At 45.8% G+C, this 144,179-nt stretch overlaps 5 protein-coding genes across 8 annotated transcripts in view; all 5 read left to right on the top strand.

Moving 5' to 3' along the window:
• The window catches only part of LOC129381863 (b(0,+)-type amino acid transporter 1-like), a 17,556-nt gene extending 6,290 nt beyond the window's left edge, over positions 1-11,266 (top strand). Inside the window, exons 2-7 of the mRNA XM_055065071.1 lie at positions 255-356; positions 2,406-2,663; positions 7,506-7,631; positions 8,284-8,335; positions 10,438-11,023; positions 11,195-11,266. Of these exons, the coding sequence (XP_054921046.1) occupies positions 255-356; positions 2,406-2,663; positions 7,506-7,631; positions 8,284-8,335; positions 10,438-11,023; positions 11,195-11,266 (1,196 nt within the window). The remainder of the gene's footprint in view (positions 1-254; positions 357-2,405; positions 2,664-7,505; positions 7,632-8,283; positions 8,336-10,437; positions 11,024-11,194) is intronic.
• A 23,632-nt stretch (positions 11,267-34,898) lies between these two features.
• LOC126519311 (b(0,+)-type amino acid transporter 1-like) lies at positions 34,899-63,674 on the top strand. Its single transcript, XM_050168936.3, has 5 exons — positions 34,899-35,202; positions 36,873-36,974; positions 39,476-39,740; positions 55,883-56,556; positions 63,658-63,674. The coding sequence occupies exons 1-5, from the start codon at positions 34,980-34,982 to the stop codon at positions 63,672-63,674; spliced, it is 1,281 nt and encodes a 426-aa protein (XP_050024893.3). The 5' UTR covers positions 34,899-34,979.
• LOC126519287 (b(0,+)-type amino acid transporter 1-like) lies at positions 60,778-80,804 on the top strand. 4 transcript variants are annotated; one of them, XM_050168915.2, is made up of 8 exons: positions 60,778-60,878; positions 63,658-63,801; positions 70,331-70,525; positions 71,390-71,491; positions 72,743-73,003; positions 75,481-75,612; positions 77,305-77,401; positions 79,234-80,804. In XM_050168915.2, the coding sequence occupies exons 2-8, from the start codon at positions 63,798-63,800 to the stop codon at positions 80,012-80,014; spliced, it is 1,572 nt and encodes a 523-aa protein (XP_050024872.1). In that variant the 5' UTR covers positions 60,778-60,878; positions 63,658-63,797; the 3' UTR covers positions 80,015-80,804. The 4 variants fall into 4 exon arrangements, with proteins under 4 accessions (XP_050024872.1, XP_054921275.1, XP_050024870.1 ...); XM_055065300.2 differs by lacking the exon at positions 60,778-60,878 and adding an exon at positions 63,243-63,571; XM_050168913.3 differs by lacking the exons at positions 60,778-60,878; positions 63,658-63,801 and having other exon boundaries at positions 63,819-70,525.
• Positions 80,805-89,375: 8,571 nt separating this feature from the next.
• LOC129381943 (Y+L amino acid transporter 2-like) lies at positions 89,376-116,931 on the top strand. The gene is made up of 7 exons (XM_055065220.2): positions 89,376-92,342; positions 104,342-104,563; positions 107,333-107,434; positions 110,483-110,740; positions 114,153-114,278; positions 114,365-114,461; positions 115,515-116,931. Exons 1-7 carry the CDS (start codon positions 92,339-92,341, stop codon positions 116,305-116,307), a joined length of 1,602 nt encoding a protein of 533 aa, XP_054921195.1. The 5' UTR covers positions 89,376-92,338; the 3' UTR covers positions 116,308-116,931.
• Positions 116,932-123,544: 6,613 nt separating this feature from the next.
• On the top strand, positions 123,545-138,963 carry LOC126519262 (15-hydroxyprostaglandin dehydrogenase [NAD(+)]-like). Its single transcript, XM_055065222.2, has 7 exons — positions 123,545-123,705; positions 125,093-125,216; positions 126,698-126,804; positions 132,392-132,488; positions 133,587-133,663; positions 137,403-137,554; positions 138,734-138,963. The coding sequence occupies exons 1-7, from the start codon at positions 123,610-123,612 to the stop codon at positions 138,846-138,848; spliced, it is 768 nt and encodes a 255-aa protein (XP_054921197.1). The 5' UTR covers positions 123,545-123,609; the 3' UTR covers positions 138,849-138,963.
• Positions 138,964-144,179: the final 5,216 nt, after the last annotated feature.

Below are 144,179 nucleotides of genomic sequence, written 5' to 3'. Positions count from 1 at the left end.
GCAGCATTTAACCAGCGAGTACATTATTGTATCTCGTGAACATCCTCTGAAGTGAGAACTGTACGGAGTGTTTTTTCAATATAACGCTTCTGAAATAAAAAAAAATCGACTTATTTCTTTTAGGTTATTATACCCATTAAAAGATAACGTGTACATACCACATATTCGTGGGTGAGGGTTGTGGCTAGGAAAATTGTAGAATATTTATCATTGAAATAAGTATTTATGTGCCAATGCACTTGCGATCATTGCAGGTGCTGGGATTTTTATAACTCCAGGAATTGTTTACGAGGACTCTGGATCAGTGGGCGTCGACCTTATAGTATGGGTCGCAGCTGGAGTGGCCTCTCTCATTCGTAAGTGCTAATTGAGTGCTGCTTGCCATGTCGGCTCTATGATACCACAGCTCCGTACGACGGATAGACCAATAATGATGACCGCATAAGGGAAGTTTTGTCCGAAGGACGATGGATAAAAAGTAATCTTACTTATTGGAGACAGACTCATCAAAAATCTTCTTTAGAAGATAGTGCAATTCTTAGACATTAGCTGGATTGCTTTAAGACGCAAAGGATACTTGCACGGCTAATTGTACTGTCTTGTTACCTTATTAACAAAGTATATCTAATTAAGTTTTTAATAAATATATTGAAGAAGATACTGCGGTATTGAAGCCCGTGAGTAAGGAAGTTGCACTCACTTAGCAGAGATATTGCGCTAACGCACGTGTTTTGAGAAAAAGATCTCCAATCTTGCCTTGCGAAATCCATTGTATTTCATGCGACACTTATCAGCACTATGGGAGAACAAAATATTAACGGTTAACAACTGCTTGAATACATTGTTAGAGTGGTACCAACGATTTCTACACGATTGTGAAAGATTGTAGTGAACAGCTCTCATGTACAACGGTAGGGGACTTCAGTCATAAAAACGGTTACTGTACCGAGCTCCTAATAGTCATTGATAACCTTAGATTACATTTTACAATCATCGGATTTTTTGCACCTAGCATTGCTCTCCCATCACTTTATTTAAGCACACAGAAGTAACCTACCAGTGAAGGCACGATGCACGACGATTCTCAGAGCGAGAACAAATTCCTTGCTTTAAAGCTTCCTTGACGAGAGCACGGACAGCAACGAAACGTTGACCGACGGGTGTCTTCCAGGGACGAACGGCTGGCTGGAAGTGACGTCAGAACTTTAACTTCATGCCTGAAAATTGTCGTAGATGTTGCCTATACTATCGTCACACCAGATGTCTATAGAAGTTTTTACGTTCCTGTGACCTACAAGAGAGACTTTGATACTCCCGAGCGTTCCCCAACCCCGGTACTTTTTCCGCGCGTTTCCTTTCTTTTTCTGATATCATTTTAGTCTTTCTTTCCCTCTCCCCGTGTATGGTAAGTAACTGCAAGATTCTTTTCTAGTTCGCCTCTGGCTTTTACCGCCTGATTCATCTCTGTCTCTCTCTCTCTTAGCTCAGAAGTCGTGCCTGTGAGTGCAAATCCTGTTGTGCATACTTAAAAAAGACACCAGGAAATGAATACCTCCTAATACATTAAGCAATCCGAAGTATAGCTAAAATACCCATCCCTGCAAATATATAAATGCAATTGATATTAGAAACGATGTCTTTCGCTCGTGGCTATTGTTGTAGAAGTTATAACTTACCAAGTAAACACTTCAAAGCTGTCACCTTCAACATGGCTCACTAAGGACGACAACGTCATGCAGATTAATATTATCCTAATAATATATCAAAGGCGTAGCACAATGTCCAATCATATCGTTTGATGATGAACACTATATCATACAGAAAATACGTGGTGTGCATCAGAAAAAAAGGAATTCACAGCATGACTTACACAACACACTTTTCTTGATTTATTATCAGCAAGCTTTATAATTGTGACTTCTTGCGAGTTCTCTCGCACTGACCAAATGGAATTATTTGAGGAACAATTAATCAAGCAGCTAAGATGGCGATCTTGTTAGTGAGAGAATGCTGCTCCAGTCGGAGTTAGTGAGTTCAAAACCAAATGAATCACTGATGTCTACTATTCTTTAATACGTTTCCAGTATGAATTGTGATAGAGTCAAAGTGTATACTTATCTTCCGCATTATGCAAGACAAACACTTTTTTTGTATAGAAAATAACATTTAGGTATGTTTAAAATGACAGCGACAGTTTGTGGCTTCATGGTTGGAATTGGAACAAATATTTAACGTGTGAAATATATCGGCGCTTGCTTTCCTGCCAAAATTGTGTGTCTTAGTCGGGGCCTAATTGCTCGTCCTTTTGTATGCTATCCGTTTCACGGCTCTTAACCACCAGCACGAAAACGTCGAAGAAAATGGTGTCTCCGCAAGTATTTTTGTAAATGTATTTCTTTTTACAGATTGCCTCTGCTTTGCCGAACTGGGCACGATGCTGCCATCTGCTGGAGGGGTGCACGAGTATCTCAGAGCGGGCATGGACTCGACGGGACGAATTGGAGACTTCCTTTCGTTTCTCGCTGCCTGGTGCTTTTTTCTGGTGGATCCAATCGCAGTTAGCATTCAGGGACTAACGTTCACAGCGTACGCGCTCAGTTTGCCCTACGGCAACTGCACGCCACCCCACGCTGTCACCGTCCTGGTTACGATTGTTATTGTGGGTAAGGCTCCAAAGAGCGAGTGTAAACCTCGCCTATTCGAGTTCGGCAGTCGTACGGCATTCGTTTCGTCTAACCTCCTTCCCTAGTCCTTTTGTAACTGTGTACACAGTTGTTACGGTGCATTGCAATCGGGGCTGTGTGTTGTCCCGGCAGTACAAAGGGCGCACTGTGGTTTCTTGTGCGATGACGGCACCAGCAGTGCGCTGCGAGCAATAGGTGCATTTAGCGTGAGAATTTTTAATTTACTGTGCCAGGCTTTGGGCATATATAGGATAAAGCGCTGCAACGCAACTAAATTATTATAGTTCGCATGAACTTACACGTCTTAGAATCTACTCAAGCCCGAAGAAATTGCAAGAAGTCAAGCTGCAACTTCTGCGTTTCTGATCATAGAGCAATGGCGTTGACCATCTGCGTGAAGTTTTTTCTTTTTTTTTTTTGCCAACAGCAGAGTTTGCTGATCTGGGGCTCATTTGCCCGTAGCTTTCGTATGCGGACAAGCGCTTCATAGGAAATAAAATCTGGCATTACATACTTCAATATGGGTGCAGACGTTAATGCGATTAGCGCTGAAGCAAGGTATCGACACCGCGTAGGACCAACCCCGAAGCGCGTCATGTATGCGGCATGTATGCAGCCCGACTCCTCTTTCGCGCTTGTTTTTAACACTCTGTGCCATCCGGCACAGAGTCGTGTAGTGACGTGTAGTGCCTGGACCAATATATGTTTGGAGAAGAGAGAGAGAGAGAGAAAGCAAGGACTGGAAAGGCAGGGAGGTCAACCAGAAGAGTATCCGGTTTGCTACCCTACACTGGGGTGGGGGAAAGGGGAATAAAAAAGGAGAAAGGGAGAGAGTGAGCACTGAGTACGTGTGGGCGGGACACTATGCACAGAGACACTATAAACGGTCTCTTAAACCGGTGTTCCTCAAGTATTGCAGTAATGCACGATTCGCTTTTCGTGCCAGCGACGGGTGGGGCCACGGTCCGAGTATCTTTGACTCGGTGAAAGGTCGTAAGTCTAGTCGGTGCAAAGTTTCCCGCAGAGGGAGGGATGGAGAAGATGGTCCGCCATGTATATGATGCCAGTTTGGTTTCACCCAAAGCCGGAGAAATTGTTTTTTTTTTGTGTGTGATTGAAGAGACAGCGCATGCCCTGAGGCAGGCACCCAACGACCCAAGTTGCACTGAAAAGGGTCCATTGAAGAGCGGCACGTACCCTGCAGCCTTACCCAGTAGCCAAAATTTACATCGGAAAGGTTCATTCAAGTTCGGCACATACCCTGCCTCATAGAGTTTCTCACTATAACACCTAGAGGGTAATCTGGCGCCACCGTCTATGGGAGTTTCTTAAAGGGGCACTGTGCCGTCATGGGAAAGACGGTATATGTGTCTGCGAGGCTCGTGTTGACTGGTGTTGTAAGAGGCTTCGTCTAAAACGTGGATATGGCTGCGCAAATAACGTGTTCTCAAAGTAAAATCTCCATAAAATGTTTCCATTCACGCATATTACATCTTTACTCACCCGCAATGCATGACCAAGCGAAGAAAAGCAAGAACAGACGACCAACTATTTCAAAGCGAGCGCGAATCTTGTCGTCTGTCCTCCAACTTTAGCGGCCCGCTGGTACTTTTTACGTAACATGTAGTCGTACACACAATAACAAGTTCTCATAGTTAAATAAACCATGTTTTCGCGTAATAACAAAGCTAAAACAGCTTTTCACGTGCTGTTTTAGTAGAAAGTGAATCATTGTGACAGACGGAACGGTACTTGCCAAGCGCGTCTTCAAGGTGTCCTGTCTCTACGAGAACGATGCCAATCCGAAGTCACAATATACCGGCATTCCCATGCATACCAAAGCGCAGCAGCGCCAGATTTCCCTCTAGGTAATGTAGTGAGAAACTCTATGCCCTGTCGTACTTCGTTGCCTGTTTGCAAAGTTGGCATCAAAGAGGCTCATTGAACACCGGCACACACGCAGTTCCACACGCCAAGTTCCACACATCAAGTGCTGCGTACCCAGTGCCAGATACCCATGTACCCAAGTTGTTCCGACGGTTGCTTTCGAACCCGTGTCTCTCGGCACAGTAGCGCTACCCATGCGTCCACGGACGAATGGGTAGCGCATTCTTTCGTCACTAATTTGGTCACTACTTTGGTCACTGCCCAGGGACCAAAGATGGCGGGAAAACCGTTAGGGATACATTCAGGTAGTCAGCCCTCAGAAAATTCGGGAAGTACCCTAAGAATGCCAATCGCAATAAAATTGGCAGATTCCAAGCTTTCATTGACGTCTTCGCAAATGGGAAAGATAAACATGAACAACCGGGACATAATTTCGCAGGTGCCCATGGTATTACAACAATGTGACGATGACGTGATGATGACTATGGTTTAGCATCGCTGTAATAATGATGCCGGAATGGCCACCATGGAACTACGAGGGCCTGACAAGTGCGGCATGACGACAGTCGCATGACGAAGATGGCATGCCGATGTCTGCATGACTACAAAGGCGTCATGACTGCATAACAGAGGCGTGAAGAGGAGGTGGTGAGGACGGTTACACGATGGCGATGAAACTAAGACGACGGCATGTGGCAAAGGAATGACGAGGAAGAAAGGACGATGATAAAATGACGAAGAATTACGATTGAATGACGACAGTTGATTGTCTGACGACAATTGAGTGATGATGACCAAGTGACAATGGCGGATTAATGAGGGAACCACGATGGCCTCAAATCCACGTCATCGCGACGACGGATTCACAACAGTGTATGACGACGACGAGACGCCAATGATTGTATGATAACGACGGGGTGACGATTGTACGGCAATGATATTGGCGTGACTACAATGAAGTGAAGAAGACAGTATTTCACAAACAAATTAGGACAATGGAGGGGCGAAGACAGAGCGGTGGTGACGAAACAATGAATACAGAAAAGTAGTGAAGAAACATCGACAGCAGATTGACGGCGCCAAGAATAAAGATGACGGATTGCTTGCAAAGGAATGACGACGATTACGACGTGGAAAATGGAGCGCGCTTGTATTGTAGCTCGCGTCTACGCTTTCGTGGATCATGTGGCGCCTCGGCCTCTTGGATTTGCGCAGCATCCGGTACTGGCCTGCACTATACCCGGGTGGGTAATCGTGCAAGACAGCTGACAGCCCCGACGCATACCCAGTGACAAATACCCGTTGGCCCATCTCGTCGTATACGCGAATGAGAGGCAGCCTTGAAGTAACGCCTGCGCTGTGCCAAGTGGGCTGCACGAGAATCTTTTCACCTGCATCAGCCATTAAAGACGTCGCCAGGCTTCCCTGAAGTAAAATGATGGACAATTATTATGACTGTTACCACCATCGCGAAGACATACTTTCACGAAGGCGCAGAGAAGGGCAAGAGCACAACCAGAAGTGCCGCGTGTTCGCGGTCTCTGTAAGCCCACACTTGCAGTCATCATTCGGCAGGATGCACAATGTATGAAAAGCCAACAAAAAGTTACTTTCGCCAATTGCGTGCCTGTCATGCATGCATCAACAAGGGGGCAAGCATTGCTAGCAAAAGCCAGAGCAGAGCTCTCTCTGACCTCTGCACGGGCGTGATAAACATGGCTTCTTCGACAGCTGCATTGGGAAACACCGGAGGCCCAGTGTTGCCCCTGCATGGATTCAATTCTCAGCAGCAGCCCAAGGCTGTAGCTACAGATGCCGCTAAAGTGTACTCGGGATGGTTAGCACATTGTAACGGAGTGCTATTCTATCCATTTAACCACGATCGCAAGGGAGGTGTGCCTGACAGAAGTGCAGGTGTTCAGAGCTGATTAGAACGCCAACTGGCCAGCGGTTGAGATATAGAAGAGATGTTTATTGTATTGGTGGAAAGAAAAGCTATTGGATAGATGCAGCCGGGCCCGTTAGGAAACAGGCATAGGAAACATTACAGTATAAACTAGAAATAGGCAAAATGTTCGACTGCAATAAATGGTGTAAATACTGATCAGCTCATGCAGGTTAGGTGAGTATTTGTGGCGGCACTCGATGTACTCAAGCACTGTGTTCTGCAATCGCGAAAGGCCCCAGATTATTGCATTAACAATGTGGTTCAATTTATTTATAGTTATTTAGTTAGCTATTATTTTTTGTTAAGTGTTCATACGACCACTTCCCCAAAGGAGATACAAAATATTTCCGTGCACTGGACGCGCCGCGATCCGCCCACATTGTGAAACATTACCTTCTCGCAATACCAGTAGCCTTTAAATAAGTTTTGTCTTTGGGTTCAACCGCTACATATGTTTTTTTCTTATTTAAAAAAAGTATCATGACCTGTGCTACCCTAAACCAAGATTTAATTATTCTCTGATCACCGGAATCTAAAAAAAAAAAAAGCAGAATGCTTCATTCTACCACCCTGAATTTCCTTTAAGTGAATTTTCGAGCGCCTCGGAACTTGTTTATACAAATTTGACACACTTACCGACAGGGGATAGATTTAGAGATAGAAAGCTGACAGACTTCGGGAGTAAGGAGCGGCAGAGTTTCTGTGTGATCGGAGTGTTCATATGCGCAAATTGTTCTTCCCGGTAACTACACATACGGACAAAAAGAACCGCTGTACTTCGCAAAACCTAATATCTCGCATTGCTTCTCAGTGCCATCGAAAACATTGCCGTTTTTACCCAAGCGAATATTCGTACTTTCGTCACTACTGAACAGACCGTAAACAATTGTCTTTGCGTGCTTATTATCCTTTATCACACGTTCATTGACCACCTAAACAAATTATATTTGGCGAATGATAAATCTGCGGAATATCCTTGGTTTCAGAACTTGCAGCAGTGGTTAATACGTTTTCATTGAAAACATCCATGAAAATTCAGAACCTCCTGTTTTTGGTGAAGCTTGGAGTGCTTCTTGCTATCATCGCTACTGGCACGGTGTGGTGCCTGAAAGGTGAGTTTTTTTTTTTTTCACCGTAGCTGTCCATCTGAGTAGCATTGTTTGAAAATTGCGGACGTGGCAAATAGTAGCAATGAGGGTGCGATAGAAATAACCAAATAACAATACAGTCGCTCTAATAAATGTTGTATGCAAAGCAGTATCGTATAAAATATTGGAGTGTTCTTGGTCCTGTGGTGCTCGCAAAGTGGACCAAACTTAATTTTTTTTTTGTGACCGATGGCCCCAATGTGCGACGGCGACTGAAGTTATGATATGCAGCAGTTTACGTATTGGAGGATTGCACTGAAAATAATGAGCCGTTACTTTTTGTACGCAATGGTAAAAGCGCACAAGGAATAGTGCATTACGCTGCGTGGCGCCATCTATTCTGCAATTACGAATGACCATTTCACATAAAGAGATTACGCAATCTAGCCACCGGTACACTAAACAAGATAACAGCAAAAGATATCTCGTTTCGTCAGTGTGTGGTGGTAGAACTCCTCTTGAAAGGCCTAGTTTCAGACGAACTGTTTCAAAGAGCTAGACTTCAGCTTGCGCATGGCGAAGTGAGAATGAACTTGAAGAACGCAAGGAGAAGGGTCCGCCATATTAAAGAGAGCGAGAAGACCACTGAAAACCGGCATTGGTCGCACTCGGACAGGCGTGACAGAATCCAACAAAGAGACCGGCGATACACTGTCCAAAGGAGACAGGTGAGTTCTAAATGGCTCAATACCGAGCATGCTTAAAACAGGGCACATCGCGCAGCAGGAGAAGACAGAAATCTTTGTTTACCAGCAAATAAGTGCTGAACAATGCGTTAAAACACTCAAGAATGTACGTCGCTGATTTCGCGATTTGTGATCGGCATAGGAACATGTTGAGCCTCCTGCACGACTAATGCGCCCTCACACTTATCACCTGGTGGTGTTGTGGCGTCCCAAAACAGCCATGCGCATTCCTTGGGTGCTCCCCACGAGGCAACCACTTCATCAGCGCCCGCCTAGACCCCGTCACCGACTGTGACGCGTAAACAAAGAAACTCACCACCTAGGTGACAACAACCGTAGTCATCCGTGAAAGCGGTAACGACCGCGAAGGCCGGTCTCATGACCCTGAAACGCACACCGTCACGGAGAGCAAGGAGCCAGTGTCGACGGCTTTCGTGAAAAGAGCGTGAACCCCTGTTTCCAGATTGCCTCATCATTATTTCGTAAGCGGGTTCAAAGAGTAGATTGACATCAGAGGCGGAGTGAAGCAAGGTGGTGCGACTATTGATGGGGGTTTTGCGAGGAGTTCGACCGCTATCATTGGATGAAACACACTCATCAGACTCTCTCGTCTGCTTATTTAGGGTAACGGACTGTTTTAAAAGCGGACAGCTTTGGTGTAGCGATGTGTGTGCTGGCATGCACGTGCTCAAACGTGTAGTAAGCCCGTGCATTTTAAAGTGCTCCTACATGGGGTTTCTTCCCACATTTGGAGCCGGTTGTGTAAATATGTAACATGAACCAGTTTCTCTTTTCCTTCAAACTCCCGGCCTCACCTCCTCACCAACACGTAACTCTCGGCGATAGACACGGACGATGGCGTGGGTCGGCTTAGGCAGCTTAGCGCGACGCCCCGGTGTAGTGCAGGCCACCTACCGTGCTTTAGGCGCCCCGGCGGCGTAGGCAAGCGACCCTGATAGCGACTCCCGAGTCCGAACCACGGACCCCAGAACCAGGGCCCACCAGTGGGAAGCGGATTACTCTTACACCCGCCTCAAAAAAGGATCAAATGCGAGGCTAGCAATACAGCACGCCAGCGGCGATCCGTGCAGCTCGAGGTCGCCGTCTCTGCAAAGCTGAAACAGAGTTCTGTGCGAGGATTATTTTTGAGCTTTCCGGTAGGAGTCTAAAAAATAAAGTGGCAACGTTTCCCTGTCAATACCGCAGCGTAACCCTAAGGGAAAAGTTGCTCATTACTTTCAGTGCGACCCTCATAACTTCTGTATTTTAAGATATTCGAGCCTACGAATGACCTGAGAATAATGAAGCAGGTATTGGTACGTCTTTCCAAACAATTTCGAAGCCCCCCGACATATTTCTCATTAAGCCAAAGTAAGCATGTACAAAATAGACATGTTTATTGATGCATGGTAGAGTTCCACGCAAATTGTGCGTAATTAATGCACGTGCGTATTAGGCCTCACGTACTTAATGAAAATAATAAGGAATAGCGCATATTAAAAGCTAAAATTTACACGCCTTCGATGTTTCGTTGTATACAAACAATATCGCCATTTTCCTCTCGCGTGTTTCCCTTCTTGATAACCTGACAGTACGGGCACGGAGCACCGAAGAAAAGGCATGAAAGATGGATTAGGAATATTGTTTTAAGGCTATGATATATCGTAAAAGGCGCAAAATTTTCTTACAGTGTACTCGATTAGTAGACAACCACTAAATGGTCATTCCAAAATATAGTCGCTACGTTACGACGCACGCGTTTTCTTAACCACGCCGCGGATAACAGCCCGCGGGCTTTCTCTTCAGAATGTGATTCGGCTTGACCCAATATTTTTTTTTCTTCTTCTCGTATTAGCCCCCTACCTGCTTCGAAAGTTCACTTTTGGCACAAGGGCTCCAACTGTGACTGTTCTGCAAGCCTTTGTCGTCGCTATGTACACTGGGTCCGGAGGGTAAAGAAACGTTCCCATGTCTCTCCTAGTTCTTTACCTTTCTTTTTTTTTTGCGCTTAGCATTGCGTTAAAATACGCTACCACGTAATGGTGTTCTGAAGCCTGCGTTTCTTCTCTTTCTGCGCGCGCCAGTTCCATGATCACCTGCATGGCGGAAGAGATGTCCAACCCTTCCCGGATAATACCGAGGTCTCTGCTGGGCGGTGTCTTCTTGGTAACCGCTTTGCAACTTCTCACAAATGGAGCGTACTTCGTCGTCCTGAACCACGAGTCATTCGCCGCGTCGGAGGCGACTGCCGTCACCTTCGGGCGCGCAGCCTGGGGCCAAGCGGGCGAGTGGCTGGTGCCAATCGCTGTCTGCGTCAGCACCTTTGGAACAATGAGTGCCTCTTCGTTCAGCAACAGCCGACTCATCATGGCGGCGGCGCGCAGCAGACACTTGCCCGCGCCCTTCGGCCTCATCACACTGCACTCGTCACTTCCGGTTATAGCGATAGCGTTCAGAACTTGCCTAGCCGTGGTGATAACCGTCTTTGGGTCGGTCGGTTTGTTAGCCAAGTGCGCTATGGTAATAGTGTCCACCATAAACGTGCTCGTCATGTTCGCGCTGCTGAGGCTTCGAGAAGCGATGAAAGGCCGCGTGAGGGCAGTAAAGGTGCCCACTTTCTTAGTACTGGTCAACATTGCGATCGAGTTGTCCATGGCCCTGACGCCGTTTGTTGGCGGCGCTGGCGTTCCGCTATGCCTATCGACGCTCGGGAGCATTTTGATTGGTTTTCCCGCCTACGTGCTTGTGAAACATTCTTACAAAAGCCGTCTTGCGGCGTCTTGTTACAAGACTCTACAAAAACTGCTTCTGTGTGTACCGTGCGCTGATGCTCTCCCTCAGAATGAGGACAGTCATCGGGAGCTTTTAGGTCCTCGTAGAGAGGCAAAGGATGATCGCTACGATTTCACGTAGTGCGGTGAAGCGCCACGCTAGGTCAAGTGGATGTGCAGGAGGGGCTACAAACTGTAACTCATTGAAAAAAAGCACAGTAATATGATTTGTTTGCTTTAGCTGCACCAAATTTTCAAATATTGCCTATTTCGGTTCCAAAATTCTAACCATTGATCTTAAGTACTGGATGAGCCCGCCATTACTTCTACGATAGCTCAATATGCTTGACTGATTAATTAACATAAATATGCTCATTGCATTTTTATTATTTACTTTACAGCACACACTTCAACCTACTAATCGCAGCTAGCGATTTGCAAAGTATATCGACTTGGAACAAATTCTAAGGACTACACCGGTTTCGAGATATCCGCCGTCAAACTTTGAATAATAACGCACTGTTGGTCAACTTTTTTTTACGAAGGCACTGCTGTATGCATTTCAGCACAAAGATACATGGAATACCAATGCATTTCGTCGGAAATTTTGAAAATTTATGTCTCGGAACTTATATAGTCTTGAGAACTCGTTCCATATAAGTGCATACGCTTTGCGAACTCACGGAAGCCGAATAACTGGCCATCGCGTTACCATCCACGAAGGCCAGCAGGCAAACAAACCACTGACAATCCACACGGATTGCCAGCAGGCCTGTCGCAGCTTCCAACAGGGAAGAATCAGAAGACCTGCTGCACACGTCCTAGCCCAAATACCCCAGTAGGGCACGAAGAACCTCACCACCCAATCACCTGGATACTGGGCGATGCTGGCATGACGGGTAACCTACAAGCCGGCCGAGCCACTCGACGCTTCGTAAATAACGGAGCACTCATCACGCCAACTGGAGAAGACCCGGACCCAGTCGACGTCGAGTATATAGCCATTCTGAACTATCACACAGGGTGTCGCTTGCGAGATCCCCAACGCCATCGAGGCCTAAAAATGGAGGCTGCCGCTGCTAGGTGCTGGGGCAGGCTCCAGACGGGCACTAACACGAACCTACACGTATTACATCACATACAACTCACAGTATAAGAGTTACGGAATACTTAGGAAAGCGTAGCAGATGGCGGCAGAAAGTTAGGTGGGCGGATGGGATTAAGAAGTTTGCCGGGACAACATGGCCACAATTAGTACATAACCGGGGTAGTTGGAAAAGTATGGTAGAGGCCTTTGCCCTGCAGTGGGCATAACCAGGTTGATGATGATGACACCTCACAGGCTACAGGGACGAATGCCCATGGTGCGGGCCCACACCAACCTTATGCCACATTACGTGGGAGTGCACGCTACACAACATAGAACACCGCGACACGAACACCACGAGGAAGCAATGGGGGGCAGTGCTGTCCAGCTCTGCCCTCAATGACCAGCTCAAGCTGATCCACATAGCGGAGATGGCAAGAGCTAGCGGAACCCTGTACTTGGGGTCCTGACCATTAGCGATGCCTCCTTCTGGCGCCACCCACAAATACTCTGATTGTTCTCTCGATGAAGGCATCTCTCTCTCTGTTTCTTGCAAACGTATGGGCCATAATTCAAAATTTGAAATATGTGTCATAACGTAAATAATTAACAAGTTAATATGTGTGATTATGGTAATTATTAATTCACAATTATTATTCCTCATAGGGGCCACCTCATCGAATAATTCATATCAAGGGTTAGAAGTGTCCTTTGGGCCACATACATTTTCTTTGTTTAATTTGGTGCAGGTAAAGAAACACGCCTGGTATACAATGCAACCACTCAATGCAAGGTAACCAACCAAATGCTGGGATTCTTGCTTTGGTTTCATTTTCATTACGGAAAAAAAAAACAGCACGAGAAAAGGACAAGTGATAGGGCAAGGGCATATTGCCGTCCTCCTCGCTAGTCCTGTTTATCGCGCCGTGTATTTAACTTCTATTCCTTTTTGGGGATACCTCACCAACTAGCTTACGTTTGTACTCCGTTCTACTTCAGTGATTTTGTTTGATTTATTTGGCTTTTAATCGGAAATTTAGGAACGAATTTGGCAACTATGAGGAGAAACGAGGTCATTTTTTTGTGTGTGTGTGCCTTTGTTTCCGCCTGTGTCATTTATAACCGCCAGTTACTCGCGTAATGCTTGCAAGTGTGAGTGTTTGTGCACACAAATAACAATTTTTTTAGTTTTCTTTCATTGGCATTGTTAACCGCTGAATGAGTGATTTGTGCCATCTGTGTGCCGGAACCTAATTGGGCTACCTGTGTTATTACTTGCACTTTTTTTGTAACTTATGAATATTATTTAGGTTTGCTTATCTCGTCATGCATTCTTCTCCCGCTTCGTTTATGTAATGCCATAAAGTGTCTGTAGTTAAAAAACAAAGAAACAAAAGATAAGAAATATTTCATTGCCAGATTCTCTATAGAAAGAATAAAGTGCTAAGGGAATAAGAGGTTGGCAACATAACTCCGGAAATAAAGCACTTTTTTCTAACATGTGGGCAAACAATGATTACACAAAAACAAGCAGCACAGAAACAGTACTTTGTATAGCTCCAGTGACGGTGTAGACACGTAGACAACTTCTGCAACAAAATCTAAAAGAAAATAAGAAAATACACACGAACGAAGCGGCGCTTTCTAGAGTTTCCGTGAACTACACAAAGCAAAAGAGCACGAAGAACTTCGTAATTCCGTTACAAGAAATTGATCCGTCCAGGTCTATCAAGAATACGCAACCCACACAGAGAGATAAGCCCAGACCACACGTACGCTTGCGAACACACGCGAGCTCGCGTCTGCGTGCCCACGCATGCGCACACGGTGCAGAACGGCTAGTGTGCGTCCAAAGGCGGCATGATCCCGTTGAACAACTCCCTTATCACGCTCTCGGCCTGCTTCGCGTCGGCGCGTCTTACTAGCCCTTGGCCAGCGTGGCTACGCAGCTACGGCGCAGTAGTAGCATAGAGGAACACAGTTAATGACAAGAGCGGACACTCGAGCCATTTCCCCGGCGAGTTGAGAAGCTGCGCCGATTACGCTAGATCGCAGAGCACATCGAGAAGAAATGTGGCTGTGGCTGCGGCCGTGGCTAGCAGCTTGACAGACGGCACGATACAACACGTTCGAAGCCGAGTGAAGCTCCGTCGCCGGGCCCCTGGCGTCGGTATTGTGTAAGATGCGCCTGGGGATAGTTGTTGGGTTCTTCTGCCAGCGTCTGACGCGATTGCTTCGTCGCCGTTTCATGGTAAGCCCGCAGGTAGTTCTTTTGCACGTTGTCAAAGACTTCTCTTAGTATTTCGTTACGCCACTGTTAAGCCGCATCAGCGAGTGACGGAGGGGAGCGTAGCCGCGTCGAAGCAATGAACAGCTACTGCCCATTTGCAACGTTGAATTTCATTTCGCATTCTTTCTTTTTTTTTTATCATGCGCAGAAATGAGTGATGATGCTAGTGATAACAGCAACACGGCAGCCTCCGAGCTGCGAGGCACGTTCGAGACAGTGACAAAGTTCGAAAATAAGATGGTTCGTTAAGAAATGCTGCCTGTGAACACATGCCGTTCGGTGCAAAGAGCTTTAGGTTGATTTATTCAAGAAGGCTACGTGCAACGGCTTCTGATAAAGTACGGTGCGCTCCCGTTTAGCGGAAGAATATACGGCTATTTCTAAAGTCACACACGTGCAATATTTGCAGCGTGGCAATAATGCGCACTCCCTCAAACTACGTAGCAGCCTACGTGCGCTCCCGCGTTGTTGGGTGTTTCGCATTGCTCTGGGGACACGTGCTTTCACGTTTTAACTATGTGTGGAGTGCTTGGCGCAGAAAGTTTGTTTCTTGGCATTTATAACAGTGCATCCTTGACCGTGGATCAGAAAAAAATGTGCATTACACGAAGAAAACTATTATCTCCATTCAAAAGGTTTGAAGCCACCAGTACTGCTTACCTTCTGCCCGTCATTCCACGCATTGCAGGAATCTCCACTATTCCTTCCTCAAACTACACTCTACAGTCGAAGCACATCATGCATATTTAAGGGCAGCTTTTAGAGTATCACAAGGCGATTGCAAGGCTTCAAAGACAGCAGATAAAGACCCACAACAGAGTCAATGTGCTTAGAGAGAGAGAGAGAGATGGCAAGAAGAAAAGGCAGGGAGGTTAACCAGACTGAGTCCAGTTTGCTACCCTACACGTGCGGAGGGGAATGGGGAGGGAAAGAGAGAGAGAGAACTTGGGTGTAGACTGTCTACAGTCGGGCACTCAAGTCTGTTGCCTTCAGGTAGTGAAAAAGCGCTCGAACTGCCTTCTGCCCTAATGAACTGTGAGGCCAGGTTCCCAAGATCTTCGCTTCCGTAAATGGCCTGTCATCTAGTCTATTCAAGGCACACTTAATTGACTGAGATGCCAATAGCTTGTAGTTGTTTAATGAGGGGCTCACTGGATTAAACATTCGAGATGAGAAAGTTACTACCTGCCCAATTATTTTTGCAGCCATTTAATTTTGGAGCACAACCATTCACTTAGTTTTAATAACTTAATTCAGCTTCCTTCGTAGAAATACAAGAAAAAAGCGTCATCTTTTTCCTTCTCAAACAATGCCATTTTGAGTAAATTAACTGCTGGCTTTCCTGTGTAGTACTTTTTTTCTTCAATCTCTGGATAGTCGCAACACGTCTTGTGTGTGTTACGCTTGTGCAAAATTTATTGACATCACGCCATTTATTTCCGACTATTCTCCATTGCTTGAATTTTGCAGTTCCTTCCCGTTTTCATGTGTCTGCCAATTTGTTCACAACCTTGCTGAATTAAATTGTCTGCTATTTTCGTGTTCTTGGCTGTCAACCTAACGGATTGATATTGAAGGAACGTGGCACATTTCTTTACGATACTCAGTTTGGTGTGACTTATTAGAAGCCCAACATCACAAATGATAAAGTTTTACTTCCTTTATACCAACAGTTGACATTACTGTTGCGCTAAGTTGCAGCTTGAAACATAACGAATATGAATTTAAATAAGACAAAGTGAAACACCTCTGTGTGCGCGTCGTCGCAACATATAAACAGCGCTACAAGAACCTGCATGAAACCACTCGATTTATGCAACGTTACTGCTCTCTCTCTCTCTCTCTCTCTCTCTCTCTCTCTCTCTCTCTCTCTCTCTCTCTCTCTCTCTCTCTCTCTCACACACACACACACACACACACACACACACACACACACACACACACACACACACACACACACACACACACACACACACACACACACACACACACACACACACACACACACACACACACACACACACACACACACACACACACACACACACACACACACACACACACACACACACACACACACACACACACACACACACACACACACACACACACACACACACACACACACACACACACACACACACACACACACACACACACACACACACACACACACACACACACACACACACACACACACACACACACACACACACACACACACACACACACACACACACACACACACACACACACACACACACACACACACACACACACACACACACACACACACACACACACACACACACACACACACACACACACACACACACACACACACACACACACACACACACACACACACACACACACACACACACACACACACACACACACACACACACACACACACACACACACACACAAAATGCAGTCCATGGCCTCCGAGATTCGGCGGCGTGCGGCGACCATCTCAGAGGCTGGTGCGTTTCGCCGATCCCGCTAGGTGCGGTGAGAGCCAACGGGAGTGTCCACTCTTGAAGAGCTGCTATCCGGCAGTGCTCGGTGTCCGTTCGTCTACGCGTCGCGCCGAAACGAAAAAATTCCGTCTCCAATTTCTCGCGAATGATCTGTAGCTCTCGATCTAATGTAGGTGTCTTGGAAAAGAAATATGCTGAAATTGGCGGCAAGGATGACCCTATCATTCCGCCGAGTTTTATTTACTTGTGAAAATTAGTTGACAGTGAAGTTGTAAACGTTACAGAATTCCCGTCTGCTGTCAATACCTGGCCGTCTACGGAGGGAGTACGGTTGCTGAAAACGGCTGTAACTATTATGTTGTCGAAAATATCCTAAAACAAACCATACCGAAATTGGCCGCTAAGAGGACTCTATTATTTCGCCGAGTTTCACATACTTATCCCAATTACGTAGTTCACAGTGAAGTTGCAAATATTGTGGAATTCCCCTTCTGCCATCCGGCGGTACTTGCAGACTTGGCTACTTCTTAAAAGAATAGGAATAAATCACTCCGAAGTCAAAATATGTGCTCGTTGTTTGTGTCCTTCAATAATCATAATGATGATGATAATATTAATAATACTACAAATAGCTATATATACATATAGATGCGTTGATTGAGATAAAACATATCACAGCTTCGCTGCTCGTCCTTCTTCACAGAGTGGAAGGGTTGATGAATTTTTTTCTTTCCGTTTTGCAATGATTTAACCGCTCGGGACCCGACGTGGTTGCTCAGTGGCTATGGTGTTGGGCTGCTGAGCACGAGGTCGCGGGATCGAATCCCGGCCACGGCGGCCGCATTTCGATGGGGGTGAAATGCGAAAACACCCGTGTACTTAGATTTAGGTGCACGTTAAAGAACCCCAGGTGGTCGAAATTTCCGGAGCCCTCCACTACGGCGTGCCCCATAATCAGAAGGTGGTTCTGGCACGTAAAACCCCATAATTTATTTTAACCGCTCGGAAATCAAAACAATTACGTTTATAAATATTGAAGCTACGCCGGGGTACGAACAAGTTGTTTCCTGCTAGATTTTGTGTGCTAGACTGGAAGTATATTTTCCCGCCGGGACCAATCACAAGGTCCGGCTTCCTATACATCCGGTAGATTCAAACTGTTGACGCTAGTTTTGATAGCACCGCAACTGATTCGCGCACCATACAATAGTAGTAGCAGAAGAGATCTACATAGCTAACAAGAGCGCCTAATGTCCACTGTAGAGGCCCGGCCATCTTTATTGATCTCCCGATACAGGGACCACAAAAAAGCGCCAAATAAAAGCCGCCCTGTGGAGTGAAGTGGCAGCGATATTTCTGTCCGGTGTGAAAGGTAAGCTTTCTTGAATTCTTCGCTGCTGCTTGCGAAATTCTGGCAAAATGGAACTACTCTTTTGCACAGATGGTGTCACCCCAGTGCAAAAATGGTGCAAGACGCTTCGCGAAAAATTCCGACCCTGCTACAACGAAGCGACGTCCCACAAAAGCGGAGCGGAAGCGGAAGAAGAGATCGAATGCTAGTGGCCTTTCTTCGAGCTCCTAACCTTTCTCCGCGACACAATGAAAACGAAACTAAGTTTAATGGCGTGTTATTTCGTTGCTTAAAGGGAATCTCGTGGACCTTCTCGCTAAGTCAAACTGTCCTGCTGGACGGCTGTTGGTGCGATATTCACAATTTCATAAAAGTTACGAGAGTGATAGTCACTATATAGTGTTCTTCGGACCGCCAAACTCAGACGAATTTCTCGCTTGCGTGTACATTATAAGCATGGGGAACCGTGTGTTTCCATGATTCCCAAGAAATTCGCAACACCATCTATCGGGCCTTCTAACGTGAATGGTTCCGTTTGGTGCGTCTCACTCACAGCCCAGTAGTTCTAACGAATGCCCACATTCAGTCCACTGTTACTAAAGCTACAATATTGTAAGCAGTCGCGCAGACTTTTGGAAATATCCAGAATATCGCGCCTCGTGTGGAGAATCGCATTCGACTCGGTACCCTAGGCAAATGATGGGTTTTTTTGCCACCATCCACTCTTTTAGAGTATTCAAAGTACGTTTTTTTCTCCATGATTTTATGCCTCCGTTTTAAACACCCTGTGGCAGAAGGTAGGAGATATTAGGCTTCTTTTGCCACCTGACCAAGCTTCATGAATTCAACATCAATTTTGACGATTCAAACAGTGATGAATTTCATGTATTTAGTGGTATGAACTGTTAAGGAATCAATTAACCTCAGTGGACAGGACTTGTGGCTATCGTGAGCGAAGAGCATATATTTTCTTCAAATGGTACTGTAGTATTTGTGTAGCATGCCTAAAATAGTTCCGCACATCATTTTCACATGTAAATGTTTACTCCACACTTTATATTTCCAAAAATTCAAATACTTGGGTCACGCTAACATTGCTTTTGCAACCAGTGTGAAATAGCTTATTTGAGGGATAAGAAACATCAGTCGTACTTCCGCAGTTCTAAAACATTAATTTTTGCAGTGATGGAAGACTCTTGTGCTCACTAAAATGCAGAATGCACTATTGTATGGAATGACACTGTAAACTACAGTAAAAGCAAAGAATGACACTAAAGTGTTATGGGTCTGCATCTGTCCTGTTTTATTGATATCTTTGAGTAAGCACTTCAGGCAAGGAGCAGTTGTACAAATTAGTGAATGCACGTTATTTTCACATTGCTTTTATCATTATTTGAAGTATATGCCGTCAAAAATATGTACAACGAACATTTCTTCAAATGCACCAGAGCATCAGGCAACTTCCTAACGCTCAGCCAACAGGACGACCTGGAGGAAGGGCCCACTGCTGCAGAGCTTTCTGACGAAATTTGTCACTTCGGCATTACCAAGTACGTGCCAGTTCACGTGTTAGAGGAGCAGGAGGAGGAGGTGGTGCTGACAGAGTTGTCAGTACCCATGCTCTGAGCAAGTTTTCATGTGTTCAATTTGCGCTATAAATGCACATTGTTTACTTTTTGACCAACGGGGCTGTTTAAGCTTTTAGTTCCGCCGCGGAGCGTTACCAGAAAACTCATCCCAGCTCTGCGCCAGCTTGCGTTGCCTAGCAAGCGCCTGCGAGAGCACCGAGTCACGTAACCTCTTCGCCTCCCACGCGCGTAGGGCGGAGTCGTGACGTCACAGGCGAGTAGAAGCTCGGAACAGCCGGCCCGGCGACGCATCTCTCACATATTCTACTCCATGCGTACGTCTTGCTGCCATGGCAAGACTGAACAAAGTCCGGACGCCCAAAGAAATACCAGGAAGAGAGCCGTACTGCCAACTGAGAAGCGATGTGTCGCCGCCGAGCTGATCCGGAACACCGCGACGAAGCTGCCGCTGAGTATCCGGAGTTTCAGACCAGGGAACGCCAGAGTCGGCGCCTGAATGCTCGACGTCGCCGAGAAAGCGATCCCGGCCTGTGACTGCTCGAAAACTTTCAGCGTCAAGCTCGCAGAGACAACTTAGCAAAACCTAGCATACCCTCGCAAAACCTACAAACAACTTAGCCAAGCCTACCATAACCTCGGAAAACCTAGAAACGACTTAGCGAAGCCTACCAACAACTTAGCAAAACCTAGAATAACCTCGCAAAACCTACAATTTAGGCAAGCCACGTGAAGCTAGGTGATCACAAGCTGCTTGCATCACTACTGCAAGCTGCGCGTTTTTTTATTTTTCCATTTCTAGTCATCCTTACATAATGTGAAGCATTTTAACTCGTCTATGATTTCATGTACCTTTGGCCTGTACAATCTTCTCTACAGCCAAATTATGGAAACGAAGAAAAATGTGTACCTCGAAGTGCTGATACGACTGTTTTTATCGTATCGAATTGCCCACTACTGTATTTTGATCTCTCACCTCTCATAGGCTTGCTTTTTTATGTTCTCTTTTACTGCTCTATTTCGATACTGCACACTTCATTTTCTTAGCATGCACGTTGCTTGCCACCGAGTTCTGTTTATAAAGACCGTTTATAGTGTCCCTGTGCATAGTGTCCCGCCCACACGCACTCAGTGCTCACTCCCTCCCTTTTTCCTCTTTCTATTCCCCTTTCCTCCACCCCCAGTGTAGGGTAGCAAAGCGGAGGCTCTTCTGGTTGACCGCCCTGCCTTTCCTGTCCTTGCTTTCTCTCTCTGTGTGTGTTCAGTTAGCGCTTTATATATATGCTTTTTATTTTCCCCTTTGAAGACCTCCTTTTATAATGTGATACATCTTAACTCATCAATGCTTGCATGCCTAAAACTCTTTGCAGCAGCATAGTCGTGGCCCGGCCGCTAGATAAATAAAGAAAAGCGTGGCCTGCAGCTTCAGGCGGGCTGCAATGGAGCGAACGGGGAGCCATAGTTGCATTCGTGGCCGCTTGGCTGGCCCGAACGGCGCTATCTGTCGAGGACGGAACGTGTCGGCTTCCATGGATGACGCAGTTCCCAGACAATTAACAGTCCTTGACTAGTAATACAATGGCGGATCCCGCCATTTTCGATGCACGCTACATGCCGCACCTTTTTTCTATCCAGTGGCTGTCGTTGTGGGAACCCAATAAAAATGTCAGCAGTACCTCGGTATGCTTAAATAAATGTCTGTATTTTTTTATGTAATTGGAAATAAATGCTCTCACAAAACGAAATATGTTTTCGGTTTGAATGGTCGCGAATACCACAGTTCAATTATTCTCCTCTAATTCAATCCTCCAGTCATCATCAAGTAGATGGACTAAAGACACCACGACACGGATGAATGAATGCATAATAAAAAAAAATTTTCTTGCACTGACGCCACAAAATTGATGCGTAAACAGCATAACTGGTAAGCCGCAGTGAACAGCAATGATAAATGACTGTTATGAAGTCACATTATGTGACTTCTGCTATTTTTTACAAATGCTCATCCCCATTGTAGCTGGTAGAGCTGCTGCTCACGTAGACGCTTCAAAGCACCTCCTACTGAAAGACCTGGTTGGTGCCACTGTGGAGGACCTTCAGCTGCTTTGCTGAAAAGACAGGCTGCGAAGAGGTTCCCCTGGAATGTGCAGCTTCACTGTCATAATTCCTTGATCGCGTTGTGTGGAGAGGAAAGAATTGCTGTATTTTGTTGTCACCCAACGCAGCTTGGATGCTTTCACGCCAGTGTCCTGCTACAAAATTTCAAAACGTGTCTTCTTGGTCTCTGTATTTGTCAGACCGTCGATTAAGGACAGTTGTGAAGTTTTGCAAGGTGCAGACAGCCTTGACAACAAGGTCCACGTTTGTGGGGGAGCAAATTAATGGTCCACAGTAGGATCCGCCACCTTGCTGCTGTGATTCCGAAGGCGTTTTCAGCATAGCGTCTGTCGAAATAAATAGCATCTGTCAAACAGATATTGTAATTCGAACTATTCCGTTAGAAAACTTCCTTTAGAGGGACGGTTAGAAAAACCTGTTCTCTTGGTCTGGCTTTTTGAAATGACACATTTAGGCCAATGATACGAACAGACTGCAAGAATCCCAGTGTCACAAAGTACCACGCGTTTACTTTCTTGCGGTGTATTCGTTCTTTCGGCGATGAGTGTGCCCTTTAAAGCGACACTAGAGAACAGCTATGAAGAAGTTTAGATGGTTGAAGTATTCTTGAAGATGTCTACTTTCATTGATTTTGAAATTATAGGTTGATTATTAAAAGGGAGAATGACCGTCAATATATCATTTTCCATTTCACTATCGTAGTGCAGCTAATAATCAGAATGACACCATAGCTTGCTCAGCAAACCTGTAGCTGAAGACTCGTCTCTCATCCTCAAAGTACTTTGAAGAAAATGGGCTTAATCAGCTGAAAGGCTTCATCCTCACAAAAATGAGGGGCACAGCTGTTGTAGTCCTTCGGAGTAGACCAAGTGAAGGTACGTTGACGTCTAAATTGATAAGTGCCTCGCCAAATTCAGAGTTTTTAAATGCACCTCGGTCGCGTACGCGGCCTTGCGCTCCCACATCAACAAGCACATACTTGCAGCCACTGTCCCTTACAGCCATGTGGACAATTGAACATCTTCCTTGCAGTAAACCATACGAGAAAGTCTAGGCATGCACATACAAACAGCAAATTTGCGGCCTCTGTCAGGCAATTTGAGTGGCCCATTCAGCGAGCAAGGCTTGATATTATTGTCACTTGTGGACTATCATATGAGAAAGTTTACTGAAATAGCTGCAGAATGCAGGCAACAGTGAAAACATCAAATGATACTGTGCATTTTAGTGAACTGTCTCTCATTAAACTCAATAGTGTCCTTTCATACTTGTACCCTTCATATGTTTGAAGGTAAAGGGACCGCAATACCTCATCTTATAATCATATGCTAATTTGCATTAGAGCGTTTCTTTTTTTGCACAGCTCTACAATGTACGCCACTTGGCACCTAACTTGTGCTGCATGTACAGTGTACCATTTCCAAACTTTCATCTTCTTGGCATAATTGCGATTATCAAAAGAAAGAGTACCCTTAGTGCATAAAGCGAATAAAATGAAAGCGTAGCAGCTTACCTTGTGGTTGACTTAGTTACGCACAGAATTTGGTGGGCATATGATTGCCACATGTTTTCCGTCAACAGCCTCCAAGAAGTTGGTGAATTGCCATCGAACAGAAAATCCTTCAGCATTCAGCATTTTTTTCCTGACTGGAAAATTTATTGGCACCCAACTTGGAGCTACCAAGGTAACAATTACTCTGAGCATATGTATTTGCATATCTGAATGCATCGGTCCCACACAGACCTGTCACGGTGGGAGTGTATCTTTTATTTTGTTTCGTACTTTTTACAGCCTTTTACAGCTTTCTGCAGCTTTTTACGTTTTTTGCAGCTGTTCACGGTACATATGTCGTATTTTTTAGGCGGGCGAAGAAATGTTCGCTCTAAAAATATTGCTGTTCCGGTAAAAAAATTACAAAGAGGCTTCCAAGTGACTTATTGACCAGAATGAGCAGCGTTCGCTGGTGGCAGTCATCTTTTTTCTTTTTTTTTACAGGAGCTACGAGAACTGACAGGAAAAAAATGTCCGCGATGTGACTCAGCCTATTTTTACCACATGCTTGCAACCTGTGTTCACTCGCCATGACCTTGCCATCAGCCAGCCCGTCAGAAACCCGCAGCCTCTTCGTGGGCCACGCCGACAGATGGTGACCAGGGTCGAGATTAAATAGTGAGCTTGCTGTAAACGCAGGATCGAAAATGAAAGCTGCGGCAGCGATCACGTATAGTTGTTCGGTGCCACCTACTTTACTCTCGTGGATAGATTTCGTTTTTCTCTACGCAAACCTGGCAAAGTTCGCAGGGAACATTCTTGTTCTTTAAACGTGTTACTATCTTATAATACGCAATGACTACATCCGCGACCTTTAATGGGTGCACTCCGTTTTAGCGGAGACAACACGCAAGTTCATGTAATTGTTCCGAATGTATTTCGGGAGCCCCCTAATCGCACATTTTCTGTCATAACACGCAACACCTGTACCACAAGCTATACGATGCTGTAAATGCGCCTCTGCCATCGCAAAGATTGAGTGTATTTCCAGCAACATTTGCTCTTTCATCGTTCCTGCCAGAGTCCCCTTCCCAATAAAAGCATAGTTGCTGGACATCACTTAAGCTATAATGCTCGCCTTCTACCTGGAGCAGCACGTCGTTATAAACACAAACACTCCGCGCTGCTTTCGGAACAACACTCTCCCAAAGTATCCTAACGCAAACTCATCACCGGAAATCAGAATCAAAGTGACCGTCCCATGGACATCTGTCCACACAAACGTTCAGGGAATAATCTGACTCACTCCAGCACCTTTGATCATTGTTAGCTAGGTAACATGAAAGTACCACGAGAAGGGACGACACAGACCCATCCCTAAGAAGGAACCTTTATTTGATCGCCAACACGTGATCCCTCGAACCTACATTGCATATACACATCAAATACATGTAGTGGACGTATGCCCCACGCTCTAAACAATGCCTTCAATGAAATCTACGAGAGTACCGAAGCCTAACACGATATAAAATAATATATCGTGACACGTTCCCCGCAGGGGCGTCTGCGTGAGCAGGCGTTTGGTGTGTTGCGACACCACGGACCCGAGCACATGAGGGTCGGACCCTCCCGCGTGTAGCCGTGCGCGGCTTAGCCGTGTCTGGGGAAAAGGGGATCCTGGGGGTTGAGCCGATGCTGGGTGTTTGGACCATTAAGGCCCCCCGGCGGAGGCAACACACCTCTTCGGCCTCGGCTTCACATAGACGGCACCTCCAGGCTGACCCACCTGGGGGAAATCGGCAGTCGCCTTTTCCTGTCTCTCTCTTCGCACATCTTCGTCTTTCCCTCTCCCTTTTAGTCTTTCCTGTCTTCTTTTTCTTCTGATAACTTCCAACATTCCTGGCGGCGAGGGTTAACCTGGTGTGGTATAACCTACCTTGGTTATAGCATATGTGGTTATAGCGACGGCGTACAGTTGGCATGGTAGGGCTTGTTTCACCACATACCTTGCCTTGTCCCCTTGTTGGGCTCGGTGGTGGGTGACTGGCATCGTCGCTGAATACTGAACATATTCCATGGGAACTTCCAACCCCTTCTCAACTGATCGTCCCTCTAAAAGGGGGCGCACCGATGGTACATTTCAATTTTCTCTCAAAGCCACTCAGACTTTCCCGAAATTCCACGTTGTTCATAGTGAAAAACCTGACAAGAAGGCAAGAACGATTTCACCATTCGTTGTGACGAAGTATCTCACAGAGACCATTGGAGGCGGCTATAAGATCACCAAGCTGGCCAGTGGCGACTTATTACTCGAATTGAAAGACAAAACACAACATGACAAGCTAACGAACCTTGTAGAACTTGGAGACATCCCCGTCAGTGTAACAGCACACCGAACCATGAATTCGTCCAAAGGCGTAATTTCTGACATTGACTTAATGGACTTGACCGAAGAAGAACTCCTGGAAGGATGGAAGGATGAAAACGTAATAAACGTACAAAGAATAAAGATCAGACGGGACAACAAGGAGCTGCCAACTAAGCACCTGATAGTTACCTTTGGCTCTAGCACGTTACCAGAGACAATAGAAACTGGATATATCAAAATCAGAGTGCGACCGTACATCCCCAACCCGCGACGTTGTTTTAAATGCCAGAGGTTTGGCCACGCTTCCCAGAGCTGCCGAGGGCGGCTAACATGTGCGAAATGCGGCATCAACGATCATTCTGCAGATGACTGTAAGGCTGAGCCCCGTTGTAGCAATTGTAATGGTGGCCACCCTGCATACTCTCGATCATGCGAAGTCTGGAAAAAAGAAAAAGAAATAATTGCGATCAAGGTCAAAGAAAACATAACTTTCAGAGAAGCAAGGCAACGCATCTCATCAACATTTACACAGACCGCATCTTTCGCGGAAGTGGTACGTCGGGGGGCAGTACCACAACGGCACTTGGCGGACGCCAGCAGCACGCATAGCGAGCGTACGGCAACGCCACCCGCCCCCACGGTGGGAGCAGCGAAGGCTGCCCTACCTCTCCCGAATTTGACCACAGTGGAGGCTTCTGCTAGTGCTGGCACCAGTCAGCCCAGCTCAGAGGTCAAGAAAAACCCATCAACCACCAGGATGGTGGGCCCCAAGGCCTTGTCTTCCGAGACAAGGCTTTCACGGAAAACACACCGCTCGCAAGAGCAGTTGTCCAGTGCCTCTCAAGAGGCCATGGACACAACACCGAGTCAGAAGGCGCAGTTGACGCCTAAGGAGCGGCGCGATTTTGCCGATCGCTCCAAAAAAGACAAAACTCCAATTACAGGGCCCCAAAAGGGCAACATAAGCTAAACCAAGTCCACTCTCTTTGACACATAGCACAACGTTTATCTTAATATGGATACACTGATTATTCAGTGGAATATCAGAGGCCTGCTTTGCAACCTCGATGATGTCCAAGAACTCCTTAATCAACTAACTCCTAAAGTGCTGTGTGTCCAAGAGACTCACTTGAAATCTAAACATAAACACTTCCTTCGTCACTATGTTATTTTTCGGAAGGATCGCGATGATGCCCTCGCATCATCCGGCGGCGTAGCCATAATAGCTGACAAATCTATAGCCTGTCAACACTTACGGCTACAAACACCCCTTGAGGCAGTGGCCGTTCGTGCTGTACTTTTAAATAAACTGATAACCGTCTGCTCGTTATATATACCACCGCATTTTCAGCTTCACAAACAAGAATTCCAAACATTAATAGATCAGTTACCTGAACCATATCTTGTGCTTGGAGACTTAAATGCACACAGCAACCTATGGGGCGACCCGCGCTGCGACGCGAGAGGTCGCTTGATTGAACAGTTCCTTTTTTCTTCAGGTGCATGTCTTTTGAATGGGAAGGAGCCCACGTATTATAATGTGGCAAACAAAACATACTCCTCAATAGACCTTAGCATTGCGTCTCCTACTCTTCTACCTTACCTTAAATGGAAAGTTATTAAAAACCCTTATGGGAGTGACCATTTCCCTGTAGCTCTATGCACACCAATGTCTAATGAATGTCCCCCACAATTACCTCGCTGGAAAACTGACTCAGCTGACTGGGAAAAGTTCAGAAAGCTTTCTTCTTTATCCTGGGACGACATGAGTGCTTTAAGCATAGATGCGGCGGTTAAATATTTTACGGGTTTTCTCCTTGACAACTCCACCAAATGTATCGCTGTAACAAGCGGATTGTCCACAAAACGGCGTCTTCCGTGGTGGAATGATGAGTGTCGAATAGCGCGTAAGAAGCAGAACAAGGCATGGCGCTTACTTCGGGATTCTCCGACGGCAGAAAATCTAGTCAATTTCAAGCAGGTCAAATCCCAGGGTCGAAGAACGCGGCGACAAGCTAGAAGAGAGAGTTGGAGAAAGTATATATCAGGCATTAACTCTTACACTGAAGAAACAAAGGTTTGGAACAGAGTGAATAGAATAAAGGGTCGACAGCCTTACTCTCTGCCTTTAGTGAATACTCAAGGCGACAGCATGGAAGATCAGGCGAACTTTCTTGGCGCACATTTCGAACAGATATCCAGCTCGTCGCACTACTCTGAAACATTCCAAAGGTACAAAAGACAAATAGAAGGACAACCATTAGAACGGAAAAGCACAATATACGAGGCATACAATAGACCCTTTTGCATGGCAGAGCTTCAGGCAGCCCTAAACAGCTGCAACCAATCTGCCCCCGGAGCTGACCGCATCCTATATGAAATGCTTAAACACCTGCCGCCTGAAACACAAAAAACCCTTCTTTGTCTCTACAATTCTATATGGTCGTCCGGCCGCATTCCCTCTGCTTGGAAAGAGGCCATCATAATTCCTATTTTGAAACAGGGTAAGGACCCTTCTTTGCCAAATAGTTATAGGCCTATAGCATTGACGAGCTGCTTATGCAAAGTTTTTGAAAAAATGGTAAACAGTCGCCTGGTTCACTACCTAGAAATAAGCAAGAAATTAGACCCATATCAATGTGGTTTCAGAGAAGGCAGATCGACGACTGATCAGCTTGTTCGCATGGAAATGTATATCAGGGATGCCTTTATCCACAAACAGCTTGTATTATCAGTATTTCTTGATATGGAGAAGGCGTATGATACTACGTGGCGCTTTGGGATCCTTCGGGATCTTTCTGCAATGGGCATTCGCGGCAACTTGCTGAGAATAGTTGAAAGTTATCTCTCTGACAGGACATTTCGTGTTAGAGTTGGCAACGTGCAATCTCGACCATTCATACAGGAGACAGGTGTACCACAGGGTGGAGTACTGAGCTGTACGTTATTTATTGTTAAAATGAATTCCCTCCACACCGTATTACCTCGCACACTCTTCTATTCCGTCTATGTGGACGATGTACAGATAGGGTTCAGGTCATGCAATCTTAGCATTTGCGAGAGGCAGCTACAACTTGGCTTGAATAGATTCTCAAGGTGGGCGGACGAGAATGGTTTCAAATTGAACCCCCAAAAGAGCACATGTGTCCTGTTTTCAAACAAGAGAGGTGTACTTCCAGAACCAGATATTAACCTTAAGGGAGAAAGACTAACTGTCAGCCTTGAATACAAATTCTTAGGTGTTATCCTCGACAGAAAACTCAACTTCATTCCACACCTAAAATATCTTAAAGAAAAGTGCCTGAAGACCATGCACCTCCTCAAGCTGCTCTCTAGAACAACTTGGGGCAGTGACAGGAAGTGTCTGCTTAGCCTGTATAAGAGTCTCGTACAGTCACGCCTCGACTACGGAGCCGTGGTGTACCACTCCGCAACAGAGACTGCGCTAAAGATTCTTGACCCAGTCCACAACCTCGGTATACGACTGGCAACAGGCGCCTTTAGAACGAGCCCTGTTGAAAGTCTTTATGTTGAGACCAACGAATGGTCATTACATCTACGTAGAACATTCCTAAGTTTATCATACTACACTAAAGTAAAATCAGACACCGAACATCCATGCCATTCCATAGTTAGCGACCTCTCCGCTGCCAGACTTTACCGTAACCGCCCACTTATTAGAACTCCTTTGAGCCTGCGCTTGGAAGCAATGGCAGAAAAAACAGACATACACTTCCCAGAAAATATTCTAATGCCTCCCACTCGCCTTCCACCGCCTTGGGAATGGCAGACCATGGAGTGCGATATCTCTTTTGTTGCAATAACGAAACATGCACCTGAGGCACACATACTATCACACTTCCTCGAACTCCAAGCGAAGTACTGCTGCGCCGAGTTTTACACAGATGCTTCCAAGTCATCTGCTGGCGTCGCATATGCAGCTCTTGGGCCAGTTTTTTCCACCTCCGGTACTCTAAATCCTAACACAAGTATTTTTACGGCTGAAGCGTACGCAATACTCTCAGCTGTAAAGCACATCAGACAAACAAATCTGAATAAGGCCATCATTTTCACAGATTCGTTAAGCGTAATAAGGGCCTTAATGAGTTTTCGAAAACATAAGAACCCTGTTTTTAATGAACTGTACACACAACTATGCCTAGCATTAATGTACAACCAAAACATCGTCCTATGTTGGGTACCTGGCCATAGGGGCATAAAAGGCAATGTAGCTGCTGACGAAAGTGCAACGTCAGTCGTCTTTAATGAAACGGATGTGGATAGACCCATAGCAGCAACAGAACTTAAGCCCTTCTTACGCCATAAACTGAGGAAGTACTGGCAAGATCAATGGGATAATGCAATATTGAATAAGCTCCACGTTATCAAACCAAAATTAGGGAACTGGATAACTGAAAGAATAGCAAGACATAAGGAAGTACTTCTGTGTAGATTAAGAATAGGACATACGTACGCCACTCACTCCCACCTTTTGACGGGAAGCGAACCTCCGACATGTAACAAATGTGGCAACAGGCTTACAGTTATTCATGTTCTTATCCAATGCACTGAAATAGAGGCAGAAAGGAAAAAGTACTTCCCCTCCGCTTATCTGCAACACATACCATTACACCCAGCATTCTTTCTCAGCAATGAACCCCTTTTTACTTTTCAATCAGTATTAAACTTTTTAACTGAAACTGACACCTTAAGTGTAATTTGGCCAGGCTACTTGTAGCACGGCCTCCACCTGGAGGTCGTAGCTGCAATGAAACCATTTTCTAGAGCACGTGCCTCCCAGCCCTTGCTTTCAAGGCCTTGCTGAGGCACTAGTGCTACAGCCATCACATATTTTACTGATCATCCATATCTCGCGAAACATCTGTTTTCATTGCAGACACCATCAGTCACTGTCATTTTTTTATACTTGTATTTTACGCACTTCAGAGCGAATAAAATTTTAGGCCCTTTTACAGCCACATTGCACCATATGTATATTTTCCATCTTTTAGCGAATATTTTAGGCCACTATGCAGCCATGTATCAAATACTCCCCACAATCAACACTCACATAGCATTGACTAGCACGGATCATCGACTTGGCGCTCTTTGGCCACATCTGGCCCTTGCGCCAATAAACTCTACTAATCAATCAATCATCGTGACACGTTGAAGCTCGTATGCTTGTTTAAATTTTCGAAGAACTGCCATTGTCAGAGATCATATGCAGTAAGTTCAACGGAATAGTGAAGTGTTTTGCCATTCACAGAAAATATCTTGTGTACGTCTGTTTGCGTTCACTTGCAAAGTGAGACATAAACAAATTTGTGCTTGTTGAATCTGCAGTTCTTGCGTGTGTGTGTGTGGTGGGGAGGGGCGTGGCGGTGGTGTTTGTTGTTTATTTCTGCAGTTCTGCGCTTTATCCTTGTGCGTTTTGTCTGGTTTTGTCTTTCTGGCCCTTCTATACATTACGTTGTAAGCCTGACATTTCTTACTCAACAATGCATCCGCATCGGCCTTCCTCACCAAGTTCTCGTGGTTTTCTTCTTAATGATAAGCTACCAAAACATCTAACCATTGCATATTTCAGCGCATGTGAGCAAGCACAAGGCACCATACTACCTTAGCCAAAAGGTGCTGTGACCCTCGAACCTATAAGAGCACTGAACAGAAACAATAGAATCAAGCGTGTCGTCGTCGCTTCAATCGAACCACTGTTGACAGGAATCGCCATGGCACGTACGTTAGCCTATAGGAGCGCCTCATAAGTCGTTTGGTTTTTTAGGAACTGTAATGTGGTGTAGGGGGGGGGGGGGGGCGGGGAAGTGTCGGTAGGCATAAAACAATTTCTATGAACCATGTAATAAACTGCACAGTTTTCTTTCATTGCAGCAGCTTTTCGCGTGTATTTTACAGCAAAGCTGTACATGGCTAGGATACCGGGATTGTTTCGCGTCTGTCGACAGACAACGATCGTCATCAGTGGCTCATACCCCCGTAAGCACTGAGCACTCATACCCCCGTAAGCAAGAAAAAAATTCAATGTCTTATAGTCCCCCTAAGGCAGAGCGGCGAGCACTCAGCAAAGTGAAGCGAAAAGTGGTTACATTCCTTGCAATCACGCATACAACATACAGAACAGCGTGTAGAAAACTATCATAATCAATGGTTCATACCCCTTAAGCAATAGATCATACCCCCGTAAGGCAAAAACTACAAGCAGCCAACAAAGTGAAGTAAAAAATGCTTACATTCTTTGGAATCCCGCATACACCATACAGAACAGCATGTCGAAAACTATCGTCATCAGTTGTTCATACCCCCTTAAGCAATAGCTCATATCCCCGTAAGGCACAAGTCCCGGACCAGGACGAATTTTTCTTCAACTATGAGGCTTTTCTTTCGAGGAACCCGTATGGGTTTCCTTTGTAGCAATTGCTACGAACGGGTGGATGTCTGACTTTCCCTTTATTCAAGGCACAAGCTGCAACCACCCACCAAAGTGAAGCGAAAAGCACTTACATTCTTTGGAATCACGCATACAACATACAGAACAGCATGTCGAAAACTATCATCCTCAATGGTTCATACACCATTAAGCAATAGCTCATACCCCCGGGAGGCACAAGCTACAAGCACCCAGCAAAATGAAGGGACCGTGCATATATTCTTTGCAATCACGCCTACAACTTACAGAACAGCATGCGTTTCAATTGCGAACAAGCTCCAAACAAGCGCCTGAACCACGTAATATATGATAAGGCGTTCGTGACAGCAAAGTAAAGCGCGTAGCGCTTCCCGCATACGTTGCACGGTACAGATTACTACTGCGGAAGCTGCCGTGTTGACGCCAGCTTCAGACGTGGAGTGTGACGTCTGTAGCCTTTCGTATATAAAATTACCAGCCCAGCGACTGATTTCAATCCTGTTGCAGCATGGCTACGGGCAGCGGCGTGCTGTCGAAATGACTATTACTCCCATTCCTACCATTACTCTAAAATAGCACTACATTGTATTCCCCCACAGCATATATAGTGGCGAGTTTCAACAACTGCACTGCACATTCACTCTTGCAGTGCCGTGAGGCGAGTTCCTCATTATTTTATAAACCATCGCACTGCGTATTGCCAATATGTTTTTTTCAGCACATACATTTTGCTCTTTCATTGCAGATCGTCGCATGCAATTTCGCAATAACGTACAGAGGTGACCATTGCCATAGCAGCAGCCACATATCTTGAGTTGGTATGCCGAGTTTCAAATCTTCAAAATAAAGCTTATAACAAAGTCAGCGGGAAAAAGCGGGTTGTTCTTGTGAATTGTTTTTCTAAAAAAGGCAGCTTTTCCCCACCTTCTGGCACAACTGCTGTGGCGGTGTTGTCGCCGGAACTGAAAGCTACGCATAAATAAAATAGACCTTGTCAAACGAAAACGGCGCGGGAGAGAGAGATGCTAGGCATGGAAAGAAGCGAAGAGTAAAAATGGATACCTAGAAAACACTGTGCAGTAACAGAATTTGCCACCTGTAAAACGAAAAGACCGCCTGTTTTACTTTGGTGTTTCGCATTCCCAAACTCATAGAGATAGGTACTTCTGCGTCCCCTCCCTGGCAGAATATTTCGTCGGCTTCCAATCTGCCCTGCAGGAACGAAACCTGTCGACTATGTCTGGTGATGTGTGCTTGTTTTATACCTTACTGTGACGTCAGTTCAACAAAACCAAGCTATTCAAAATTTTGACGAAGAATACTGCGCTGGAGATGCTGTGCCCGAAGTCTAGAGAAACTAAGTTTTGGGTATAGCAGGTCGTATGATATTTATTAATGACGATCAGGCCATCACATTATGGTGCGGTGGGAATAGCTGTAGCGAAAATGTCCAGCTTGGTTCTTGTACTGCAATTTGGTTTATATTATTTTCGCTGTGAGAAGAACATGTAAAGTCAGATTGTCAACTGGTTGCCATATCAAGAAATTAATTCCACGGTGTGTGATTTTGTCTAGCCAAGAAGTTGCTATTGAATTCCTGCGTTCCAGTTCTGTATATATTTGCGTGATGATATTTTTTTGACATCACGTCTATAGTTCAACAATTCTTCAAACAAGCCGGCCACATGCATTCGGTTTCGTTATATTTGGTATCTTTGTCAAAATGTTCATGTTCATAACATTTTTCTTGTATTTTAATGGCCAATGAAACATTATCCCCATTTCTCTAAGGACAGTAGGAACTTGATAAAATCCTTGCGAAAACAGTATCTTTTAGTCGCTCACGCGACAAGAAAGGATTGTTGCGAATTCATTACTTGTGTATTAATACTAAAAGCTTCGGGCATTCTAAAGCTGTTTTCTTATTATCGTCGTTTTGTTTTTTATGCATGTAGGCAAAACAGTTTGGGCTGAAATAGTGGTCACAGAATCACAACGAAAACCCATTGCGGCGGCGTGTTCCTAAGCGCACACTTTTCCTTTACTCGAGTTCCAAATCCGGCATTGATGAAAGAAAGGCCCTTCCTGTTGGACAAATCATTCTGAATTCCTCAATCTACATTTAAAAAATGGAAACGCAGCCTCGATATACCAAGTATGTTTTATAGGTTGCTTAATTTCGACGCCGATTGCTTATTCTCTTTCTGCAAAATATGTCCCGGTTTGGGCTTTGTCCTTGCCCGTCTTGAAGAAACAACTCAAAACTCTCATATTGAAGCATTAATACTAAAGGAAATACAGTATCTCTTGTACATTTTGTTGTTTGCATGGAACGCTGTTTACACGGCAGTGTTGCAAATGGCACGATTACTTTAGGTGGCAACCAATGAAAAGCTAACGTTTAGGTAAGGTGAGCTAAGCAGGGTGATGACTTTTCTTAATTTAATCAGCGACTTAGCGGGAACAAGCCGTTCCAAAAAAAAGTTGTTTTATTTAAAGGTACTCCCATGGAGTTCGTTAGCTACTTGTATGATTCCCGATGACCAGCGCAATCAATTATAGTTACTAGAAAGCGCGAGAAATTTCACTGAGCCGCTGTAGTGCAGAACAATTAACGTTGATCACGCCCAATTGCTCTGTACTGGAAATAACCATGTTACAATCGACAATAACCAATATAGGTGCCATTCTTCTTCTGTGCGTAGACGAATATGCCCGAGAAGAAACCAGAGATAAGAAATTCAGCGTCCACACGGGCGCAGCGATGGAGCAAGGTTCAAAAGATGCGAAGGAAACCACTGATGATGCCCACATTCGTTTGAAGAGGCAACTCGGCTGGATCGGTGGCACTGCTGTCCTGGTTGGAAACGTCGTAGGTCTGTGCACCAAACTAGCATTTTCTTTGAAGCCCCAAGATATTTCCGCCATGTATGCAGCATCCTGCATTTCGAATTCTCATTCCGTTTTCGCTGCCAATTGAAGGCATTTGCTTTTCTATAACAGTATTTCCTTGGCATGGCTCTCTCGCAGGTGTTTATTTTAGAAAAACGCAACACCACCAGAAAAGTAAAAAAAAAATTAGCAACTTTTTTTTTCTTTTCATCTGAAAAGCCACTAGTTCGTTTGCGTTGTATAATGCCTGCAAGCTAGTAATTATTGTAGCAGCCGTGCTCAGTCTGTGCAGACAATATTTTGTCTTTACGATCCGTAGCAAGAAAATATATCTGCATTCTATTGATTATTATGCAGTAACTACAAGTAATCAACAAATATATGACTATGATAAATGCACTGGGCGCTGCAGCTGTTGCTAAATTATTTTGACATTTTGTTTATAACACTAAGCATAACCAGTGTATCAAGAGGCGGATGCGTAATAAGACACGGAGCGAGACAAGACGACAAAGACGTGCACCGATGACACATACAGTTAGCATGTGACACATACTTTAGCATTTGAAAACTGGTGACACATACAGTTGGTATGGTCAGATTCAGCATTGAGTTTCGGCCGAATTTTGTAGGCGCTTCTAACTATATCAACTTGCACAAAGCTGTGTCCTTATAGCCGCGCGCTGAGAACTAATAATAAAACATCTTTGTCTTCAGTGAAATGCATTCCGAAACGAACTACGCTGAGCTCTCCAATAAAGCGCTGTAGGCAACCGAACACGAACAATTATTATGGAAACACAAAGTGCTGGCTTCCAACAATGTTTTAACTTTCATTCGTGCGTGCTAAGATACTATACTATGGTACGCACACAGAAGAAGAAAAACGAAACAAAGTGTACGCACGTAGGCACTGGGAAGACCAAGAAAAAACAAAGCCAACACATCTAACAGAGAATAAGCAAGCTGACAAGCTTAACAGCGAAGCATCGCCTAAATGCTACGTGCCTCTCATACAAGATAGTTCTTTCCTCGACAAGCTTAGTGGGCATCACTGTGCAAGCGATTGATTTTAGCTGTTCTTCCTTTGTGTATGTTGTGTACAATCCTGAAAGCAGTGCATGCGATCCATGGTGAATACGACGCATATTTGGCTTCACATGCACTTACTGAGAATTTTTCTATGCACGACTAGATGCGAAACATTAGGAAAACGACAACTCAAAATTTTTTCAAAGAACTTACAAATGAAAGGCACCCGCAGTTTCTTTCTACATCGTTATCGCGTGACGTTTCAAAATTATGCCTACGGAAGTTTGTGGAAGCTGATGTATATGCTACTAACTGCATATTGCAGGCACTCCTTTGAAATTCGGATAATTACTGTGTTGTACCCGCCGCCATGGTCATCGTATTAAGTGGACAAGCGCATCTGTACGTTGCAGACGTCTCCACTCAGATATAAATGTATGCGATAGACTGGACTTATTAGCTCATGGTGACATATTTGATGTGAAAAGAGACGCTCAAGCACAGTTATTGTTGGCAAAATCTGCCATGCAAGAAATCTCCTCAAGCAACAACACAAGAGCTTTTCTAGAATGTATTATTGGCTGGAAAACAATAAAATAAGTCTTTTATTGTGTTTTCACAGGGTCTGGGATATTCGTGACACCAAGTTTGATATTTCGAAATTCGGAATCAGTTGGAGTAGCACTCCTGATATGGTGTCTGAGCGGGATGCTATCTCTGATGGGTAAGTTTTTTACCAGTCATAAACTAGATGCGAAATCGTGGAAGTCGCTGCGAGACTTAATTTACTTATTGCGGGGAATAGAATATTTAGCACAACTAAACTAAGATTTCATCGTATAACTTGTGCCGTTTCTTAGGATCGTTTCATCCTGCAACGAAATTGGCGACGATTCTGTGTGTCTGAGACAATCAGCTCCTTCTTTGAATGCAAGGATGTCGGCCGGCGTAAAAGCATTCATTTACGTGTCCCTATAAAAAAGAGGCTCGATGAAAATGAAAAATAACACGAAAGAAGACATCAAAACCAATAAAAATACCGCGACGCTATATCACTACTACATTTTTCTATGTTGAACATTTGAGTAAAACAACATATAGAAATGGAATTCTCGTTGCTGTGGAGGCTTCATGGGGTGCCCCTTATCGCTCCTGTCATCGGCACCTAGCTTTGTAGAAGTGATGTGTCACTTCTACTCTTCCGTAATTCGCTTTGCTCCAACTCAACATGGTTACTGCCCTAAGCGGAGCCGATTCGGTGTGTGGAGGTCACTAGAAGGCTGTTTGACACCGAAATAAACGACGCGTTGTTGCCTAAAACAAATGACCCGGAAATGAGTTCCCTCTTGAGGAATCTGTTGCCAAGCGGTCTTAGATTTCGCAGGATACAAGGTTGGAAAAAGGCTTCACTTTGTCAGTGTTCTGTGCTCTCGTTCGTTGAGTGACAACATAGGGGTAATGTTTTTGCTCACACAAACGGAGACGTCGGGGATGTTCTACTGCATTGGCACATGAGTGGTGGCGAGTGGCGATGATCTTGAGGCAAATGTCGGCACTTTGATGGGCGCAAAGAGAGGGATCTTTAGTGAATGCTGTGCACGTTAGCACGGTGGCACGCCACCGCAGATGGGAATAACGAGAAGGGAAATGAGGCGCACAGTGCGCGCCCCGTGCACACAAAATGCACAGAACCTTACACAACCGAAAGCGACCTTTACTGTACGCGTGTGTCCACGGGCCCAATCTGCCACCGCTCGCCTATCGGTGCCGACGGCAACCGGACAACGGAAGTTGCACTGCTGCAAGCTTGTATATCATTTCACCCTTTCCCATCTGCACTGCAAGTTCTTTTTTTTTCGTATGCTTTGCCACAAAGCTTCAAGCGGAGCAGGGTAAGCCGTAACGCAAGTCTACGGGAAGGTACAATAGAGGCTGCTATAGCAGCAGCAGATAAATTGATAATGATTATGTTCTTTCATTCAGCGTGTTAATGACACGTTCATCAAAGTGTAAAATGTGTGTTTCGAAGTCATGCTGAAGTTCATGTGCATGACTGGACGGACCATACACAGACGGGGCCCAGGTGGGACGTGATGTAAAGATCACATCCCCTCCACCACACGTAATATAAAGACTAAAGTACTACATTCAGACAAGTGAATCGCGAAGATTAAATGTGCGTTCGTTGAGTGAGACACGCAGGCAGCACTAGTTTATGAGCCAAGTACTTGCCGTAGGTCAAAACATAACGGTTTCTGATGTATATTCTGTGTTTACATTAGTGCAATTTTTTTCGTAGTCTGAATGAGCTGCAAGAGTAAGCTACGTCTTTCCGTACATTGCACGCATGGCACAATGGTGGGGCTAGGTGCGCTTGGCAAGACGGCCCACACCGGGACTCAACACGGATTCACATGCCGTGTCCGAAATCGGGCGCTGCTCCTGTGGAGCGCTGAGCACGTAATTTAAAGCTGCAAGAAAGTGAGCAATATCGAGACTTCATTTGACAAACGTTGGCCATCCCAAATGATCGCTCCATTGTTCCTCTCAGTGATTTATTGATTGTTGCTGTTGGCGCTACACTTTTGTGGTGCATTTAGCGTCAGGCTTCATTAGCATCATTTCACCAGTACAACTCGTTTTGATGACACTTAACTGCTTTTTCTTTCTTTTGCGATCTACGCGTATTGTTCCCTTCAGTGAATTAGAAGTGTTGGTTATACCAGTCCAGTTGAAATGCAAGCAATACAGAACTTCACTGGAAGACGAAGGCTTGAAAAGGTTAGCACTCGTCCAACAGGAAATGTCGATTGAGCGATCATTTTTACAAGACTACCTATCTTCGCCAAGGTGTCGGTCCCCATTTATCGAAACGTTTGCCCTGGTGACATACCTAGGTGGCAGGTTTTACACGCAACCGAGGGGACAAAACATGTAGAAAGAATGACAAAAGCGTGAAATGCTACTTGGTTTTTACTAGTGGGCCAGGTAATGTTTATATGCGCGACATCAAGCCACAATTATCTAGATGAATCAAATTTAGTCGGAAATTTGACTTTGTGCCTGTATTTTGACGTCCCTAGTTTGTCCGCAAAACCGGCCTCCACAGATTAACGATATAAAATAACCCAAACCAGTACCCCACTGTGCATTCCTTGTTCAATCAATGTTATAAAGTGTTGCTAAGTATTTACAGTGTTGCTAAGTATTTGCCACGATCTTCAGGCGGCCTGTGCTACGCGGAACTCGCAGCCGTGCTACCAGCCTGCGGCGGTGACTACGCTTACATCGTCGCTGCCGGCAGGGCTCTGGGCAGGGCTGGCGACCTTACGGCCTTCATGTGCGCCTGGAGCTTCGCTACGCTATCGGACCCGTTAGGGGGAGCCACTCAGGGCCTCACTTTCTCGACGTACGCTCTGAGTCTCGCCTATACTGATTGCACACCTCCGTACGTGGTCAGCGTTCTGGTTGCGGTGACGTTCATCTGTGAGTACAAGATTGCCCCGCTTTGAACAGGACGCCCATTGGGTCTACTGCGAGCCCCGAAACAATGTCACAGCGTTGCTACGGTACAGTGAAATACATTTTACAGCGAAGCTGTTAGCCTCTGATTGGTCGGGATTTTTTTTCGGCGCCGTCGTGACACACACACACAAAAAAATACCTTCAGTAATTGAACCGACAAGTGCATACATTCTTTAGTATCACGCATAGTGAGTACAGCAAACGATCGGTTCAATAAAGGACAAGCACGAAACAAGCATCCAAACCACATCATTGATGATGAGGCGCTCCTCATAACAAAGCTGATCATGTAGCACTCCCCGCATAAATTTCGCGGTTAAGATAACTGTTGCACAAGATGCCGTGGCAACAACAGCTTGTGACGTGCAGAGTTACGTCACTAGCCTGGCATATCTGAAACAACCAGCCTAGCAACTGATTTCGTTGTTGTTGCAGCACCACTGTGGGTAGGCAGCGCGCATTTAGGACTCCTTAGGTGAAGCGTGAATACGAGTAGGGACTAAGGCAAAAGAAACGGCAATGCGACTGGCGGTGGCGTTTTGCCGCTGGTCGTATTGCCGTGGAATTGCAGCACAGGGTAAGTCCGCACGTCCACATTCTTCTGTGGCTGAATAATGCGCCGGAGGAGGAACTGAGTAGTAACGCATTGCATACCACCTTCAGCAGTTGTAGTCGTGCTTTTCAACAGCGCTGTTGGACATCCGCTTTCGCAGGTCCGGGATGGGGAGACAAATTTTTTTTTTTTTCGTAATCACCCAGCTGTAGTACCTTGTCCAAGGAAATGAGTCTGCTGCGACTGCAGCACAAGCTGAGGGCCCGTGTTCTGTACGCCATTCCGTTGTGTTTACTCTCTCATAACGTAACGCAAGGCGTCAAACGTTGAGTTTCAGAAAGAAAGGAAATTGGAAAGGTAGGCCTATTTAAAGCCGACTGTCTGAAGATCTTAAATGAATTACTCAGAAACGATAAAATTAGGAGTAAGCAACGTCAAAATAACACTGCACCAAGTAGCACAAATAACAAGCGTGGAGGTAGTGTGCCCACGGGAGCCACCACAGGAACCACGTGCACTCCGATCGTTCGGTACACGTGTCACATTTCGTACTACAGACACAACTAACGTAGGACAAGAGCGTGTAAGTACTGTAATCACGGCCACCAGTGCCAGAAACGCGACCTAGTTCTTCCGCAGAGTAACTAAATCACTACAGATAAGACACAAATCTTGTCTATGGTGCGCGGCATTTGAACTTGCACATAGACTACAACGAGAAGTTCAACACGGAACTGGCACTCAGAAATATTATCTAACTGGTTGGTGATTTCCTATTTCATAAAAATAAATACTCACACAGAGGTAGTCCTCCCGATTGCTATCTTCTAAAATGTCGCGAATGGCGCTGATGGCATGTCGCTGCTTATCGGGGCACGACGATGGTACAAGTACTTCGCTCATCTATAGTTTACATAAATAAACAAGCTTCAAACAGTCGCGCAAGCGAAACCTCCATTGGTCACTTGGAAAATTTTTTTCCTTGGTGGAGAAATTGGGACTGACGTCAATTTTCTTCTTTCAAACAAGTGAGGTGTGCAAGCTACATACTTCGAAAAAAGTTGCAGTTTCACTCGAAAAGCCATGCACCGGTTGCGATAACATATTAGTGGACAGCTGTGCGAAGTAAGGATCGCAATTTTATCGGCCGTATAAACTTCTAAACATAGGCATACTAACTATACAACAAGCATGTTGTCACGCGCGCACAAGCAGACATGAAGACATCTCAATCAATCACCGCGGAAACTTGCTGTCAAAGCGCTACGGTGAGGAAGCGAGGCAGCAGTACCGAGTGAATTGACCTTCGCGCGGCCTCTCCCATCAACGCGAACTAAGCTGCGACAACACAGTGCATGGCGGACTCAGTCCCTGTCGCAGATGGCTTTCAAGGTCAGTGGCCCGGGCGGGTGCACGCGCCCGCCCAGGTCCCCGGACTAGAACGTGACACCCTCCCTCCCCTCCCCCAGAGCCCTGCACCCGACCGCAGACGCTTCCTGCCCGCTTTCCTCCCTTGCGTGCACGAGATTGAGCCGTGATCGCCGGCTCACCCTCGTACGCTTTCACTCGCACATACATCACCCGGCTTGCGGCGAAGATTTTATCACCCTTGGACTTTATACGGAACCTCACGGTGACGGCGACGGTAGCAATGCGCCTGAAGTGTCCACGTAATTGCTATCGCGATAACAAATCTGTCGAACACACACCTGCATTTAAAGTAAGTGTAATGCACTTGTAAGCGCCAGTGGCAGAGCAGGACCTCAAACGTGAGGTCCTTGCAAAGTACCTGCCACTAAGTGCAAAACTCCCTGGGGTCTCCTAACATAAATGTAACGGGAGCCACCATATTCAATGCGTGGACAGCAGCACCTATTGTACGATTCAAAAGTCGCTTGGTAGCCACTGAGCAGTCCTCATAACCAGCAAGAAAAGCAAGTATTAACGTTGTAATAATTCCTTTGGTAATGAAGTGATCTACAATTTTATGTCCCTTTATAACTTTACGGCTCATATGGAGTTTGAATATACCCTCTAATGTGGACTACGATTACTCTGGGCAATGCATATCGTTGTTTGCAATATTCAAAATATTTCTGCCACTGTGAATTACATTTCCGAAATAGTATATAAATGCCGTCTACATAATCCGTAATGTGAAGTAATAAACAAGAGCTATCGTTTCATTCAGATGATTTTCTGTGAGATGATCCATGGCTAGACATTGTGTAGCTGTCTAGAAACTGCGTAAGGTATTGCTCTAGCTAAGTACGTTTTCGTGGTTACTCCTCGATTGTCGATGTGTACCACTTCACAGATTGTGCGACGACCCCGAAATGTGATAAGCGACAAAGTTCTTATCTAGACGCGGCAAATAATGGTGCTGTGAAAATGACGTTCTCGTGGGCTTGTGTACCGTTATAATTTGCCTAGAGGATTGACATCATGCTTTACCAATAAATGAATAATATGCCGGCGAATTCGTTGAGCTCACAGAACTTCAGAAATGTTCACATAGTGGCACCGCGTGAGTAAAAGAACCTGAAAATCCTTTATTATACGTTGCTTGTTTATTGCGCCCGATTATTCGGGGATGTTCAGCCATTTTCAAAAAAAAAAAGAAAAAGTCGTTACCAGTCAGAAGTCCTGTTGCGTGAGCCCACACTACTGAATTATTTTGACTCCAGCAAGCGCATTTTACTGTAAAGCTGTTATTTTCACCGAATGCATTAAATAACATTTGTTTTCTTCGCTGAACAAATTTGTGTTGATTAAGATGGTTCACGGTGTATTCGAGAACGAGGAAATGAAAGGATTAGGGGCCAGATTACAGCATACTTAGGAGACTGGCTCTATAGGGGCCTTGTAGTTCGGAGAGGGTGAGTTTATTTACTCCTCATGACCCATCCAGGCCTTGAGCGTGGTATTGTGATTCAATTTCGACTCTGGTCTTTAAAATTTCAAATTCTTGGACGTTGGGCGCCAAAGCCACAATATGACTATGAGGCACGCCGTAGTGCGGTCTCCAGCATAATTTTGACCACCTGATGTTCTTTATCGTGCACTCAATGAATAGTATCAATCAATCAATCAATCAATCAATCAATCAATCAATCAATCAATCAATCAATCAATCAATCAATCAATATTTATTTTTGACAAAACAAATACAAGATGGGTATAAGTACACATTCGGAGGTCCCGAAGTAACAACTGTCGGGGGGACCTCCTAACAAAACATGAAAAGGGGATAGTAAGATCGTGGCAAACAGTGAGTCAATGTCATATATTATACAGTTTCTACATCGGAAATAAACGATAAGATAGGAAAAAAATCTGATAGCAATATCACAGGTGTATTCACATAGTTAAAAAGAAGAAAAATAATTGAATAAATCTTAAAAATAACATGCAACAATTCAAACGAGGATAAATGGCACGTAAAGCTAACAACGAGGAGAAGTATCAATTAAGGCAAAATTTAGTAACACGGTAATTGAAAAGTATATTGCGTAATGTTAAAGTGAACAACATACTAATTAATTCAAGGTTTGTTAAGTTATGCTACGCGTCAGTTAAAGTGTTCATGAAATGCTCCTTCGTTCTACGCTTGAATGATAATAATGTAGATGTCTTCATGTCAGGTGGTATAGAATTCCAAACAGAAATGCCTGAAAACGCGACGGTAAATTTCCCATAGTTAGTTCTTGCTTTTGGAAGAAGAAGATTGAGTTGAGCTGAAAATCTTGTGTTGTTATAATTGTTAAGGCTAGAGCGATTAAAACCTGGAATATTAAACTCGGTATTTATAAGACGAAACATAAGTAGCGACAGCTTATGATTGAATAACATGCGTAAAGGTAAAACATTTAGGGAACGGAATATTGGAGCAGAGGGATATGTATGCGATTGGAATGCAATTAATCGTAATGCCTGCTTTTGCAAAACTTCTAACTGATGAAGATGTGTGGTATATGTATTACCCCAAGATGACAGGCAGTATGAGAGATGACTGTGTATATACGCGTAATATAAAGACATGAGAATGGTTTGCTGGAAAAAAGAGCGAGTCTTTATTATGATGTGAATACCAAATGAGATTTTTTGAATAAGTGATTGAATATGGCACTGGAACTTTAGGTTTTCATCTAGTACTACACCAAGAAATTTAGTAGACGTGGATCTTGCAAATACATTATTATTTAGAGACACTACAATAGAGTCAATGTAATATTATAATAATATTAATATAATATTAAACTCGTAACGCCGAGATTAGCAGCGCAATGTCGTAGGCACAGGGCTACCGCGATGGGTCAAACTGCCCACGCAACTGACAATGAAACACATGGCCAAAACTTCCTGATCCAAGGCAATTAAATTGAGGAAGCATGTTCGGCACATGAAAGGTTCAAAGGTAGTATGTGGACCGAGTTATGCATGTGTGAGCAAAGTGCAAAACTGCTAAATCTCTCTTAATTACGTATTCAAACTCTATGGAGATTCCAACAGAGAGTATCGTCGCACCTGTCTGGCGTATAAAAATTAAATTCACCTGAAATAAAGTACATCCTGAGGAAAACACGTATGATTAATTTCAACCTAGATATTATGTGCTTGGGTGCCAGCGAACAACAGCCGAATTTCTGGTAATTGCGTTCTCGATCATCGTCGGAGGAGTAAAGCTTAATGTTTACGAAGTATTTTGCAAACAAGGCTAAACAGATGAAGCGTCTGTCTGCAGCGCTTCTTCTTGATGTGAAAGGTCTTTATGACCCCATAACCCATCAAGTGACTCTTGAAACACTAGAGGCTGCAGAATTTGGTGGCCGAATCTTTCTATGGGTATGAAGCTGCATCACAAGAATATATTTTCTGTTCGCACTGAAGATTGCCCGACCAGTGAGTATCATGATTGTTGTGGCGTCCAGTAGCGCGAGATCATGAGTCCCACTTTTTACAACCTCACCCTTGTAGGACTTGCGTAAACTCTGGCAAAGACGGTTAGCGCCTCAATTTATGCACACAATACCTGCATTTGGTTATCAGGCGTGACACATCTCCAACTACGTGCAAGGCTTTAGAAGGCGGCCTCACTTACTCGCACAGGATAGGATAGGAATAACTTTAATAGTGCCGGCAAACGACGATTTAACGAGTCGTGACGCTGGCCAAGCGTCGACCCGGGGTTATACCCTACTCTGCACTAGCCCAGTTGGGCCCGTTTGTAGTGGGTCATGAGGCTTGTGCTTTTCGAGCGCACCCCGGGCCTGCTGGACGGCCCATAGTTGTGAGTCCTTGTCTGCAGACTGCAGTGCACTTTGAAGTTCTGACGGGTAAGTCCTGGAAGTAGCTGCCGTCGGGAACCTGGCACAGTCCCACATGATGTGCCATTGGTCCGCCGGACCCGCTGCACAAACACCGCACAGCCCACTCGGATAGAGCTCTGGGTGAAGCACGTGCAGCATTGCGGGGGCGAGGAGTGACGCGGTCTGTATTTGTCTTAGGACTACGCCCTCCTCCCGACTCAGTGCCGGGTGGGGAGGCGGCATTGTCCGTCGAGCTAAGCGGTAACACTTGGTTACTTCGGCATAACTAGTCAATCTGTCCTTGGTTTCGAACCACCACACGGAACGGTCACTCTCGGGGGCGCGGAAGGTAAGCGCTCGCGTCGCCGAATGGGCCGTCTCGTGGTTCGGTGAGGTTGCACAATCGCCGGCGTGCGCCGCAAACCACTTGATACGGACGGTGCTGCCGCGGTCTTGAAGTTGGAGCTTGCCGATGATGGCGGCCGCCGGCGCGCATATTCGCCCCTTGGCAAAGTTGCGCACGGCATTCCTCGAGTCGCTGAGCACGGTGTGACACTCGGCCTCGGTGATCGCCAGAGCGATGGCAACCTCCTCGGCGTCTGTGGCGTTCGTGCACGGCACGCTCGCTGCCGTTGTCTTGGTGCCGGTAGCCGCCGCAACGACCACTGCCGCGAAGCCTTCCCGCTTGTATTCCGCGGCGTCCACGTACCGGGCGTGCGGGTCTTGGGCGTGTTGCTCGGTGAGGGCCTTGGCCCGCGCCTGCCGCCGTTCTTGGTTGTATTCTGGGTGCATGTTCTTCGGGATGGGGTCCACGTAAATGTGGGCCCGCGCCTCATCTGTGATCTCGCACGGCTGCCGGCTGGGAGCTCGGGGGTTGTAACCCAGGGACGTCAGTATACTGCGGCCCGTCTTGGTGGTAGAGAGGCGCTCGAATTGCGCGGTGAGCTGCGCCTCGGCTATTTCTTCTAGGGTGTTATGGACGCCGAGCTGCAAGAGCCGAGCCGTACTCGTGGTCTCCATTAAACCTAGCGCTGTCTTGTAAGCCCGTCTGATCAGCGTGTTGATCTTGGTCCTGTCAGTGACGTGCCAGTTAAGGTAGGGCGCAACGTAGGCGATGTGACTGATCACGAACGACTGGACAAGCCGCACGAGACTGTCTTCACGCATGCCCGCCCTTCGTGTAGATACTCGATGTATGAGTCGGATGGCGTCCATTGCCTTGGTGGTAAGCTTGTTGATGGTCTCGTCGTTGCGGCAGCTCTTGTTGAGCAGCAGGCCCAGGACCCTGATCTTGGGAACTTCGGGGATGCGTTGCCCCGATGCAGTCACAATTTTGATGTGATCACACGCCCGAAGAGGAGCGCGCTTCCGTCCCGGTCGAAGCGGTGTGACGACGAACAGCTCGGATTTGGCGGGCGAGCACATTAGGCCTGTGCCATCAAGGTGCTGCTCGATGGCAGTAACCGCCGCTTGCAGCTGTTGCTCGATGCTGGCGTCGGTGCCGCCGGCCGCCCACAGGGTAATGTCGTCGGCGTAGATCGTATGCCGGACGCCGGTCCCCGTTACTGCCCTCGCTACCCCGATCATGACGAGGTTAAAGAGCAACGGCGATATGACCGAACCCTGTGGAGTACCCGTACTGCCGAGCTTGTGTTCGGGGAGCTTGAGGTCTCCGGCGTGCAGTTCTACCGTCCGGTTGGTCAAGAAGTCTTGAATATAATTGTAGCTCGTTACCCCCATGTTGAGTCTTGATACTTGTCCTAATATGGCTGAGTGTTTGACTTTGTCGAATGCACTTTGTAAATCGAGACCCAGAATTACTTTACTGTCTTGTGTCTTGTTGTCGACGATTTCTTGTTTGAGTTGTAACATGGCATCTTGTGTGCTGAGTCTGCGCCGGAAGCCGATCATCGTGTCAGGATAGAGGCCTTCCTTCTCTAGGTATTCCTGCCACCGGTTGGCGACCACGTGTTTCAGCACCTTGGCCACGCAGGACGTCAGCGAGATGGGACGCAGGTTGCCGATGTCCAGTGGTTTGCCCGGTTTCGGAATCAGGATCGTTCTTGCCGTTTTCCACTGTCGGGGGAGCTTGCCCGAATGCCAGCATTCATTGAAGTAATCGGTTAGGGCCTCTATCGAAGCGTCGTCCAGGTTGCGTAGCATCTTGTTTGTAACGAGATCTGGGCCGGCTGCTGAGCGGGTGTTGAGCTCGTGCAGCGCTACCCGTACCTCTGATATGGTAATGTCTCGGTCGAGCCACGCGTTGGGCAGCCCCCCGTACGGAGGGTGGGTTTCCGTTGGCGTGTCTGGCAGATACTTGGCTTCCAGGCTCCTGATAACAGCGTCTATTCCTTGTTGTTGTGTGATGGTGTGCATGAGGCGAGCCAGGTGGTCGCGCTGGTTTGACTTGGTCTTTGTTTCGTCTGGAGGTGCCGAAATAGATTCCATGTACAACTGCGATGCAATTCCCTGTCAGCTCGGTTGCAGATCTCGTTCCACTGTTGACGGCACAGGAGCCTGCAATGTTGTTCAATGGCCCTATTTAAGTCAGCCACCTTCTTCCTCAATTTGCGATTCAGCCGGTGCTGCTTCCAACGCGCCTGTATCGATCGTTTGGCCTCTATCAGATGGGCCAGGCGGCTGTCCATGATGATGACGTTACTCGCACATTTCACGTGAGACAAGAACTACAAGTCAGCTGAAAAATGTGCACTAGTCGCATTCACGCGCAAGCCTATGACCCCCTACAGAGTGTCTATTTTTGGCCATCCGATCACCCATAAGAAGACTCGGCCACTTGTGGGTGTCATCGTAGATTGCGACCTGCCCTCAAGCCCTCCCGTCACATGCAAGAAGAGAAAACTGATATTTATTGTGCAGTGTTTCAACTTCATTGCGGGGAAAAGATGAGTACAATCTGCGACATGTATGCTGGAGCAATAAGGACCACCGCTTCTTGGATTTCTCCCCTAAAGCATAACAGCGTTGTCGAACAGGTGCAAGACGAACCTCCTCAGGCCAGCATAAGCTTACAAGCATAAGTAATCCGGGTTTGTCTCGGCCGATGAGCATACGACACGTTGTATTATACTCTGACTCCTTTCACATTGAAATACCGACATTGCGTGCTGCTTTAGGAGGACTGGACAACAAAACGCTTGCAGAAGAAAAAATTACTAGGACCATGACCTCCACCGTCCCTTCACGCTGCAGGACACAAGAGCGCCGTGGACTTCTTGAAGACAACTGAACTCTGGGACTCCGCTGATTGTTTGTTGAACGCTGTTTTCTGTGTGCGCGCATCAGTTTATTTTTCCTGCGCCCTTTCTTTTTATGTCCGCTTCCACTCCACCAGTGTAGGGTAGCGAACCGGGTATAACCTGGTAAACCTCTCTGCCTTTCCTGCTTTTTCTTTCATTCTGTTTTTTGCATACTTCTGTTTGGTTTTATGATCATTGTCTAAATTTAATTATAAAAAAATTTCACCTTCCTCGTTCAGTCTTGCAGCACGAAACGCAGTAGAATATAAAATTTAGACTCTTTTTCACGCTTTTACTACGTTGTAAGACCAATATGAAACCTCTGTCACCGGTCACAATGATTCATCGCCAGTTCAAATATGGGGTTTGCAAACCAAGAGTGACCTACTATTTCGTCTAGTTTCGGTGTACCAATGCACCTAGTTTCACAGGACCTTTAGTGGTATATGTGAGTCCTTTGGAGAAGCAATTACGGGCTACATACATTGATAAAATAAGTTACAAATAGATGAGATTATTCAACAGAGGCACTCGGAGAAATGAATGCTAGATTTGAAAAGCCATACAGCCAGACGTCGTATTTCCCGCTTAAGCCTATTTCATCAAAATATTGCGCTAATACTTACCTAGAAATGACACTTTTTTCGACTACATAATAGCTGTGATCCTGCATTGATCATCGTATGAAAATTGGGGTACCTCAGTGCAAGATCAGCGCGTACTTCGAAGCCTTCATTTAGAAAACAGTGGAAGACTGGAATCACCTTCCCGCCTCCATCGTCGCCATAGCGAATCATGGTGTGTTGAAGTCGGCTCTCTGAGACAATATGCTGCCTTATTAGCATTTCTTTCTTTTTTTATTATTGCCACTCACCTCTGCAATGCCTCTACGGCCCTGTGAGTAAATAAATGAAGTGAAATGAAATCAAGATGAGGTGCGCCTAAACAATTCACTGAAAACTTAGTACAAATTAGTGGCCGGGCCTGCTACAACAAGGGAAAGAGAAATTATATGCGAGAGACGGTCAGGTTAAAAGGTTCATTTAAAGATAATTATTCGGTTTGCGTCCCTGCACTGGGAGAAGGCTCAGGGTCAACAGAAAGTTTGAATTGAAAACATAAAAAGGACGCCTGTCGAACAAACTCGGTCATTCACAAAGCAAGGTGTTTCAATGAAACAGAAGCCGTATCTTTCTTTCTAAGCGCGACGTAGAAATAGCAGGTAAAGCTCTTAGGTGTCTGTTCTACATGGCACTGACAGCGTCCTTCCGCGTGCAGGTGCGGTAGCTGCGCTTAACTGCGTCGCCAACAAGACGTCGTCGTGGCTGCAGGCGACGCTGTCAACAGTCAAATGTCTGATACTGCTGTCCATTGTGATCACAGGAGCAGTTTCTTTTGCCAGAGGTTGGTTTTATCTTTGATTTGTGGATCAATCAGTTTCTCGGCTTAAATTTGGTCGGCAATTGGTGGGCATTAAGCATTCCATGCCTTTATAACGTGGTGCGTATTTAGTTATGCCTACAAGGAAGTCCCGAAGTGCGTTTCTCGCAGCTGGTAATACATATTAGACAATAATAACCATCACCCATATTGGCTTTACGAACTGCTGGAAGTTAGTGCGCGTTTTATTTCACAGGTAGTTCTTGTTTTTGTAGCGGCTATTTAGCGAAAAGTACCTAATCTATGTGACATTATAAGCTTGTGGAACAGTTTACCGCATGATGCTGTGCGAAAAAACAAAACTACATACGCGATTTTCAAGTATTCAATGCAGAAACGAGATAAGCATCTCCATAAATGTGCCAGATCTATCTCGGTTCTTAGATAAGCATCTTGATGAATATGCGGTCACTTGTTAGTTGGCCATAGTGAAATGTATGTGCATTATGTAAACTTCATTCATTGTACCCTCCCTGTAACGACCCACAATAGAGGGTTAACAGTATGAATAAGTAAATAAATAATAGATATTGTGCTAATGAGCCTACGTGGAAATTTTATTAGCCCAACATACAGCCGATGGTAAGACCTGTACGCCTTTTGCAGAACACTGTCAAAAGCCCCTTAAAATCGCTTACATTAGAATAGTACCAAAGGGCAAAAATGCCAGCGAAACGTGTACAACAGTGAATTGTTACTTTTAAAGTCATGCCTATCCAGTCACAGTACTTCTCGCCATTGCATTTTGTTGCAGTGCTCATAAAAATGGAGACACACCACAACTCATCCGCAGTTAGATACTTGTAAAACATTTGTGGATCTGATCCTTATGAACCCTTACCTGGCCTTAGTAATCATATCGGATATTATATAAACCTTGTCACCTCTTATCACTCCTTATCAATCTTATCGGACTTGATCCGGCCCTTATCAACTGTTATCAGTGCTTATTGCCATCAGAATTGATTCTGCCATTAGAAGTCCTCATAGCTCTTGAGCACCTTGTCTATCTGTGTCGAACCACTATCAACCGTGATAAGACGCATATGATCCCTCATTACTCGTTATCATCCTTTTCGAATCATTGACTGCTTATTTGTCTGTGTTTTTTTTTAATTATTGAGTTTTACGTGCCAAAACCACTTTCTGATTATGAGGCACGCCGTAGTGGAGGACTCCGGAAATTTCGACCACCTGGGGTTCTTTAACGTGCACCTAAATCTAAGTACACGGGGGTTTTCGCATTTCGCCCCCATCGAAATGCGGCCGCCGTGGCCGGGATTCGATCTCGCGACCTCGTGCTCAGCAGCCCAACACCATAGCCACTGAGTAACCACGGTGGGTTTATTTGTCTGTGTTGTGTGCCATGAAGCGCATGAGCCCTCATGTATCGGTGGCATTTTGGTCAGTGAAGGAACGCCCTAACGGAAGCCGCATCCCGTGACCACCGAAACGCAACAAGGATGTGGTGTGCTTGGCATTACATTTCCGCGAAATCTGAATTTTCCTGATGTGTATAATGAACCAAGTCGGCTGGACATGTGATTCTAGATATGGCTTTTATTCCACCATCACCGAATATTTCAACATAGCTTTCATAAAAACAATATTTTGTACAGTACTTTCGTTATAGTGATTCGTCTTACCTGACGGACAGGTTTCCTTGTTGATTAAGCATAGAAATGCTTATGCATTTAAACAGAACATGTACTACAGAAGGCAAAGAGGGAAAATGATGTAACTTCCCCGGACAGACGCGCCTCCGTTGCTAGGCGACATCTGGCTGGGCCGAGCGTACGTAGCCGGACCCATCTGGAACGTACTGATTTCGTGTTTCGTACCTATTTGTCTCCTCCTTTCGTCCGTTATACTGACTTAGAAACTTGCCAGCTAGCATGCGCCAGCTGTGTACTACTGCAAAGATGATTTACCATAACACTGTGACACAACTGATGATGATGACTAATATGTATGACGATATGATGCTGCTGGTGATAACGAATCGTGTAATTTATTCCGGGCAACGTTGATGATGGCTATGATGATAATGATGATGAGGATCACAATGATGACAATTAGAATGATGACGATAATGATAGTGATGAGAACTGATGACACCGAGGAAGGCATCGTCTTTACATAAACCATCAATCGCCTTCCATTCTTTTCTGTTTCTTTTTTTGTAAAAGGGTCAATGTGAGTTTCTGAACTGCAAGCAGCTCTTGTAATGTTAGACTTCAGCGTATTTTTCATGATAGCTGCTCGGTGAATTAGTTCTTCTCTGATCTGTTCTGTTTTTCAGGTAAAAGTGAGCTTGAGTCTCCCTTTTTCTCAACTAGCGTGACCGCATCGGGAATTTTAAACGCCTTCTACGGGGCCCTGCTGTCTTTCTCAGGATGGTAAGCAAGGACAGAAGCGCATATTGAAGTTTCTTCTCCCAGCTCTTCCATGGAGACAGTCGACTCTTCGTCGTCATGCGGTGACATCTTGCATTCAGGGAAATGACCTTAAGCATACAGGTTTATTAGGAAAAAAATGTAGGATGCATTGTCCACTGCGGCAACCGATTATTGGCTCGCTCGCTTTCCCTGTCATACCTGTGCACTCGTTTAAGTAACCTCGCAAATGCGGTCGCTACACTCGTTTTAACTCCCCTCGCTCAAATTCTATAAGTCAGTTCTTATACATGACACGTCTAATGTAAGTAGGCGTATGCATCAACAATCTCCACTGTGACAGCCTCTTCCAGTCCAAGTTTTGTGACACACTGAAAGGAACTGCCCATGGCTCTCTTGCTCGAACTTCACACACATCGGTGCAACTGGCCCAGCGGAATGTCCTGTTCTGCGAACACAGGAAATGACCAGCCAGCCACTTACCCGGGCTTTACGCGGAAACTGACTCGGTCTCCTCTTACATGGGTACACTTTCACGACAACGCAACCTGTGTATGTGTCTCTCACGCCGCAACGGTAATGCCCTCACCCGCGGCAGCACCTGTTTTGGTGTTAGCCCACGAGCACGGGCCTATATGCCGCTTTACGACATGCGCGCAATGAGGTGGCTGCTTGGCCTTTCGTTACATACACTTGTACGCAGTGTCCTTGGGACAGTGTGTATCTGTGAACCTTGGGCGTCACAGCGGAAGGGTTCCATCCCCAGCGGTCTCTGTATCGAATAGCAGTCACAGTTCTTAGAACACTAATGACCCGCCGTCGGCTGCAGCAGGCGCAAGTGTTATCCAAGCGGACCATGGGGTTTAACGCAGTTGCGTTCAGTGCATGCAAGGCTGACTATATTCAGCGAACATAACTCGTACCAATCATTTCCGCCTTTGCAAAGCATAAGAAATGCCGTTAATACCACGCAGACGCGACGCAATGTTGCACGCTAACTGACGCAAAACTTGTTTGCGTTCGCGACGTAGCAGCAGTAGCGGATGGTACGCCCATGGCCTGAGCTCTCGAGATTAGAAAGGAGAAGAGGACAGTGTGGCTTGTCGATGAAAGAATTCTCATGGGAGCTGTATACACAGTGAAGTGTGACACATATTCAGATCAATTTAGTGCTTGTATGCCCCTTGTTTCCCCGCAGAGTATGCCCAGCGGCCTATGAATGCCATGTTTTATCTGGTAAGGGGTCTGCTGCCTGAAAATAAACATTTGAGCTAATATTATAATATAAGTTATATGTCATTAGGTATATTCTCAGGTTGCACCGAAAATAGTTACCCTTACTCGTACTACTTTGTCCGTTAACATTTTGTGCTAGTTGAAAAGGAATAGCGGGCATCACCCACGGTGCCAACCTCTCCTCCACACGGATCTCTTCACAGAAAAAAAAAATGTCGTAGCTTCCGGTGTCACATGCACAGCTCACAAAGAAACAAGTATTCATAATGTCAGAAGCCATTAGCGTTCATCTGTGCTTTAGAGAACCTTATCAGGCGATGTCGTGGTCTCTTGTCTGATTACACAGAACACGGGCGTTGTCACTGTCACTACTCTGCCAGTCAACATTTAAGACTATGCAGCTTGTCAATTTCGCTAGAAACAGCAAAGCAATCCTCGGAGGTTGAGGCATAGAGAACTTAGCTTTAAAAAGACCCTGGTGTGCGAGCAAGACAGTTGGCCATTGTAAGTAAAGCTTGCCAAATGCGCAGAAATGGCAGCATCGGCTAGAGTGTTATCATTGCTTTCTGAAATCACTGTGAATCGTGAGCTCTAGCAGCGACCGTGCCACAGATGGAGAGAAGCTGGGACGAAATGAGTATGTTGAAGTGAACGCGTACACACACCACTGATGAGACACTGGCTATAGCTCAAATTATTCGTCCCATACACGGCACGATAATTCTTGTGCATATGCAGGCTATAATCCAACTTTATTTCGGCAATAATGTCCTTGTAGTTAGATTATCAGACATATTTGAGATTCATGAAAAAAGAAAAGATGGATGGATTCATTTCAAGAACGGTAAATGTCGGCAGGGGCGTTTTTCTAATGACGTAATTATAAAGAACTAGTTACCATTCACTTTCCCGCGCAGCTTTCGCGTGTTTACTAGCCGCTGTTGGATCCCGCACTCGACGCTTGATTTACAAAAAAAAGGCCATGAATGCGACTTCTAAACTAAGGTAATTTACTCGCAATAAAACAAGTTTATCCCACTAAAGCAACCTGTCATTTCGCAGTAAAACCTAGCTTTTTATATTCTTTAGGGAGGGCGAGGATGGAGGGAGATTAACAGTCCGTCCACATCTAAAGTTTAGCTTCCAGTGTCGTCGTGTTCTAGTGAGCCCCATTAATTTACAGAACAAGCTCATCATCAAAATGCATTAAAAAAAACGCTGTCGCATGGTCGAACATTGGGCTGTACGCGTGGAGGTTAGGCTCCTAGATGGACGATAGGCGATTACCTGTAAATATTTAAAGAAGAGAGACGTGCGATCTTGACCTCAGTACAGGCGTTGAAATATAGATACTTAGCTGCCGAAGTGCAAGAATAGCAGCGAAAGGAAGGACACGAAATCAAGGCGAGAAAACGGGAATGCTGGAGCGTCGTGTTTCTGTGGTTGACTTTGGCCCCAGCGTCGGTGACATTGAACGCGCGGGGAATACCGATCACGGAGATACTTTTCATTTGAAGGCTATTCAAGCTCGGCTGCCGAGATTCGAAAGGAAACGCGCGATCTTTGTACGCAGCCGTCGCTCCCTTTCTGTGCTTTTTTCCCTGTGCTCGACTTTACTTACTTGCACTCATCAACATAACACTATGTGCAAACTGAGCCAGTGCAGTGAATTAAAAAAAAAGGAAATGCGATAGGTGTGGGCCACGAGCTTTTAAACATTTTTGGTGGAGCGGTATGACAACGTAATGGAACGCGTCAACTTTTCTCGCAGCCGTGAACTCTACACAGAAACCAAGGTGGAGCTAAACAATATGAATTCATCTTCCCAACAATGCTTTCTTTAATTAAACTACAGCGAACAATTCCAGCTGGTACAACATCCACAAGCTTTATTTATTTATTTTTCTTTCCAGGAAGTACGTTAGCTTCATTGCCGAAGAGATGGCGGACCCCGTCCGCAACCTGCAGCGATCCCTCATGGCTGGTCTTCTCATCGTAACCGTCATGTACGTCCTGACCAACCTCTCCTACGCCGTGGTCCTGGACTTCTCGACTTTGACGAGCACCGACGCCATTGCCTCAGCTTTCGCGCTCAGGACCTGGGGCCCCGTGGGCCACGCGGCCGTACCCGTAGCGGTCTCTGTCAGCGTCTTCGGCGGGCTTTGCGCGTCCTTCTTCAGCGCTCCCCGCTTTGTCCTGTCAGCAGCCAGGACAGGACACTTGCCGCGAATCTTGTCGCTCGTCACTATCGACTCTCGCGTACCGTTTACGTGCGTGATTTTCAGGGGTGCACTGTCCGTTGTCTTTATCTTCTTCGGTTCGCTGCAAGCCCTGATCCAGGCTTCCGTATTCATCGAAACCCTGTGGGACATTTTCGTGGTGCTCTCCCTCGTCTTGCTGCGCTTCACGATGAAGAACAGGGGCCGTTCGTACAGGGCGCCACTCGTTGTAGTCCTTCTAAAGTTGGTGTCATCCGTCGCCTTGGTTGTGATTCCGCTAGTTCAACACGCCAGTTACTACGAGTATCTAGTGATCGTGGGCATTTACATCGTGGGTCTCTTCTACTATCTGTTCTTCGTCGGCATAGGTTGGCACTGTCGGGCAGCCCGAGTCCTAACGGTGACACTTCAGAAGTTAATGCCCTCGATGCCTTGTTTCGACGAGCTCACATTTTTACTCGGTGAAAAGAAGTGCAATATTCAACACACTTCAAAAGAATTACCCACTGCTTCCCACGAGGCACAGCAAAATCTAAGCGCTCACCAAGCACTGTACTTCGTGGAAGCCGCCAAGGAACTGAAAGGCGATTCTTTGACAGGTGTGGCACAGCGGTATTATCAAAAAGATGCGACTATACGGCGTCCTTTGAATGTGTCACGTGTAAAGAAAACTTATTCGACCATGGACTCCGAGAATACAAGGTTTTAGATGCGTATACCAAATCTTATGCGGCGGCCGACAATTCGTACAGTACTGAGTGCGATTGTCCAGCAAGTGTCAGCAAGTCGTGTTTTCGCTGTCCAAAGAATCTGGGCGTCTGCCTAGTAATTTGAGGTCTCATCCAGTGAGCTCTGATGGACTGGTTCGCAGTCATCTCTGCATCATCATGTAATATGCATGGGCCATTTGTTTCACCAGGTAATATTTGCAATTGCAATTGCAATATTGCAATTAAACCCTGTTGAAAAAGCCATGTATGAAAGTCTTGGGAAGCTGTATTGGGAAAACCCCTTTAATAGTCTCCAGCAATATAAAATCATTTAACAAATCAAATTATTCCGCCATCTTTTTTTACTATTCACCAATAACTATATTTCAGCGTTTAGCTATGTACTGATTTCCGAGACATCACGGCCCGAATTCGAAACAGTTCTTTTAAAATGCAAACGTTTATTTGCTAGCCGCTGTTCAGGCAGCCGTCGTGCATCATAGTGATCAACATGATACAAGGCGAGGTCTAATCTCACATGACACATAGGCGAGAGAAATTGTGTGAGTGCGATACCAGTATAATGCATGCCGATGCTTTTCAGGAAAATCACTAATTTTCTTGTCTTCTGTGTGAGAACTACAACGATTCCGACGTCGTGTGCTTTTCATGTTGAGCTCAGGAAGAAAGTATGAGGTGCTGAACCTGTCATGTAGTTTTTTTTTTTTTTCACGAATACTACGAAAGTGAAAAGCTCATTTGGGATTAAATATCACAATTAAAGACCAGAAGCAGCTCCCTTATGTAGGGGGTGCATAAACACAGAGATCAAGATAGAAAGTGAGCAAGGGTCCGGATCCGAGCTAGTTGGTACGGCATCATTATCCTTAAGGCAGGTCAAGCGCACAAAGCAGACGTGTTTACATCGGCCAGACAGGCCTATGTATCGACGACCACCTACGCGAACGCGACAACTTAAAGCATAAATCGGGTAGCAGTATGGCCTTGCACTCCGCCACATGCACAGGTACGTGTTCCCCACTTTTAGGCTAGACTTTCATAATCGGAAGCTGTGGAGAACAGTTCGCCGGTGAAATTTTCCAAGCATCGCGCATCAATCGGTTTGGCCCGAGTTGCGTCTGCGACCCTTCCGTGTCACTTTCGAAAAATTAACTTCATTATCTACAACACTAACAGTTCGAGAGCACTACATTCTGTGATCAGTCTTATTTACTCCCCCGCCTTTCTTTTATTCCTCTTTTCTGACTGACTAATCTTTGGAGCCTTGAGTTTACAGCTGTTTCAGTGCCCCATTGTATTTTGTTCACACTCCTTTTAAAGCGGTTCTTAGCTTATTGTACTCGTCATTTTATGCCTTGGAAGACCTTTTGTTCAACATGTTTTATCCGTTCATATTTTCGTAGTGTAAACATAGCGTTCTGCAGACATATGTAAGTATGAACATGCGCGGTGGGCCATCATCTCATGCAGTTAGCGATATAGTTATCATTCGTTGTGACGCATGCGCCATGACTTTAATAGTGAATGTATATATACGTGCGTTCTCGCTAATAAAATTAGTTCGAAGCAGCGCCTTGTCTTCTTTTCGCCGTCCGTGCCTTTGTGTGCGTAACCTGCCTTGAGGAAAATCATCAATATGTGACACTGTTTGTTTGGTTGCTATACTGGCATTGCATTTTGTATTAAGCATCAAATGCTTTTAGCTCTTGTTGTCGGCGACCTTCAGGTGATCTTGAGCCAAAAGCCAGAGCCGTTATCCGGGCACTCAAACGAGAGCATTCGCGTAAGTTGACAAGGAAATGTATTCACCCGTAGGCACGCTTACAACTGTGGTATGAACGTAAAGTACAATATAAGGTGCAGCACATGTAATACATCTTACTTGATGTAAACAAAACAGATTAGCAAATGAAATAATAAATGGTGTCTGCTTGACACTGGCTTTGCCACAGTTGTGAAAACAAAACGAGATCTTCCGGGGAACAAGTCAAAACGTAAGAACATACAATCTCTGCCCCCAAACCTTTGCACAGGACCTCATTACATACGCTAGTTAGCGCCGAAACAAGTTTAAAAAATATTGCTTCCCAGTTATTCCTAATGTTTGTTCATAATGTCACTCAAGTTGTAACTTCTAGTACGCTGAAGTTTTATTTGTCATTTTTAATAGCGACGTCCAAAAGGCAGATACAGAGCACTTGATTGTCATCTTTTGGCGCTGAGGCAGGGTTGTCTGCTCGACGCCAGCGGTCCACGAGTTCCGCGACGCGGCGTTTGCGCTGGCTCGAGAGATGGCGTCATGCTGCATGACCAAGCCGGCAGCGTCCGGCGCGACGCAGATGGCTGTTTGGCCGAGAAGACACTTGCAGTGGGGTTCAGTTCAAAACAGGTTCGTGTGCGGTGGTGTGGTGTGATATGGGGTGGTGGGTTCTGCCGTTGCGAACATACACTACACCCATATTGAGATTGCGGCTACTATGATCTCCAGCCAATCTGCATTGCCGGTAGCCATTTCATGCTTACATCTACTCTCGATTACGAGAGAGCCATGCTTCTTTTATTATCTGCTTGATGCAGATTTCTCGTCGAGGAGGCCACCAGCATCAGGGTATATGCTCGAAAGTGAAATATAACTGAATTTTGCGGTGTTCTAAATGAACTTCATGGTCGGTTTCCATCTTCCGTGACGACACAAGGGGCACCTCCCGAATAATTCGTATTTTCTGGAAAGCTGGCGCCCCTCCTTCCCCAGGAATATGATCAGATCACTTTCATGCAGTTTAATCTCACCTCCTATCCACTTTAACCTGACAACTACGTTCATCTGACACCATATTGGGGTTGAATATGTTATGTAATCCTTTCCTACTTAAATTGGATCAACGTAAGTCAACGCGCAATTAAATGTACATGGAGTCTCATGATTATGTGTACAAAGAGGAACCTTCCAGGAACTTGAACTTGGTGCCAGGAGGTCGTATTTCGTAAACGCTATTTTCACTTTTCTTTAATTGTTTCGCAGTATCTCAATGGCTCACACGAAGGTGTGTCCTCAAAATCGACGGGATACTCGACTCGCTGCAACAAATGACACGGAATCGCAGGAAAATAATCCTTGCAAAATTAGGAACATCTCAAAAGTAGTGAATGAACGAGATGATCAGTCGCATTCTCAACCAGTCATTAACTTGCGTAACTCCTGCGGTCACACTGGATTGAGTACGCCTCTTTTTTTTCTGTCAAAGTAACTTAATTACTGATTCTTAAAAAGTGAAAAGAGCATGGTTTCAGCCTTCAATTGACGTTGACAAAAGCAAAGTATGGCATCGCTAGTTGTAACAAGGTTGTCGTTCGGTTAAAGGAAGGCCGCTGCGTCGCAGGAACACCTGAGTGAATGGCGTAGGTGGCGTGACGGTCACGACTTGTCAGACGGCGATTCAACTGTACGCACGCGTAAAAGACCGTGGCTGCCGCAAGGCAGAAATCCAGCGTGAAGGTCAGCGCATAAACTAAAAAAGTTAAGTGAGGTGTAAAGGGACGGTTACGAAAATACTTCTGCGCTTCTGCTACGAGCCGTCAGCAGCAAGTCATTTGCATTACGCGCTCGCGCGAACTGTGCGCCGAGGCCAACAGAAGCGCAGGTAGGTACGAGGGAAGCACGAGATAAAAAGAAAAGCTAGGAAATGTACAAACAGCAAATGACCGCCGCGCCAGGACTTTTTTTCCCCCGGCAGACATTTCGCAGTATTCGCTTTCTCCAAACCTGTTTGCACCCACGTCTCTTTGTACGCCTCCACCTCACTGCCTCCGCGTTCCCTTTCCCGGCCCTGAAGCATTTTTTCTATGCCGCCGGCAATGCGAGTGTAAGCCACCGTGAAATGTACAGCTAGACGATCGGAAGTGACCGACATTCTGCGACCAGCTGCACGGTTGTCAATCGTGCGTCGCCTCGGATCATGGTAAGTGGCCATTGGGCATTTTATGTTTAACGAAATTAGCCGAGTGGGCAGGCGAGCTGGTTCGACTAAACGTTGATTAGTGTTCTCTTAAGCGCAACTTATCCGTATCTTCTCATTTGCATGCTGCGTGGATTGAGAATTGTCAGCGAAGCGGAGGGTAGCGTTGGCGTGTTAGGAGTGAGGCCGAGCTCGTAAAAGGTGATAGAGCCGAAACTAACTTATTGGCATGCGGGTACTTAGTTGTGTTTCGTGAAACTTGCATCAGTGTTCTACTCAGAGGAAAGCAGCATTAGTTGTTTTCGACGTTCCATTCATGGCTCCACCTTCGGGAAGCATTGCGGAAGGCTCTTTGTTTTCAAATCGAACCATTTGGATAATGGTTGATACGCGATTCGGCCTCGATGTGGACACAAACAATGCCGAGCCGTTAGACACAATGGAAAGATCTTGCAGATCAAGGCGCACAACTACGTCCGAGTAGACGTGTTCCTTCTGACCACTGTGTGGATGCACGAAAGTTCTGTTTATCGAGGCATTATTACATTGCGACATACGAGAATGAAGGCGAAGGCAGAACAGCGCGACGGAAACTTTCGATCTGTAAGCTAGTATAAACTAAGAATAATCAGCGGACGCAACACGTATTCTATTCGCCGAGAGCTTTAGAGGGACTTCGCTCAACATCAACCCTTAGTTCTTTCGACAGGTACTTGTGTTCGAAGCTCTCGTGTTCAGATTTAGCCTTAAGGCAGATTGGAAAAGTTGTTAATATCATGTAAGGACCTTGAATAGAGTTAAGCTCTAACCATTCCTCGGGCGTCTGGCATTTTAGTGCATGTGATATTGCAGTCTACTTGATGATAGATGCTTTAAATACCGACCTCACAGTAACGGGTTATTGCTTACAGTCAGGCCGATTTCCCCTGCTTGCTTGATTTGAGCGTTTAAAATCTCTCTGTTTGTAATGGCACATTTCCGTGTGTGCATTCTGAATGCATTTCCGAATAATTTCCCGGAGCTCAACAGTGACCGCGTGACCATTTATTGGGCACAAATTTAGCCTGTGACGTGGGAACTGAGAATTTATATCAACATATCTATGATACCAAAAGCCTTCTTGAGACAATAATGAGAGAAAACAAACGCTTTATTGACATATATAATCTCGATAAGGTGCATCCGAGCTCTGCGAATTCACTTAGACTGTATTTGGAGTTGTTTATCATCAGCTATTGCGGTCACTGGACACCTTAAACTGCCTTTGTTCATACGTCTCCGTAAAGAAAGCCCGTGCTTTTTCTGCCTGCATCTAATTAGTTTCGCCGTACATGTACCGAACTTGAACGCAGTGCCGGAAAGGACTTTAGCGAGCCAGAACCTGGCAAATGTAACATTATTAGGTGCATGATTTACGAGAATTTTCTAACGTTTCCACCAATACCATCAGGCCTCCGAGATCACATCTGCAATTTGTATCAAGCATCGACGTCCTCTATATGTTAATTTCAGTTGGATGCCGTGTGTAGCAGTGAGACATCGCAAAGCCCCCTTCCCTCTACATCCCCTGCTTCGCAAAAAAAGCTACATTAACTTGTCCATTCTTCAATGTTTTAAAGAGCCTTACATATACATTGTGTGAAAATATGTTCATTGAAAAAAAAAAACTGTCAATAAGTATCCCGCGTGAAAATACAAAATTTCCTTCACTAATGGCGGCGATAATTTTAGCCCACATCGGCTCACTGATTTGTATCTCAGTGTTTATCATCTATGCTCAGCACTGCGTCCCCAGTCGTCCGTGAAGAGCAGCAGCCCATTTGTTCTCCGTTTTGGTTTCTCCATCCGGCTTTCCCACTGCTGTACAGGATCATTACGCGGCTTGAATAAGGGAATCGCTCCAGCTGCTTTAACAGGACAAGGCCGGACGCGTAGCAGTTTTTCATGCCTGAAGCTCCACTAAAACATAACAAAAGAAGCTACGCCATCCCTCAGCATGCACGCAAGGCTATGTCGTCAATCTCATTTGTGGACTCGTTTGTAGACTCCTTTGTAGTATCTGCCATGTTCCAAATTGCTAGCCGTTTCAATGTATTACCACATTTCGATGATCATGAAGCCGCAACCTCAGTTATTGATGAGGGGACAATACAGAAAAAAGTTTAAAGAATCATGAGGTGAGCGCGTTTGTGTGTTTGTGTGTGTCTTACTGTGTGTTGGCGAGTGTCCTTGAGTTCGCCTTTAGTGGGCCAAAGGGAAGGAAAGTGTGGGTGCGTTTGTGTCAACAAAATGAAGGGCCAGTTGGGAAAAGGTTGCATAAGCCTAAGAGACAATGCAACCTCCAGTTACTCCCGTAACCGGCGTCGTTTGCTCAGAAAAATGAAGCATTGATATTCTGTTGGCACCCGTTAATCGCGTCTGTTTCTGTTTACACAATCGGCGTGGCGCCACACACCACCCTCGCCCACTCAAGCCACCGCCAGTGAACCGGCTTATCATGCAACCTGAACCATGCTCAAAGCCAAGCAGAACCGCAGACAGCGATTGAGCTCACAAGCAAGCCATAACAGCTGTAAAGGCTAAGCAGTGCGCATACTAACCTCTCTCAAGAGCTCTAATAGCACAACGCCTAGGAAAAAATAAATGGATACAAAAAGAATTCATAAGTTCACATCAAGATGGGTGAGCCGACGATGGTAAGTTTCAAGCTTCTGTATTGGACACAATATCTTCATGTCTGGAACTACATTCATATGTTCTCGACTTTTTTTTTCTGTTGCAGATTGCTTGGAGCGATGAGTCAAGGGCAAGCACTTGTGTTACGCGATCTTCGTTGCCTTAGGTGAAGCAAGCCAAGAAAGGTGTGCTGCTAAGCATGAACTTGCGCAAGTGATACTCACTCAGAGTTTCTGGAGAGGCAGGATGGGTGAGTGAATATTTTCACTGCACACTTTATGCGCGTGTCGTAGTAAACTGTCGAGCACACACAGATATTATATATATGGTAGTGGCCTCGTATTCACCGCGTTCCAGTGACGAAAACAACGTGATGGTTTTGCTTCCCGTTTCGGTTTATCGGAAGGTTTCGGCAATGCAGATCTGTGTTCAACACTTTATCTGAATACTGACGAAATCACGGAAAATGTTTAGCCTGAACTTCCCTGGCAACATAGATTCACACTTTTGTTTTTTACCACATGAGCTTCCATATTCTGGTATTGTTATATATACAAGCTTCCCGGTGGGATTTGTTGTACAAACAGTACATTGTGCCCATTTGTGTTGAGTGGGAATAAAGCCAGGCAGCTTAGGCAAACTTGGCGAAACATTGTAACCTACAGCTTTCTGTGTTTCTTCCTGTCTCTTTTTCCCTTTCTTTATTTCTTTTTTGTTATTCCTACTAAAACAGGGGCAGTTGCGTATCAGTAAGTTATCGCACTTTAGTATCGTTATGCTTGTCATTTCTTCTTGTTTTATCAGCAGTTAACGTCCTTCAGTTTTAGTAGTAAAGTTTCTTCTTCTTTTGCCGTTGGACATCTGCGTTTTCCGTTTGCTATGAAAAGAAGGCACAACAGAGTCACTGGTTAGAAAAGTAACATTTATATATTATATTTACTACAGTGGAAATTAGATAATATTATTCGTTTCTCGGTTGATCTCCTCGTTAAGAAATATGCTTTTTATTGTCGGAAATTAATAATAATGCGCTCTACCAAAAAAACATGTTATGGTCTTGGTTCATTCATACGTACACTCCATACACTTGCATTTCCCTGTGATATAGGAAGACCTTTACCTCTGTTGTGCATTGCAATATTGCTGCGTTATACCCACTAAGTACAAATATGCCATCATTAACAGTGTAGAGCTGTAATGGCCAGTTGTCGCTAAGTGTACCCTGTCTTTAAGGTTGGTTTCGCTTGTCCTTTATGCGCGAATAACGTATTTGGACCAGGGTCATGTCCACATAAACAGAAATTGAGAGTCCAAGATCCATGACACAGTTTTTTTCTTCGTTTGAAAATGATTATTTCTTAGTAAGCCGTGTAGTGTAAAAATAGAAATCGGATGAAAAGTACTAAAAGCAGGCATATATGCTGAATGCTTATACAAGTGAGCGGCAGAGACTTACTCGAAGCACCTGTATACAGAGAGAGGGATTATATTGCAGTGTCGAATATTAAGGGCACGTGGCCGAATAAAAGACGGCCAGCTGAACTGACGAGCAGCGTCATCTATTTGATGCCACTGTGTATGTGATCCATTTAGCTTTGACAACCGGTCCGCTGGAGCCGCCAGGTTTTGAACCTTGCCTGAGCGTAGCAAAGATCTCATACACAAGTATAAACAGCAATGCGTTTTCCTGGTCATTGCCTTTGATGCGCAATCCTAGCGCAATGACCATGTAAGAGTCCGGCTTTTTCCTGGTAGCCGCCGGCGCTGCGAACGCATTGTGTAACATGCCCGCGTGTGGTTCGTTTTTCCCGATCGCCTATCTTTGTGGAGTATGGTGGAGCTTGGAGAGTGGCCAGCTGATAAACATTTATGTGTGGAAAGATGTTGGGAATTCTCGACAAAGGATAAGTTGTTAAATAAATGGAAGATGATAGCACGACTTCATCTCAGATCATTTTGGAAATTAAGCGCTGCTCACAAACTGGCATGTGCATGGCCAAGCCACAAGTGCTGCAGGTTCAACGATTGTACACAACTCATAAAAGCAGCTGCAGTAGATTTCTAACAAAACAACAAAAGTTCAAGAAAAGCAAACGCAAAAGATAGATACAGTAAAATCAACATATTTAGCGCAAGTAAACGAAAAGAATCACCAAAACAAGTTGAGCCAGTTCTCCATGAAAACAACAATATTGGCACAAAAAAAGCAGATAGCACAAATAACTAAGAAATACAAGACCGTGGTAGGTTTAAGAAAATAGACAAAGTATGGTTTACACATAAAGAAAGTATGAGGTCTCTTCGAACCATATTTAATGACCATTTACATTTAGGACAAAGCAATCGAGCATTCCATGAAAGGAGGCCGACAACGAGTAACAGTTTTCTCCTTCCTTCTCTCTTACATGGAATGACAATGAGACCTCTCTTTGTTGTGTCAGACAAGTCCCATAACCGATAAACTGTAGTTCCGGGCTAAGGCTTCCCTCACTCGGACATCGTTGACGAGTCCCAAAGCAATATCGTCTCTTTCAAGTGGAACGTCAGGCCAGCAGACGCAAAGCAAAAGCTACAACTTCACTATTCGTATCCAATGCCAAGTTTTTTGCTGATACGCTGTTTACGCTTCATGCCTTGTCCACATCCGACGGCAAAGATGAGCATCATCCAAGCGTTTGCCAAAGACACGTCGGCAAGCTTCGAGTGACCGGAATCTTAAACAGCGTACCCCTTGACACAGGATGCAAGAGAAAGTGATAACTGCACATTCCGGCTTTCCCGCTTCACGTGCAACTGGGCAACTAAAATAAGCGCGATATGCCACTTTTGCTCGAGGGTCCTTGACACCTTGATGAGGGAAGACCAGCTTACCATTTAATATAAGCTGCATGAAACAGGGAAATGGACAGTGTCAATGTTAATGGCGTTGCCAGTACCATAGGTCGGCAAAGTAAAATGAACTCATTCATTCTCACTCAAACATTGTTTTATTTTTTGCTCGGGGCTGCGCGTGGACTCAGACTAATCACAATTCTACGGAACTGGGCTCACTTGAACTCAACCTCACTAGAGTTTTACTAAGCCTGGCTCACTCGCACTCAAACGCACTAAAGATCTATGCTCAGCCACGTTTCAATGGAAGTGAATTCCGCACATTATTCCACACAATTTCACACAAAATTGCCGCCCAAATGCCCGCTCGAAGCATTTTGCGTGCATTCGCGGGCTTCTTTCACGCTCGAAAACACACTTTTATGTAGCACGTACTGAGGAACAGAAAGCTGTATCGCGAATGTTTCATGTTGCTCTACAATGTTCGCATTGATACTTTTCTTTTAATTATAACATTTGACAAGATTATTAAATAATTAAGGCTAATTATGTAATTAGGCGGAAGGAACAAAACAGTTTGAGTATCTCCAAACGACGGAAAACAACATTAGCTTTATTCTGTACAACTACGTGGCATTTGCATATTTTCAAACTCTGGCTAAAGTTGGCTGGGGCACCCTGTATATGCTCTTACTCGAATAGATCATCGTGTGTTTTGCCGTACTAGAATGAATATAGCAGAAAGATTTTGGTAAGATTGAGCAGTCATATAGCTCACATAGGAAACAAAGTGTGTCAGTCAGTTGGTTTTCTTTCTAGATGTTGATATTATTTCTCTACATGACTTAAGCTTATACTTAACACGCTGTCTTTCATTCTCATGTTTGGTCTCGCGCACGATATCAAAAACTAACATTAGGAGACTAGTAGTCCTAAAAGAAAACACTGAGGCATACTGCTCGTGTTGGTTACAGAACGCAGACTATCTATTTTTGGTAGGTAGAATAATACTCGTACTGCAACAACACTGCAATATAGGCTACTTTATTACATTAGATTTTCACCACCAGCCGTGACTGAGTTTTTCCAAATCACTTGCTACTATAAGCTCAGAAAATGTTGTTCCTACCATAGGTCGGCAAAATTAACTGAACTCGTTCAGCCTCACTCAAAAAATAAAATATATTTTTGCTTGGAGCTCACCCGCACTCAGACTCGTAGGAACTTAGGTGAATTCAGTCGGACTCAGACTCACAAAGATTCTGTTCAGTCGTGGTTCCTCGGACTCACGCACTATAGAATCAGGCTAAGGTCGGTCCAGTTGGCCTACATACTGTACCTCGGGCTGTCTCGGTAACATAACACATAATATAACGTGCTTTAACCGAGACTAATACGTAGCACCCGCCGAGAGATTACAAACGCTAGATGTTTAAGAAAAAAGTACGCGCAACAGTTTTAAATATAAATGAACGTTCCTTATTTCCTATTTTCACTGTCTTTTAATAAATAAGTACGACGCACGATCTTGGAAGTGTTGGAACATTTTGCTCAGCGATAGAATGTGCGCAACGAATCTTTAAATAATTTAGAAATCTTTATTTGCGCGTTTGGGCATGCATGTTTGGGCATGCGTGTTTGGGCATGCGTGTTCATACGCGTTTTCTTTTTTTGTTGGCGCATGCGTGCGTACAAAAAATATTACTCTGCTGGACTCGCTAAGACTCGATACTCACCAATATTCTGTTCATCGGTCGGTCTTACTCTGAGAAAGTGAACTCATAAACAGTATACCAAGGCAGTGTGTCGATCGGTAGTCCCACCATTGAGCAGAAGCTACTGGCCCTCTGCATAATTTTTTTTAGTTTTTAATTAATTTGACACACAGGCGTAAAGTACAAATTACCCTGTCAGCTCAGTTTGAACGGTCAACGGTGGCAAGTGAGTGGAAAGCTTAGTTGTGAAGAGTGCTACTATGAAAGAACTAGGACGTACTGTCAAACCTTTGATTGTACTGCTTAGGTTCCACGCTCACGCGAGGAATAAAATACGGTACAACCTGCACTCATCCTTCATTTCTATAGATTGCTCCATGGAATACAACGCTTGGTGCGTCTTATCTGAATATATAAACAGACTATATCTACATATTTATGCAAGTGCTTCTGTCCAGTAAATTAGAGTAGTGATCTATGTGGGAAAAATCAACTTAAGCACCTCGTTAGCATGCAAATCCATAACTGACTAGCGAACAAGATTCGGCCCCTAGATGTTTCAATTCAAGAGTGAACGACAACGGTGTCATGCAAACTGGAAGGCGCGTGAAAGCTATACTTCAATGAAGTTCATTGCATGGCATTAGCAATGTAGGCAATAATCGTTACATGATGTCATTTCAGATGTCTACAGAACTGCTTGTGAACGTGTGAGTCACACAAAAGTGCGTTTTATGACAATTTTGCACAACCGGGACTCAATTAAATATATTGGAAGTCCAAGACTCGCTAACCACCGACTTACCCCGAATATAAACGTCAGCGGATTGGGTCTCATTCGACACGGCATGAATAGTGCGCGTCTTTCTGTAGAACAGGCTGTTGTTATGCTTGAGTATGTAATTACCTTCAATTCCAAATCACCTGCCGTTAATTGGCAGCGTCTAACAAGATTCGCATGTTGACTGCGCATTCTCAACAGTTATCTCGGGCATACCGTCAACAGGAGACATGATAAGAAAACTGCATCGCTACAAAGAATTGAGGCCCTCAATAGGAGCGAAATACATCTTTACCTCTAAGCGCTCTGCATTCGTTATCTGTACAAACCTTGGACAGAAATATCTGCGGCGCAAAACACAAGGGAGTGCGAAAACAATATAAGCTTCTAACGCCATACGAAAACATTACACTGGCCAAACTAAATCGTTCTTTCGGTAGCAAACTAAATGTCCACAAAATGTAATTGGCTGCAAACATGCCTAATCATTTTTTTCATCCATTCTAAAAAGACGCGACTACATTACGTATTTCTAAAAACAAGAATACCGTACCTTTAAAAACATACTCAGTGCCCTTGCACTCTGTGAAGAAGGATGATCTGCGAAGCTGTGTATGTGGGCCCCTTAATCGCGAACTGCACGTCCGCCGTGAGTCGGCCCTGCATTGCACTGTCTTTGTGATCGGCCTACGTATGGAGAGGGCTTAACGCCTGCTTTATCTGCACTGCGGGTTGGCCGGGCATTTCACTCTCTGGGATAGGCACACATATGGGGAGTTTCTTGCTTACCACGCCAACGACTCGAAAATTTCCTTGGATGGTAGAGGTATACAGCGGATCTGTAAAAGGTAAAAATGCACGGCGTATATATGTATATAGGCATATCAAAAGAAAATTGAGCCCATGTGCCATATGGCAAATCGTCAATTTTTTGTGTTGCAACTGGGTTCATAACCTTAGCAGCCGACAACGGGAATTACGCTGGTTATTTGTTTTACTTCGGTTCTTTCCTTACAGCTCGCTGCAGCATGCTTGACTTCTTGCCTTTATATAGTCGCTACTCACAGTACATACAAACTGGTTGCGAGCCAGCTCATGTTGTTGTGCCTCACTGGCACATTAGTTCTTCATTAACGCTTTAGTTCTCCTCGACATAGATTAAGTTACCGAGGTTATCTTCGTACCACTTCAACGGAGCAGCACTAATTCCCACTGGAATATCCCCGCCTCCTATATTGTTGAGGGGCTGATACATCTGTAACTTCATTTCCGACATGCCTTGACAAGGAATTCTCTAAGTAGCATTATCTACTTTGTGATAACCGTCCGGGAAGTCTAAGCGAAGCACACTGGTGTTCCGTGTATTGTCTTCACCGAAACCAGTTCCTCACCCGCCTTTGGTGCACTACGAGTAATGTTCGCGCACACCGATGGGTTCCATGCGAGCACAGGGTCTGCAGTGAGCAATGTCCAACAAGGCAAGGCGCCGAATCCACCCTGCGAATCGCCAACCGAGGGTAAGGCCAAAGAACAGACACCTGCTGCCCCTCAAGAAACGTCATCGGCAGCGCGTGCCGATAAGGCGGCCCTCAAGCGACAAGTTGGACTGGGAAGCGCAGTCGCCCTTATTATTGGGAGCATCATCGGTGAGTTACCTTCACGTTAGCGTTACGTGCATTCCATCATACTATACTTATAATGCAAGTCCGTATTTAGTAAAAAGAATCATATTATAGGGCGATGTTCTTCGTTAAAGATGGACGCAAACTTCGTTAAAGTGAGAAGTGACTCCGAATTCTATGAGTGCGTCGCCGTATTGTGTATTGTTGGGTATATACAGCATTTCAAGCAATGCAGTTTTGTTTAGTATTGCCATGCCGATCTGTTCCTTTGTCTTGTATGGATATCTAGCGGTATGGGTTGAGCAAGCGTTATTGAAGCAAGCGATATGTTTTACCGATTGGTAGAATGAAGCAATGCTTACCAACGTCACTGCTCACCAATGTCTAACTTGCTTTAAGAGGGATGAACACTGTGCAACCTTCATGACTTAATTACGCAACTACGTCTACGCAAAAACATAAACGTACCAGTGCATGTTGCAAAGAGTCACCGGTTGTCCAGGAAGGAATTTGGAGTCTAAATACACCCCAGAAGATGTTTGAGATCGGAAATATCTCGACAGAGAAGAAAGTAACAATAATATTGACTTCTATGATTACTGTGGCGCCGGTAACTGTCGTTATGACATAATAGTTGCCATTGGGCTATAATTAGAAACGTCCCGGTTTTCCAGGAGTTTTTCGGATACGTGTGCGAAGGCGGCGAACGTGCCATAAATAGGGATTTCTAAAATTTATGTAACTCATCGTACATCCGTTCCAAATAGACGCATACTTTACCAAGGAAAGCCTTTAGGATTGTCAGTTGTAATCCTTCTAAGTGCTCAGTTTATTCTGTTACGCGATAGGCATTACTGCCCTTTTTTTGTTTCCTTTCCTTTTTTGCAGGTTCGGGAATTTTCGTTACACCTAGCTCCGTATTCAGAAACTCCGGCTCCATTGGCGTAGACTTGCTAGTGTGGATTGTTTGTGGAATCTTAAGCATCACAGGTGAGTTTGTTCCTCAGCGAAAACGGGTAATTTCTTTTTTTAGAGTTTAGCTGTGAGCCCATATACCTACTTCAAAGGAACTTCACCGATATTTTATGTAATTTGATGCATAAAGTGAAACAATCAGTTTTTTTAGACTACTCCAATAAATCGGCTTGTCTTTAACATTAAATTACGCAAGATATTGTCGTATGATGGCAGTAAGGTCAGAGATATCTTTGTATATACTGTAATAGCGACAGGGTTTTCAAAAGCTTTACGTTACTTAGGAGCTTCACCTGAAAAACTGACATCTCAAGATAAAGCAATAATCAAATTGGTTTTCTTTTTCGGCAACCCCTGAACCTAATTTTATGAGTCATTTTCCTATATTTATAATAACTCCTGAAATTTGGGAGATTATCTCAAGGAAGTAAATTTTTTTTCAAAATATTGCCAAATATGTTACCATTTCAGAAATTAAAGCATCATTTGTGGAGCTATGTAGCTGAGCAAAATACGTGAACATCTTAACTTTTACACTACATTTACAGTTGTTTAAGGTGGTCAAGATTCTTGTTTTACGCAGCTATAAATACAGCGCCAATAATTTGGGAAGCGACTCTTGCAAAAGTCTCGCCAACAATCTTGATTTCATGCTTTCTCTGTGATTATATATCATGTCTGCCACCTTTCAATAATGTGACAGGTGAAATTTACAGCATCGTGTCTACTTTTGGTGCCAGGCTGTGGTGTTGCAGATGTTCTGCAGTTTTTTTAGCTTAATAATTTTCGGCAATTCATGTCAGCAATTGCGCGCCCTATGCCAAGATTGTGATTACGAGAGTTCGTATAATTCAGCTTTCTCTCCAAAATTAAAAAAAAATCATTCGCTAAGCTTACACTAAGAACCTAATTGCGTTTCACACATATTTCAACAAGCCATTGGAATTAGCCCCCAGCTGAAGCTTCATCTTACAAGCCGTCACGTTGCCATGTTTACTTCGTTGAGGAAGCCGCTGAAACATCGGTCGTCTATTTTGTAGCCATACCACTTTCCAAATTTTGGTTCACTACTCGGCATAATTTTTTTGAACAAACCGTCCGGCTAATTAGGGTGGTCAGACAACTTCAAGCGATTCGCGACGTTTTTTTCTGCGAGAAAAAAAACTGCACCCTGTTCGAACGACACCCTTCGCAGACAAATGCCTGAACTTGAACTTTTACACGCCAAACACGGGTCACGTGACTTGGCGTCTGCACCTCCGGCAGGCGGGCTGTGCTACGCCGAGCTGGCGACGCTTCTGCCGACGTCGGGTGGAGACTACGCGTACCTGACGGCTGCCACCAAGGGCCTGGGTCGCTTCGGCGACGTGGTGCCGTTCCTCCAGATGTGGTGCTACTCTCTGGTTCTGGACCCGATGAGCGCCGCGTTGCAGGGGCTGACCTTCTCCAGCTACGCGCTCAGCATCGTCTATCCAACCTGCCAAGCGCCCTACGAGACGACCGTGCTCGTGGCGCTGAGCTTCACTAGTGAGTCGTACCAGTGCGGCACGCGGTCTTGTGCTCTAAGAGAATTCGAATACGCGCGAGCCGCTTTCTATCCCTCGATGTCATCGTCGTGATCATCTTCATCGTCTTCTGTATTGATCTTCACCTCTGTATTGATCATATTATCACTGAGAATGATCGTCACCAGCCACGTTGACATCCACTCCTGGACGAAGGCCTTTCCCAGTGACCTCCGATTGACACCGGATACCGTCAGCTAACTTTCAAGTAATGTACGCGAGTTTTCTCATCTAATCCCACATCCCAATCAGCTGCGGCCTTCTACTGTTTTTCCTACTCTTGGGCTTATTTTATCACTCTGGTAAACTGCTGGTAATCTGCTTCACGCATGGCGCGAGCAGCTCAACTTCCTTTCTTGCTCGTATGCGGTATCGATTACCGAGAATGCTGGTGTAGCAGATATTTGAAATTCAGATTATCTCGATAATTAACTACTACTGTGAAACGGCTTGCGTGAGCCCAAGTCAGATTATATTAGCAACTTTCCTCGTTTCCTTACCCCCATGGGACTCAAACCCCGCCAGCTCTCTCCTGTCGGGCAATTCTCTCCCCCTTTCGTCTCTGTTCACTAGCGAGTCATTAAGCTCATATGCACTTAACCTCTGTGTCGCAAGACATTCTTTTCAAATCGTGTGTGAACTCTTCTGCTGCTGCTCTAAACACGTCTGCATGCAGTCGTAAACCTGCTGTGTAGTTTACAAATGCGTAATAGTAAGCGCACCGTACTTTCGTGCATCGATGCAGTCAAGACATGCGCGGGTAAAGGTTGGAGTCGCACATTGCATACATGGTAGGACGCAAGAGAGCCTCAGGGGCGCAAATCATCCTTTCAAATTTACATACCGCTAAAATTAGTCAATTGTTCCTGACAGTTTGCCGTCATACGCACTCAAATACCGTGCAGGATTTATACTTGCGAAAAGAAGTGCCCGCGCGTCGAAAGCTCCTGATGGTCTTATTGATTCGCGCTAGAATTGTACTTTGTTGACGCACAAGATCTCAAATCGGACCGCGTAAACTCAGACCATAGAGAACCATTGCCATTTCACTTCAGCCCGCAAAAAGCTGGCGTGTCAAAGTGGTGTGACTGGTGCAAATACACAAGCTCAGTCGTCAAGGAGAAAGGTCGTGTGATAAAATTAGCAAATTTCCTGACATAGTCGTGTGCCAACTAACGCGTAGCAAGGGTAGCTGGGAGAGGCCTTCGTCTTGTAGTGGTTATAAACTTTGGTTCCTATGATGATCGGCGCCAGAATTAATTGATTATGGTTAAGTAATGTTGGAGCTATTAACAGGCAGAAGGAGGTCTTATATTCAGACTGTATCGGGACTTCCAGTTCAAGAACAATTATGAGAGATAACAGGTCTAAGCAATCGTAGCAAAGAAATGAAGTAAGAAATATAAATGAATAATCAAATACCACAAAAGCAAGAACTGGAAAAAAAACAATGCGTATACTAAATTTTAACCCAAGTTAGTAAGTAATAGGTTCTTTTACTTAATTTGGTAAAGAGATTTCACACCTTTCGTTATGACTACTAGCCCCTTCCATGTGGAATCGGAAGTGGGTTGCATAGTCTATTTATGACTGTTATCATGGAATCTCGATAAAACAAACTTCCTTTGCAACAATCTATTGGCACCATAACCTATAAGGTTAGATGGTAAGAATGTGATCAATGGTTGCTCATTATTCACAAATACATGGAAGAAAATATCGAAGTTACTGGACGATGAAGATTATAAAGCAAAACGCAACTATACCAGTAATTGATGTCTTTACTGTTGACCAACATAGACCTCAACTATATCAATCATAATTTTTATGACTACAATAACAAAGCCTATGCGAGCAACGTAGCACACTTGATTACTCATACAAATCGTTCTTTCCTCCATGCATGCATGCAACAGCTTCCCGTCTTACGAAGTAGCCCGAAAGGTCATCAGCAATTAACAGTGTTCAACTGGACGAACTTTTATTTATCTTCAGTCACACATAATTTTATGAACTCTTATTGCAATTACAATTAACTTGTTTTTACCCATTGCCAGCAATACTGGAAAGCGGTTCAACAATAGTATAGATAAGTTACATAACCGCAATAAATCGCGTAACATATAGCGTCACAGCACTATACTACACAATTACGCAATATTTTAGTACCAAACTAAGAAGTAACACTTTACTGTACCATCATTATTAACAGAGGTTTTTGCACATGAAATAAAAACTTATTCAGAGGCTGCAAGACAGTGAGCGAAAGTTTCATATCGTTGGGTATAAAGCTCAATAACTGAATGAGAATATTCTAAACGCCGGTTCTCAGAGATAGCAAGCAAAAGGTTAAATAAAACACTATTTAGTTTTATCTCTCGCACTGAAACACCAACTTTCAAATATTTGCGCTAAACTGTATTTTACTCTCTTCCACAGCTCTAGCAACTGCCGTCAACTGTTTCTCTGTGAAGACTTCTGCAAGAGTTCAAGACATCTTCTCTAGCATAAAGTGCCTCATTTTGATATCAGTAATTATTACTGGAGCAGTATTCGCTTTCAAAGTTACTGGTAAGTTGGAGCTATATTTCTGCTCATTTGCGTAGTGTAGTACATGGTAATTGAGGTTCGCAAGTAAACGTTGTGTGCCCCTTTATAACTTTATAAGGCGCAATGCTCAATCAAGTTATATAATTGTTATATAATGTGGGGCGTTTGAAATGTCATATTTTGTGTCGTGCTTGGCTGTCAATTTTTTCATTCCTCTTACTCCTAAATATAAATTTCCGGCCTACCAATGTAAAAAAAGTACTGTCATGCCAACAATGTAACCATACATGCAACACTGGCAAAGTGGGCGTAGACACAACGTTGCGTATACATCTCTCTTTACGTTTCTATTTTCGGGGAGAGGGAGGGGGACTGCCAGTTCACTACTCAGGCTCATTCAAATCCACACCATGGTAAAGTTGGTGTAGTAAGCTGCAACGTTATTCTCTCTATTAGTACTATACAGCAATATCTCCAGCCGTTACTCTTCTTTTAGTTGTCCTTCACAGCACGGGTGCATCCCTAATGCCCGGCAGAGTTGTACGTAAAGCAGGTGAACGTACTTCTGAGGGGCGTGATTTCTTCATAGCTTTATCGTTGCTTTAAATTTATTTTATGAAGATTCACTCCAATGAGGTTCGTGTTAATGTATAGTGCAGCGTCCAGCCTAGTAATCTTTATGACTATGACTTAGGACAACTTACGCAGCTTTAGAGTAAGCAATCATTACGTTAAACCAGTAACTGCTTTCAGTGGCTATCACTAATAAAATCCGGTAACCGCGTGGCTTCTGTTTCTTCCAATCACGTAGAGCTAGAAGCTCAATTGCGTTTATTTGTTCTTTCATTTTTTCATTTTTATGCATTAATAATAAGACCTTCTAGGTACAGTCCGAGACCTACTTGCACAATCTTCATATCTAAGGTCGATATACAGTTGTGAAATAAATCAACAATACGTCATTCTCTCATAAATTGACTTAATGTTGTTAAAGCCGCGAAATATAATTTTCTTTATACAAGCGCCCAATTTGCACAAACAACTTTGGACCATTACCGCGAATCTTTTATTAATGTTTATTTCACATCATCCAAGTCGCCTTGGTCAAAATCATTCATTGATTCTACATATGCATTATATGCAAATGCAAATTTTACATACGCTACTGTGAGATTTGCTTGTTAACTGTAATGTTGCGCCACCCGCCGTGGTTGCTCAGTGGCTATGGTGTTGGGCTGCTGAGCACGAGGTCGCGGGATCAAATCCCGGCCTTGGCGGCCGCATTTCGATGGGGCGGAATGCGAAAACACCCGTGTACTTAGATTTAGGTGCACGTTAAAGATTCCCAGGTGGTCGAAATTTCCGGAGTCCTCCACTACGGCGTGCCTCATAATCAGAAAGTGGTTTTGGCACGTAAAACCCCATAATTTAATTGTAATGTTGCGTCTCCCACGGACTATATAACATTTTTTTAACTTCAAGCCAGTTCAGGTCAAACAACATTTTCATAGAGATAAAGAGGATATTGGCCATAAACTCATGTTCATTTAGCAGTCAGATGGTGTTTGTAGCCCTGACTGCGTCGACCCTTTGAAGAACGCAAACTGCCTTGGCCTTGTGCATGCAGTAACGCGCCGTTCTTGCAATGACATCCAGCAGTGCCCAGAGATTACTGGTGAAAGCTGCATGTGCCTAGAATGGTGTTCATTTCAGACAACCATTTTCAAGACGAAGCATTGTTCAGGAAGCCTGAGTCCGCAAGCCGACTCGTCCTTGCATTTTACGGCGCACTCTACTCGTACGGAGGATGGTGAGCGTAACCACTGGACACATTTTTTAAGCGAAGTACGCAAACTGCTTCGATCGGCCAGTCGCGCGGCAATATTTCATCTATTCTCGGGCTTCTTTCAAGCTTGGAGGAACGCTGTTATCTAGCACGTATTGAACAGAAAGCTGTGTCGGGATTTTTTCGCGTTGTTCTACAATTTTATCACTCACACTTTTCAACTAATCATAACACTTGAGAAGTTGAATAATCAATTAAGACTGTGTCAATTAAATCGAATGCAAGAAAAAATAATGTGGGTATCTCCAAGCAACGGCAAGCAACATTACCTTGGTTCTGTCTAGCTACGTGGCATTCGTAATATATCTTTAATGTTTGGCTGAAGTTAAGTGGGGCATCCTATATAAGCCCGAAGTAGCCTGTATACTGACCGAAAATAGCATTCCGGGCATTCATGCGGTTCTTCATAAATCCGATTAACGCTCACAGTTGGGTAATTCACCAACTTTGGCAGAACAGAGAGCCAATGTTGTGTTCCAGCAATGAGAACATAGCATCATGCATGCTCGTATGTTAGTAAAGCCGCTAGATCCTCTAGGACAAAAGAGAATTGCCTTAATCTTCGAAGTGCTGCTGATGAGACGCGGAAAGCGCTCTCCCATCAAGCAAGTTGGGACATTTATAGGCCAAGCAGGCTCAGATACCGCTGCCCCCCCCCCCCCCCTACAGCCGGCCCAATCTCGAGAGGACGTGGTGGATGTAATGCGAATGCAGGGTAACGTGCTCCCGAACCTCCATTTCTTCCTTGTCCTTCAGGCCACATCCTATTGCCCTCGTTGTCCAGGCTGTGGGGACAACCGGCGTTAATTCACGTGACGCCTGAGCATCAGCCCCCGCCGCCTGGACACAGACCTTACACCAACCCCATCCCAGCCCTAGATAGCTGGCAGGCTGTGCCAAGAAACCCGAACCCGCAGGTTCAGCAGGTGCTGGTCCAGCGGGCACGCGAAATCGTCACGGCCATTGCAACCCTTGACTAATGGCCCCACCCTTCAACTTTACAACAATAAAGTTATTTAGTTCTCTCTCTCGTAAACTTTGGCTCGTTGTCGCAAATGTACAGTGAAAGGCATTATTGTTTCTTCTAGAGGGATTCTACAATTACACATACAAGCTTATGGAAGGCAAGGTATTTTAAGTGTATGATTATCTTTTCGTCTTCGAGAAGAAATGTACTACTGCGTGAGTCGCGCTTCAAAAATGAAAGCACACTCTATGAGGCTGAGTTTCATTTCGTAGCAAAGACAGACTGAACATCTGCTTGTGGCATGAAGTGCTCGTTTTCACAAGCTTGAAAATTTGTAGGACATAGTACGCATTTGGGCTGGTTGGTTCATGATTACAAGCACAAAATAGCGCTAAACAGCAGCATGAACAGAGGGACACAGACCACAGCGTTGAACAACAACCAAATGTTAGCGCTGTGGTCTGTGTCCCTCTCTTCGTCCTGCTGTTTAGCGTTCTTTTCTGCTTGTAGGCCATGTTCGCAACGACGAGACAGCTGATTTTATACAGAACGTGTATTCCTTACAACGTTCTGCACGCAAGTAATGAATATATTTATAACTTAATTGAGAGTTCTGATGAAAATTTTCGCAATCTTTAACAGTCCTCTATTGGATGCATCAGGTATTAGGCTACTATAAGTGTTTCATTATGTACTTGATGTCAACGCACTTCATAATTAATCGTGTGGAAGGTGTATAATTGTAGACTCGAAAGCCTCGTTCGATTGCCGCTCAGTGCCAATCAGTTGCCCATTAATTGCAAACAAAGCCTGTCATTTTCTTTACCAGGAAACAAATATGCCTAATCGCTGAAGAGGTCACTGAGCCACACAAGAACATTCTGAGGGCCACCCTGATTGGTATCCTAGCGGTGACCGCCATATACGTGCTGACGAACGTCGCCTACTTCGTCGTCTTGGACCCGAACACCTTCGCCACCTCCGAAGCCATCGCCGTGTCCTTCACCGCTGCCACGTGGGGTGGCAATGCCGCCGGCATCATACCGGTCGCCGTTTCCATAAGCACGTTCGGCACGCTTTGCGCCGGTTTCTTCAGCTCTGCCCGCGTCATCCTAGCCGCGTCCAGACAGGGACACCTAGCACCGGTCTTCTCCTGCATCACCCTCCACACATCGACACCAGTGGCCGCGATCATGCTCCGTGGCAGTCTGGCCCTGGCGTTCACTTTCATCGGTTCCATTTCGTACCTGATCGAGGGATCTGTGTTTCTGGAAAATGTATGGGAGATTGTGGTGCTCCTGTGTCTCTTCGGCCTCCGCCACACGATGAAGGACGCCCACAGACCTTACGCCGTTCCGCTGCCCTTGGCCGTCGTCAAGTTCCTCGTGTCTGTAGCGCTGGTCGTTATACCCCTGCTGAGACCCGTCGACTGCGTGCAGTACGTGGTCATTCTGGCCATGCTGGTCGCCGGTGCTGTGTACTATACTGTGTTCGTTGCGTTTTCGTGCAGTGTTCCAGGAACTAAACCCCTCACGCGGTTCATCCAGAAGTTACTTCTTTCGGTGCCTTGCACGAATGACCTGGAGATCATGTTGAAGGAGAAGCTGTGATAAACCTGAGCGTTGTTATGGTTCATAGAAAGCCTGACTCTGTGTGGATAATCCCGGAGGAGTATCTGCGTGCTACGTGTGAGAAGAGATCTTGTTAACGACGGTGAGCAGCTGCTCGCTTACATCATTAAGCCTTCACATCCATCAATTGCGTTTCGTAGTTAGGCCATCGATAGAATGTGTAGGCGTCTGAAGCAGGTCGCCGACCAGATCCGCATAACAAGCGCCCAGCTCACAGCTTTCAGAACGCATTGCTTTTGTTATGACAGGCGGATGGTTTTAGAAAACAGTGTGCACTATATTGTGAATCATTATTCTACATTACCCTTTAACTACCTCCGAGAACTAGGAAGACGTGAGAGTGTTCAAAATTTATGATGTCTATGTGCAGTGGGGATGGCATTCTTCTGTTGAGCCCGAGGTGCAGTCGGATTGAATTAAGGCCATTGAAGCACCATTCCCGTTAGACCAGAATGGAAACGGATAATGCATTTCTATTTAATTAAAAGGTTAATGAGCCATGGTAACCAAGCGCTAGTCTTTCAATATGACCCGCTTCAGAGGATTTCGTTCATCCCTCTTTCGTTTCCTTTTTCTTCCTTTCTTAGTGCAGGGAAGCAGGTTAGGGCTAGATATAAGACAATAAATTTATGTTTTCTAATATGACCATACGGCATTATTGTACATGTGGCACAGGTGTGATATGAGATTATTTGATAGGGGTGCTCAAGTTCGGGTCGACTTCTCTGTCTTTCTGTAAATAAATTCATCCACTGCTACTACTACGCTATCGAGATGTTTCACCTGCTTTGTCATTCGTAGTTCGCACACGCATTGGTCGAGACTGTAGGGTTACGCCAGCATCAGCCTCTTCGAGATTACGACAAGGCTCAGGTCTTAAAGGTTGCGAAGTCACGCTAGCGGGCTTAGATCACGTTGATCCCACAGTGCCTTATTTTACGAGGCATGAAGCCAACAAGGGGATATGGGCTGGCCTAATGTAAAGATCAATTTTGCGTGCTTCTATTCCTCTCTTTTCATAACTCGTTATCCGCCATTCTTACTATTCGCTGACAAATTGCGATAAGAAATAGCATTATAATAAAATTCTTACATTCTCGAGGCCCTCGGTCCTTATTCGGAAAAGCACTCATGCAGACGGACTCGATCGTGATGCTGGACATATTATTAGCGAAGACGACCACGCAATCGCCAGAGCCACTCTCTAATGATAAAAAAAAAGACTTTGTGAACTAACCTCCGCCCCCCCCCCCCCCGCCCGCATATTTCTTCAGCTGTGATTCTCGATAGAATAATGCACTAATAGCTGAGGAAGATGTTCTAGTGCATTTGTTTACCGGTGTCGCATGGTATTTTGAGCTCATCGCGTTAAGCATACGCATTCCTACGACTAATTTAAATTCTGTTCGGTTTCAAATTTTGAATTGGGTCAAACCGCAAGTTTAACAGGTTATTTGAGGCCCCATGGTAAAGGAGAATTCAAATCCCTTAATTAAAAGCCCTGATCACAGATAAATGACAAGTAAAACTAAATTATCTGCTTCATAACCATGCCGATAATAGTAGCAAAAACGAAAGAAACAATCTGCGATGAGATGCGCGTACAGAGTATAATTCAACTGATAATAACGTTCCACATTGTTAGTAAAGTCTCCGAATAACTCAGCCTTCTCGCCCTGAATTAGAAGTGCATCTACGAAAAAACTGGGAAATAGATCAAGCAACTAAAACACTATTTTGTCGAACTAAAAAAAATCAGCCCTCTATGAAGCATAAAGACGAGGCAATCTTGATTCGATGACTTAATTATGTACACAAGAAAACTCGCGCTTCAACTGCCCGATCAGTAGGCGACGTGTGCGCACACAAATATTTCCTCGAGCAGATCTAGTTGGAATATAGGTCGGAGAAAAAAAAAAAGCATTTTATACCTTGGTTAGCTTAACAACAAACATTTGTAGCTGCCACTGTAAGCCTCAGTAAGTTTTAGTGGCGACATGTGGATTATGGCGTGATGCTTTGCTTCAACTGACGCAGTTGTAGCCTTTTCAAAACAATTACACGCAGCCAGCAGGAGTTCTTTCCTTATTTGTGAGAATCGAGTGTGCTGGCCAGTCTCTCAATATGCTGGGCCCAGCCCACTTTAAATCCAAATAGAAGAACTCTGTTTCTCGATCGTATAACGGCCTATGACTAGGAGTGACTATTAATTTACCTTGGCGTAGCGCGGAGCCAGTTATAACATAACCACAAGAAGTTCCTTGAGAAAGGTAACGGTGGGATCACAGGCATAGAGACACGACAAGTATTGAAGCGAAATATACGCATCAAATGACCAATCTCAGAAAATCGCGGAGCCAGGGAGGTCACAGACAAATGGAAGCGAACACGTAGAGTCACGAATTTGCCGAAGAAAAAGCAATGATATCACAGTGTAATTTATTTACTTTTTTCATTTTACAATGCAGCGCAATCAAGACATTGAGCAGGACACGATATATGTTAGAATTGACAAACAAGACGAGCAAAGAACACGCAATAAGAGGCATGAGAAATACGAAAATTAGTCATCACATAAGTTAACTGCGGAAACAGCGTAGCTTCAGAATCGCCGTCGGTAACAACATTTGGTCAAACATTTATGTGTCCATAAAGATGACGGGGGTAGAACGAGTATTTAAACTAAAAGGTGGACGACTGTATTTCCTCGAGTATTCCTGGCTGCATAACGTTAAGTGCGTACTTTGTTTTTATTTTCGCCCTCTGTCTTTACTTTTGGATCTCCTTTTATAATAGTTATTTATTTATCTTTATTTCATTATGTGAGCCCAGGGTGGCCATCCATTCGCACATTCGATGACTATCACTCTTTCTCCTTCTTTTCACTGTCCTCCTTCTCAGAACGACCCGCCCTTGTCACAGCCTCCTTTTGCGGATCGTTCGAGCCGTGCGGATGCATAGGAGTTACCTGCGCTCAGCTGTAGGCATGAGCGTAGCTCCATACTGAGAAAGGCTGCAGGTGCGGTGAATCCCGTGTTGTTTTAAGGCGGAAACTACGGCATCCATCGCTCATTCGAGCGTCGCGACTGTCGCTTTTGTCGCACGAGAAACCGAAAGGCAGGGAAAGCTTGAAGCACAAAAGCAGTTGCCCAGCTGCAATTACCGTCGCGGTTTCAGTAAACACAGCTGTTCTGCTGCGGTGTAAGCATTGTGCTCTGCCGCGTGAACTATTCTTTAAGACGAAGCTTTAGCTCGGGTGCTCCTGTTTAAATACATGTAAAAAGAGAATTCGTTTTTCTCGGCAACCACTGCACCAAACTTGACGAGAGCTGTTGCATTTAAAAGCAAAACATAAAATCTAGTGACCGTTGGTTTCGAATTTTCGATTTAGTTGGTCAATTTTTTTACTAAAAACTGGCAAAAATGGCAAATTTGCAGAAAACGGGACTATTCAGTTCACAACTCCGTTACTCCACAATGAAAAGTGATATCACAATTCTGTGAATTGCATATCATAGTACATATAAAGCGGACAAAACTGATATTTAACACATGAATCCCAAAAATATTAGCGAGGTGTAAATACAGCTTTCGCAGAACCCATGTACACAACGCAAAAATTGACATAATATATAAACTGACATATCAAATTTGTCCTCTTTGAATGATCTGATGGATGCCGTTTACAGAACCTGAGATATCTGTTCTTGACAGAGAGCTATTAGTTTCTAAACTTCGTGCTTCCGTTCTTTCTTTGTTTTTTTTTTAAGTTCCGAATTTTTTACAATTCTTTCAACAAAATTCATGCCCTGAATCGAAATTCCGCTTCCAACAGTCACCAGAATTTAACTTTCTCTCTCGAATGCAACAAATTTCATTAAAACCTTCCCAAGGGTTTTCTCAGAAAAGCATTTTTGCATTTTACATGTATATAAATGGGCCGCGTCGGTGTTGGCCCCAAGCTAAAGCTTCCTCTTAACACTCTTGCAGGATGGTTAGGTTTATTTTAAACATTTGCCAGTTTTTCCTGCCACAATGTCGCAGTGAATTGGGCGTCCTACTGCCGAGTACGAAGCCATGGGTTCCAATCCTGGCCGTGGCCAGGACGGGGGTGTAATCGAATATTGCTGGTGCGCTCTGATTTAGGCGCACATTAAGGAACCCCAGGTGTCAAAACAATCAGGAATCCTCCATCCTGGCATCCTTCGCATAGGCCCAATGTCGCATTCGAACGCTGAAAACCAAGAAAGACCTAATCAGTCTTTACGCCTTTCTATCTTTACTGCTCCTATACTGCGTAGCGGTATCCTGAAGAATATCGTAAAATTGTCACCCCTTTCTTTTTTGGCTAGCCTGTAAAATTCCACACACCCGTGTGTCTAAGAAACATCAGTGCGCCACACATAATATTAAAAAGAAATAATGAACCATCATGAGGTATAGCATGAACTTGAAGCAGGGATCTCTTTCAAGAAATCAGAAATCTGGTTTGTATAGCTTTCTGTAAAGAGCCCAAGAAACAACTATAGGACAACGGTTGGAAAACCCGGTAAACAGAAATTTGCTCGTCGTTCTCATCAAATAATGTTCTTTTTACCGACCATTCTGTTCTTCCTCTTTTGACAACTTCTTTCGTTAACCTTCCATTTTGTCGCAAGAACAAACTTTTGTTCGTGAACGAATCGTAGCTAGGAATCGTCTATTGCTCCCTCGAGAAAGAATGAGCTTCTTTTCATTTCTGAAACTGCCCAATAGCAAAATAATCTAGGTCACAATTCACCCTTACACGGAATTGGCCCGACCAATCACTACGCTTTCAAGGAGATCATCAGATATGGTATTCAGAACTCCAGCAAGCTGCTGATATAGCTGCTGCTTGTTAGGTTTTTGAAACATTACGTAGCCTTTATGCTCACCTCAGAAAATCGTCTGTTGCGGGTAATTTATTGTTATAACAGATCGTTGAGATGAGCTAAACGGAAGCAAAGCCCTGTTAAACCATTTAATTTTGCCGAGTCGGAGAGTTACACGCCGAACATGGTTGAATGCAAGTTTGTGATCGAGCGAGCGGAAATTGTGCTGGAGTTCTCCCTGACCAAATTGTTTGTTGTGCGCAGTCTATACCTCAAGATTTGGGCTTGGATTAGACACCAGAGTGTAGACAGCCAGCGTGAAACGAAGGCGGATTAAGGATGTTAGTAAACAAATTACTCAACTGACGGACTAGTATAATCATTCTACACAACTTTACGTACTTGTAGTGAGGCAGTGAGACACGGCACCTGGTGCGCGCTTCGCTGAATTATTGAAAACTATGATTATTAGAAGATTCAGCCATGTTAGGGACTTCTTGGTCGAGAGAACCACCTTCCAGCACTTGTGGACGAACTCCACATGAGGGCATGCCTGACTGTTGAAGCACTGAAACACAATGTGCGAAAATCAAATGGTAAATTAAATGACACCCTCTACTTGGAGCATGCTTGGAAGTGCCAGAGCGTGGCGTCGCAAGCATTAAAACCCAGCCTTTATTATTCCGCTCTATTTACCTCTTTTAATGCTCAAAGGTATCTGTAGAGTTTACAAACGAAGCTTTCTTTGTCTATATTCCCGGGTCTAGTGGGTCTGCATGGCTGCTGATGGGTCGCTCGCTGTCTCTTTAGATATATACATTTTTGCATATATACGAAGGCTATATAATAGTAGTGGCGTATATGACTTTTGTATGCTGACAAAGTATGCCCACCTCGTCCTCCGCTACAAAAACATATTGTCACGTGGCGGTGACGTTAAGAACACAGTAGCAATACTGTGAAAGGCAAAACTCGATTTTATTGGGCGAACCTGTGCCCACAAAACAGGCTACACTTATAGCACAACGAAAGCGGCGAACACAGTCGGCGATCGTCGAGAATCTGATCAGCGGGTCAAGCGCGTCGGCTTTTATACAGCAGTCATCGAATGTTCCAGACTAATCGTTGGGACCCGCATGCCTTCTACAAAGTTCTACACCATTCGTGTCAAGCGATGAAATCAGATAACACAAGGTTCGGCGACAACAGACAGTGGATAGAAGCATCGATAACTTTCCAGAAACTTCGGATACAGGCAGGCGCGTCCCGCGCTGTGCGATAACATTTGTTAGGCGGCCAAACGTGGTCGCCCGATAAAGATAAGTACACGTGTCATTACCCCCCTCTTAAAAAGCATCGACCCGATGCTGCAAACAAACGAAAGTAAAAAAAAAAAAAAAAAAAGAAGCACTCGTAGCAAAAAACACAACAAAGTAAGGAAGTTCGTCAGCGTCCATAAAAGGGTTTGAGGCGCACCACGTGGACGACTTCAGATCGTGCACGGCGCCGCTGTGAATGCGAAATGCCGTCTGGCACGACCTCATAGTCCAGTGCGCCAATACGTCGGATGACCTTGTAGGGTCCGAAATAGCGTCGCAGTAGTTTCTCACTGAGTCCTCGTCGGCGTATCGGGGTCCATACCCAAACACGGTCGCCGGGCTGGTACTCGACGAAGCGTCGTCGAGAGGTACTGGGATCGATACCCAGCACCTCCACCAGATGTCACGTGGCGGTGACGTTAAGAACACAGTAGCAATACTGTGAAAGGCAAAACTCGATTTTATTGGGCGAACCTGTGCCCACAAAACAGGCTACACTTATAGCACAACGAAAGCGGCGAACACAGTCGGCGATCGTCGAGAATCTGATCAGCGGGTCAAGCGCGTCGGCTTTTATACAGCAGTCATCGAATGTTCCAGACTAATCGTTGGGACCCGCATGCCTTCTACAAAGTTCTACACCATTCGTGTCAAGCGATGAAATCAGATAACACAAGGTTCGGCGACAACAGACAGTGGATAGAAGCATCGATAACTTTCCAGAAACTTCGGATACAGGCAGGCGCGTCCCGCGCTGTGCGATAACATTTGTTAGGCGGCCAAACGTGGTCGCCCGATAAAGATAAGTACACGTGTCAATATGTTGAATTCCAGTGGCGGAGTCGGAGCAGCCGACGGACTCCGCGAACGAGCACTCGACTCTGGCGCAGAGCAACGCCTCCAAATCCGCGAGTGGAGCACAACCTGCGCCGCCAGAGCAAGGCGGAAGCGGAACCAGGGGGGGGACACTCCGTATACATCCCATTGGCCGTTTTCGAGCAGACGCTCTTTCGACGCTAGCGCCAAGGTCCCCTTCAGTTAAGGCCCTAACCAATGGGCGACGCATTAAGCAAAATGGCGGCGCAAATGATTGTTTATGTTGTCATGGCAACAGCAACAGCAGCCGCGCGGCACCTCCTCTCTCAAACGTTTTTCTTTCCTTTCTGTTTTTATTATGCCGACCCGCTCCACTCCCTTTCCCCTATGCCGCGCGCGCCGCTCACTTTTTTTTTTGTTTTTACCCGTAAGCGGCGCGTTTTTTCTTCTTTTTTATAGCGCGCGCCTCCGCCAGCTCGCAAGCAATGCGCGCGCTACGCAGCGCATTGGCATTGCTTGCGAGCTGGCGCGTGGTGCGCCGTGGGCTATGCGTTGGCACGCACGCACTCTTGTCCATACTTATATTATACCAGCATGTGCCGGGACATAAAAAAAATTCCGCTTCCAGCACAAGAGATGTTTAGTTTCGCTTTATTGACTTCGTTTCCGAAAACAGATTTTTCTTACAACGTGGTGTGATACACGCTCAAAAAATGAGCAAAAGTGAGAGGTGCATGACATATACAAGAGTACTAAAGACAAAAGTTCACAGATGGTGAAATAACAAAAGAAAGTGCTAGAAAACGCGAAGGCCATTTCATGTACACACATATAAAAACAAGATTTTTATACAACGTCTTCAAGACCTAAATGTAGACGAGCTCCTGATATGTGCACTAAGATATTGCACAAAATTGGACGACGTGTATGACATAGTCATGACAACTATAAAAAGGGAAAGCTCACTGGTAATGGCAAAAACAATGACAAGCAAAATACCTGAAATATAGAATAAAATGCTAACATTGTTTGATTGAGAGCCATACCAAAAGAAAGCTTACTTATAAATCTGCACGAAAGTATATGAAATGCTTGACATGTTCATTACTGCTGAACAAATTGAAAAAAAAACATGGCAGAAAAAAATAACATTGTACTAAAAACTGAAACACACATTATCACATTATTTTGCACTTGGCCACAACTTGAGTAACGGTGGCAAGGGGAACAGAAGGTAGTCGGCTTTTGCAGCAGCACATAGAAAACATTCGCAGAAAGGCTTATTCCTCAATCAAAGACCAGGTAAAACAAGCCAACACGACTTTTCTTTCTACCCGAATGCAATGCTTAGCAATAAAATTACGTCACTTAAGGCACTAAGTCGTACCTACTGGGCTCTCCCTTGTATAATAAACACGAACTGCAAAAATCTGCATGAAGGACACTTGCAATGCTCATGCTTTCCAGAGGAAAAAAAAGCGTATCATGCCTACACATGAAGGTTGTTCGCGCGGTTTTCCCATCGGGGGTTACTGAGATAGTACACGAACACTAACAGTAATTTTTCAGCTGTTAGTTGGTTTGTAGAACGTGATACACAGAAAAAGCACTGAGGGCGGGATGGAAAGCTGGGCAAGTTACTGAAGTTGCAGAATGAGACTTGGCACAGAAAAACACAAGTCACAGACCAGGTGAAAATGAGGAGGAACATCTATTTGTCAGCTTTCTCTACCGGGAAGAGGCAAGTGTAGCACAATCAAGGCGCAACGACGCCCGGAGCCTCATGGAGTACACAAATGGACAGGGCTGTGTTCGTGTACATGCGCCTTCTGATGTCCTTGGGTTTGAGCGCTCACCTGTTGTCTTCAGGCACCCGGAACAACCTTGCAGGACTTGTTTTTGAGGTATTTGTGCTCTACTGCACGATGCACGAGCGGTACGAGTCGTGAAACGGGTGAAACATCGCGGAGCACAAGCACACAGCTACCGAGGACCACAGAACTGACGAAACTAGCCACGTCGGTCAAGGCACAGCAGCGCACGCATCTCGATGACAGTAGATAACAAAAATAAAGCGTTACGTAGCGGACTAAGCAGCAGCCGGGCCGGCGAGGATGGCACGGCGGCGCGGGCGCGTAGACAGTCGAAGGTGAGGGAGTTGAGATGGTATTACGAGAGAGCGTAGGGAGAGGATTTGAGCGGGGCGAAGGGCTTAGCCACCTGGATCGGCGCGCGTGCGCGCGACGATCTACGAGGCCATGCAAGGGAAACGGATTTTTGCGTCGCCCATTACAGAGATGGCGCCAATTTCCTGTGCCACCGGAACCGGGGAGTGTCCCCCCCCTGGCGGAACTTCTATCTCCGAGTTACCCAGGATGCCTTGCGTGTTGTCATTTTTTTCCACTGTTTGCTCCCAGCACCGCCGCACCGGTCACTTGTCTCTTCAGCGCCGTTCACCTGTTGTTTTTTTTTTTTTTTAAGTGCGGAATGGATATCTCGTGTCGTGACCGGTGGCGCCTCCCAGCAGACAAACGTGGTAAAGGAAATACGTCACGCAGAGTTCCGGTCCACTCCGCCGATTTTGGCGGAGCATCTTTTTCTGCTCCACGGAGTCACTCCCGCTCTGAATCCACTCCGACTCTCTCTTGGAACACCTTATTCCCGCCCTCACTCTGTCATTGGAACAAACTTGCTCTGAAATGAGCAGAAAACTTGCTCCGACTCCGCCATTGGAATTCAACAATAGAAATTGCTTCCTACATAACACATTTGGCGGCGGCGTGGTCATGAACATCAGAGCCATTGGTAGAAGACGAGAAATGTACGAGTGGTGGTACGAGCCGTGGGTTCCGCCCGATTCATGGCCGATCGCCGTAGTGGGTTGAGCCATATATACGCAGGCACCAAAACAAACCAAGCTGGACGGTATTACTTAATTATTACCCATTCTATAGGACTTTCCTGATTTTAACAGATAATTATACGTTATTCAATGCTAATTCCATAGATTTCCGGAAATTTATATTCCATATTAATTTGGAATAATCCACCCATTTCTTGGCCAATCCACCATCGTGGGTAGAAGCTACACACGTGATAGGCAACAACAACAACAACGGCATTCGGCGTGGCTGGTCAGGACTGGAGCACTGTTCGCGTGGACTGCGGGACCGCGCCGGTTCCAATAAGGCACCCGTAACGTGATGCCACAGTTGCGTTCCGGGATAGACCGCAGTCGTGTGGAAGGGGGGCGGCGCCCGTTCCACAGCCAGTAGCGACTCCTGTCCCGGCCTGGTGCCGAACTAGGTCCTTGGTGCGGGTTCCACCTTTGACTGTTGGTGAAGAGCGCTCTTCTACCGCCTGCTGCTCCTCCGTCGCCCTCATCGGGCCCGGTGCTTGACACGCGGGGGTGCTTTCCTGTACGCGTTGATGCGGCTCCTGGCACTGCCGTTCGGAGAAGGCCACTGCCGGCACAAATGAGGTAATTAACGCGACGGCACCGGCAGCACCTTTGGCAACGGCTGCGTCCCACGGCGGTGCAGTGTGAGAATTTCAACATAGCTGACTCGGGAGCACCTGGTGGGCGGTGTGCAGTAATCCGGACAGACTTCGTTCGAGGGCTCAAGAAACCATTTGCCAGCGGCAGCGGAGGCGGCACCGTTCAAGCGACTATCTTCCCCTCTTGTTACCTGTGCGCCTGGGATCGCTGGCACCGGTCTCCGTGTGGTGACATGGCAGTGAGCGAGCGGCTCCACCTTTCGGCTACCTGCGCATGCGTGCACTCGTGAGATCGAGATCGGGGAGAGAGACCAGACCAGTGGCGCTATGCAGGAAGGCCCAAGTTTTGGCAAATTTAGGGATCTCCGCGAGCTCCCCATAGCTCCCCGTGTGTGCCTCCGGGAACGGTATAGGACTTTCGTGTTCCCGCAAGACCTCGGCAACTCGCAGGCTGTACCACCTGGTCTGCTGCATCGTCGCGAGTTGTACATCCGAGAGGCCAACCAGGTTTGGGACCATCGGGTTCGGGGAATACCTTGGCGCGGCTCGGACGTTGCCTTCTCCGCCGATCCCCGTTCAATGCAGCACCCGGCATTGTTTTGTGCACTGGCGAGGGTGCCGTAACGTTCGACTGTGATGTCCCACGGTGACGCGGAAGGTGCAGAATCCCTAAGTGTTTTTGATACGTGTCACACTTTTCTGTGCAAACACCTACCACCATTTTTCCCTCGACAGGCATCACACGTCGCCTTCGCCTTTGTGACGTCGTTGCGCATGCGTGTCACTCTATGCATCCTGACTTGGAGTTAACATTTCGAAAGAGCTTGCGAGCGATGCCGTGCGTAAGCATAAGAAATGCATGACAATAAAGTTGTGGCCTTTGTGGTAGATAAACCTTCCGTGAGATTACACGTTGCATGGAATGAAACTAAACTACGCGCATCACGGTTTGTTTTAAAGCATTTCATCAACCGTTACACTAAAGCTTCTCCTCACACGGATTGCAGCATGTTCGTTCGGTCTGCATATATTTGTCCTAAATTTCCTCGTTCGTTTCAATTTGACCAACTTCAGATGATAACCTTCGCTTGCGCTCGCTTCTTCCCTCGCAAAAAAAAGCAAGCGCTGGAAATAGCCCGATAGAATGAACACGCGAGGAAATAAGCACGTCTGCGCGAAGCCCGGCGGTGATGGAAATAATCGGCGGTGCATTCAAATACACGGCCGGGATTGACATGCTACAAGCGGGAAACCCCGCGAGGCTAAATCGGAGCGACACGTGTTTTATTGCGCTTGTTGTGTCCTTATGCTACACTGGCACAAAATACAGGTGTTCAAGCCGGTGCGGTAGGGAACGCAGCCGTCTGTGTCGCGCGTACACCTACTCTCCTTTGCCGGGCACAATTCCCAGGTGCGAGGCCGGCGCCCGCGAAGCGCAAGAACGCGTAAACCCAACCAGAGACCGCGGCTGGCTCGCTCGGTCGCGCGCAGCTGCGACGGGTGCGAGGACGTGAAGTTCATTCGGCGCGGGCGAATAGAGCCACGACGACAACCGGCACGAGGGACACATCTGCGACCGCGAGAACACGGCGATTCCGGAGCCGCTCGGCAATGTTTCCATGCGCTACACGTCAAGTGCTGAAGAATTTCTGCGCTTTCTTCACATGTGCCTTTGACAGTGGGCCACTCACTGTCGCGACGGTGTTGCTTTACCAGGCAGCGAGGAATGTGTGATAAGAACTGCGTCGGTTTTGAATTTGTGCCGACACGCTGGGGGAGATATTGCGTCGGCCTATGATCGGTTTATCCAGGGGAAAATGGGTAAGCCAATTTAACCCTGCTTCGATATGATTGCTTCATTACCATTATGTTTGATTTGTTTTACCGTCTTCACTTTTATTTCTTTAAAGTCCCCTCATTGGGGGTATTACATAAGGGGTGAGGTTTGCAAATGTTGCTTATTCTAATTAGTGGCCACATGAGTTCAATGTTCAGCTTATCAGCAAACGTCGATGAACTGGTGATTTCGGCGGGACACGCCGTCTAGTCTGTTGATGATCGGCATCGGATGAGCGTCTGACCCCTTCCAGTGCTTCTCGCTCGTCTTCTTCATCAGCGGTTAAGTTTCAAAATTTAGGCTGCTGAAAGGGCTGGCTGCAATAAAATGTTAGTCAGGCAAATCTTCTTAATACGCATTTTCTTGGGCAAACAAAAAACATTTTGTTTGTAACTAACATAAATTATAAAATTCTGGGGTTTTCCGTGTGAATGCCACATAAAAAATTAAGCTATTGGGTTTATCGTGCCAAAACCACGATTTGATTATGAGGCAAGCCGTAGTGGGGGACTCCGGAAGAATTTTTTACCACCACTGGTTCTACATTGTGCGGCTACATCGAAGTACACGGCCATTTTCGCATTTCGGCCCGGTCGAAATGCGGCCGCCTTTGGCCAAAGCCCCAATATATTTATCAGGCACACCGTAGTGGGGCCTCGAGATTCATTTTAGCTTTTGGAATGTGCACGAAATGCGCAGCTTACGGGTGTTTTCGTATTGCGCCGCCCATCGAAATGTGGCCGCCGCAGCCGGGTTAAAACCCGCGACCTCGTGCTCAGATCATGATGTCATAGCTACTAAGGTACCGCAGTGGGTAAATATTTCTTTGTATCGTCGCCTTTTATGCCCTTCATTGACTCTTGGAAACCAAACTGCATTGCACAATTGTGAAACCCTGCTAGCGAACTGGTATAACAGCAGCGTCGTATATTATCTATGCGCCTGAAAGGATGCAGCCACTGAGATTTCCTCGAGCTTCTAGTTTCAGCGGAAACTCTTCGTGTATTGTTGTGAGTGTACAAAGCGCACTGCTCAGATGACAGAGACAGTCCTGAACGCTGACATGCAAGCAGGAAACGTGCATTAACCTTGCTCACAGGCAGCTGTTGATTCATTTGCTGGACGCTCGTCATGTGTACATACAGTTCACAGACCTTCGAAAGAAAACGTGAACACAAGTGCAGCCATGTGCTGACTCATAGCATAGCTAGGGTTCAGGGTTTTCAGTTTACGAGTCTACAGCTACGAGCCTACATGCCCTACGCTTTTGGGCCGCTGGGTGTATGCTCGCTGTAGTCTTGCCGAACCGACCACGTGGTACGTGCGCTTGAATACGCAACTTGCTGCTGGCTGATTTCTGACCTGATAGACAACGCCGGTAACTGAGTATGTGCCCGAATAGGCAATTTAGATTCCATGTTTGAAAAAAATCTAAACCGAAGTATTAAATCCTCTACAAATAATGAATTTCTCATCAACAAATTACACATGCACCACCACTTGAGTGCTAATCACAGTAACGTAAATAATCGTCCCGAAGTTATGCATTCTGCTTGCTTTGTTCGCTTTAAAGCAAAGCTTTCATTGCTTACGATCCCTCTGTTTCGCCTACACTCTCAAGCAAGATTACACCCTTTGGTGTAATCTTGCTTGCCACACAGTGATAATCGCCATCTGTCTTGTCCGCATTTCCTTTCTTTAACGCTGCGAGCCCGGTACTTCCAAGTCAGGAACGGCAGGCGCGTTATCAACACGACAGAGCATTCTCGACAGGAAGGTAGCGAGCGCAGCGCTTTCAAGAAGGGAAACCCAAGGGAGATAGATCACGATTATTGTTGTGGGGCAAGATACACCCCAAAGGATGTAAGAGTTTAAGAGTGTAGGCCGGTCGGTCGGTCGCTGGTCTGGTTCTCGTCGAGTAGATTCCTCTTTGCTCTTTAAAGAAAAAAAAGCGAGGCACGTCTGTCTGTGGTATTCGAACCTGCAATCTAGCGTATCCAATATAGCGTAGAGGGTGAGGAAGCTGAACCGCAACACGCCCTCCCACATTTTTGGTGACTCACTGTATGAACGTGTGGGACCGAGCTCATTTACATTCGTTGCCGCAAGGCTTTAGGTGCAATGGTGACAGACCGGTTCTCGAAAAGAACTTTATTTATAGAAATTTCAGTAGGAATCCGATTTTTTAGAAGACAAAAGGTTTCAGTGTCCAAGTCTGTTGTTATATTACTTCCGCACAAAAACAAACAATAACAAAGTAAGAACGTGTAAGCGAATATAATTCAAGATGCTAGGACGCGCAGTACTGGCACTGACGACAAGAAATAAACTAAAATAAAAGGGATACTACGCAAAAAAAAGGAAGTGAGGGGGACAAAACATAATATTGTCATTGTGCATACATAACATACTCAATCAGAAAGAGGGAAAAAGACTGAGTGGCGCGAATACGATTCCGTCCTTCTTCGCCTCGGCTGGTTAAAAATGTTTAACGAAGTCCAGCAATAACAGCAACCCTATTGAGAGGAAGAGGCACTAGAAATACGAGCACTTGAAGATATTCAAAAGAAAAAGTTGCTACGCCATACTATAATGTCGCATGTCTTCAGAAAAGCATGTTTCGTCCATGTTGACACCCCCCAGTGTCGGGTTCAGATGAAATGACCGGTTAGTCCAATGTTATTGTCCATCCGTTGAGCTTATTCGAATGGCAAAGGAATGGACGTAATGTTGTGGCATCATTGAGATGCACCATTGAACAGGCATCACACCGAACGTTCAATTGGTAATTCAAGAACTATTTACAAAGAAACTTATCCCTTCTGTAGATTCCATTAAAGAGGGTATACGGAGATGTTTGTTTACTTGATTTTATTAATGCGTTATAATTAATTGTATATAAAACAGCGTTCACGCTACTTTCGTCTTCTAACAACACGTCAATATTATTACTGCAACGTTAGATTAATAAACAGAATTCTGTCGCCTTTTGATGTGACATGTTGAGAAAGTGAGACCACGTCTGAACTATGACTTTTTTTTCATCCGAATTCTAATTGATATGTCTCATAAATTTGGAAAGTTGATGTTCTGAGGCAATCGAAATATGAAATTTGTCGTAAAGATGGCCTTTGTGTCAGAGTGGTGCAATATAAAGACAGAGAAAATGTGAAAGCAAAGGTAAGACGGAGAGGTTTACCAGAAGATGTCTGTGGTTCGCTGCCCTGTATTAGGTAAGGAGCAAAGGGGTGCAAAAAATGACGTACGAAAGAGAAAAATCAACAACATAAAGCTGTCTGTGTGGGTGCTACCGCGCAGTTTGGCAGGGCGCCACATAGTCATGCGATGTCAGTTCCTCATTTAAACGTAACAACGTCCCACAGTCGCAATCAGATTCTGTCGCACAAACCGTTACCACACAGGTAACGCGACAGCGCATTTACAGTGGTTTGTGTTGATGACCGTGTAAAGTGTATGCCAGTGTCCAAGAGTTTGTTTTCTGTCAGTAGGCGCTCATCGACCTGGTCTAGCGTGGATTAGAGCACTGCGCTCTGCTGGTTCAATCGAAGGCACTCGCAAAAAAGGGGCGCCATCGTTTCTTTGCTTCCGCAAAGGCCACAAAGCGGCCTGTTGATTATTCCAAAGACAAAGGAGTAAGCATTTAAAAAAGCTACTCCAAGCTATAGACAAGCTCGAAGGGTGCAATCGCGTGATCGAAGTCCGTACGTAATGCGAAGCCGTGAATTGCGGTTTAGGCTATTTCGAAAAAAAAAGAGAAATACGACCCTATGTATGGTATGGTATGGTATGGTAAAACTTTAATGAAGTCCTGCAGGCCGTGAGTATTCACGAAGCGGGCCGCTCCCACGTGGGACCCTATGTAGTCCCAAGTTTTTTGTTGTTGTTTTTGTTTTTGTTTTTGTCCTTTTCTGCAAATAAAGCACTATAAGTAAGCGCTCGGTATTTTGTGCCCCACCGGGCAGAGGCGTGCGTCTTTAAGCATTGTTAACATACTTATTAGTGGGTCCTGTGTTAGGCCTATTGAGACGACGTCTGGCCTTCTCTGAGCGTTATACAAGTGGCGCTGGCGTCAGCGGTCGTGAGTGGTTTCCTCAGGACGGCCGGCCTCGCATGGTCTCGGGTCAGGGAGCTCTTGATGGAGGCCGAAGTTGCAGTAAAGGGTTGAAAGAGCCGGCTCCTTCAACAAGAGAAACTGGTCAGAAAGCTTGAAGAAAGAATCACGATTTATGCAGATTCTCGGATGACACCAAAACATTCAAGACGTGGTCAGGTGCCGGGGGTTGTGTAAGTCTCGTTTCTCAACAGCGCAAGCGCAATACTGGGCCGCCTTAGGTGATAAACGTTGCAGTCGACGGGCACGTTATTCAGTGGAGGCCACGGTCACTACAGGGGGTTCACGAGAGCTCACAGGTCGGAACAGGGGCTGCGCTTGGTTCAGAAACTCCTGTATGTCTTGTTTTCGTTAGTCACGGTGTACACGTTGGTGTACGGGACTTGGCCTTTGCCGTTGTTCTTTTTTTTTTTTTCTTCAGTGGCGGCAGGGTGCACTAGAAAGAGGGAGTTGGTCCTGTGTGTCTCCGCGCTGAGACGTTCTTTTTTTATTGGCGCCACGGTCGCGTTCACCTGAATGAACAGCCCGGTGCTCTGGTCGGACCCTTGTTGCGTCGGAGACCTTACCACGGCCGCATGGAGCTTGGACAGTTGTTGCACTCTGCTGCGTCTAGTTTTGCTACCCAGCGCAAAACGATAATTCCGTCAGAGGGGTTTTCTTACCGTCTCATTTACCAGATAAAATGTTATCGCCCAAGCGTCATGCCGATGCCACCTCTGAGCGGAGGGACGAGCACCCTCCCTGCACCGCTTACTCTCATGAAAGGTACGTAGCGTGAGAGAAACAGTTATTTTACTTCCGCTCACACGTTGTAAAGAAGCGGGCAAAAATAAAGAAAAGAAGTATGGCTCTCCCGTAGTCGAGAGTTGATATCAGCATGAAATTGCTACCAGCAAAGCACATTGGTTGCAGATTATACCAACCAGAATTTTAGAATTGGTTTAGTCCGCGTTTCCAACGGCACACACCATCACGCCTCACCACATTACAGCACACGATGTTGTTTCGAACTGAACCTTATGCAAGTGTTTTCTCGGCCGAACAACCATCCGCAATGCGCCCGACGCTGCCGGCTTCGTCACGCTGCGTAGCGCCACCTCTCGAGCCGCGGAGCTCATGGACCACGGATGTTGAACAGGCAACCATGTCTCAGCGACAAAATATGATTATCAAGTGTACGGTGGCCTGCACCGGACTTTTGAACCTCGCTATTGGAAATGACAAATAAAACTTTAGCATACTACAAGTTACATGGTAGAGTGTATAAGCGCGACTGGACGATGGATTCTAACCAACTAGCCCGCCAACGTGTTTTATACAAGTTACAGCTTGAGTGATATTGGGGACAAGCATTAGGCAGTACCCGGAAGCAATATTTTTTGTAACTTGCTTGGGCAGTAACTAGCGTACGTAATGCGGTCCTGTAGTAAAAATGGGGACTGTAGTAAAAATGTTTTGACTGGTTGCCCGGATGATCTCGTTTTGTTCTCGGACCGGATATTCTCGTTTGAGTGCCCTAATAACAGCTCTGGCTTTTGGCTCACGGTCAATTAGAGGTGGCCGACGACGTGAACTAAAAGCATTTCGTGCTTAACAACACAAGAACGATGCTGCGTCTAGCAGACCACAGTGACTCGGCCCGAGAGCTCGGTGCAGCCGAAACAGCCGGAGCTTCAGAATAAGGGGACGGCAGCGCCTCGGCAATTTCAACGTTTTTTGAATTACTCTGGCAGCTTGCCACGGCGTCCACTGGACTCACTCACTTATTCTAGTACATTCTAGCCGTGGCAAGGGAAAATCTTCTGGTATTCGTCTGCCAGTCAGTTGAATCCCTTGCATGCTGAACGACGCTTAATTTCAGTTACGGGCATCGAGTAGTCGGTACACACGACCACTTTGGGGAAAAGCACTGCCGATTTTGACAGGGTGTTCGTCACATTGTGGTTGCTCAGAGGTGGGGAGAGAATAGTCTGCTCTTTCTCATGAAGCTTGCTGCCAGTGACTACAACGTGCCCAGTCCCAATGAATTGGTCACTCAGTTCGTGGCACTAAAAAGAAAAGAAAGCTGGCTGCTCCGCCAGAAGGGCAAAGCATTCACTGCGATAGCAGGATTCAGCATGGCGCTCGGACATTTCCGACGGTGCTCAAACTATACGTAGGTGTGACATCTCGGCGCGACAAAACGCGCAAGACAAATTTTGATTGGTAGAAGAAACACGAAACATACTTTATCAAGCGCGCCGCTAGCGGTGGTGCAGGCGTGGCAGTTTGATGGAACACGAGATAAGAGAGCTGGAAATATAATAATAATAATAATATTTTGGGGTTTTACGTGCCAAAACCAATTTCTGATTATGAGGCACGCCGTAGTGGAGGACTCCGGAAATTTTGACCACCTGGGGTTCCTTAACGTGCACCTAAATCTAAGCACACGGGTGTTTTCGCATTTCGCCCCCATCGAAATGCGGCTGCCGTGGCCGGGATTCGATCCCGCGACCTCGTGCTCAGCAGCCCTACACCATGGCCACTGAGCAACCACGGCGGGTAAGAGAGCTGGAAACCGTCAGTGTTGGGCAAAACGCGCCAAGTGATTCTAGTTGAATATCAAAATACTTTTCGAATAAATTTTGAATAATGAACAGCCGTTTTAGATATCCACTGTATGTTCACACCCTAGTATTAATAGCGTTAGAAAATTTGTCCACACATTGCTCGGTATGGAACGTTGTTTATTAAAAAGCACGAAGGTAGCATCGGGAACAAATAAGGCTTTTATTCGCGAAGACGATCACTCTTTGGAAAAGGCGAACGAACCTGGCCAATGAACGGCATAGCCGGCCCCACTGCTTTCATTCTCCCGTTTTACACATGTCGTACGAAGTTCGAGGCATATCTCATGTTTTGTGTCTTTGTAACGAAGGATGACACAAATAATGGCGTTCGAAGAACCTTGATTCATTTGCAGTCGTGAAAACCTAGTCTTAGCGGAAATTTAATGGTATTTCTGGAAGCCAACCTCTCATTCTAACCTTCTTTATGATCCGACGGGAATTATTTCGCTTTCGATTGGCAGATTACGAGTTGGATTACCTCCTTCCCAGGGCCTCCACGTAGCATGGATGAATGTATGGATGTTGTGTGTGGCTCCTTTGAAAAGGGGTTGTGGCTTGCGCCATCAAGCTGTATTGTTCTTTTTGGCCAAATACTCTACCTATCTTACTTTTTTCTCGCGGATAATAAATGCGTAACCTCTAAATTTCTAAGCCACGTGGACGTCTCGTAGTGGACATCCACCGGAGTTTGCACTGTTACGTAGGTTGCGAATGGTGTGGTGCATAGTCGTAAAATAAACTGAACTGCACGTATTGAATTTAGACGTAACTGAAAGCGACGCGTCGTAAGGATTTAGACATGTACGTTATCCTGCATAATTTTTTTGATTTTGATTGTACCGATGTTGTTTCCAAAAGATACGGATATATAATTATCTCGCTTTTTTTCTCTCGTGACAGCGTGAGAACGTTGAAGTACCCTGAGAAACGGTTGACATGGTGTGCGATATGAAGAAAATGTAGGCTTCGCCCAGTATACAATATCTGTGCATGCTATATAGTAGGATTTCTTAAAAAGAATCTGCTTCACCTCTCTTAGAATATATATACCGTGTTCAAAGTGTTAGTATTTTGTTAGTAGCGAATAGGACAGCGTGGAGGACGATTATATGAGAGCATGGAGCAAGGTTTTTCTTTGTAAAAAAGTAGACAACTGCGTCCTCGTTTACTGCCTTCTCTGCTTTCAGCATGACATTAGTAGTGGATCTAAAAGCGAGGTTTATTTTCTACACCCCGTTTACACCACCAGTTAATCAACACGTGCATTGTGTACCAGCCAGTGCGATTGCATGACGTTCACAAGAGTAACTCGTAAGTGCTAAGGTATTGGGTGCTAAAGGCGGCAAGGTAAAGGGTCCTAAAACAATCTTACCTGTTATCATATCGGTTCATGCTAGGCGGCAGCGTAATGTCATACAGCTGCCAACGCAGTTCCTTCCAGCAGTAGAGTGTCAACGTCCGCTAGTTGGCGAACTCTTACTGAAGCCGGAACAGCGCGAAATCCGCCGAGGTGCAAAGACCGGCCCATGAACGGTGCTCGTTGTCGTCATTTGGTGCTAGCGCTTTGTTGTCTTTGAGCCTTGCCGGATGAATCTTTAAACGTTGCCGCATCGCACATGGCTGACAGTCCATTTCCTTGCGAGTGCTTCACGTTCTCTCAAGACCAGCCGGAGGTATCGCGACAAGGCTCGACCATGAACCACCGAAAGGACCAGGGGCCCTATAACGTGAAACTATTCCAATATGTTTTTATTCCGATCTCCTGACGTCAAATTTGCGTAACCGCCGACGCAAGCATAGGGCGGTGACCCGCAGTGTTGTCTGAACAGACCAATAAAACGCTCTCCTCGTTTATCGGATGTCACTTTTGTTTGCTTTAAAAACGAATAACATTGTCTACATTGAGCGGCTTGCCTTATATAATTGGCTGACAAGAGGCGAGGAGCACGCTCAAGTGGAGAGGAATTCGATGGAGCCGAGCCAGTGCACTGAAAACTGATAACCAGCTGAAGAGGGTGGTGCCGGCGTCTGTGATTCGTCCGCTTCCACTTAATTATCCTGCAGTGGCTGGTCGGAAATCGGGACGGCATGCAGCAGAAGGTTAAGAATGTCGCTAAAACGGATCCTCAGCGAAGAATAGCTGGCAGAACGAGGTTGTAAACATGCCAAAAGTGACCTTAAACGTTACACGGCCATGTAGAAAGCTTTATTGTATGCAAATAAACCCATGCTCTCCGGCAGGTGCGAATCGCCAGTGCTTGAGCCATCAGCGGCAGCCATCTTTTATTCCTCAGTTTTGTTCGGCATAATAATACATCTTTAACGCGTACACACCACTTTGACGTGGTGAGTTCTCGTCGTTTTGTGACGTCGCGTGACAGGCAGGTCAAGTGGGTGTCGCCCGAAAACTTTTGACCAATAGCCGAGCGCTGACGGCGAAAATTCGTCGAATCGTAGCTATTTTTCTTTTGTTCTTTCCAGTCATGAATAATCAGTGTGGTCACGTCATGTCAGGCGGGGAGCTATCGCGGCTTTCGGGACGTCGCGTGTGTTTTTTGACCAATGTCGGAGGGCTGATTGCAGAGTTGGAATAGAAAAGTTTGGAATAGCTTTAAGTTATAGCGCCCCTGTGCGCTTTCTGGCTTAGGCGGCCAACTACAACTCAGGTGTGGCTGACACCATGGCTGGGGCAAGCTTGCTGCCGCTTAACCTCCAGAAGAAATGTGTGTCCCTGCACCACGTTCGAAGTCACCAGAAGGAACCTCCGTGCTGACCATACCGTCCGCCAGGCGGCTCTATCTTTTTGGTGGAAGATTGTCGAGCACCTTTGCTTAGTTTCTTTTTTAGATTACGACGTAGATTTCATTGTTAGAGCCACCACCCATCCACTCATACGACGTTCCCCAGAGCCAGCCTTGGAGATGAATTCATACGATACGTTCTTCCTACCTCCTGCGCCCCCTACACCCCCCCCCCCCCCTCCCCATGTGGGATTCACACTAGGAAAGACTGCGGGCGGGCTGGAGTTTCTCCTGCCTGGCGTGGTCCTCAAATTTAACGAATGGGTCGGTCCTGGCCACCACCGTTCACACCTCAACCACATGTGCCTACATTCAAATTTCAAAGCACGTGCAAGTCTGTGTGTGTCTGCCGGACCCGCCTCAGCTATGAAACAAGAAAGAGAAGAAGCGTCACGTTTCGTACGATTTATATTTTGTTTTCGTATGTTTTCAACCCTAGTTTGGTGCTGATTTGGGACTCGGAAGTGGAAAGAAAGCATTGACAAAGTTCTTCATTCATTATTTATTTTCTCGAACTTCCGCACATGTTACATCCTGCTCACCAACCATAACATCCGTTTTGCCTAGGTTTCCTTTCTTTCTCCACACTCAGCATTCGATAGCATCAGTCTCAGGCACGGCAGGCGCTGCAGTGGTTTCTGTCTGGGTTAATCGTTGCCCTCTCATCAACTGATTCCTTTTGGCGACACGTTCCGTATCGACTTCGTATTCTTTATCCGACATTTTCTCTCACTCTAAACATCTAGAGAGAGCACTGTAGCCGAATGCCACACGTTGTATAGGTTCGCACATTCTTAGAGAAAGAAGTGATGGCCTCATGGTTGAGTTTCACTCAATGCATGGATCAAAAAAGGAAGGTTTATTGAAATTTGTTGCAAGTTTTATTTCAATATGGATGTAATTCCACATCTTAGCACCGGAAAATTTTATAAGCCTTTCACCGTACACGTTGAAGCACACAAGGAGGTTAAGATTGCCGTTTCTTGCGTGTCGAGTGTTTAGCGATGGGAAAGTGAAAACGTTACGACGCAGCGGTGTATTAGTGTTTATTATCTTGCTTACTAGGCAGCAACTCTTGTGGCTCCGCAGAGTAATAAACAACTGCACTCGTATACGTCTCTCAAGGAGTGTACTGCTGGGATGATGCGCTGGGGAAAAAGTAATGATGCGCACAGCCCGCTTTTGCAAGCGGAGTAACGGTGCTAGGTAAGTTGAGTATGTTTGGCTCCACGATTCGCAACAGTAACTAAGGTGGCAGTGAAACAGGCTGAAGTACAAATATCGTAGCAAAGCCAATTCAAAGTATTGTCGTGCACGTATGGGAGTGTAACAGCCGAAGGGCAGCTTTTTACAAACGGCGCGTATTTGGTCTTTCCGATGAAGGTTGCTACCAAATATAAACTCCCGTCTACGAGTGGACCTGTGTTCGAAACCCGGCGACTCCGACGCGTGCAAAACGTGTGCAAGGCCGTCCTCGGCAATCCTGGACAATAGACTGAGGGCACCAACAGACCGGAAGCATGTTAAGGTTTCGTGCAGTGGCCAACACTGTCATTTTTTGTCCCCAGCGAGCCCAAGCTTTAGTATTGCAAGGAAGCTTCTCACACGTCTGCTTGTTCTGTCGCATCTCGCTACCACGCATCAGTACTCTCGAGGCGAGCGTCGTCGACGTATGCCTCCAGTCTGTAGGCGATCACTGTCGCAAGGGCAGCGTGTGGTGCTGCACTGCCTCCGTATTGTCTGCGCATTGTCTGGTGCACACGTGGCCCGCCTTGGTCTCGCCCCATGGAACTTGTGTAGCAGGGTACAGATACGCTTGAAATAACTGCTGGTTCGCCGCAGCCCGTCTGCGGCAGGTTGTCCTGAGAGCCGGTTTGCGCGTACCGCGCACTTGGCCATTCCGTTGACTGCGCATGCGTGGAATGGCCCCTCTAGCCGCACGGATCCGCCAAAGTATGAGGTAAACCCCACGTAGCCTTGCCCACTTCACCGATAAGTCAAGAAATGCAGTACGTCAAATGTAAACGCTAGGTAGCTTGGCGCCATGATGCGCCAGACACTGCAGGCGCAGCCGGATTGGTCGCGTGCCGATTGACCGCGTTCAGCGTTTAGAGAGGAGCCTATATGCGAGTAGAGCTGCCAGATCTATGCACTCTTCTCCTTCTTATACCTGCCTGCGTCACCTCCGCACCCCCTTTTCTGGCCTGCCCCCTATTTCTTACATATGTTAAGGTCTCGGCCACGCTGTAGGCAGATACGGCGTGGTCAGTAAACTATGCTGTTATCTCTCAACCAATCTCTAACCCTGGAAAGGAAAGATCAGGGCGTGAGCACAGCACAGCCCTGATCACAGAAAGCACAGCCGAAGGGCGTGAGTTTTATCTCGTTTTATTAAGCGCTTATTTCATTGTTTCATTCTTGTTTAATATGTCTTTCAGCTCTCACATGCAGAAAGAAAGCATCCTCTTGTGATAAGCCACGGAACCCAACGCGGACTGAGTACCGTGCGCTCAGCAGCCGGGAAGATGTCAGGGAAAGAGCAGAGGACACTAGCTGCAGTCTGCTTCCTGGAGACGTTCCGGACCGGCAGCGAGGACTATCGCTCAAGAGAGATGTGGGCTTGTTCAACAGTATCACCCTCCTGCTTGGTGCAATCATAGGTGAACAAAATTCGCCCTTTATCTCTGTTCCAGGTGCATTCAGATGAGGATAGTCCGTCCCCACCGTTTCTAGATCCTAAGAAACAAATTGAAAGAGATATCTCAATACAATGCGGAACTGCTCGAGCTCAATTTTAAAGCGTCTCATATTGTTCTGCATGAAAAATTATTAACTGGGACACGACGGAAAACGCAACTCCTACAAGTGTACGGCATGCCACATTCGGGAGGGTCTGAAAAAATTTATATTCTTTCGTACTTCTTATGCCGAACGTAAACACATTGGTAAGTGAAAATTACGCAAATTAACATCTTTGTGCAAGCCCGCAGCATGAACGGAAAATAGTAAATTTAGCTTTTGAGCAAAAAGCTAAAAAACGAGCCTTTCTGAGCATTTTTAATGTACGCTGTGTGAACGAGACTCTCCGGGGTGTTTATTTTCGTTTTTTTTTTTTCGCGCGTATCTTCACACACTCTAAACGTGCAGCAAAGTGCGGGAGTGTTGTTATTTTTTCATACTTTTTATAAGAAGAGCGCGGAATGTATACTCGACTCACGCCACTACAGTTTAATCTCTGCTCAGGCGGACATCATTCGCAAGAAGAAAAAAAACAATCAATTGAGCAAAAAAAAGTACCTAAAGTAATGCACTTCTTAGTTACAAACGTTTACGGAACATCTCTATTTCGGAGCGTCAAAGGCAATCGTCACAAAGGGCCCGTCACGCGTTTCTACATTTTAAAACGACCATGTAAACCGAAATATGTCGTGTCCAATTATTCGATCAATTCACCTGACTACGCACGCAGCAATGTCAAACGTGGCTCGTGGTGCAACTCCACAGTGGCGCGTTAGGACCGCCTATAAAATGAAGGTTGAATGTACGGTGCGATGAAGTTGTTCGTCTCACCCATACTGCTCAGGTGACAGGTGACGGGGAGTGGCGCATAGCCCCAGTGATAATAAATCCGAGGACACCTCACCGCATCTTGTAACTTCTGAATGCGCAAGCATTACCGTTCAGTGCATCCTTCGAGTTATCGACTCATCGCGGGCAACCGAGCTCGTTGAGACGCTTGGCGCGTTTTTATTTCGCCTTACTCAAGCGCACTTAGAACGCAGGCCAGAGTTGCGCGTACAAGAAACTCGTGGATGACGCAGGCTTCCGAGAGTGAGAGAGAGAGAGGGTGACGTGGCGTCGCGGCGATGCCCTCTCCTCTCGCGCAGCACCTGGCGCGCTATTGCAGCCGCAGGTGTTCCCTCTCACCCGCTCGGCTCCGTCGAGGCGCACTGGGGACGTGGCGTCGCAACCAATGGCACTGAAAGCTTAGGTGCCGTTTCGCGGCTACAGATCACAGACGTGAGGATTTCTTCCGCTCAATGGGCCGTCTCGCGCGTTCGCATCAATAAGATTGCGGGAAGAGAAAAAGTGCAAGAGGCGGCTTCATTTTACGTCATTCTTTTACGTCACGCAGAGGCTGCACAGAGAGCCGCGTTTCTCGGTGCAGCGTGTGCAACCGGGTTGAATGAACCAGACATTCGACACTCGTTATTTCCGTCGACATCGCCATTTCGCAATGTAGAAACAGAGAGCTTGACCTGCATGATGATTACCTTCAACTTTACAGAGGAGTGCCGTAAACCAACTAAGTAGGAAACTAATAATGTAATTAGTTTATTCACTGAAAGGATTGCTTCGGTATTTCTTTGAAATGGCGTCCATCTGAGCAGATAAGCTATATCTAGTGACGAAGTTTTTGTAACTTGAGTAGACCTTTTCTTTAGAAAGTGTTCTATGTAAGAAAGAACACTGTATATAGTCTCTATTCGAGTTATTTTGCATTTTGTCTGTAATATTTCGAAAACAGCTAAATGTCCACAATTTGACAGTTTTCGCGTCGAAACTTAAAAAAGAACAACAGTCACCACCTGTATCACCTAAATATTTCCAAAACTATGCCCTGCCATTGTATATCTGCATTATGCAAAAGCATATTGTAGTGTTTTGTTCTTTGCGCACAAGAAAGCAACGAACAGTGAATTATAAGGCCACGAAGATCCGCTTTTAAGGTATCTTAGATGAAACATGTTTCTGCTTACTGCTTGGGAAAGTATGCACTTATGTAAACACGAATGGTCCTTGTTCAGCACAGCTTTGTTGAAGTAGATATGGTCAGTGAGGACAGCTAGGTGTCATAGCAGGCACCTTCTTTTGTGAACAGTGAGCAAAAAAAAAAGAACATAGTGCTACTGAACATGAGCACGTGATAATTCGCGAGTGCCAATAGAGTCATATCTGCGTAAATATGCGACGAATTAACGTCTGGCAGATTCCACGACCTCAAAGTCCAACAACCGATAACACCGCGAAAAGCGAATGGAGCGCTTTACAAGTGCCGCAGAACACCGCAGAAGCGCAAATTTTCTGATGAAAACCACAGCTCATAACCGGTACCAAAGACATAAATGAAACCATTGCTGCATGCATTCCCCTGCATGCTCTCCCATTCCCCCGGTGTAGGGTAGCCAACCGGACGTTATTCTCGTTAACCTCCCTGCCTTCTACTTTTCTCTTTCCTCCTCCTCCTTGCTGCATGCTCATTACTATCGTGCACAATTTTAGCCCATTTATTATATTTAGAAATATTTAAGCTACTAGTGAGTAACTCTTATCTTCGTCAGATGTGATATTGGTCGACTAGAATATCAGGCTACCGCCATTTTAACAATTATCTTGTACTCGAGCATACGGTAACCTCGTTGTTTCAGGCACTGGTATTTTCATAACACCTGGAAACGTACTCAGAAACTCAAAATCTATAAGTGTCGATCTTTTCCTGTGGACTCTCGGTGGACTCAACGCATTCATAGGTAAGTAAAAATCACCAACAGTTCTTTTACGCTTGTCAAACACAACAAAAGTTGCACGTGAGATCACCTCAACCTCCCAAAACCATGTGTCGGTGCCGCTAGAATGTTCGAAACTCCGTTGTTGCATAAATGAGACGTATAGATAAAAAAATTATGCAGATCCCTCGCACTGTGGGAATCAATGTAAGCGAAGCTTTCTGTGCTGTTTGCTTTGATTGACGATAATCAGCGGTGATGTTGACGGCGAGTGCTTAATTTCTTCAACGTTTTGTCCAACGTAAGAGTGGCGAGTTGATGTTAAATGTTACCTTGCGCGCACCACTACCGTTTGTCTGCGAAGTACCAAACACAAAGGAAGAGGCGTTTGCTTGAGGCATTGTTGTGCGCCATATTTCACAACATCTGAGAGGGTTGAGCATTGTCATTTCCTCACATGGCACGTCGCATCGTGGCAGAAGCATTAAACTTGAATTGGATTGTGGGGCTGTACGTGCCAAAACGACAATCGGGTTATGAGGCAGGCCATAGGGACGCACTCTGGATTAATTTTGGCACCGTGGTGTTCATTAACGTGTCCCTAAATCAAAGTGCGCGAGCATTTTTATTTCGCCCCCGGCTGCCTCGGTCGAATCCGCGACCTCAAGCAATGTCATACTCGCAAAAGCTATCGCGGCGGGCGCAGAAGTGTTGATTTGACGTGCGACTGCTTCCGTTGTGTCGCCTAGACACTGCGGTGCGCTTTAAATAATGCTGCTGCGCTTCTGCATGCCCTGCTTAAGTTGTCCGCTAGACATATTTGCATGATGTTCTTTTTCAGAAATAGCAGAAACGCGCCGTACCATACATTGAACGTCAGTTTATCCAGCGTTTCCTTGCCTTCTCACGTTACCTTTTTCCTATCCCCCTCCTCTTTCTATTTGTATGGGAGCTGCGAATGAAGAGTGGTAAGGTTGTTATTCACTCGTTTCGCGACTGCGTCGGTTCTACCGATTCTCTGCCTCATCTCCCCCCTCCTCTCTTCCATTCTATCTAGCCTCCCTCTGGAATTACACGTTCGTAGAAAGGTCAGCGCTTGCGGTGGGTCGCGGATAATTACAGCTGTCAGTAGGCTAAAATGGCGGCGACCAAGGAGCTCCAGAGGGAATTATGCACGTTCGACGCGGTGGAGTCCAAACGAGTTCTTCGCGTCTCTTTTCTTCTCTGCCACAATCCTTTCATGTATATACGCGCTACAGCAGCTGTTGCAAAGTCGAAGGAAAAGGCAAACAAAGCTTCGCTTTAATAATATGGGATAACAAAAGCAGGATATCAAGGCTACCACTGATAGCCCGGTGGTTGAACCCCTTCTCTGCTTTGCGAACAAATCTTAATGTCGTAGCGCTGTACAACACAGTCACCGGCCTTTGCTCGCGATGTCAATGCACAACTCTCGGTGCGTGGATCTTAGAGTCAATGTAGCGGATTGCTTGGGTAGGCCGATCTTGTATGCAAAATTACTTTAAATTATGGTGCTAGGCTTATTTGGGGAAGTGGGCAATGGCAAGGGAGCTTAGTATAGATCACGATATAAGCAACAAGCTCATACACACATATACAACTATCCCCGCTATAATGCACCAAAATATTGAAATATGCAAATGCCACGTAGCTGAACAGAACCAAAGATGTTTGCCGTTGCTTTGAGATACTCAGATTATTTTTTTTCAATCTACCAAATTACATAATTCGATCCTACTAATTAATCTACTGCACAAACATTATAATTTGATGAAGTTTCAATGGGAAAATTCAGTTTCAAATGAGAAATACAGCTTTCTATTCCTCAATACGTGCTACATCAAATTCATATTGTGAGAGTGAAAGAAGCCCACGAATACACGTGAAGGGCCTCGAGCGGCCAGTCGCGCAGCAGTGACAGTGACAAGAACTTTATTAAGAGTATCCTGAGGAACGTGATTGGGGGAACCGAAGGTTCCCCGATCAAGTTGGTGGCTCCGCCCACGACGGGACAGGGAGATGGTGACTCTCCGCGACGTCGCGGGCCCTCTGGACGGCCTGTAGTTGGTTTGGGAAATCCGAGCTCTTCAGCAAGGCGTCCCACTTGGACTGGTTATGAAAGTCGGAGCCCGCGTTGTACGGGCACAGCCAGAGCATGTGGTCGAAGGAGCAGCACGCGTGACCGCATTTGGAGCACGATTGCGGAAAGTTCGGGTCTATCCAACTAAGCGCTCTCGGGGTGAGGTACGATCTCGTCTGTAAAAGCCTGAAAGTAACAGCCTGAGCCCTGTTCAGTTTCGGGCTGGGGGGAGGGAATTTTCTCCTGCAGTGTCTGCAATGTGACGTAATTTCGTGAAAGGTTGTAAGTTTATCTTTGAAGGGGCAATCCTGCGGGAGAGCCGGACCGCTAGCTCGGGCGCGGTTCGTGAATTCACGCGCCAGGCAGTTGGCCCGCTCGTTAGGGTTGCAACCCGCTCGGTTAGTTACATCGTCCATGTGGGCCGGGAACCATGCTATAGTATGACCTGCGGTTTCTTCTCGGGTATTAATAGGAAAGCATCATCTGTTAACAATGTCGGCTGCCTGTTTACAAACTAGAGCGGACGAGAAAGCCCTGACCGCCGTGCGCGAGTCGGAGAAAATGGACGCCGGGCCTTTTGCGGCTTGAAGAGCCAAGGCTATCGCGGTTTCCTCCGCCTCGTTGGCGCCTCGCGCAGCAGTTTTGTTTCTTATGCCACATGAGCGAACGCCGGTATGGGAACCGTAGAATTACTTGATAAGTGTGCTGCTGACTTTCTTCTTTATTTAGTTCATGAAAGCAGGCCACAGTAGGCTTTTCGAAACCTTTCCGAAGCGCCGAACCACTGACAGAGGGGCACAACTCTGCGTGAATAAACATCCCAAAGGTTGATATGACAGAGTAGAGGCTTCAGATAAAGGGCTTTACGAACGTCTGCAAACCCTAAGCACAACTTGTCGCGAGCAATAGGTAAATAAAATACCAATGAAGCAGTAATTTAATAAATCAGACGTTCCATTTACTCTTCTCAGGTGGCCTTTGCGCGGCCGAAATGGGTGCACTACTACCGGCATCTGGTGGCGACTACGCTTACTTCCTTGCTGCCGGAAAGCCATTCGGAAAGTACGGTGACGTGCCGGCATTCATGCTTGCCTGGCTGTGCTTCTTCGTGGATCCTGCTGGCACGACCATACAGGGTCTGACCTTCTCGACGTACCTGCTCAGTCTGCCGTACCCAAACTGCGAGCCGCCTTACGAAGTTAAAGTTTTGGTCGCCTGCCTCTTCATCAGTAAGCGTTCTTTAAATGTGGTGGTGTCAGTTCATGTGGGCTGTACTACATTCAGGACTCTCCTGAAAAGGCTTGTCCTGCCAAGCTTGAACGCTTAGACTCACTGTGTGAGTTGGCAGTCGATAACTGAAAGTGTATACGGTGTAGTTCAAATTTCCAAGCGTTTCTTTAAGTATTTCTTAATTATATACTAGTCGTATCTTTAGCACAAAAGGACATAATAGAAGCCGCGTACCTAAAGAGCGAGCGCGAAAACAAGACGCGAAAAGATAGGCGAATCTACAGGTATTCAACTTAAATGGACGAAAAGAAACTAAAAAGCAAGAAAGAAAGAACACTCAAGTTATAAACTGAAAAACTTGCCTTGGCTGCATGATAACTTGTTATGACGAAAAGGAACATAAGAAATAAACGCGAAATACGAAACTCCCTCAAAAGAAAGCATCAGATACATGGGCAGTTTCATCAAGTATAACAAGATAGCAGCAGTAAGAAAACATCACACACTGAAAAATTATTCTGAAAGCTGTTTTCAACAATGAAAATATTGGTGTCTGGCGTACTAATTTTGATTGCACGTTATACTGTATGGTCGCTGTAGATAATATGACCGTTTGTAACGCTTTAAAAGGCAACACACATAATCACTCGCTCACGGCAGAAGTAATCTCGACAAAAACGAAGAGCCGCAGGCTCGAAATTAAGTTGTTTTCTGTAGAAAATAACTCGGATGGTTCAAACTGCGGATGAGACCATTCGTGTAGTCTTTGCAGTCGCGCGGGGCTTGAAACAAGCCTGGCTTCATCATGCCACGCTTCGCCTCGGATTAATAGATTAGGAGGATTGGCGTGTGGTTAGTGCAGGGGTTAGCAGGTTGGGCTTGCAACTACTGGATCATTTAATTGATCCCATGTATACCAGCTCGGATATCTCGTTGCACCGTGATGTTCCCGATCTAAAGCATCACGAACAAACGCGCAAACGAGCAGAAACAGTACGTCCGGTTTTAGCTCGTGAGAGCTGTATTCGCCGTAAAACATTTTTTGTAATTGTCAGCTTTTCGCACCTGTTTCCTCTCTGTCGCGTCATCGTCGTTGTGACCGCCCGCAGCGCAGACAGTGGCAGCACCCCAGCACAATCTATGTGAGTAGAAGGTGCTTCCATTGGTGGAAGCGCGCGAGTAGCAACATGCGCTCCATCGATGAGGGCGGATAATTCGGTCACGTGACGCAGAGCTCGGCTCCCGGCAACACCACAAGACGGTGTCGCCATTCGCCAATCACGAATGGCAGGACCCATCGACGGCACCTACTGAGTCTCGTGGAAATTTTTCCCAGGGCGCTGTCGCGCCTCGCTTTTCCCTTCGTGAGTCGGTGGCGGCGGGATTGTTTGCCGCCACGTCGCGTTAACCACATGGTGTTTGCACTGGCCCCGGCGACGGTGGCTCCATCGGCTGGCTGTTACGCGATCGCTTGCGCCAGTGTATGCCTTAGAAAGTCGGCGAGCATCGAAGTGGAGCGCAGTAGTTTAAACCAGAACGCTATGAATCATCGTTTATACTGAAATGTCGTGGAGAAAGCCAGACCTTCAGAACGCCCAAGCGATCTCGCTCTAGAACGAGCACGAGAACGTCAAGCCCGCATTACAGCTAACGCCTAAACTTTCGGTTTGCAGACTCGTAGCCGTTCGTGGAAGTTTGTAAACAATTCCAAGTTCGTTCAAAATTTGCAGGAATTGCACGTAACTCGTTTCTGCACCATTCTAAATCGAATATCTCTTGCCAAGTTCGACGAACTTTCTCGCACGTATCTGGCCTCTAACGCTGAACGGATTTATTTTTTTTTATTTATTTCAATATTCTGCAGGCCAATGTGGTGGTCCAAGCAGGTGTGGGTTACATCCAACATGAATGTACAAAACAACAGACAACAAAAAGCAAGAAAGAAAAAAAAGGAAAAAGAAAAAGAAAGTTTAAGAGAGAAGGTGACACTCCAACTCAGCGAGAAAATTATTGGAACCAAAAATATCAGACGGCAATGAATTCCAATCTTCCACAGTTCTAGGAAAATAACTGAATTTGAAAGATTTTCATCGCACGACAGGACGATGGCGCCCTCTAGGAAAGGTGCAGCGAAGAAGCAGTTTGCGAGTTTACCGTTTCAAGCATTACCTTTCCACATAATAATTACCAGAGGTAAATATGGCGCTAGTGTTTACGGGAGCTGGAAGCAGGGCGATTCGGCCCGCATGAGAATGACGGCTTGTACATGGACTTGCCTAACCTCGTCTTTTTGCTTTCCAACTGGCTTTATGACTTTGCAAACTCATCATTTTCAACAAAGCACGGCGTTATGAATAATAATAATGTTGGTTATGTATTTGGTAATGTTGTTAATGTAATGGTAATAATGTTGGTAATGTTAAGTTATTTATTATGCAAATAATGTACTAATATATTCCCACCCCTTATGTAATATCCCTATCAAGGGGTCTTTAAGGTAATAAAATGAAATTAAATGAAATAAAAAACAATACTTAAACTGTCCTCGGTAGGGTTCGAACATAGGACTCCTAGCACCTAAGCCTAATAGGGAAACCATGGCACCACGTGCGGACGTATCCGTCGACAAGTCGCACAGCGGCCTTTCTCGCGGACAAGCCAGTGCGTTGAGACGCTTTGCGCGTTTCGATCCGCCAGTTGCACTAGACGAAACCGACACATCAGAAACATAACGAGTGCAGCGTGACACTGTGGATCACCCCTGAAAATTCGTTCGCATAAGGTGCTGCTTTTTAATACTAATAATTATGCCTCAAAAACTACACTTCATATACACGCGCATATGGTTCGTGAGCAACTCACACCAAGAATGCCTCGCTCTAGTGTATGTCAGCTGGAGTTGAGTGTGCCATGTTTATCTTGTGTGTAACCTACTGCCGTTGTAAATGATGCCGCTTTTTACTGGGGCACGATGAAGACGGGGCGTGGGGTGGGGGTGTAGGCGGGGGAAGGCGCACGCTGCAAGTGTCCACCTAGTGGACATGTCCATTTCGTCTGCTGATAAATTTCTGATGGGCAGGGCTCGGGCACGCTTCAGAAGGTGGCGAGTGCCCCTAGCTAATCAGCACTTCAGCAGCCGAAGAAAAGGACATGTACAATAGGTGGACGCTTGCGTAAGCCCTGAAGCCACCCCCCCCCCTTCCCCCATCAGAACTTCAGCAGGCAAATGGCACAGAGAGACGCGCGAGGAGCACGTTTGCAGCAAGTATCGAGGGAAATCGTGTTTTGTTGTTGTGACTATTTCTTACTTCTTGAAAAATGACAATGGCTAAGGTATAATGGTACTGCAAGTTTTAATGGAACGTCCTTCGTAAAATAGTACCTGTATTGTCTGTCTGCTTATTTTTTCAGCTTTTGCGACGGCAGTGAACTGCTTCTCACTTAGGATGTCAACAAGTGTTCAAGACGTCTTCTCTGGAATCAAGTGCTTGTTCCTCTACGCTGTGATTGTCACTGGCGCTATATACTCATTTTATGGCAAGTTACCATTTCATTTCTTTTAGATTGGATTATTTACGTATAAGTTTTAAGTTTACTTTTTCTTCGTTTTTCTCTGCAATCAGGTAATCATATTTGGGATTCACGGCCACCAGACAATCTCCCCTCGACTGGAGATCTAACGTCGGCTCTGTTTTCGGCTCTTTACTGCTATGGTGGATGGTAAGGTCGCTCTCTCGTAACTTTGGAGACATGTGACACGTAGCAGACATTTTAGCGAAGAATCAGATAATACACGCTCGTAGAATGAGCTACAAGCTAGGCAGAGCGACCATGAGCAGCTTGGATTCGATCGATGAAGTGATTTCTCAGTTTAGCATCGTCTTCTTCAATATTCCTCACTGCGTCCGTATCGCTTCCGGCTCTACTCGTTCACAGCAAAGAACAATTTTTAAAATATTTTTTAAGGATAAGAACACAGTTCTGATATTATCATCAATATTATAATGAAATCGCCCCCTCACAGACATTCAGACGAACCACTAATAAAACACCGTCGAGTCAGCAAATAAAGGCCCATTGCCATGTCATTTTAGGTAGTCTCAATTAATCTCTATTTAATCGACATATACTATTATGGGCCAGTTTTTGTGTGGCTATGTGATTTCACCCTGATTAGACCTCTGATTTCCAGCCACGAATTTGAGGCGCGAATTTCAGAAATGTGAGAAAAGGTGCATAAACGTGGCGGCCGCCTAGCGAATGATTTTGCATTATGAAAATTATTACTCAGTAATTTCTTTATGCACGCAATCAAGCTCTATAGTTACCATAATAAATCGTACAAATTAAAATAGCCTCTTGAAAAATGGTTTCAGTATGCGTAAGCAATCGCAGCACTGTTTGGCGTAGCCGACGTGATCGTGAAGGCACGCTTGCACGAGCATATGACATCGAGCCCATGAGAACGAACGCGCGCTGTCGCTGCCTCTGAGACACATAGTCATAACATGAATGAACACGAACGCGCCGACACCATCGCATTAGTTCAAGCACCTTAGGTAAAGAACAAGCAAGTGTGTGCGTGACCCCCCCGCGTAACGCAACCGATCATAATCAAATGTTTTCTTAAAGACTCGTGCTCAAGTTCTCTGCGTTCTGGAGTTAATTGAAAGTTAATCACGAAACTTCACGGCTCTTCGGAAGTGTCAGTCAGTCTGCACACAGTGCTTGTTAGTTCTTTGTGTGCGACGGGTCGCTGCTTCGCTTGCGCAGGTTCGCCATCAACTGCATCGCCGAAGAAATCAAGAACCCCGGCCGGAACATACCCATCGCCATAGCAGCCAGCGTCGCCATCACGATGATCACGTACCTCCTCACCAACATCGCCTTCTTCGTCGTTCTCGACGCTGACACCATAGCCAGCACGGACGCCGTGGCCGTCGCGTTCGTGAGCGCCGCGTGGGGCCAGGGCATGGCCAACGTCGTGCCCCTGGTCATCGCGCTCACCGTGTTCGGTACGACCTGCGCCGGCGTGCTCGCTTCTTCGAGAGTGTTCTTCGCCGCGAGTCGCCAGGGTCACCTGGCTCGCGCCATGTCCTACGTCCACGTCGACAGCTCCGTGCCGCTGGTGGCCATGGTGGTCCGCTGCTTGTTATCCGTGACCTTTACGCTCGTCGGCTCGGTCCACTTCCTGATCGAAGTGAGCGTGCTGATGGGCAGCGTCATAGAGGCGGCGAGCGTCGTGAGCTTGTTCCTCCTGCGCCGCTCGATGGCCGACGCGCCGAGACCTTACCGGGTGCCCACTGTCGTCGCCGTGCTGAGACTTGTGGTTTGTTTTTCTCTGGCCGCCGTGACCCTCATGCAAGCTCGGCGGTACGCGTATCAATACGCATTGGTGGCGATCGCGCTCGCGACGGGGGCCGTCTACTACTACTTTTTCGTGAACAAGAAGGTGCGACTTCGCGGATGCGAAAGAATCGCGGTGCTTGTGCAGAAGTGCTTCAAGTCGGCGCCTTGTTCGAGCGAACTCGTGAACCAAGAAGTACCTGTTGCGGAATGGAATTAGTGCGGTCGAGCGTAACCAATGTGAGCTATAGTTCGGAACGTGTGTTCTGCAATGACGCTGTGCATATTTGACGCTGTTATATTGGAAATTGATCTCAACATGATGTCTTTCAAGCTCGGTGAACGAGCACTGCTGAAGTCTTGAGACATTCTGTCAACCAAGGCAAATGATGGCAACGCCGCCTGTTGTGCTGCACCCCCTAGCACAGGAGAGTGTGCTGTGGGCCAGCAATTGCATTTTTCTTTAATGCGAATGCATTATATGCCCCATTACGCCAAAACCCGGCGTTGTAGTCGGCAGCGTGACCGAATCATGGTACCGAAAATGGCCGACGGCAAAGAGGTAATTTTGGTAAGATATAATAAGGTAACATATAATTTGCAAAATAAAATTGTTATTTTGTGCACTTGCCCTGTAGCACCAGAAAAATGAACTCACCGAAGTTTAAAAGAAAAGTTGTCCTATATTGCTCAATTTTGTTAATTTTCCTGCAGTTTTGCTAACATCTGTTGTTTTGACGCCACTGTCAGCTAGTAAACAAAGTGTTCAAAATCCTGGGTGAGACGTCAAAAGCGTCCTTTGTTGTACAGCTTGAAATTATGAGTAAAAATGTTGACATCATCAGTTCTTGCTTATTCCTTGTTCGTTTCGTCCGTTTACATTTTCGATGTTTTATATTATTGATATCTTAAGTTTCAGATACGTTTGTGAATGAGACTGATTTCGAACATAAGAAGCCGTAATATCTTTCTCAAACATAAACTGTAACGATACACTTTAAAAGTCGTTAGAACACCAAGCGCACAATTGTCCATTTTCTTTCTCTAGGTGTATCAGGTGATCTTATGTCTCGCTTCGGGTTAGGAAAAAAAAGACAATCATTCTTCAATTATACATTCCTTTTAAAACACCTAAAAAAGCGAATGAGCTAGGGCTAAAAATCTTGTGACAGCTAAATTAAGCGCCCATTCTCACAAATTCACATACCCCGAGGAATCTCACTCTTCGCAAAAGTCGTATTTCTGTCACTGTTTCCACCCCGCTGGCACGCTTTAAGCCGGGGCGCCAAGTGTAGAGCAAATTTAGACAACTGGAACAAAACTGTGCCACTTGCACGAAACAGCGCTTCTATCCGGAAAAGCTGGTGTTACAGCAATGCACCGCTCACAAGGCTCTGCAGAAAAACCGCACCTGCTCGCAAAATCAAGAGGAAGTCAAACAAGCCGCACGACTTAACGCGCCCTAAAGCATTCCCCAGAGGCGCAATCACCCGGACGAATAATGACTGCTATTCTGGCATCTCGAGATTCTGCTCGTCCCTCGCGGAGACAACGGGACTCCTTGCGTCACTCATGACAGAGCGGCCGGCCAATTTAGCTCGCCCGAAAGTAAGCCCCTGCCTCGGCGCCGCAACACTGAGCCTGCCCGGTCTTATTCCGGGATGCGCAACCAGTGGCCCACGCCCAAGCCTTGCGGCTCGCTTTGTTTGTGCGCCTGCCGCTGACAGCACGATACCCATCCGACGGCGAAGAGGCCTGAAAGAAGCCCAGAATGGACCCGCGATCCCTTGGCGGATGCAGTTGTGAAGCCGTGGCAACCGTTGCGTAAAAGTCTGCTCGGAGTTACGCATGAGTGGCGAACAGTGCCAACAGAAAGAAAAGAAGAATGTGTTTAGTCGCGCTACAAGGCAGAGTTCTCGTTTTCGCCACAGTGCGGCGTGCGAGTCGTAATGGGGAACGAAGGACAAGGCCGAATGACTGACTCCTCTTTCTCCCTGTTTATTGCTTTCCGGAACGCAAGCGCAGAATCGGCTGATGGCGGGGCTTAAACTTTGGCGATTCGTGACCATCCAGCAGCCTTTGTTCGCGCGCATTTTATTCCTAACCACACAGGCTCACGGCAGGTGCAAGCTTCACAGCAGGCCCTCACAAACGTTATCGGAACGCATGATCGAGACAACAGTTTAATCACTCTGGAGGCATACGCTCATAATAAATCGACATCATTTGGAAACCGCAATTTTTAATACGCCACTTTACTTAAAAGAAGCAAAGAAGTTTTCAGTTTTCCGCATGGTATAAGAAGCTGCTTCGTGAAACAGAAAACAGTCATTCAACCGAAAGTAGCTGGTTGCTGTGTGTTGCTGATTATATACCTCTGCCAACCTCCTGGTTAGCTCAGTGATGTAGACACTGTCCATGAAAAGTGTTGTTGCCGGATTACATCCCTGGCAATAATGACATGTTTCGGAGGAAGCCGTATGGGTTTCTATTGTAGGAATGGGATACTTATGAGTGAATGACAATTTTTCGCTTCGGTATTTAAAAAAACATGTTTCCCTACTCAAACCTCAATATTATGGACCTTTGTGGCAACTGCCTTCTGTAGCTCTTTTATTTTCTGTGGACTAAGTGGGGTAGAATATATCGCCCACTGGTTCTTTCTGAGCTACAAGCAACAACCAATAAGTCTGCAAATAAACTGTCAAATCGCATATGACTGTCACGATGGCCGTGTTATAAATTTTGGTGGTCCATGTTTCAAAGTTAACACAGAGTGCAATTTACCGTCTCCACCTTTTCGTGAAGGATCGACTTTTAAATTCAGTCACGTAGATATGAATTTCAAACTTTCTCAGCAATTAGTCTTCCCGGCTTTTAGTGGTGACAAAAACTATTGTCCAGGTGTTCGTAGTGGACCTCCAGAAGTACCAAAACATAGAAGCGTTGTCACTGCAGAAGCATGACAGTTGCCGCCGACTTCCATAAATCGCTTCCCACCTATAGTATCCGACAAAGCGGCGTGGCTGGCTATAGAGAGTAACTCATCACGTGAGCGATCTTCGAAGCCATCGACGCAGTGTTGCACCCGTTCCAAAGTAAGTGTCCCATAAATTCTAACGCGGGGAGAGCAAATCAGGTTGATCACGTCATACAAGCAGAGTTTAACATGAGAACGAAGTGCAAGCAGCTGCTCTTTACTTGCGCTCGCCTGTGCTCGCATTGTTCAAACGCAAAGTAAGCTGGCCAAGCCGCCCCTTCATCTGGCATCTCACTTCTTGGCTGAGGACGCTGTTCTTTCATTTGCTGGCAAGAAATGCTGTAGTCTACAAGCCCTTCTGCAGACACTCCAAGCCGCGATGAGTCAGAACCACGGCGTCATTAAGAAGCCGTGAATGCAGGGCTCGTGTAGCGCCGGCTATTCGGGTGCAGGTTATTTCAGTGCACTATGCCCCGTCGTATCACGTCGCTGTGGTTAATGAACAGCACGTCGTCGTAGCTGCTTGTTAACCGTAATGAGCCACCTTTGCCGTGACAATGCTTCAAGTTGTAAGCTCTACTACTGCGGTCGTTCTTCTTTTATAGCTTTGCAAACATACCGTGAAGTCTGCCACCTTCGCTAGAGAGGAATGCTTGGGCTTCTTGCCACTCATTCGAGGACTGAGACCCTCCAACTATGAAGAACGCAGGAAAGAACAACAAAAGAACTGGAGGTGCTGAGTTTCATCGGGTTCTTTAAATAAAACCTAAGCACAATTTTCATGGGATGCGCTGAAGCCCGACGAAGTGAGAGAGTTCTTTTATATGAAAGTATCCATAGATTGATAAATAATGCACAAGCAGACGAGTTTTCAAACACCTATTTCCAAAATTTGCTTTTTTATTTATTGATATTTATTGATACTGCGGTCCTGTTTCCAGGACCTTAGCAGGGTGCATATCCGGCTAAGGGTATGCACCTTGCACTTTTATTCGTTTTAACTTTAGAAATAAGATAATAACGCAATAAGCAGACTAGTCCTAAAAAAGAATTTTTGGGGGTAACTGCCATAAAGTTTGGTGAAAAGCTGATTAAAAAATTCACCAACAATTAAGACACTCCGTAATGTGAAATTTGAGTGTAACTCTACACGTATCTTCATTTCGTGTGTCAATATTTCCATACGTCCATTCACCTAAACGTCATTCTACTCTAAAAACATTGCATACATTTCATCAACAATTAAAACACTCACTTATTAACAATGGGTAACAATGCGCATGCTTGCACGTCCTCACTTTCATTTTTTTTCTTCCTGTGCCGATGTTTCTGATGACGTAACAAAGAAAGTTGTTAGAAAAATGTATCTCATTTGTGAAATTTTCTCTAATACTGTATTTTCTTGTTTTACTTATTCAGCTATTTCTGTTTTATGCGATTTTACAGTATAAAAAAACAGCTGCCAAAGAAGTGTTTTTTCCTAATAACAATCGGTCGGTACCCTTTAAAAGTTTGTTGGGTCCGAAAACTGTGTACTTTTTCATTGTATACGTTCAGTATGTTAAATAAACTTTCAAACTTCACAGTTACATGCCAAGCCCGCATAAGCAGCAGTGCTTGTGTGCGAGGAGGGGCAGTCAGCAGGTAGTACCAGAACGTGTACAGCGGATTAAATAAAATACCTAGAAAAGGTACTGTAATAAGTACACGTACTGTTTATGTTAGGAAGAGAACGCTGTGAGTAGCCCGCTTTGTTTCCATACGGACGACGCATGCTACATTGGCGCCATATCGTAGCCATCGTCACCCGTCTTGCGCGACACTACGCTCTCCTCCTCACGCTTTCGTTCCACCAACAACGAAAGCGGCTCTTCGTCGCGTGGAAATCGTGTCACCAATGTCAACGGCGACAACGCCCAAGGGAGCGTCACATTAAGCCTTGCCCGTAGCCACTCGCCATTGCCCCTTGCCGGAGCAGTGAACCCCGTCACACACGCTGGTACAGCGGACTGACGACTCCCGGGATGAGCATAGCACTGCCCACCTCACGCTATACCGTGCCCCCCCCCCCCCCCCCCCCTATCGGAAGCGCAGATGAGATCGCCCACGTGGCTGCAACGGCCGTGTCCGCCAGCAACTCAGCGCATGCGCAGGCGATCTCCCCTCCGCTCCTTCTCCGCCTCAAGCTTTCACTGTAGCGTCCTCCTCCACTTACCTCCTCGAGTGCTCTTCTTTCCCGCTGCTCTCCGCGTTCTCTTTCATCTTTTGCTGTGCTCGTTCGCTCGGTTACGCCGCCGAGGTATGACGCCGACGCTCAACACCGGAAAGGGCGCCTAAGAGCTGCGCTCTACAAAAAGATTTTAAACGTTTTTGCTGGGCAGTGAGGCTCCGAATTCACGGTGGGCTTATATCCACAAGCGCATTGAGTTAGAACCACATATTGCCGCTGCTGAGGGAACTATTATTCAATTTCCAATCAACATTGCATAATTACTGAGTTTAGAGAACACGTTTATGTCGTACAAATAAACTTTTTTAATTTCAAGGCTAGCTTTATTTCCAACAACCTTTCACCAGTGTGGCATTCAGAACATCTACTGCAAAACTTCCAGTAAATCAAGTACGTCCGAGAAAATTGCACCGGGCGCCACATGTCGGCACGTTCGTACCGGTAGGTGAAGTAGTAACGACAGTGGATTGCACAAATTGTCAGATGCCAAAGCTGGCAGATGGTCATCAGCGAGCCCGTCCAGCCGTCAATTACAGGGGGGGGGGGGGGGGGGGGGGCACTTCGCTCTTTCACATCACGTTTATCAGCAATGATAATCAGGTATTTAAATAAACAATGGTTCTTTACTTACTTATTCGTACACTTCGGTAGAATCTCACACCTACTACAAATCCGCAGCAACTGTCATTCTCCACAAGAAAGCTGAAAAAGCTGGTTAAGAAAGGTTCTCAACCAGATACACTATTTGCCAGATGTTTTTCACGGCATGCGTTGAACGGGAACAGTTAGGTGCGACGAATGAGAGCAAATATCTCAGCAACCTGTGGTTTGCAGATGATATTGTTCTGTTAGGAAACTCTGGAGATAGCTTGCAACAATTGATTCAGTATTTGCACCGGCAACCTCTTAGGATAGGCTTTGACCTTTGACGTGAGCATTAGAGCACGAGCAAACTAACGACCATCTCTTGAACTTGTAAAAGGTTCTGTTTATTTAATGCAAGCCGCGGTACTTGTTGTTCCTGAAATAGTCTTATCAATGGCTCAAAAATGCACCAGCAAGAATCTCGCTGACAGAATCATTGTGACCATCTCAGAGATGATTTCACAATGAGTTCAGTGGTCCTCGCGGCCCGTCGTAAAGGTTGGACAGCTCTCCGACGGTACCCTGTCAGGAAGCTCTTAGTTTCTGCAAGAAGCCGTTCATTACCATGGAAACAGACGTGGACAGGTAGTTGGGCATAACAGTGTCGCTATACGGTGTGTGAAGGTTGCGATCATTCCTTTTGCGAAAATTATGCAGGTGTCCAAATTGGTGGATGCTTCAGACGCTTCAACTAGCGGCATGGTTCAGTCATGGATGATGGCCAGAGCAATATCAGCCCCCTGCACCCTGCTGCTGTACGCAGTCTTGAGCGTGTCCGAAGCCCGCAGATATGTTTTGCGTATAATCTAATACGGCTAGACATATGGCACATTTCCGTGGGAACCGCGCCAATTGCCCTGCTCAACACTGCTTGGCACGCAAGCGGCAGCAACGTTCTACTGGTATGAAAAACACTTTCGTGGCCCCCGTTTCAACAGCATAAGACTACGTCAACAAACTTAAATTGAAAGCTCTCAAGTTTTCTCCTACTGAAGCAAGAGAACGCAAGGAAACATACACAGCCAGACAACTTGCGAAAATCAATCTCTGGCACTAAAAAACAACTGGTGCAGACTTGCTTACGCAAGACGCGCCGATACGCGGCGCGCTTTCGCGATGAACGCACCGAGGGAGCCAGAATTGGGAGCGAAGCTTTTACCACTGGGCACGTTGCTTACTTAAACTGCGAGATGGCTGGCTCCAGCCACGCGTTCAACAAACACGCGTGGACGCCGACTGTTTAGGTTCTCAGACTGCACCGAAGAACAAGACCAAGCCAAGCGCTCTCACGTGTATGCATACTCTTCGGCATGAGGCACATAAAGCATGACACGTCGGCTTGAACCCTCAAGTCTGACCGGTGGCGCCCGCCCATGGCCTCTGAAACCTGCGCAATACGTTTACGTCTTGTTTTGGCAGATGGCTTCCGAAACTTGGGAGAAGCAGTGGAAACATAAACACAGTGTGGCTTAATAACAAACTGACGCGGGCCAAGTGTTTTCAATATAGTGATTCGTCGAGAGAGGATTGGAGGGGCTCAACAAGGTTGATGGAGTTTCGGTTCGGTGACCCCATGGTTTTCTTTCGGATAAGAAGGGAGGCTTGCTGGGGTACTTGTTCAGAGGCTCACCCGAGGCCAGAACGCAAGGACGCACAGAAGCACGACCATGAAGGACCTTAAGGGAAAAGTTGCCCTCGTAACGGGAGCGGCGACAGGTTTCGGGAAGGCGATTGTCGACCTCCTCCTCGGCAGGGGATGCAAGGTAATGTCATTTATACGCGAGGTAAGGCGATGCGGCAGGGCTTCAAAATTTAAACCGCATTTTATCAATGGCATTAGCAATGCACGTGCGCATGCAAAGAACTTAAGGTGGTGCTACACTTTTCGCCACCAAACAAGAGTTGCCCTTGAACAATAAATGTTAGCACCTTATACTTCCGTTAAGGTAGAAAGGCAAATTTCAGTGATGGTATGCATGAATGTACGTTGAAGTCTACCGCTCTGTTTGCATAAATGTTGCGATACTGACCACGGATGTTTTGCATATCGCTGTCCCGAACCACTGACCATGTTGATTCATCGTGCGTTGAGCAAGATCGCGTACGAAAAGTGTCAAAATTACAGTGCCTTCACTACGGTCAAGGTAACTGCGTTTTATTTTTCTCGTTCCGACAAATCTTTACCACGTGACTATCCTCAGCGATGTGTCTTCGCTTTGCTCTCCTGCTGCGACTGATATCGCTGAGAGCACCCCGCAGTAATGGCGCACACTCGCAACACACGAGGTGTTAGTTTCTGGAAGCCTCACTATATCGCTGCTGTGCGCGATATTTGCGAACGCCCTCATTTGTTTACTGAACGTGTAAACATATACTTGTCTGTTATGCCTCAACCAAATGTGCCATAGCTGAAAGCTTCGTCTGTGGCAGACTCGAAGCTTGAGGGAACAACCTGATTATTGTCCGGTTGCCTGCTCTCAAACCTTTGTTACAAATCGTCATGCTGGCTTAGTGGCAGTTGCTGACGGGATCAAATTTCGGCCTCGGTGTCTACATTTTGATGGGGGCAAAAATGCGAGAACACCCACATACCGGGCGGGCACTTCGTGCACGGTACTCGGTAGTGACATTTATTCAGGAGTCCCCCACTATGGCGTGCTTTTTAATAAAATCGGCGTTTTGGCAAGTACAACCACAGAATTTAATTTTTTTAAACCCTTCTCTACATGGCCCCTCCGGATGAGAAATTGCACATGGGCTACCTTGACCGTGAGCCGGCCCATTTCTAAAAGTATAAAGGTTAAGAGGGACAGTAGGTGCACATAATTGCTTAATAAAGCAGATGAAGGGGCAACCGCCACCGTATTTCATTCGTTATAGAGGCCCTCACGCGCCCTACAGTGACTGCAGGTTTGGCTACCACCAGCGGACACTCCGATTTCAACCATTTCGTTTGCTTCTCTTTTACCAAGAATATGAATATAAACACAAATTTAAAACTCCCTGGCAATTATAGCAAACTTTAGTTGAAGAAGCTCATTAACTTAACGTGCCCATGTAATCAATGTTGTTGTCTCTGAACGACTGATAGCGCTCACCGTCACATCTAATGTGCAACTGGGCGTGCGTTAATTCGACTACGTCTTGCAGGTAGCTCTTGTGGACATGGATTGCTCTGTAGGCAAGCAGACAACCGCGGAGTTTCAGGCGAAGTACGGGAAGGACAGCTGCATTTTCTTGAAGTGTGACGTCACTGACGACCAAGAACTTGACGGTGAGCTTATTTTGCCGACGATTTACTCTTTGGAGCGGAAGGTTGCGCAGGTTTGGGTATAGGCTAAAAACACGGTGGCGCATCCATCCTTCGGAGGTAATTGACGCCGTTGGGGCTACCCTCCCTTGTGGCTACTGGCGTGAAACCCACATGCACGGAACAAAATTTGAGCTCGTTGCGCTTTCACGATGGGTGTGGATGCTCGATAAAGAAGGTTTGCACCGAGAAAAAGGAATTCTACTGCACAGACCGAACACGTGCAAAGCATTGCAGATCTCTGCAACATCATAGTAAGCCACTTTGTTTTATTAGACTTTTTTTTCCCACAACCGTTAGTGCTGTCCGCAATTTATCAGCGTGGCTGGAGGAATGTGTGAAAGCGTGTGACTGCACTTGTGAATGAAGTCCGCGGCACACCCGAGATTCCAGCGGCACTGTATCGCTTCAGTGTCCCGATAGCATGTATTACGAGACAAGGATACAAGCGGGCGCTGTGATTTCTCACTTTGCCCATTGAGATAGCAGGAGCTCGCAGTTATGATTCCTTGTCATTTATTCATCATCGGAATGGCGAACAGCATCACATGCGATTCTCGTTTGTGTGAGGAAACTGCGGAACAGTTTAGGCGCCACCGCCTATCATTCGACAGCGAACTCCACTCGACTACTCAACTGCTTACACTCAACCGTCCATGACTTCAACAGCTTGGGCGACAGACCGTCGCCGGAAAACTGTAATTACAGGAGCTTAGCTCAAGTACTCTTGTAGTGCAAGACAGTTTATTTATTTTATTTACTTTGTTTATTTTATTTATTTTATTTTAATGTGAAGAATGACTTGAGACACACATATTTTCTCAGTTGCTGCATCTAAAGGCAACTCAACGCCCGTCAAAGGTGGTAGCACCGAAAATTATACATCCGCACTGAGGCGGCCAACAGCAGAAACCGAGGTAATCAGGTAGCGCATAAATTTAGCAAAAATAATGCGACCTAATACATATAGAGCATGTATGAGCACAGTACTTCAAAATAAAACGCAGCAGTGTTAATGTATACAATAGCGATAATGCGTGTTTTGAACGCAGTTAGACTATAAGATCATCTGTGGCTGAGCGAGCGAACATTCCTCTGCTAGTGTGCGATCACTGGTTGACTGTGACTTCTTTTTTTTTATTTTTTACCTCTTTTTTGCCAAGTGTACACGGGGTAGCCAATCAGACACGATTTCGGTTAACCCTTGTTCTCGATCCTTAATCGAAATGATAACCGCACTGCATTTTTCTCTCTTTCTTCTTCTTCTCTCTGTCTCTCCTTCTGCGGTTGTCGTTGTTCACAGTGACTAGCTTGGAAATCTGTAGATATAGGACACGTAATATCAGAGGGACCCTCTGATATTACGTGTCCTATATCTACAGATATAGTTCCGAATTTTTTGTTCTGTTGCTACAGTAACTGCATTTCTTTTCTTTTTTATGAAGACTGCTTCTGCCAGACTCGTTCTCACTTCGGTGGCCTCGACATCGTCATCAACAACGCCGGCATTGCTGGGGAGGCTAAGTGGAAGAAGATCTTCGCCATAAACGCTGTGAGTGTCCTTTTCAAGTTTATATACACGTAAATATTCAGTCGAAATCCAGGCCTAATTCAGGCCTAATTCGGCAGCTCGCTGACAGAGTATTGCGTAAATGATACAACCTTCAATGCTGTTTTTTTTTATATTTCCTATATTTAATTGTATCCGTATGGCTTTCTTTTTCTTTTTTTCTCTTGGTTTATTTCTGGAAGAAAAGCACTAAGAAAAGCTTTCCGGCAATTCGTTAATGCTGCTCTAGATACTTAGAAGTTTGTGTTATATTTGTGTACGCGTTTGTACTAAACATGTGAAATTAGCAGCATAAGTGAACGTATTTGCATTTAGGAAAAAATTTCAGTTAAGTGTTCCAGCCCTTATAGGCAATGAAGCCGTCATTTCTAACTTTCTTCTTTTGTAATCTTAACAGCTTAAACGTTACAACCAAGAAATAGTTCAGGAAAGCAAATTACATATATTGATATGATGCTGAAGACACTCTTTTGTGTCTTATCAGCTAGTCAGAAAACCGTAGATGACCAAGAAATCTTAGCGTTTTGCAGCGAAAGCGCTAAGATTTGCTGTAGTATAAAAGAATGTCTAGTTGTTAAATAAACATCAAAAAGATAAGCAGAGCGAAGAACCTTTGCGCTAGAAAGCGCCTACACTGATTAAAAGGAGATTACACATCTGACCGTGTTGTAAGATTCAAGATTCTATATTCATTTCATATCGTATGCAGGAAAAATCATAAAGGTTTTGGCAATCTGTTCGAGAAACTTCAAATATTAACGCCTGAAGAGCGGATTCAAACGATTTGTCTTCAAGAAACAAAGTATTACTTCGACGTAACACAATCGATAAATTTCAAAACGTACTGGAGAAGTTATAGCGGTGTCATGCAGCTGGCGAAACCACACAAAATTATTAAATCAGCGCTAACTAATGTGTACTGCACAAATCACGGAATTCCTAAAGTGACTATCGTAAGATATATAAAATTAGTACTATGAATGCTACAACAATAAGCGCATTTCTCGCCACGAATTTCCTTTGTACTTGTGATCATGCGTATATTCATTGCTTGTAAGTCAACAATCACTCTATACGCTATCAGGAAATAGAGTTCCAGTTAGTGCGCCTTGTGATGCGGCCTCTTGACTCCTTGTTCAACCTCGGTGTTCTCGGGCGCCATTTTTAAACTCTTAAACTGAGTGAGTCTGAGCGAGCGAACTCATCTGCGAGTTCTCCAGAGTACGCTTGCGACCACATAAAGCTGCGATATGAGATAATTAAGATCACGGTGGAATAGTGACTTTGGTGGTTGCGCTGCTCAGCCCGAAGGTGCGGGATCGGATCCCGGCCGCGGCGGCCTCATTTGGATGGGGGCGAAATGCAAACAAAAAAAAAAGGCACCCATGTACCATGCACATGGGTGCACGTTACCGAGCTCCAGGTGGTCAAAATTTATCCGCCGTCCCCCACTACCACGTGCCTCATAACCACATAGTGGTTTTGGGCACACAAAACCCTGGAATTCATTGAAATCACGCCAGGATTTCTCGGCGTCTCGTAACGGCAGTGCTTCTTTCTCGTTCCACTTGCGAGGCAGTGTTTCGTAAGACGCGGCACGACTTGGCAGGGATTCCGTGTAGAAGCGCGCGGTATAAACTGCTCACCTCAAAGGAAAATAGAACAAGAAAGAACATAGAATGAGGCAAATGCAGCTTCGCGTTACGCGCCGGATTACAGCACACAGTAAATAAGACCAATCGAAAAAAACAAACAAATAAACAAGGTGTACTATCATTGCCCGCGCCTCCAGATTGCACACATGCGGAGAAAAACGGTCGAGGATTCGCCCCGTTGTTGTAGGTGAGACGCACGGCGTGTGCCGAGCTGTTCATTAGCGGCTGTGTTTATCTATTGCTTTACTAGTGTATAGCTACGTAACCCTAGTGCACGCTTAGTGACACAGCACCGGTCACTCCAAGCAGAACGCGGTCTGTAGGCAGTCGGTGGAGGCAAACGTTTGGCGAAGTCAACCGAAGGCCAAGTCGTTAGCCAATACGTTGAGCAACGTGCGAGTCGGTTATCGAGGAACACGTTCCGCTGGGGAAGCAGGCTGTTGAGAACGCGTTTGAGAGCTGTGCAGCGCATGCGCGGAAGATCTAGAAAAAGGTTGTTGTTTTTTTTCTTTCAGGATATGCAGAACCTGTTTGATGCAAGAACAAAGAACTGAAGAAAACAATACGCGCCATTTCCAATAAAATAATTCCATGATAATTTCTCTTTGTAAGAGAATCGTATACGTTAATACTGTCTTGTTTGCATAGCGGTTTTGCATGCCTACAAAATTCAAACCCCGTATGGAGCACTGAAAAAAGGAAAAAAATCGTCAACTGCTGACAAGAACTGCAGACCGACACAAACTGTATGAGTCAACTAAAGATATAATTTCAATCTATTTTACAGTCAATTTGAAGTTGTTACCCTCATTGTCACTGTATGAAACTAAATAACTAATTCCGCCACTCAATCACATGTTTCAACCTGTGTAAAGCAAAGCGTTTGTATAGTGGTTGTATAGCGTTTGTAATGCTCAACGCTGAAATTTCAGACGCTGTTTTTTTTAACCCTTTCTTCTCTGTCCTTTTTCTAACCCCTATCTGCCAACCCCAGTGTAGGGTAGCGAACCGGAGAGTGATATCTGGTTAACCTCACTGCCTTTCCCCTTCATTTCTGTCTCTCTCATACGCTGCGAGATGCCGACCGATCAACCGGCGGACGCGACAGAGGTGGCCTATACGCAAAGAAAGCTTCGCTTTAAACCGAGAGAAAGATGCTTCTTGACCCGGAAAAACAAAAAGCTCTCAAAGGCAGAACGCGTAAGCAGGGATTTCGCGAGCCCCAGTGACTGCTGCGTGCCGCCGAGTTTCGAAGAAGAACGCGAAGCAGCGCGAGAGTCTAAGCGAAGGAAATCCGAGCCGATGTCGAAGCCAAAACAAGCGGGACTCCGAAGCCCAAAACAAGGAACAAGACGACTCGTCGCCGGTGTTTACTCTGAATGCCTGCCACGCGCCGTCAAACGGGTCCGATGATGGCTCCAGACCGTTCCACCCAGCCTCCCACGACGCAGCGCCTCCTCGGCGAGCGCGTCATAAAACTCAACACATCAACCCTAGGTCCCCTCACCCACACTCACCCCCTCCCCCACACTCGCACGGACATCAGTGGGTGCTCTATTGCTGTGCGTGTCTGGAGCCGGGGTGACGGGGCAGGAGTGTGCACGTCCCCGTGAGTGGGAGGGGAGGAAGTAAATGTTCGGGCAAGCAGCGGACCGCGAATAGCCCAAACAACCGGTTAGAGACGTTACGAGCGCTCCGAATAAGCAGTCTGTCTCCCAAGGGGCAAACTGGTCACGCTGATGTGTGCCCACGCGTGCTACCGCTGCCCGCGTGTCTGGCAACCTTCAAACTGCGAGAATGGTCCACTTAAAGGTCAAGGCCCACTCTCTCCAGTATAAACGCTCAACGCTAAGCCAGAGTTCCGGCCATTCGGAAAGCGACAACCACAAGCTGCTCGCGTGGTCTCACATTAGCACAGCGCGGTAGCGTTTGTGTTAGAGGCACAATAAAGCACTAGTGGTGGAGGGTGTAAAGGTCGACGCCTGCAGGAAGCAGATGGAGTTCATCTCGAAGTACGGCTGCTGCTGCTGCTGCTGCGCACCGTTACAACTTTGGAACGGCAGCCACATGGAGCGCTTTTTGCGACGTATTTCGAGCGACGCGTCGTGCGGCGCCAGCGCGCTCATCTCTTGCTGCGCCATAACCTCGCCGTTACCGTGACCTAGAGCGTCACGCGGCCTTTCAGTCTCGGTTCTCTGCCAAATTTCACTGATCACTGCCGCAGCTATAGACAAGTGGTCCAACGCAATGGGAAACACGCGTGGAAGACGACCTCCAGGTAACTGCTACCTAATAGGCCAACAAATATAAACGAACAAAAACTACCAGAGACTGGCGCAGTTTCCTTTAGAGGCCTGAAGTTCTTTGATTTGGCGGAATAGGAATGAAGAAAGAGGGAAGGAATCAAAACCCAAAGTATCGCTTTTCTAACCGCATGCTGCTGCGTCAGTGTAAAGTCAGATTCCAGATTATTTACGACTTTTTCGTGCTATTTCGCTCAGGTTAAGTTATCCCCCGTAGCTGCGTCAATGTTTCCAGGCCCGTTACAACGCGACGCAACCTCAGCGTATCGAGACATAATTAACTAACCCTGACGTAATGTATGACGTCACGTCGAGGAACTTCAACCAGGTATCGCGAACCGTCTCGCGTTGGTTGCGTCCTTCTTGGCTTGCAAGGTCACCACCCGTTCTAAAGGTAACCTCACTGATATCGCCATAGGTGCAATTTATCAACTCGACCGACTTCACGTTCATCTTTGATGTCCCTTTACGTCAGTAAAGATGTCGAGAAAATTAACGCGTCAGTATGTGAAAACACTGAAGAGACAGCGCTCTCCTATGTGTGCGCATTGCACCGCAAGAAATGCACTTTTATGACAATTCTTTGCAATTCTTGGGAAACCTCCCGAATATATATTGTCCTTATTTCTTTCATAACAGTGAGCCTAATTTTGGGCTGGTAAGCACGAGGTCGCGGAACCGACTGCCGGCCACGGAGGCCGCATTTCGATGGGGGCGAGATGCGAAAACACCCGTATACTTAGATTTAGCTGCACGATAAAGAGCTCCAGGTGGTCCAAATTATTCTGGATCTATTACCCCGCTATGGCGTGTCTCCTAACAGATCGTGGTTTTGGCACGTAAAACTCCTTAATTTAATTTACCAGTTCGCGCAGGGCACCACCCGCGTTCAAGCTGTACCAAGTTGGCTCATGGTACGAAAGAGAAACCTTCACGACTGGCAAATGTTCTATAAGGCATGTATAAGTGCATTTCCTAAACAAATCGACGCATCAGAAATCAATTAATGGATGAGGAATTATTTCTCAGCAGAATGAGTATCAGTTAATGAACCACACATGTGTAACGAAAATAGTTCTGCGAAAACCCTATTTTCGTCAAGCTGTTGCCTTTGCTTCGAGTTGTCGACAAATTCGACTTCGCCCTGCCATCTGCTAGCCGCCTGGTTAACTCATATGGTAGAGCGGCTGCCCCGGAAAGGCGGTGGTCCCAGGTTCCAGTCCTGGACCAGGACCAATTTTTCTTCAACTGCGAGGGCTTTCTTTCGGGGAACCCGTATGGGTTTCCTTTGCAGCAATTTCTACGATTCGGTGGATGTCTCATTTTCCCTTAATTACGCGTGTGTAAGTTGTAGTGGTGTAATTTTTTTACCAATAACTATTCCGCATCCTACGTTATTTCGCTCGAACGAGCTTACCCAGACATGGGACAACACGAGTAAAACTATCTTGAAGCAGTAACTGAATGGCATTGTGTATTGTGTTTACTGAGGCTGCATAACAGGCGGGTGTTGGCTCCGCTGTGATCTCTTCAATCGTCGCGTTGCCTGATTAAAACGGCTTCTTTTTTTTTTCTGACGGGCTGTTCTTGAAAGCGATCATGTCCACGCAGCAAGCCGTGTTCAGTGGAATCCTCCTCGGCTTCAAGTACATGGGAAAGGACAATGGCCAGAAAGGCGGACACATCATCAACGTCGCCTCGGACGCTGGTGAGGCACAGCAGCTGTCTAATACCATGAAATGAAAATGGCAGTGCTTTCAAACGAAATTAGATACGTCAAATTTTGGGATTGCGGGCTTTATAGATTGTCTCGCAAACGACGCCAAAATCTTTTCTTATTTTTTTTTTTTACATTGCTGTGTTAGTTCTTATGAGCTGCGTCTCTTTCGTATAGAGTCTGCCCTAACAGGCACATTTCGTAAATACTCACACACTGCGAATCTTCTTCAGCGCGAACACATTTATTAAGATTTTTTTTCTGGGTACAGATAGCGCAACTCTGCTGCTCCAGAAAGAGTCGGACGTCATTTACACAGCAACTCGTAGAGCTGTTACATAATTACCAGTCCCACGCACTTACTTTGCAATTCTTCACTTTAAGGTACGTGTCCCAGTTGTGAAACTGAAGATGAACAGCGAAGAAATCAAACCTCTTTCGCAGAAATCCTGTGCTTAGCGCTGCACTCCTGAGAAATACGTCCTCAAAATATTATGTGGCAAAGTTTATTACCGCTCCACCTAACACTTATCAGCGCTTCATTTTTTTCCGCAGTGCTCACGGCTGTGTATTCGAACATCAGCGGAACTAGTGACAAATTCATCAGCGGCATAACACCATAACAACTCGTCCGACAAGATGTATTCGCTATTTTTAAATCTGACCGGACGTATACTTCCGCGTCTCGAATAGTCGCCGAACGGGATAAGCTGATTACGTGTCGAATAACGTCGCACCGGTATATCTCGCATTTCCATGTCGCCTCACTTTTGGTCTCTCCGTACGGTTTGTAGCATGCCTGTTTTTGAATCGCAACTAAATGGCACAGTATCAGCCACGGGTCGAACCCGCGACCTTTGTGCTGGGCAACAGTTTCCGCCACAGCAGCGCGGATCAATCGGCTCGTTTTACAGATCTGTGTTCTCCACTACGCACGGAGGCTGGAACTGCGCTTCGCCTGTGCGGCCCAAGTGTGTAGAGGACTTCGCGTACCGAGAAAAGGAAATACCGAGTTCTTGTTTTGTTGTTTTCTTTTTCTTCGGAGTCGTAATAACGGAATTTTTTTTTTCGTTCATCTCTCGCGTCCAGGCCTCAGGGTGAAGCCCATGATCCCTGCCTACAACGCGGCCAAGACAGCCGTGGTCGCCATGACGAGGGCTTTCGGGGTGAGTAAACAAAGATAGCCTGGTGCCGCGCGTTGACCCCCATTCTGCCTCCGCTGAGAAATACTCTCGTAACAAAATTTCAAGCCACGATGCGAAGAAGGTAGCCTGCGTAAAAAAAAAAAAAAAAATCTCTTTTCAACGTGCAGGCAGCTCCTGTAACTGACCGAGCTAGCGGTATCACTTCATTAGGAGAGGGCAGTGTTGAACATTTCTGAATTCTGCAAACCTGAATACCTGGATTTATGAATTGTGTCTTCCTCAATTCTGTAATCCTTGCATTGCGTTTTTATGTTCTAGATTTTGTTTTATCTATGCTTCTTAATAATGTCTTGCCCTTTCATGTGGCAGTTGTTTTTCTAGCTTTTCATTTTTTATCTGCGCATCCTATATTTTCCAACCAACAAATAATTAAAATAATTATTGCCAGTGATGTAGTCTTCTGGGTGTATAACACATCCGAAAATACGCGCAGGGAAGTAGAACCATTAGCGTAGCTGATTTTCGCACAAACACGGACATGAAGTAGCAATGACGGTGAAATTTATTTGCACTTGTAATGGGTGGAACATTACAGTACAATGCAAATTTAATTTACCTATATTAGCCTCATTCTCATCTTCTTCCTACTTTGGTCTGAATTTTCGCATTCACATTCCAGTTCTAATATATATAGCGAGAGAGAGAGAGAAGGGGAGAACGAAAGCCAGAATGGTTGTAAAAAAAAACCGTGCAGATATGTAAGCTTAGTACACAGTCTGAACACCCACAACGCGGGGGAAAATTGAAACGGCGCTGCTCCCAATTCGATTAACCGAGTCCACTGCCGCTAGGCCACGCAGCACCACCACAGCACTGGCAATGTAACCTGGCTGCTTCCTGCAGGCATATCCGTTAATCTTCAGTTACACTTCTATGGAGCCGTCGGTCGAATAAGAGAGGGCGAAAAGTCAATAATAGTTTAATGGAAGGCGGATGGTTCGAGGTCTTTATAGCATTACGAAATGAGAACGCGTAAGCTGAACGGCTCCTAATCTGCTGAGGTAATAAACGATAACGGCGTTAATGCAATGGCGGCCGGGCCAGGCGGCTTTCCGTGGCAGTCCCGTTTATCAGCGAGTGAGACGGAACTCCAGAACAAGAGGCGCGTGGGATATGCGAGGGCCGTAAGTTACGACGCCCACTTCAGTGACCACGCTTGAAATAGCCAAAATCGAATAAGCCTTATCGTTCTTTCGAATGTGCACTCGTCGAGAATTAGGGTTAACCGACGACCAAGGTGGATCGAGCGGGTGCTTGAGGCAACAAATTGAACGCACAGGTGCACCTATTCTTGTGACGTGTCAGTGCTTACCTAATCCATATGGTCTACGATTCGAGGTTGACAAAGTCGTAATTTCAAAGATAGATACAAGCGCAGAAATTATCGGACAACATTAGAAGCGGACGCTTCGCTGCGGTAACAGCGCTTAAACAACACCGCTTGCCTTGAGGGCAAGGAGAAAAGCTCCTGTCGAAATTCGGGAACTGGTTTAATGCGTCCTCTTCCTTCGCACTCGCTTTTGCGGAGTGTGATTTTATTTCAATATTGGTTTCGGATAGGGAATTTTGTTCTTTCGGTACCGCTTTAACTTATTCAATCGTGAATTATGAAGCAGCCTTCTTAAGGCCACCAAACTTACACATTTGTTTTCCTGAAAACTTGTAAACGTTGTAGAAAAGGTATTCAGGCCCACTATCAAGAATATTTACGTCCCATCAGGCTCGTCTTCATGCTTCATGAAGAAAATAATTGATTTCCGACAATGACTTCTTTTAGGTAATATGCTATATAGTGAAAAGGACTTCACTATTTGTTACAAGTAGTTGGCCTGGGCTTTATTGTGCTGTGGCACTTCCGTTGTGAGAAACAACACATAAACAGCAATGACACAGAGTGACACGGGAACTTCCCGTGAAACTTTGTATAGTGCATGCCACTCTTGAAATGCCATTGCTTTGCATTACGCTTCGTGCTAAATAGACTTATGACATTGTTTTCGGTTAGTATTTCGTTAGGTTAATATATTTCAGCGCTACATTCAAGATATTACTCTTATCGTGTTCAAAAGTTTCGTCATCATATGCGGATACCATGACTGAAATGGTTAAGGTAGCCTTTCCTGTCAACTTCGCTATAGCTGCATTTTCTTAGCACTCTAGCGCATCTCGTTTACTCGAAATTCCAATAGTGCATTCCATTTGGTGAATGTATCGCTGCTAAAGGTGACTGGGGTCAAACAAAAAACCTTAGTATAAACTGGTCGCCGAGATGGTAAGGACCACTGGTGCCTTGCAGAAACGCAATCACTTCGAACCTATTCGCTTGTCCCTCAAGCACCTGCAGCTGAAACTAAGTATCTCATTCTGTCGACGACAAGCTAAAATTAGCGATAAAAAATGCGGCTAAATCAGTGACACCGGCAACCGCCAACGCCGGGTCCGCGATGAGTCCAGCTTTGAAAGCGCATCGGGCCACGTCGCTTTTAGGGGGTGCTCTTCTTAACCACGTGCTTACTAAATTTAAGCACGCACTGCGGCATGGAGGAGGGTGGAGGGGGCAGGGTAGTGGCTGGCGTCCGACCCGTGAGCAGCGTAGGGAGTGCGCCGCTTTGCCTCTCATTAACCCGTTTTGACTCGGCCCGTGCCATATCTCATCGCCGCCGCTCCCCAGCGCTTCTATTTCCTCCGTTTCCCGCCGGTTTTGCGGCGGCATACCACACGCGGGGCTGCACAGAAAGAGTGGAGGAGTCCCTCTCGATTGAGATCAGCTGATCTCCTCCTTCCTCGCGGCCAGACGAGACCGGCATATGCGCTGCGTCCGCAAGGTTTTATACGGATATTTGCTCGCCCTTGCGAGGACGTCGCATAACCGCGCAAGATGAAGAGGTGACGGAGTGTGGTCTGGCTGGTGAGGGCGGGCGTGACGGGCGGTGGCGGCTACGGCGCAGCAGTCAACGGGACCCGTATTTGGACGCGAGTGATGAGCGAGTGGAGGGTGTATGTGAGGCAGCGGGATGGAGAGGCAGCCGTTTCGAGGGGAGGAGAAAGAGAGGGCGTGAGTGAGAGAGTGTGTGAGTGCCGGTGGGAAAGCGCTTGCGCGAATGAACGTATCTTGAGGTTGGATGAGTGAGCAAGCGGGAAAGTGATTGAACGCGTCGGTGAGATGTAATGTGCGTGTGAAGATGCGACTGAGCGGGAGAACTAATTTGAGAGAGAAATGAGCGTAAGTCAACTATGCGAGCGAGACATTGCGTGAGTGAGTGAGTGAGTGAAGGCGCAAGCATGGAGTGAGGGAAGGAAGGAGTGAGCGAGCGACCTAGTCATTTAAAATTTAGTTTACCTGCTAAAAAACTACTTTGAAGGCAGCAAGGGTAGAGGGAAGTTTCGGCTAGACGTAGTTCCATTCAGAAACTATAAACCTCTCCTAGCGCAATCTGAAGAATAGCTCGAGTCTTATAGCATACCTCAATGCGTTATGAAACAATTATTTGTTTCGGCAGTCATCGCGACTAAGAATTTCTTGGGAATTTGCTCCTACGGTGACGTAATAATCAGTTACTGTTTTGCCTCGCGTTGGCAACCTTAGTGAGTTTAAATATTCTGAAGCATATTGAAAACATAATTTTTGTACGCAGTCATATTGCTCCGTGAAATAAACTTCCCTCTTCCAACCAGACTTTTTTTTTCTTCGTCTACGCAGAGTGACCTCTACCTGAACCGTCACGGAGTCAAGGTGAACTGTATCTGCCCCGAGCCCATGAACACGCCGATGTGGTGGGGCATATCCGCCTTCTGCAAGACCCGGGAGGACACCACCGCCATGGCCCTGGATTTCGACAAACGCGTTATGACGTGCGTGCTACGTCAACTGCTCAGCGTGCTGCTCACTGCGACAGTCTTGCTGAGATTTCGTCAATTTTGTCTATATAATCAAGCTAAAAGCCACGAGTCGCGCATCACTAATAAGCAGCGACAGAAAATACCAAGGCTTACGCAACTACACACAATCCTGCGTGTCAGTGTAACCTAAATGACGAAGGAAGAAGAAATATGGAAGTAACACACGGTCGACGAGTGAAGGCTCTTAAGAACGCGGTCCCAACCTACTCTACTCTGCATTTACCTGAAGTAGCAATGGTTAATTGATTTACTGAGTTTTCTTTTTTTTTTCACAAGCCATACCAACACAGAAGCTCTTTGAGACGCCATAATGTCTCGAACTCATCGTTAGTTTGACTATGTAGGCTTCCTTACCGTGAACACGAAATTCAGACAACGAAATTTATTTCGCGAACTTACACTTTGTGCGCTCACCGGTTGCAGTTAGTAAATTGCAATGTGTGCCGCAATTCACTCAACCAACCCGCGGTGGTGCTTTGGCGTTGCGCTACTAAACCCGAGGTTGCAGGATCGAATCCCAGCAGCGGTGGCCGCATTTCGATGGGGGCGAAATCCAACAACGTCCACGAACCGTGCATTGGGTGCTGCAAGTTAAATAAGCCCAGGTGGTCCAAATTATTCCGGACTCCCTCACTATGGAGCGCCTCATAACCTTATTGTGGTTTTGGCACCTAAAGCCCCAAGACTATTCTTTTTTCATTTACTTAGTTTAACCGTTGATTACCAAAAACAGATAATTATTTGATTGTGAATTTCAGTTTATTGTGCAAATAATGTCCGTTTGTTTAACTAATCTAGCTCAACGAGTACAATATCTTTACGTGCCCTCCCCCCCCCCCCATGTATTTCTTTAAATTTTGAATAACTCTCAATAAACGCCCTATAGGCATACATTCGGTGGCGTACTTGTGAAAAATAATTGCATCGAAACAGCTATGCGTGGCCAAGAAACCCCTGGCAGTCGATACAGCGTGATGAATAAGAATATAGCACTGCTTTCTAAAAGATAACTTAACGCAGAAGTTGAGATTTGTACAAAGCGCGATAAATCTGAAAGTGAAACCGATCAGTCCTCAAATCGCGAAGCCGTTTGCATCACCAGCACCTGCATTTCGTTTGCCCCTGCTGCAGTGTCGATCACGTGGCCAAGGGCATCTTGATGATCCTGGAAGACGACAAGAACGGCGCTGCCTTGACGGCATTCCACGGCCAAGAGTTGCGCTACTTCCAGTTCCAGGACTGTTGAGGAACATCAACTGACTTGTCTCCGTCAGTGTCAGGCGTGCAACAGTAGAATCGGTAGTGAACTTTCACCGACGATGTCATGGATGCAAATAAAGACCCTCGTTGAATACCAAGGAGCACCGATACCTGCTACTGAGCCCTCTTTCTGAGAGCACTAGACCTCATACTTCGCGAGCATATTCATAATGAATCACAAGATTGTTGGCACAGGTTAGATGACTTAACACCAAAATTTCCATTGCAGACGGACAGGTGCGGCGTTAAATACTGTGTCAGCAAAGTATCGCACTGCCCTCCATGGCGCGAGAACAGCTTGAAAATCCAAGCAGAAGCCACCGCTCCTTTCCTCTCGGGGGCAGCCCCACATCGTTTCGGAGAGTCAAGGTCACACGCATATATTTATTGCACAGAAAATTTAGGCAGCGTTCGAAAAAACGACGTTTTTCAGTCTCGTTGTTCCACTTAGGAAATCGGAAATGAGGTGCTCCGACAATGTAAGCCTCGTCAAGTACGCGTCTAGCTTATCTCAGTGGAAGCGAGCGGCTGTGCTCTTTCACCGACACGTTACCAGATTGTCGCCTGCGTCTCCTGTGCTGATCAAAGACGCGAAACCCTTGCTTTCAACATTCGTAAGATGCACAGCGCACGATATTCGGCGAGGTTTACGTTTGAAATCGCTTCTATCACTCGGGTGAGGCCGCGTTGTCGTTTCGTGTTTCTTTTAAATTTAAACTTTGTGAGGTTTCGTTTTTCTTGCTGGGAAAAATTAGCGCACAGAATTTACATTCATTTAAACGCAGCTACCAGTAACATCTCGACATCCTCCACCATTATTGCCTGCACCTATGGGTTAGGTAAGTAAATCAAAGTTAGCCGATTAAATTTATTTAACTAGTTATTTGCTCAATATAATAAAATACTTACGTTATCATGAACAACGCCCACCAATCTACAGTGATCACCGTTCGCCTAAAGCTCTCCGTTACTTCTTTAAATTCTTGGCAACATCTATTTGGGGCAGCTGGTATGTCACTGCAGTGAACTTTTTCTGAGCAAACTTTACAAACTATGCGATTAAAAAACAATTCCTACCCCCGCCCGCCAGAAAATGTGCCGGTAAGCGATAGACGAAGGCAACGAGGCTAACAAGAAGAAGGTATCTCGTTATTTCAGCGGCCAAGTTTCCACTGACGAGTGGAGCAACCGTAGCCCAGCCCCCGCGGAAGCAATAAGAGTCAGCAGAAACGCACCCAGATGTAAAAATATGTAGTAGCACCTGAATCTGGCGCCTGGCCCCAAAAATAAACGCATGCTCCAAGAAGCTCCCACCTTCGAATTGGAGAGCGAGCAGGCGGAATCAAGCTGTTGACATCGTAGCCAACACGCCGTGAAACCTACTTGGCAGGCTTTCGGTAGAGCGATATGACAGGTCATGCTTGAAATCCTTTTTTATGTGTATTTATTTACCTGTCATTTAGTAGAGGCCTTCGCAACAGCATAAAAGTGGAATGCAGAGAATCTACACAAAAAAATAATGCGGTCTGCCCCGCGCTTATGTGGGAACGGACGTTAAGTGAAGCTTTTTTTTTTTATGTTTACTCAAAAGCAGCGCTCCGCGTTTACGACCCAGCAAATTCACACGTTCTGCCCCGCACTTTGGAGCGTAACAAAGACGTTCTTGTTGCGCTCCACGCTTCTCATAGGACGGCCTCTCTTTTAACCAGTAGAAAAGCAGCGATAAAAATCGTGTTTTCTGACTTTCTGCTTAGTTCAATATACATTTTATTGAAATGCAATTGAATTTTATGTGTGGAATTTATAAGGGACACTGTATGATCGATCTGGTCGCACTTTGTTCCCTTGACACATTCCTTCACACTCGGGTGCTTCTGCTGCCGAATCATACCCGTCTCTGCGGCCGACTTCTTTAAGCTTGTGTTGCCGACTTCATTTCTTGTATCTTGTTCTGCTTGTCTCTTCGGGCATAAACACAGTGGCTTTTACTCTTCCTGGATCATAGACAAAAAGGAACGGGATACATAACCAGTGTCCCATGCACATACCCAGCGGTGCGAATTGTCCATTCAAGCACACAACTAGTGACACCTACCGTGGAGGCCCAAATTGTTGTCTACTCGGCAATAGAGTACCCAGAAACCGCAACGAAGAGGAAAGGAAGTTTTGCATTTTAAACACTGCAGAGCATTCTTCCTGTCAGCTTCTATGTTTCAATGCAATCGGCACTCTTAAGGTACTTCACTCACTTTTGCTAGACTGTCTGTCTGTCTGTCTGTCTGTCTGTCTGTCTGTCTGTCTGTCTGTCTGTCTGTCTGTCTGTCTGTCTGTCTGTCTGTCTGTCTGTCTGTCTGTCTGTCTGTCTGTCCGTCTGTACGTCCGTCTGTCTGTCTGTCTGTCTGTCTGTCTGTCTGTCTGTCTGTCTGTCTGTCTGTCTGTCTGTCTGTCTGTCTGTCTGTCTGTCTGTCTGTCTGTCTGTCTGTCTGTCTGTCTGTCTGTCTGTCTGTCTGTCTGTCTGTCTGTCTGTCTGTCGATGCCTCTGACCATTTTGCCGCCAACTTGGGTTCCTTGGTAGTCCAAGTCAATTGAATATAGCGTCGGGCTGCTGTGCTGAGAGAACAGGGTTCGAAGCCAACCATCAGACCAACTTGGATCGCTAGATATGTTGCACTGAGTATGCGCAGCTCATCGATAAACCTATTCTGCTGCTAACTTGTAGCAAAGGGTACGTGTCACGTGGTCTGTGCCACCCTTCAATGAACCTCTTTTACACCAGGTTGGGTCCCTGGGTAGGAGCCACTAGGCAAGTGCCGCTCTTCAACGAATGGCATTGCCGCCGATTTCGCGAACTGGGTACGTGCTACTGCCTATGTGCAACTCTTCAGTGACCAGAAAAATTATTTCAAGCTTCTGCGGTGCTCCGCAGAATCGATCGGCCGCCACGCAACGACTTCTTGGCGGCGACGCTAGATGGCGCAGCTTGTAAAGCGGGAAGTGTGAGAAAGGAGTCCGGCTGCGTAGGCATGCTGGCGTGGGCAGTACGGTGTGCCGCTACGTTGCCTCAATGATAATCGCATTCACCTCGGCACTCATATCGAGACGAGTCCTACCGCAATTTGTTTTTATTGGTGTTCTCCCATACAGCGTTCTGGGAGGTCGCTACAATATGTGTTCCATGTGCATCTGTGTTTATCATGGTCCATCTGAAGAATCCGTATTGATCTCCTAGTCTGTAAGATACAGGTTGGCTTTTAGACCACCTGCTTCAAATAGGAAGAGGGAAAAGTGTAAGAACAGTGCTGTGGATGCAGCATTCTTTTCCGCAACGCATTATTAGCGGCGGCAGGCGTCGGAGCGACAATTACTGATGAGTTAATTGTTTAAATTAGTCTTGCTAATTAGTTTTTCCATAATCTAGGAGAAACTGTTGCGAAGGCGTAATAAAATCCGGTCATCCCACGATGCCTTTCCAGTTAGGAGGAATTTAGAGACTAGCACCAGTTTTCACGTTATCCCGCTCAAGCTCTGTCACAAAACATATCGGTGTTCAATTTAACTTAGTCGCGCTTTACTCTGGGAGGCTTGCGCACGAATATTCGCTTACACGCCAATGCAGTTTTGCGCAGGTCTGGCTAGAGATATGTTGAAACTGATGTTGCAGTGCTAGGATGCCCGCGAAAAGGGCGTCCCCGGATCCTCCTTGCGTAACTGTAGCGTGCAGCTTAATGTATCTAAATAAAAAGTTGATTCGCGAAACTTTCCCCGGCTACTCCACGAATATACAGTATGTCGTACACCCATGACGATTTGATGTCGCAACAAGGACGTCCACGTAATTCCCCTGCCAATTCCGCGTCCACGTAATTCCACGTAATTCCACTGTCTCTCACTACGATCGCATGGTATGCGCACACAAAAAAAAAATAATCGTCAGCAGCCACTACCGACAATGCCCGACCTGCGCTTACATGTTTTTCCAAAAAAAGACTACTGGGGAGGAGAGGGTAGCTCCCGATACAGTATGACACTTGTCAGGCTTGTCGACATATATGTTATGCCCAGCCGCGGAATAATTCAGACTTTATGCTTTCAATGAATCAAGTACGAAGCACATGTTGTTCTTTTTTTTTTCTGCTCGAAATAACAGAGGCCTAAATTCTTAATATAGCATCAGCTACTTCTGAGGCCAGAAGGAGTTATTCACTTGCTTATACATGTGCTAATACTCTCAAGGCATTCAGAGAATTTCCCGACCCCAAAGCAACGCATGACATGTTAAAAGCGATGACTTTTCGGACGAAGCACCGTTTGTAAAATAAAGTTCATCGCTTTCTCTCGTTCGCTCAAGGCAAAATACATCATAGATGGAGAGTGAAAATAATTCCGTCGGCGCCTTTGTTACTTAACGCGTATATAAGAGTGACTAAATGCTTTACTGAACCCTGATAAAGCTGCACTGTTGTCACATTCATCGGTTACAATAAAGCAGCAAAGCTTTTGACTAACGATAGTAAGAAACCATTTAACTAACTTAAAAGTTTGTTATGTAAGGTCGTTTCTCATACTCTTTCTTATATGACATTAATTTATTGGTGGATGATTGCCTACTTAGTACACAGGCGCTGTTCTTGTCTTGAAAAATTATGCGTATCAATTGCAGATATCACTAAATTATTAGATAAACTGTCAGCATCATAACCTTTACAAAACAATTAATAATACAAACTGAAACATGCTCATACTTCTCTGAAATGCATGAGCGACATTATATAGTGATCATTAAGTAAATAAAATGTAGTAATTAAGCAAATTCTACTTCTAGAAGCACGTGTCAGTTCAGCACGGGAACACAGTTTCATAAAGACTAACAACAGCTAATAGAAGATTAAAATCAAATTAGTTGCTGTTAAACGAGGTAAGCGGTTGGGTTGGTAGCTTATCGTCGCTGCTGCTGCCAAAAAAAAAACAGAAACGAAGTCAAGTTCGAGAAAGAACAAAGAGATCAACGAACGAGAGCGCTGCTACTAATCCGAAAGAAAGGATCAGATATTTCAAATTCACAAGTGTAGAAGTGCGGCGCACAAGTCTGACGAACACTCCACTTCAGTAAACAACAGCGAAACAGGAGGTGAAGTTCGGCAGGCATAACTCAAGCTGCCAGTGTGACGGAGACACCAATGCGTTCTTCAGAATCTGCGCAGCAAGAAATAAAACAAAACAGCGCACCAAATTCGAAAACTAGAAGCGGAAAACAAATAGAAAGCAGGCTACGGCGGCTATCGTTTTTGTCACCTGGAAATTACCTGCGCTCCTGAAT

Source organism: Dermacentor andersoni, chromosome 10 (assembly GCF_023375885.2).
Source record: "Dermacentor andersoni chromosome 10, qqDerAnde1_hic_scaffold, whole genome shotgun sequence".
Classification (NCBI taxonomy): Eukaryota; Metazoa; Arthropoda; class Arachnida; order Ixodida; family Ixodidae; genus Dermacentor; species Dermacentor andersoni.
This window is presented reverse-complemented; position numbering and strand designations above follow the sequence as displayed.

What these genes read in the sequence shown, in the direction of transcription:
- LOC126519311 (XM_050168936.3), top strand. Translation starts at nt 34,980, where the DNA reads ATGTTACAATCGACAATAACCAATATAGGTGCCATTCTTCTTCTGTGC. An exon ending in CGGGATGCTATCTCTGATGG is followed by an intron (nt 36,975 to 39,475) that starts GTAAGTTTTTTA and finishes CACGATCTTCAG; the next exon opens with GCGGCCTGTGCTACGCGGAA. An exon ending in GCGGTGACGTTCATCTGTGA is followed by an intron (nt 39,741 to 55,882) that starts GTACAAGATTGC and finishes TTTTCTTTCCAG; the next exon opens with GAAGTACGTTAGCTTCATTG.
- LOC126519287 (XM_050168913.3), top strand. Translation starts at nt 70,294, where the DNA reads ATGTTCGCGCACACCGATGGGTTCCATGCGAGCACAGGGTCTGCAGTG. An exon ending in ATTCGCTTTCAAAGTTACTG is followed by an intron (nt 75,613 to 77,304) that starts GTAAGTTGGAGC and finishes TGTTCATTTCAG; the next exon opens with ACAACCATTTTCAAGACGAA. An exon ending in CTCTACTCGTACGGAGGATG is followed by an intron (nt 77,402 to 79,233) that starts GTGAGCGTAACC and finishes TTTCTTTACCAG; the next exon opens with GAAACAAATATGCCTAATCG.
- LOC129381943 (XM_055065220.2), top strand. An exon ending in TGGACTCAACGCATTCATAG is followed by an intron (nt 107,435 to 110,482) that starts GTAAGTAAAAAT and finishes TACTCTTCTCAG; the next exon opens with GTGGCCTTTGCGCGGCCGAA. An exon ending in GGTCGCCTGCCTCTTCATCA is followed by an intron (nt 110,741 to 114,152) that starts GTAAGCGTTCTT and finishes TTATTTTTTCAG; the next exon opens with CTTTTGCGACGGCAGTGAAC.
- LOC126519262 (XM_055065222.2), top strand. Translation starts at nt 123,610, where the DNA reads ATGAAGGACCTTAAGGGAAAAGTTGCCCTCGTAACGGGAGCGGCGACA. An exon ending in TCCTCGGCAGGGGATGCAAG is followed by an intron (nt 123,706 to 125,092) that starts GTAATGTCATTT and finishes TACGTCTTGCAG; the next exon opens with GTAGCTCTTGTGGACATGGA. An exon ending in CAACGTCGCCTCGGACGCTG is followed by an intron (nt 132,489 to 133,586) that starts GTGAGGCACAGC and finishes TCTCGCGTCCAG; the next exon opens with GCCTCAGGGTGAAGCCCATG.